Source organism: Staurois parvus, unplaced genomic scaffold, assembly GCF_062004578.1.
Source record: "Staurois parvus isolate SC_StPar_1 unplaced genomic scaffold, SC_StPar_1.0 ptg000346l, whole genome shotgun sequence".
In the NCBI taxonomy this organism is placed as follows: Eukaryota; Metazoa; Chordata; class Amphibia; order Anura; family Ranidae; genus Staurois; species Staurois parvus.
The window spans coordinates 496,248-614,603 of NW_028318142.1; the positions used below are offsets into that span (position 1 = coordinate 496,248).

Below are 118,356 nucleotides of genomic sequence, written 5' to 3' on the forward strand. Positions count from 1 at the left end.
TGGACTCTCCAGCTTTAGTAAATAAACCCCTGAGAGTCGGGTGTTCCCTAGCCCCTGCCCTATGAAATCAGTCTACCAACACCCCATCCATATATATGTTGGCAGTGGATCAAAACTCATATTTAGCAGAACTACTAGACAGCACTTCTAGTCTAGGGATCGATCTATTTTATCTGTTGCTTTAAGTAGCAAAAAGTTCTCTTTACAAGCAGCAAAGACAGCCAAGTGTAGCTAACCACCATTTAGGCTAGGTTCTCACCTATGCAGGTTGCGTTTGAGTCATTTCTGCATTGCATTTTGTGGTTTTGCACCTGCGTTTTTTACATGTTTTTGATGCGTTCTTTGTTCTTTTCTTGTTGCTAGGCAGATTTAAAACGCAAAACAAATTAAAAAATGCAGCAAAAAAGCAATACAGGATTTTGTGCAGCATTTCCATTGAAGTCTATAGTAACAAAAGCACATCTTTTTGCGTTCAAAAAAGTCCCTGACCCTTTCCAAAAAACGTACCGGGTGAAAACACAGAGATGTGAACCTGTCCCATAGGAAATCATGTTAAATGGACTGTACTGCATTTCTGCAAAAAGCTGCAGAAAACGCTTAGATGTGAACCTGGGGTAATATAGCAACCAACTTGGTATCACACTGAACTATGAACTAAACAGACGTTGTATGACCACACTCTAGATCAGCGTTTTTCAACCACTGTGCCGCGGCACACTAGTGTGCCATGAGATATTGTCTGGTGTGCCGTGGGAAAAATTGCCTCGGCTCACAAATAGACGGGCAAACTACGGCCCGCGGGCCGTATACGGCCCGGCGGACCTTTTAATCCGGCCCACGGAGCGTGATACTGTCAGGATGATCTGTCCCCCTCGACGTATCTGCGCATGTGCCGGAGATTGCCGATCGGCTGCTAATGCCTGAAACTGGCACATGCGCAGATACGTCGAGGGGGACAGATCCTCATAGGAGACCTACACCGGAACGGCGAGAGGAACGCGCGGCGCAAAGGTAAGTGAATTGACACAGGGGGGGCTTGGGGACTTAATATGGGGGATGAATTAATATGGGGAATGAATTACTATAGGGGGGATGAATTACTATATGGGGGATGCATTACTATGGGGGATGAATTACTATGGGGGATGTATTACTATGGGGGATGAATTACTATATGGGGGGTGAATTACTATATGGGGGGTGAATTACTATGGGGGATGAATTACTATATGGGGGATGAATTACTATGGGGGATGAATTGCTATAGGGGGGATGAATTACTATGGGGGATGAATTACTATATGGGGGATGAATTACTATATGGGGGGTGAATTACTATGGGGGATGAATTACTATATGGGGGATGAATTACTATGGGGGATGAATTACTATATGGGGGATGTATTACTATGGGGGATGAATTACTATATGGGGGATGAATTACTATATGGGGGGATTAATTACTATGGGGGATGAATTACTATATGGGGGAGATGAATTACTATGGGGGATGAATTACTATGGGGGATGAATTACTATATGGGGGATGAATTACTATGGGGGATGAATTACTATGGGGGATGAATTACTATATGGGGGATGAATTACTATATGGGGGATGAATTACTATATGGGGGCTGAATTACTATATGGGGGATGAATTACTATGGGGGATGAATTACTATGGGGGATGAATTACTATGGTGGATGAATTACTATATGGGGGATTAATTACTATGCTTACTATGGGGGAATATTACTATACTTACTATGGATGACACATACACATCATTCATCTACTCTTGGTCCGGCCCCCGGGTCCAATTATAAAATACTTTATTATTTCATAATAAAGTAATTATAAAATAATTTCTTTGTGTTTGATTCCTATTCAAGAGAATTACTTTATATATAGTCAATATAGGCACAGAGGTAAATTTTTTTAACATTTTCTAATGGTGGTGTGCCTCGTGATTTTTTTCATGAAAAAAGTGTGCCTTTGCACAAAAAAGGTTGAAAAACACTGCTCTAGATGATCTGACTGTATGATCTCCTTTAGAGCTGCCATTAAATATGTATTACACAGCCCTGTTTGATTTGATACCAGAGTATGGATTGTCCTCATGTTACATAGTATTGGTAAATCCAAAAGAGTACAATGTATAGAAATTGTACAATTAGACTGTTGTACAATTGTACAATGTCAAGCTTTAGTAAAGTGAATGTTAATAAAAGATGAACTCCAGAAAATGCACAAAAACACCTGTGCAGTGCCCCTCCCCCTTCCTTGTACTGCAAAAGTTAAATGTCCATTAAGTCTAGAGACAGAGGAGTTAGATGTAATACTTATGTTATTCCTCCACGCTGTGCAACCCATTCCTCAAAGCTTCTTCTCTGAGGCATTTTGGCTGGTGGTTACACACTGATGTCAAAGTACAATGCAGGGTCAATAATGAATTTCCCCTGTATTTTCTGTAATAGATTAATTCCTATGATCATCGGCTCCATCTAGTGGCCTAAATGCCATATGTTTTCTCATTGAGATAGTTCAGAAAATACTGCATTTTGGCCACTAGATGGTGCTGATGATCATAGGAAATAATCTATTACAGAAAATATGGCAAACATTTGTTCAGCTTGCATGAATGTGTGACATTTATCCAACTAATGTTTTATAAATAGACCCCATGAGGTTTGGCCATCCATAGATTAAAGGGGTTGTCAGTTTATACAAATGTTGCCTTTCTTATTCAGAAGCGTATTATAACTTAAAGTGTATGTGAACCATTTGCTCCCTTTTGGTCAGTTAAAAATACCCTCAAAAATGTTTTATTATATCTGTTTGACAAGTGCAAAAATACTGGCTTGTGAGTTGATACCAGTCCAAAAGCAGAAAAAAACGAAGTTATCAGTTAGCATTGTTCCCTGCTATCTTTGTGGACTTCAAAACACCCCCCCATTACACAGAAGAGAGGGAGGTGTTATGTAGCCCTAACATACTCCATTTTCCAGGGTGACAACACTGTGCAGTATGGTTGTCACCATAGGAAAGAAAGTGTGTTGATGGGAGGATTACCCGGTTAAAGTAGAACTATACACAAAACTTTTTTTCAAGGGAGGATTAGAACCTCTGTCTAGTTTTTTTTCCACCATCTGTGTCCCATTGAAGATATTTCCCTTCACTTCTTGTCCCATAGCCAAAGAGGAGGTGAGAGGAAATCCCTGCAAATAAAGGGAATTCCTTGGGGACCCCCAGGTCACCAGAACTAGTGTCTCCATTGGAAGATTTCCCCTCGATTACTTTTTTGGAGACAACCTAGAATTTGGGATTTTATTTTATTTTCACTTTCAATGATAATGGTAAACAGGACAAATAAGGGGGTGAATCTCCCTAATGGGTGCATAGACAGCAATAAAAATGGACAGGTTTGCCTTTAGTTATACTTTAAAATAAAGAGAATAAAAATATGAAAAATAAAAACGAATGCGGCCACCATATGTAAGGACCGGTAAGCTGCATTGCTACCCATTTTTGTTCTTGGGTTTACATTTTAACAATGTATTTATTTCACAAAGAGATCTTTGCTCTCTCATAACAACTTTTACTTCTATAAATCACCATTGTTTCCTTAGATGCCAATCAGGTATAGATTTACCTCTGCCATCTTTGACACCGGGTTCAGACTTCGGTGTGGGACACCTAGGGTTGCCACCTCATCCCTTTATAACCAAACACATATTAATTACACAGGTTCTGAGACTAATTAAGGCTAGGTTCACAGCTATGGAGTTTGCGTTTGACCCGTTTCTGCAGTGCATTTTGTGTTGCGTTTTGCACCTGTTTTTTACGTGTTTTTGCATTTTTATTTTTTTTTTTAATAGGAGGGAGGAAATAAGGGAGGGGAAAAAAAGAAGGGGGATGGGAGAGCAAGGGCGAGAAAAAAAAAAAAATAGGGGGGACGGGACAGCAGGTATATTTTACTTAATGTATGGCCATGTCCAAGACAAAAGATTGAAACCTAGGGTTGCCAACTCATCACTTTAAACATGAACACATATTAATTACACAGGTTCTGTGGCTGAAGGTGGTAATTAAACTCAATTAATGCCTTATCTGCATTGACCCTAGGTTCACACCTAAGAGTTTTCCGCAGAAACGCACTACAGTCCATTTAACATGATTTCCTATGGGACACGTTTATATCTCTGCATTTTTTGGAAGGGGTCAGGGACTTTTCTGAAAAGCAAAAAGTTGCGTTTTTGGTTCTATAGACTTCAATGGAAATGCTGCAGAAAAGCATGTAGTGCGTTTTTGCCACATTTTGCATTTTAAATCTGCCTAGCAAAAAAAAAAAGAAAAAAAGCAAAACGCATCAAAAACGCAATGCAAAACGCAATGCTGAAACGAGTCAAACGCAAACTGCATAGGTGTGAACCTAGCCATAGTTAGCCTCAGAACCTGTGTAACTAATATGTGTTTGGTTAAAGGGATAAGGTGGCAATCCTAGGGACACCACATGTAATTCACACAGGAATAGCGCCGCATTCCTGTGTGAATTACATGTGATGTCTGTGCGGTGCGATTTGAGCCACACATTTTGTATGGCTCAAATCACATCGCATCCAAACCAAAAAGGTGCAGGACCCTTTTTTTTTTTTTATCGGCACCCGAATCGCAGGCAATCTGCGCTTTCTGGCAATCGCATCTTGTTTTGCAATCTGTTTTGGGGGGTGTCATTAATTGAACATTGACTACTGCACCAGATCACATGAACGCCATGTGACTACAATGCAGTGCGGGAAATGCACAGAATTCACAGCGTTTCCTGCACTGAATCAGTGTGAAGCCAGTCCGAAGGAAGTTTTGCATAAATCCATTTAATGAACCTCTGTAGGCACTGGCTACAGGTAGCACATGGAGAGCAATTGAAAATATCTGGATTGGGAAGTCATCGAACGTCTGTGTGCACCTTTGAGCCCTGGTTGAGCGGTGCAGAATTCGCAGCGTTTTCTGTGCAAATTCTGCACCGCATCAGAATTGCACCCCGTTCGTGCGAACCGCTGCGGGTGTGTATTTTAAGTTAACAACACCCCGAAATTGTTCCGCAAAACGCGGTGCGATGTGCAGAATCGGATCGCATAGGTGTGTATACTCATGTGTTCCGATTCTAGTGCGGACCAAAAAAAGGGTCCTGCATCTTTTTGGTGCGGTGCGATTAGAGCCATAGAAAATGTATGGCTCCAATCGCACCGCACACAAATCGCATGTGATTTGCACAGGAATGCGGTGCGGTTCCTGTGCGAATCACATGCGATATACTGCACAGCATATGTGTGAACCCAGCCTAATAGGTGATAACCTTCGCCAGATAATACTGACACATAAGTATTTAATGACCTCTTTAAAAAAGCTTCCAATAGGCTGTTTAACAATACTGTATGTAGTTAGTAAACAAGCAGGAGTTCCTTCAGCAGACATTGGATACAAGATGGTCATTTCTTGATAACATTGTATTAATATTAGAAACCAGGCATAACACAGAACTGATATATGAAATAATAACTTACATGGAGTGATTACATCATAGAGAAGAAGCAGCAAATTTCCTTCCAGCTGTATTTCCCTTTTATAATGATTCCTTCCTTCCTTTAGATGAGAGTCATCCTATCACTTGGCTTACTAATGGCTGTAGCAGTTGAGTGACACCAGGCATTTTGGTGGGGCTAATGTGCTGCTAGTTACCAAAAATAGCCAGAGGCCATCTATTGATTTAAGACTAGGCTCAAGTCTCTGCTTTTGCTGGTGCGTTTGCTGATCTACAAAAACCCACTATATCCCATTACAACTTTATTTCCAATGGGTTCCATTCACATCTACGCAGTTTCCTGCAATGCATTTTTGCGTTTTTGGTTCCATAAAATGTAATCACAACAAAACACACATATACGTGGTTTCTTTTTGCTTCCTCCTAGCAACATCATCACATAGCTTGCCATTGGCTAAAATAAAAATGGCAAAATGCAAATCAAAAACACATAAAAAGGCAAAAAGCATCAGAAATGTGCTGCAACAACGCATCAACCGTACATGCGTAGATGTGAACCAAGCCAAAAGCAGAACTAAAAGGCAAAATGTTTTTTTCTCCATTTTGGATACAGTAAGGGAGGGTTATAACCCCTGTCAGGGTTTTTTTTTTTTACATCTGTGTCCCATTGGGAGATTTCCCTTCAGTTGTCCCAATGCAAAAAAATAGAAGTGAGAGGAAATCCTTTCAAAGTGAGGGAATCCTGAGTTGTCACCAGTTGTCACAAAGCTAGTATCCCAATTGAAGGAATTTCCCCCTATTAAAGTGGAAATTCACTCTTACATAGCTACATAGTTAGTCTGGCTGAAAAAAGACAAAAGTCCATCAAACCATTAAAAAAAAAAAAAGTTATAATCCTATACCCACAGTTGATCCAGAGGAAGGCAAAAAAACCCAGCAAAGCATGATCCAATTTGCTCCTGCAGGGGAAAAAATTCCTTCCTGATCCCCTGAAAGGCAGTCAACATTGACTATTTTGAATCCTTACGCTACTATCATTAGTAATTAGATAGGAAAGTATATCATATTACTTGTTTTAAACAGTTTAACATTTAGTTACTTTCTGCTTCCATTGCCAAGGCAAATGATGTCATACATCCCAGGAGTCTTCAGGATAAGAGGAGGGGTTTTCTCAGCTAAGCACACCCTCCTGCTTGCATGCCTGAGTTAAGGGCAGATGGATTCCAGGAAGTAAATGCTACATGAATAATCTGCCCTAACTCAAGATGGCCATGATCAGAAATGCTAGGGGGTGTTTTTCTAAGTGATTTCTCATTAAAATAAAGCATGAAGACATGGATGGATGGAGGAGTTTACTTAATGTTAAAATGGATTAACCCCTTCCAGTCAACGTCACACAAATATGCGGCCTCACAGAACTGGGCTTTGTTCTGTGGGGCTGCATATTTGCATACCTGTCTTTGTGCTGGGAGCGCGCTTTCATGTAAACCAATTAATTTACACATATTGGGATTATTTTAGCAAAGACATGTAGCAGAATACATTTTGGCCTAAATTTGTGACGAAATTTCATTTTTTACTGGACATGTTTAATAGCAAAAAGTCAAAAATATTGTTTTTCTCAAAAAATTTTCTCAAACTTGGTCTTTTTTGTTTATAGCACAAAAAATGAAAAACCGCACAGATGATCAAATACCACTGAAAGATAGCTCTATTTGTGGGAAAAAAAGGATATAAATTTCCTTTGGGTGCAGCGTTGCATGACCGCGTAATTGTCAAAAAATGGCCTGGTCAGGAAGGGGGATAAATCCTCTGGAGGGCAAGTGGTTAAAGGGTAAACATCATGAAAGTTACTAATTTCTGAATAATGTATGTGGTTGATATATGAAAACATAGGACTCAGTAGGTTAAATCATTCTTTATTTCACATGGTTTTATTATTATTATACAGGATTTATATAGTGCCAACAGTTTGCTCAGCGCTTTACAATATAACGGGAGACAATACAGCAACAATACAGTTCAATACAAGAGGGATAAGAGGGCCTGATCCTGGGAGCTTACAATCTAAGTTTTATTAATATTCTTTATTGTTTACCAGTAGACCAAGTGTTTTAGAAAACGAAACAGTGACAGGAGGTGGTAACTGACAGATATACAATGATTTATTATTTTGCTGCCATTGCTCAAACACTGTAATCATTTGTACAGTCCCCTCACTGCCACAACTGTTGGTCAACTTTGTCAGAATATAAATGTATATACAAACAATTTAAGGAAATGAGAATTAAAAAGGAAGAAATATACCAAATACTTTCATTAAGTGTACTAACTCCATACACAGTATTTTTCTGACTTTCCTTGTCCTTTAAGCAACACAACCTTGCCCAGCCTGTGCTTAGACAATAAATGAGCACACAGACAAAGGTCACCCCATGCTCTTCCATCATGTAGCCATGTTCCTGACAGTACTGTACAAAGCATACAGTCCTAATTGGTGCAGATAGCTGACCCTCCCATGCTGATTCCCTCTCTCCATCGTCAGTGTAGCTGTGCAGAAGGCTTCAGGAGTCCATTATCAAGAAAGATTCCAGTATCTATTCAGCAGTATGTAAGAGTGAGGCTTCATTCACACTTGAGCATTTTGTAGCTTGAAGCTCCAAAAGTGCTCATACTTTAAAAATCAATTGTTCCCTATGGTGCCTGTTCGCACGATCAGGATAAGGGTCTGGTATGGATTTTGGGGGGGACCCTACGCCATTTAAAAGAAAAAAAATTTTGGCGTGGGGGTTCTCCTCTAAATCCAAACCAGACCCGAAGGGCTTGGTATGGATGGGAGGGGGGATCCCACTGCATTTTTTTTATTGCCGGAAATTCTCTCTTTAACATTCAGCTGTCAGTGGGGAACACCGCTGACAGCTGAAACATTAATGCATGGTTTACACTACTAAAATACCATATGACTTGATAAAATAACTCATGCGGTATTTTAAAAGTGTTTTTTAGTGAATTCAAACTTTTTTTTTAAATGCTATGCGGTATCCTACGGCATACTGGGATGCGGTAAGATAACGCTTTGTGAATTGTGCCCCTATACAGATATCTATGCAAATCACAGCAAAAGTAGTGCGTGTACTACTTTACAAATCGGTGCGGCTCTGACCAAGTCGGAACTGCACCGATGTGACCACTCCAATTGCGGACAATAGGGTGCGACTTGGCATATGATTTTCAAGTCGCATGGCATGCAAATCGCATGCCACATCCAGGGGCGGACTGACCATTAGAGCACTCGGGCACTGCCCGAGGGCCAGGGTCAGTAGAGGGCCCCATGAAATGCCCCTGGTACCTTTTTATAGGCTTTTTTGGCTGTGCTCTGAGTGTGGTCAAGGATACAGGTGCCCCATGATCCCCTATTGCCCGGGGGCCCCATGAGCTGTCAGTCCTCCCCTGGCCACATCACACCTGATGTGACCGGGGTGTAAGGCAGAAAAATGTGTTTAACTGCACCAGGGGTGGACTGACAACTCATGGGGCCCCCGGGCAATAGAGGATCATGGGGCCCCTGTGTCCTCGCCCACACTCAAACCACACCCAAAAAAGCCTATGAAAGGTACCAGGGACATCTCATGGGGCCCCCTACTGAGTTCCCCAATGGTCAGTCCGCCCCTGAACTGCACATAAAACAAACTAGATATACCTGTGCTGAAATCCTAATAGCTTGTACATGTATTTATCTATCCGGTGCTAAAGGGGTGTAAGCACATATTAGAAATTCTGAAGGAACCCTCTGCACACTGCTATATACCCTTTCCAGCAAACTTTGCAATAAAAATAGGGATAGTTAGTTCACACATATTGCAATACATGTTTAAGCTGATAATGGAAGGCTCTCACAGGTGGGGGGCAGGGGTGTTGTTGGTCAATGACAGGCTCTCTCTGCGGAGGGGGAAGAGGGGGTGGTGTTGGTCGGTGTCCATGGGGGCAGATGATTTTTGTGTTGCCTAGGGCAGCACAAAACCTAAATACACTACTGTACCCAATCATGTACCTGTATGGGTCACTAAGATCTGGGGTCATGGAGTTTGCATGTCAATATTGACTACTGGGGGCATATCATTGATCCAGCCAGTTTGTAGGGTCTGGCATGTCCCAGCATGTATCCCTCATCTCCTCTGCCCTCCAGAAGCTCCACAAGGTTCAGCTCTGCATCATTATGGGCCCTCTTGCCCTTTAGATACCCAGCAGGTATGTCCACCCCTGGGTGGGAAACTTTTCATTCTGTCATTTTTATAACAGGATAAGAGGTAACTTAAAGTGTATGCCTGACTTCGCCCTTTAGATTTATTTCCATTTAACAAGCATAATCACAAATAATTACCTGTAGGCGGACTGTCCTCCTAATATCCACAATGATGTCCTGGTCTTGGCACAAGCAGGATTTTCTCAGCTTATAAATGTGTCGAACTTCTAGGGCGGTATATTTGCTGATTGCTACTTCAATGTCACAACAACCAGCTAAGACACTGCCAAAGAAACACTCACAGACAGCAAACAAGTGTTGGATCTCTTCCCGCCGTGTTGTTCTTTTTTTCCCGGAGAGTCACCCCTACAAAAAAGGAAAACACGCAATGCTTTTGACCTCTATCAAGGAGCCAGAAAATGAATCACTTCCAATTGTGGTTTACAAGTGGCGCCTTATGGGCTGATCACTGTTAAAAAATTGTAGTTTCGGAGAATAAAAAAGACAAGCTATCGAGAAAACATTCTATTAAATCATTGTGGTTTTTGTGCCAAGCATATAAAAATATTTAAATCAACTCTGAAATATGTGTAGGATTATATAAAAAAAAAATGAAGATAATTAATTTAGTCAATTGAAACTTAGAATGGAGGTTAACAGGAAATGGTTTATAAGGCGTTTGTCTGAAAAGGAAAAAAAAAAATAGTTTTGGCCCTGGGAACATTTATCAGTTCCAATGACCTAAATTGCTTGAAGAAGTGTCTGAAGAACAAAGTGCCAATCATTACTGACACAGTCAGCATACCAAACTATTTTTTACTGCGATTGCCTCCACACATAACCCTATGGAGCGCTAGACAGGGAAGGGCACAGTGATAGAGACATGGCCTTCATGGATGATTTCTAACATTTCTAGGGTTAGGTCAAGGAATGGTTGTATACTTGTAAGCCCTTCCTAGCTTTCCCTAGCGGAGCCTGTTTGGGTTAAGAATCCAGTGGGAAAGGCTGGTCAAAGACAGAGCAAGTTTCTTTCTTGCAACCATGGGTTGTGGAAAAGAAATTGTCTTGATTCCCCCACCAACACGGACAGTGGTGGAATCCCATTGTGTTCTCCCGGCAGGGGGGTAGGGGAAGCTGTCCCCACTTGGAGAACACAGTGATTATAATTGCTAGTGGCTATAACAGCCGCTAGCAATACCTACATGTACAATCTGGCAGGCTGATTGTACCCAAGTTGATTGATCGATAAACTTTGGTACATTCAGCCTGGCCATACACGATTCGAATCTCGTCCGGTTCAGCAGGAACCGGCTGAGATTCGAACTGTCTATGGCCGGTTTAAAACAGATTTTCAGATTTTCCTGCTGGCACCTTAAAGTATATCTAAGCCTGGGTTCACGCTTGTGTGGTGCAGTATATCGCACGTCATTCGTGCAGGAACCGCACCGCATCCCTGTGCAAATCACATGCGAATTGTGTGCGGTGCGACTGAAGCCATAAATATTGTATGGCTCAAATTGCACCACATCCTCACCAAAAAGGTGCAGGACCTTTTTTTTTTTGAGTCCACACTAGAATCGGATTGCATGGGTATTCACACCTATGCGATCCGATTCTGCACATCGCACTGCGTTTTGCGGACCGATTTCGAGGTGAACATACAGACCCGCAGCGTTTCACATAAACGGGGTGTGACTGTGATGCAGTGTGGAATTCGCACAGAAAACGCTGCGAATTCCGCAATGCATCAGTGTGAACCAGGGCATAAACTAAAGCTTTTTCACATTGGATAGAGTATAGTTAAAAATAAAACATTTTTGGCCATATGTGTCCCATCAAAATATTTCCCTTGACTTCTTTTCCTATAGGCACAACAGGAAGTGAACGGAAATCTCCCTAAAGTGAGAGAAATCCCCTCTTTGTCACTAGAGGAAATGTCCCCATCTATTCCCCTCTATTTCTAGTCTGGCTACAACTCAAAATTTTGGATTTCCCATGACTTTCTCATCCAATCAAAATGGTCACTAGGAAAAATAGAGATGGGGAATCTCTTCAACATGGAGATCCCTTGCTGTGGTAACATACTATTTTCTATTAAATTATCCCAACATTTGTTAACAAACAATGCATTGCTATTCATTTAGTATATGCCTGTTGTAGTAAGGGTAACAAAAAAGGGTCATGTTTTATTTTTTTGTCTGTTGACAAGTGTTGGCACCCCATTCATTTAGATTGGGATAGCTTAATGCAATGCACATTAACACATGACCTAACTGCTGGAGAAATGTGAAGGGGCCAGACACAACAGGAGTGCATCACTTAATATAAAACTTAAACAATTTTGCCTTTAGATGCATTTTAATAACCTAAAATAATGATTAACATACACGATTCAATGTTTGTTCGATTACTAATATTAACAGTTTAGTCATTTTGGACCTCTACTTACCTTACATGCTACAGTTTTACACTTTGCAAAACTATTAACAAGCACAGTCAGCTTCATCATCACTCCTATCCATTTCAGGTTGTACCGTGACAATTCATATCTGTGGAAACATGAAGACAAAATGTTATCACCTTAAGGAATAGGAAGTTTGACAAATAACTACCCACAAAACAAAATTCCCTTGGAACTACCCACACGTTCCCCTGGATCAACATGAAGACAGACAGCATAATATGATTTTCAACATTGCTAAGCATATTCCTCCAGGAAAGGGGTGGTAGTGAGATCAGTAACATAATTGGGACAATGACACACTTAATAGAAGTTTTCACACCCAGGGCGTGCATGTCACCCTGACAAAAGCGGTGCTGAATACCTCCCTTCCTTTATTTATACTCACTCTGATGAATCATGAATGGTATTATATTAAAAATTTTAGGCAACTTGTCAAAAGAAACCTGCTATGCTAAAAATGCAATACACCTCTATAAAGGTATGCTAAAAGGTTAACGCCACTTGAAACAGGTATTTTAATTCTGGCTACGTTTTAGCGGAATTAATCACCCACTTAATTCCTTTATGCAAAAAGATGCCAAAAGTTGTCACCGCAGCTGTATTCCACATTGTTTTTATTAAATATCTTTAAAGCCCAACTCCAGGCAAATAAAAAAAGTTTTCCCATGCAGTGGGGCTGTGACAGTGCTGCATGGGTTAACTGCTCGTTTTCTCCAGGGCTGACCAGAAAGCTTATACTGACTTCATCCTCCATTCCAGCGGCAAAGGGAGCCCCCCCCCATGATCCAGTGGTGGATTGCTCCTGATATCCTCTTGTCCAGAGCAGGTCTATGGGCTCGATAACATCAGGAACAGTTAACTGCACAAGACCGCAAGAGGCAGGAGCTACAGGGACCGGCCTTGTGTGGGGAAGGATTAGGTAAGTACTGTATATCTCCCTTCTTCATTCACCTAGACAAGAATGAGAAGTAACCCTTTGCAGTGCAGGCATAGCCCCACTGCAAGGGAACATTTTTTGGGGGGCTTTAATTTACCATTTGGAAAATATCAAAGCAACAAAACATTAAGGGTTCATTCACATCATTTGCACTGGACAGCGTTGCCCAGCACAGTCCCAATGTAAAGGCAACGTAATCTGTTTCCTATGGTGTCAATTTACACCACTGGGTTGCGGTGGTGTGTGCTGAAAAAAAAAAAAACTGCATGCCATGCTTTCTTTCAGCACAGTGGCCTGCTGGAGAAACTGCTGCATCCCAGCACCACTGTGTGAACAGAACTTAAAGTGTTGCTAAACACACAACAATAAAATCAGTCTGTATATGCAGTAAAGCATGCTTGTTATACTCACTGTGGAACTTAAGGGTTTAATCCTCCGCATTGTGTAAAAAGGCTGTTTGACCTGGTCTTCTCTGAACCTCCCCTTCTACTGTCCCCAATCCATAGAGCCCTAAGAGTCACTCTGCACATGCTCAGTGTAGTGTGTATCGCTAGTTTTTTTTTTCTTTGAGAGGGTGCATGTGGTCAGCACAGGGCCAATCAGCACTGTCCAGACAGAGGGTCGGGAGTTATGCAGCTTTATCGGACAGTCAGAGCAGAATGAAAACTTCTCCTGCAAGCTTTAACCAGTGCTCAACTGGACACTGATAGAAGTCACAAAACTGCTATATACTGATGATGAGAAAAGTTATTTAGTAGTTTATATTTAGTAAAATAATTGCATTTCCACTTTGTGTGTGCTGTGGGAGACCAGATATAGTGAATGCAGGGTCCTGGGTTTAGTATCACTTTAATGAATTGTCACTTTTGACTAATAAAGTTCTACCGAAAAAAAAGATAAGATACCAGAAAAAGAACGTCTCAGCAGCTGTGCGTTCAGTATGCCCTCAGGCTAAACCCCAGGAAAAAAATCTAAATAACAAAATATCTTACATATACAGCACCTTCGCCATCTTATCTGTCAACAATTGGCTAATCAGTTCAGCCAGCTTTGTGATCAAGAGAACCCTGTCTGCCAGACAGCATAGCCAGGTCAGTGACCAAGATAATCACTACCACTGTAAAGCAGAACAGCTGGGTCACTGATTCTCTACTGACTGGACAATGAAAGAGCCTCATGATACCGATGAGGTCATCACCAATGCTGGATCTGCCCCCAAGTAACAAGTTGTGGCCTAGGGTACTATTGCCACTGAGGGCAGCAAAAGCGCATACTATATGAAGTGTCCTGAATCATGCTGGGTTATGTGAGAAAACATAGTTTTCTTGATTGGTAAAGACCACTTCTACTTCACAGACAAAATTGTAAGTGCTGCTAATCATTCACATACAGTTTCCTCATTATGTTAAGTGGGGTTTGGCACAGCTACGTAAACTCCTCAATGGCAGAATTTTTATTTGGTAGAACATAAGCTCAGACAGCAGTAATTAAACAGAAACAATAGGCTCAATTCACGAAGCTAACACATCAGGATTAGAATACTTATTTTCAGAAAAGTCAGAGGTTTTTTTTTATTATAGTCACATGGCTAAAATAAAGATACTTAACCTAGTGTTAAAGCTTTGTGAATTATCTCCAATGCATCTAACGGCCCCCCCACATATCGGCCATGGATGGCCCTGCATGGGTGGACCACCCAACTCTACAAAAGACAATTTAAAAATTGAATGAGCCAAGTCAAAAACCATCAGCCAAACAGTGATTGTATCCTTTCATATGAAGTCACTGTTTGGCAGCGCCACTGTGTTCAGGTAGTCATGGGCGCTCCAGCTCCTCAATACATTAACCAGCAGTGGAGATTTCTCCATCCAACTTAATAGCCATGGGCTGAATGAAAGACTATTATTTAGCATATGGCAGCCCTTTCTCTACAACTGTCAAAGAAAAAAACATTTTTAACTAGTTCCGTGCCGCCCTATAGCAGAAATACTACTACAGGGCAGCACGGGTGCGCAAAATCACATATATATATATATATATATATATGTGAATTTTCAGCTCCGGGTATGGCGCGCATGCTCTACCATCGCCGTCATTCACAGCCTCAGCTGTCAATCATCGGGTCCCGGTCAGTGATTACTCGCTGGCACCCGGTGAACGCTGAGTATCTCTGACTGGGGAGAAACCTGTATGTAAACAATACAGATCTCTTCCCTGTCTGCTTCTGCACACTGCTTTGTATGGCTCTGTATAGCAGGCACTCTGGACCATACCGTCCTCATTATAATACTACCTTCCTCCCATCAGCTATGTAGTACAAGGACCTGATTTGATACCAATTGAATGGAATGTTCAGGCATGTCCTTCTAATCCATAGTTCTGGTACATCTAAAGGAAATCGTACAGAGATTGTACAATCAGATTGCATAGTGTATGGTCACCTTTATACATAGGAGGGAGTGGCTAAAGACACCCAGTTGTCAGGCCCCATTCACATCTCCATGTAGTAAAGACTCACATTCCTACATGTGTTTGTTTTGGGTGTTTTGAAGCGTTTTCACTTGTTATGCATAGGGCAAGCCATTCACTTGAACAGGCTGCCATAACCACAACAATCGCCCCAGAAAAGTTCCGGAACATTTTTTTCAGTGGCGCATGGTGCGTTACCACCGTTTTTGCTGCACTTGGGGTGCCTCGACAACACAAACATGATGAACATTTGCAGAGTGTTTCTGAAACGCATGGCAAGCACACATTTTCTGTGTAGATTGCCAAGCATTCAGAAACACACAGATGTGAATGGAGCCTCACTGTTCTGTGTAGACACACCAATTTCACTTTCAGGCCCCATTCACACCAAGAGTAGAGGGAGCACATGTTTTTTGGCTCATTTTTCCAGTGACACACAGGGCAGCCCATTGATTTCAATGAGCTGCTCTACACGTGGCAAAGTAGCTCATGGGACATTTTGGCGTGGTGTGTGTTGCACATTTTTTTTACTACGCGTTTTGCTGCATTTGTCACTCGTTTTTTTCATGTGGCCAAATGTGTGCTTGTTTCTGTGTTTGGTGTGCTGTTAACAATTTATAACACTGAAAGCACAACTAGTTAATTTTAGGTGTAAAAAAGGTGGCCATACACTATACAATTTAAGTGTACAATCTCCTTTAGATTTACCAAAACTATCCAATCAATCTATATCCAATCAAGCAGGCCCTTGCATTACATCAGGGGTATCCTGTGGGCTGCATGCAGTCTGAGCCCATCTGAAGGGGTGCTGGGGTAACCAGGCAAATGCACGTGGGGAGACATCCCGGGGATGCTGTGAAAAAGTGGTTGATGGGTGAAGGGTGTGTACCAATGAGGTGCAGGATGTGTGTGCCAATGAGATCAGTTGGTAAACTGCTTCTGGGGTTATACTGGCTCCTCTGTCCTCTGTCTACATTCCAGGAATTGAAAAAGCTTTCTAAAAAATTTACCAAAGGCTAAGGTAAGGCCCAGGGGCGGACTGACCATTTGGAAACTTGGGCACTGCCCGGGGTCAGTAGGGGCCCCATGAGATGCCCCTGGTACCTTTTTCATAGGCTTTTTTGAGTTTGGGCAAGGACACAGGGGCCCCATGATCCCCATATTGCCTGGGGGGCCCCATGAGTTGTCAGTCAGCCCTTGGTAAGGCCTTGTTCTCCAGATCAAAGAGAGCTTTAATATTTTTGCAACGAGGTACAGTAATGGTATATTGGTGCATAGGGGAGCTGGATTTTAGAAAAAAAATTGTGAACTTAGCCTTTAAGCTCCACTTGAAAAGCTGAAACAGAGATAAAATACATGTATGGGAGCTTAAGGATTTGTATTTCTGCAGTCTCTGCTGCATTTCACTACACTGTAAAGTTTCCTAAGTTTTAAGGTCTGTTAGCTGGGAATTACCACCAATATTTAGGAGTGGGGACAGAGAAGTTTTTAACAAAATTTCTGAAGCAATTGAAAGTAGCATATGAACTTGAGACATGATAAAATACTTGACTATTTCTCTTCCAATGAAAAATGAAAGATTAAACATAAAATGTGGCTCTGTCATTGTTTGCTGCTCTAAAATATCTGCTTTTGAATAGCAAAGAAAGAAAAATAGCTAATCTCCTTCAAGAAAAATACAACAAAAGTACAGATCCAGAATCAATCGGTAATTCAGCAGGATCAACCACACGTCTGCACAATCCTTCCGACAGTCAATATCTTCATAAATAGAACATGAGCGGTTCTGACAGCTAAATAAAATATGAGCTGATTGTGAAGGGCTTGTCAGTCACTATAAGAGCGCACAAGTCTTTTCATTGATTGCAGTCAATCTTTACTACAGCTTGCTTACAGTACTTACTTTATGACTTGTTGTAGTCAAACCATATCTTAGAGTTGACATATAACCCACAAAAGGAACATATTAAACAGATGACAGGTATTTGAGTATTTTTCATGCCATGTTTTTTTATTGAAAACCACAACAACAGCTCCTCTCTGAGCTGATTGTCTCTGAACATTTTAGCATGGATTGTAATGGGAAACACGTCGAACTAAGCATGCCTGTAGCAGGGGCGGACTGACAACTCATGGGGCCCCCGGGCAATAGGGGATCATGAGGCCCCTGTGTCCTTGCCCAAACTCAAAAAAGCCTATGAAAAAGGTACCAGGGGCATCTCATGGGGCCCCCTACTGACCCCGGGCCCTTGGGCAGTGCCGAGTTTCCAAATGGTCAGTCCGCCCTTGGCCTGTAGTATTTTGGGAGACGGTTCTCTTGGTTAACAGCAACGCAAACATTTCAATCATGACCAGAGGCGGACTGACCATTTGGAAACTCAGGCACTGCCTGAGGGCCCTGGGTCAGTAGGGGGCCCCATGAGATGCCCCTGGTACCTTTTTCATAGGCTTTTTTGAGTTTGGGCAAGGACACAGGGGCCCCATGATCCCCTATTGCCCGGGAGCCCCATGAGTTGTCAGTCCGCCCCTGATCATGACAAAGTCTTTTGTGACTCCTTGCAACATTGCCATTGATTTACTAAAGGAATTTGGATATGGATAGAATAAGGAATAGAATGTATAAAAAAAGGAAGGGTTCAAACTAAGGGTGTCTCTAGATCTTGGCAACCAGAGCACATGCCCCAAGTCTTCTGCAGAGTGCCCTGGATCTTCTTTAACTGGTAAGTGCCATGGATCTCCTAAGAGATATGGAGATGATATATTCTATGCATTAAGTTTAGAATGTTGTATAACTTACCTACATTAATCCATCTAATAAGGTGGTAGTAGTCTTTTTTTATACCTACAGGATTATCTGTAGGTACAGTAAATATCTCCTAAACATGCACCGTTTAGGAGATTTTTACTTTAGTAGTGCTGGTGATGTCATGGACACTGCACTCTCATTCCCGTCCATTGAGAGCACCGTACCGCAGCAGATACTCCCGTGTGCATGCGCAAGAGTGACATCATAGTGGCTCAGCCAGTCAAACAACCGCAGCCCACAAACCCGGAAGGAAGACCAGGTAAAGATGGAAGCTCCAGGCAGCCATGACACTGCTCCATTGGAGGGCTTCATTTTCAGGTAATATTTCATAATGTAGCACATTATGCTCTTAACTTGCAGAGAAGATTTTTTTGTTTTCATTTATTTTGCGGCTTACTCCCGCTTTAATTATTTGATCATCATAATATGACATTCCAGTTTTCAGAGCGATTCATTTTTTGTTTAGGTGAAAAGATATATTAGTCTTAGATTTGAACCAAAGTGGTCACCATGATACCAGCCCGTCAACATTTAAATCTGTGTGCTCGTGGTCTATTTCAATCCTAGAAATTCCCTGGGTAAAACCTCAGTTTTTTTTTTTGGTCTGTGTTCCAAGATTTACTTTCGCTTGTACATGTACCAGAGACACAACATAATTTGAAAGAAAATCTCTCCAGAATAACGGAAATCTCACTCCTAGACAGGTGTCACAGAACAGGGGTTCCAATGGAAAATTTCTCACAATGGTCACCAGAACAAATTGATAAGGTGAATCCTCCCAGCGGGCACTCAGGCGTTCTAACCCTTGCACAATCTGACACAAAAAAGTCTAGGCTTTAGATATATCTAAATCTACATTGATTGTGCTGCCACCAAGCAGGGGCATAGAGTTCATCTTTAGTAACCATTGTACATCTCATAACAATGAAGTATAAGGTGCCTTCAAGCACTAGAAAGGAGGTGGCCATGTGTTTCTAACCTTGCTGCTGGACAACCATTCTTACAAATGATCATCAGTCCAAAGTTTGCATTTACTGAACGTAGATGTTGTGCCAGTGGATAGCAAAAAAGAAGCACTACAAATGTTGGCCTTCGTGGAGGAAAAAAAAAAAAAAGTAAGCCACTAGGAAAATCCACTCGTCATCTATTGTCTCCCTTGCAAGGTTGGCAGGAAAGGCCTAAAGATATCCAAGTGCTCCATGATTCAATTGTAAATGGCTGGATTGGAGCTTCAGAAGTTCTCAAATGTATGTTAGGCAAATGTTCCCCTACTGAATTTTTAAAGAACTGTCTGTATGTAAACTGGTACCAAGCACAATGCAATCTATGAAAATCAGCAACTCTCTCTGTTCAATTCCATTTTAACTGCTCCATCATCTTCAAAAAAATTTGAAAACTTGTTCAAAAGGTAGAGATCAAAATAGCTCTGTTATAAGAAACTACAGAGACATTTTCGGATAAACATAAACCTTTAGAAATATGACCCAGACTAAGAACAATGATCAGTAGCACTGACTTCACTCTGACTTTGTAGGCACATTCTTGTTGTAGGTCTGGTGATTCGAAGTATTGAAGCCAAGGATAGCCAAGCAACTGGCATTATTAACTAGCTTCAATGTTGCGATCACTGATGATTACAACATCAGCAACTTATTTTGTTGCTTTTTATATATGACAGATATTCTCAATTTGTAACCCTTGCCTAGAAAAACCCACATTTTCTTCTTGTTTTGCTTTTATAAACTGCAGGCAGGTTTTTCTCTAACTTTTTTTGTAGTCTAAAAACCATACTGACTATGGTTCCTCTTTTATTAGCAAAGCACAGTCCGCCGGTCACTGAGCGGGTATATATTTCATAATTACGGAAGTAAAACAATGTGCAGGCAGGATTTACAGGGTTAAAGTGGAATTTTCTGACGCCCTTGCTTGCTCCTGGCTTACAACATCCCAACTCCCTTATAACTCTGTGGTGGTCAGTGAGGGCTTTCTTTACATGGCGTAACACCCCAATATGGACGGGCAATTTCAATATTTTTTTTTTTTTTTTAAAACCCTGCCCTAGATTGTCTCAACGCAGACACAGACCCCCTCATGACTCAGTCGCTTGTTTGCTGATTTTGCTCTGACAGACACATGGCAGCATATATACCCTCAGATGCAAGAGGTCTCTTGTTTTTCGGTGACACATTCCACCGTGGGCCGTATAGACTTTATAGTCATGTCCACAACCTTACTATCTCTACTAGAGAATGCAGGTTTTCAACTGAGGATATTATCAGACCACACCCCCTACTGGGTAACTTTGCGTTTAGCCCACAAGCAATGTCCCCCCCCCCCCCCCCCCGTGGTGGTTACACCCATTTTGGCTATCTGGAAGACATCCAACGGGAATGGCGATATTACTTTAATGTTAATTGTAATACGGCTTCGGTGGGTTCCGTCTGTGACCCATTCAATTTACATGCTACTCTCGACTCGTATAAATGGGCTGAAAGCTTCCTCTAAATTTATCATACATCAAACCACCAACTAGCTAACTTCCCTTATGGATGCTTTTAATGCAGACTCGCTCACCCATTAACTCTGCCAAATTATGTTCCCACACCTGCTTTGTTGAACAATTGTTTTTTAAAAAGGCCAAGCAAAAAACTCTTTTTTAGCAGACAGCAAATTTTTGAACAGGGGGAGCGGGCTGGCAAATTGCTGGCACATTTAACCCACCAAGAATCATGACCAAAAGTGGTTATTACCCTGCTGGACTCTCAGGGCACCTGAATTATAGACTCGTCACTGATTGCCGCAGAGTTTTGTGCATACTATGCATCTTTATACTCCTCCCAGGTAACAGTTACAACCCAGGAATCCCCCATTTTCCTCCAAGGTTTGTCTCTTCCCCAGCTGATGGACACTCAAAAATCCTTGAGGATCCCCACTCTGTGGATGAAATCACCACTGCTATTTCAACCCTGGCCCCTGCTAAGGCTCCTGGCTGTGATAGTCTCCCCCTGCAATTCTACTCCACATATTTGGAAGCACTAATTCCTGAACTGCTCTGCCTTTATGAACACATTTAAAAAGAGAGAGTCCTACCAGAATCCATGAAAGAAACTCCTAATATCATGATTCCAAAACCTGGCAAGGACCCTTCTCTTCCTACCACCCGATACAGGTGGACATTAAAATACTAGCCAAAATTTTGGCATTGCACCTCAATCAGGTTATCCTTTCACTCATACACCCTGACCAAATGGGATTCATGCCGGGAAAAAAACACGCCCATGAACATCCTCCGTCTATTCATGAATATTCAAGCTTCTCATGATGCAGTGGGTACCAGAGCAGTGGTGGTGCTTCATGCCGCAAAGGCATTTTATTCCATGGAGTGGGGCTACTTCTGGGAATGTTTGAAGGGATTTGGTTTTGGTCATCTTCATTAAAAATTCTCTATTACCTCCCAATTGGTAGAGTGTCTGTTAATGGGTGGGTATCAGACTCATTTCCCTTAGGACGAGGGACTCAACAAGGATGCCCCCCTGCCACCATTACTGTATGTCCTTGCTGCAGAACCTGTAGCCATTTCACTTTGACTGCATCCCAATATCCAGAGCCTCCAGGTGGGTTTCCTGGTGGAAACCATGGGTATGTACACGGATGATATGATACCTAGAGGACACTGGCCCCTCCTTACAAACTGCTCTCCAGGTAATTGAGGAGTTTGGAGTGCATTCTGGGCTATGCATTAATTGGAGTAAATCAAAGATACTTCCTCTAGACATCTATCCTCCCTCCTGCATTTCTGGTTCCCTGTCGTTGTGCAGAGTTTCTGCAAAAGCAGAATTTTCCATTCAAGGGATCAGTCATATATCAAGATACCTATAGAGGAAGCCTCAGTAGAGGTTGACATTCTCTTAAGATCTGTTTTGCAAACTGCAATACTCCTGAATATGTTCAGCATCACTGACCCGAAAGTAATATATGGCATGGATGTCACAGAATAGTGTTCCTTTATGGAGTACACAGGGTCTGTGTAGGAAAGAACAGCGCACGAACACTCTCCAAAGTTGGCTGTTCTAGAAAAGGGGACTAAAGTTCCCTTAGTAGATGTAAGCTATTCTCTTGAATGTCATATTTATTTATTTATTACAGGTACTTACTTATTTATTATTTGCTGCAAGGCAGCACTTCCGCCTTTCTTGCCTAGGCAGCTAACAGGGTTTATAAATAGGGCCTTTGGACATTGCAGTGGACCTTCACCTCTAAAAACTGTTTCTTTCTAGCTCCAGCCCCCTACCCACAACTGGATATTTTTATTTATTTTTTGCTGCAAGGCAGCACTTCCGCCTTTCTTGCCTAGGCAAGAATTATGTGGTGCCTGATTCACATGTACGTAGATGTGCTGAACGGCTCTGCTTGGCCTTCAGTACCCGGCGCAGACCTTCTGCATATCTGCGTAATTGCCTGTGCAGGAACCTGGTATGAGTATGGAAGTACAGAACTTTGGCTTGTGCACAGACCAAACATAATTTCCTCTACCTTTCTAATCTGCCATAGGGCTCAGCCATATCCCAAAATATGGCAGAGCACTTTGGCACATCTGTTCTAGAAAGGGGACTAAAGTTCCCTTAGTAGATGTAAGTTATTCTCTTGAATGTCATATTTATTTATTTATTACAGGTACTTACATAGCACCATCAATTTACGCAGCACTTTACATACTGTATATACATTCACATTAGTCCCTGCCCTGAAAGAGCTTGCAATCTAAGGTCCATAACTCACTTTAAAATGATATTAAACTTTTTTTTTTTTTTAATTAAAATAATAAGCATGTTATACTTATATGCTCGCAGCCCCGATCGACCTCTTGTGGGATCCCCCTCTTCTTCTGGCTCCTCCTCTACGGCCAATGCTCCCATAGCAAGCTTGGGGGACACTCATGCATGCTCACTCCCGAGCCACCCTGTCTGCATATATTGACACAGACCGGGTGGCTTGGCCCTGCTTCCTCATCACAGCATTTGATTGACATCAGCAGCAGAAATTGGCTATCAATCTGCCCAGTGAGGAGAGAGACAGTGGCGAGAGCTGCTGCTCTCATGCACATCGCTGGATTGGGATCGAGCTTGGGTAAGTATAAGGGAGGGGAGGCTGGGGGGATCCTGCAGTACAAAAGGTTTTTACCTTAATGCATAGAATACATTAAGGTAAAAAAAACCTTAAGGCTTTAGAACAACTTTATTGCATGCATATCCTAGGGACAATTTAGACAGGAGCCAACTAACATACCATTGTGTCTTTGGAGTGTGGGAGGAAACCAGAGTACCCGGAGGAAACCCACGCAAGCACAGGGAGAACATGCAAACTCTGTGCAGGTAGTGCCTTAGTTTTGAACATGTTATTGTACTTGTCAATCTTTTTTTTAACTGCAGCTTTCATTGGTGATCCTGCCATAAAGGTCCATGTTTAAACACTTCTTGTTATAACATGACAACACTTTATCCCTGTCTCCCAATTTATCCCCTGCATTGTTGCCCTATGAGACAAGTCCTTGCTGATGTTGTTCAAACATGGTCCACAGCTGTTGCCACTGTCAAGCACACCCTGAGCTGTCATTTGAATGCATGTTTGTAGACAGAAAGTGGCTGCCAAAAGGTTACAGGAGATCAGCAGCTTTGGGATACAAAAATGAATGAAAAACAAACTGAAAAGCATTTTCTAAAGAAAAATAAAGCAGTTCATTATGAGACTCGGTGCTTTCAAAAAATAAAAGCTATCCACTTTAAATGAACACCAAGCAACTAAATGTGATACTCAATGCAAAAATTCTACAAAATACATTTAAAATTCATGTTTTAGAGAATGATTATAAACTTTTTTTTTATATCAACAGCAAACTCATGAAATTAAATCTCAGTGTTTATAAACTGATTTGATGATGGGTTGGTAAGTGTATTCACTTTACAGTTGTAGCTGGAATAAAGGTGACAGGGAGAAGCAAACTGCTCTGGATGGGATGTCAGCAGAAATGTGCAGTGAATAGTATTCAGTCTTTTTATATGTGGAGGGGATGTGCAAAGCCGCAAGATACTGTCAGCAGAATGTTGCAGGCCTATCCTCTAATGTTAACATTTAAACAGAGATTCCACCACCATGGCGAGATAAAACCATGGGCTGTACTAAGCTGTGCCGCCATTCATATACTTGCAGGAGGGAAGCCATGATCTGAACCGGACTTGTGATAACTGGGTAATGTAGGGACGGACTTTGAGTAAAAATGAGAAGTGCTCTCAGATGTCATCCACCATTTTCTCTGCTGTTGTTGAGGAATCTATTCCTTTCACAAAGAGAAAAGGCACAATCTTTCCATTGTACGTATGCTGAAATACACACTGCCCAACTATGATTAAAATATACTATGAGCCTATCTGCATGTAAAGTGGTACCATAACCCAATGCTATTTCAGAATTTCCAACCACGCTTTCTTTGGAAAAAAGCATATTTAAGTGACTAAGGCTACGTTCACACTAGCGTTGTGTGCAGGCGGCAGAGAGGCGTTTGGGAAGCGTTTTTACCGCTTCCCAAACACCTCGGACAATTCTGCACATTGCAGCACATGGTGCTGTTCTAATGGGAGCGTTAGCGTCGCGGCAAAACGGACTCCTCTGATCGAGTCAGGAGGCGTTGAGGCCTAGTCTATGGTGTCGCTCCACAAATGCCCGGCCGGCGTTTGCAGCGCGGTTGCGGAGTGGTAACACCATTTAAACTTCATTATAGGCGTTTGTGGGGCGTTTTTAACGCTCGGCAAATGCCTAGCAACTGCCGATAAACCACGCATGCGGCGTTTGCGGAGTGTTTGCCGAGTGTTAAAAAACACTCTGCAAACGCCGGACCAACGCTTGCCAAACGCTATAGGGGCATTTGGCAAGCGTTGGTAAAACAGTCAAGTGTGAACAAGCCCTAACACAAGGTGGCTGCTGTCCAGGGGACATGAGAGTACAGATGCAAGTGCCAGCGCTAGCTATTTTCCGAGACAGTTCTCATAGGGTCTCAGAGTTCTGGCCATTCCCATGTCCTCAGCAGAACCTTAGTGTGTGAGTCTGGAGAAAAGTGCCAATTACTCTGCAGTGTTATGGAAATTACACTGGGTACCAATAACTGTGCAGTGGTGCGAGGTAACCAGATGCCACAGAAACTTGCTTAATGGTCTACAGCTGTGAGGCTTTGGACTGTTCTCTATTCAGAATTATCTAAGATTGTCCTCTCAGAGATATTGGCTACTCATTCTTTGGAGTATCCCATGCCCCAACCCCTCTCCTGTTTAAAGTTCCTCAAGCAATAAATATCAATAAGACAACCCCTAGACAAGGGGTCTGCAAAATGTAGGGCTGGATGCAGGCCTTTGCTAGACTTTATCTGGCCCTTTGGTCACTATTCCTTCCAATGATATGAGGCACTATTCCTCCCACTGACACCAACAAAGGGGCACTATTTTTTCCACTGATACCAATGATGGGGTACTATTCCTCCCATTAATACCAATGATAAGGCACTACTCTTCCTCCTACTGACCAACAACCCTGAGACCATGTTTATTTTCACTGATGTTCAGCCCGGGACATTTTCTACACACACTGTCCGCAATCTGTCCCTCCTAAAGCCTGATGGACAGTCAACTGGCCCTTTGTTTGAAAGGTTTGAAGGTCCCTTCCCTAGAGTTATTGGAGCTGATTTATATGGACTATTGCTTGTGGTGGTGAGCAGCTTCTGGACTATTAGGGAAGAACCCGTTTTTACAAGTGGCCCCTGCGGGGGTAGTGCTAAAGGTATATTAAGGATTTTCAATGTACTGAAGTTACTCTTGTTAAGTCACAAGGATTCTGAGTCATATTTCAAACAGCACAATCCTTACAGTTTCTTCTTATAGTTTTGCCTTCCTAAACCTGCTAATTACTGGAAGGATAGCCGTGATCTGTTATAAAAGACAAATAAAACTATTCAGCAAAGCAAATGTATATCTGTATATGTAAACATGCCTAATAAAGTGTAGTAATCAGCAATAATTACGCCTCAGTCTGAATGCTCTAAAGCCAAAACCGTCTTTGCACATTATCACTGTTATCTAGTTTACTTTATTAATAGATTATTATTAACTTTTTATTGTATTAATAAGAGTGGAGCATTGTCCAGCAGACAGTTCAGCAAAAAAAAAAAAATCTATATTGATATAAAGTATATCCATAATCACAGAGTTGTTTTTTACTGTCTGACGCTACTGAACATTACCAACAATCATCAGTTTTACAGTTTACATCAAACTGGTATTTTTAAATCATTCACTTCCTCCAATATATGGGACTTTCCTATGTATAAACAAAGTGCATATAGCTGAAATGGTATGAAAGTGAAAGATTACCCATAAGGGTTGATTCGCAAAGCTTTAACACAAGGATGAATATGTCTGTTTCCGTCATGTGACTTTATTTTCCAAATTTCCTAGGACTGAGCTAAAAGTAATTGTCATCTTCTTGGAAATCAGAATTCTTATCCAGGTGTTCTAGATTTGTGAATTAAGCCTAGCATCTGGAAAGTAGAGGCACCTGGATGTACTAGATGTAATGCCTGAGCATCTTGAGAGCACCCAAACCGTGGATGCTCACAATAAAAAGTCTGGCGCTTTTGTTTGATGTTGGATCGCTCCATGGGTCCTGTATAATACATTCCATTCTATGGTGTACTACGAAGGGAAGGAGAATGTGACAAAATTCCTACACTGATGCTAGAGGCCACCATTTGTATACTGATATAATTTTGGACCGTTAAAGTTGGATGGACATCCCTTTACTGTACTACGCATTACTGCTCTGCTGATGTAGGGGACTTAAATGTAGACAAAATGCATGATGATGTACCAGTGAGCCCTACACATGCCCCAAAGACTTTGCTGAGAGAGATCCAGCACCTCTCTGCTTGCTATGCTTTTCCTTCCCTAAATACACTGCAGGGCAATAAAATCGCATAGGAACCAGCATGCCCCCCCCCCTTAAACAAGGGTCTTGTTAAAGCCCCCATTTCTGTGCCCCAGGCTCCTCCACTGGGGTATCCCACTGTGGCATAGGCACTAGCTTGCCCCCCCTTAAACAAGGGTCTTGTTAAAGCCCCCATTTCTGTGCCCCAGGCTCCTCTACTGGGGTATCCCACTGTGGCATAGGCACCAGCTTGCCCCCCCTTAAACAAGGGTCTTGCTAAAGCCCCCATTTCTGTGCCACAGGTCCCTGCACTGGGGTCTCCCACTGTTGCATAGGCACCAGCATGCCCCCCCTTAAACAAGGGTCTTGTTAAAGCCCCCATTCCTGTGCCCCAGGCTCCTGCACTGGGATCTCCCAGACAGCTCAAGTGGATTTAGTACCTGCTCCTCACCCATTTGGCCATCTTTTGCTGTCTGCTATCATCAGAAAACAACTTTCAGAATATCTTAGCAAGATAAAATCTCCAATGAAACACTGTTGGGTTCTTCTAACAAAACAGGAATAAGGTTAGGTGCTCGTGTGCCCACCAAAAGACTTGATGGTTAAAGGAACTAGGAGAAGACATTCTAAAACAGTTTATATCTAATACTCCTAGTGAGAAACTAGGACACGGTTACTTTTAAAAGAACACTATTCCCTTTCATGCGGATAATTACATTATATTATTATTTATTCATCACTAATCATAAAATATCTAGATAAAAAAATATCAGTTTCAACACTCGTACCAACCTCTAGAAGTCAACTGAATGATGATTTTTCCTATCCAAACTCTATAAATTTAGGAAACTGCCATAAACATTAACTTTACCAACTAAAACCTATCCAGTGGAAATCTAAAGAAGTGTATTAGACACTATTTCTCATCTGTACGAAAAATAGCGCAAACGGTGACATATTCATGTAACTATAGGTAACGTGTACAGAAATCTGTTGACTTGTCTCTGACCGAACTTTCTCTCAAGCTAGGTTCACACCGATGCAGTTTGCGTTTGATCCATTTCTGCATTGCATATCTTTAGATTGTGATCTATGAAGCGCTATCCTGGGTGTAGTATCATTTATTTGTATATGCGATGTGATCATATGAGGACTTAGCAGCAGCATATCTATATATTTGTTTTTTCAGAGTACACTATTGGTCGCAGTGTTCATTCAGTGATTGCTCACAGGTTTTACTTATTCATTTATTTTGCGTTGCGTTTTTACATTTTTTTATTTTTCTTGTTGCTAGGCAGATTTAAAATGCAAAAAACGCAGCAAAACCACAGCACATGTTTTTCTGCAGCATTTCCATTGAAGTCTATAGAACCAAAAATGCAACTTTTTGCGTTAAAAAAAAGTCCCTGACCCTTTCTAAAAAACACACCGGGTGAAAATACGGAGATGTGAACCTGTCCCATATGAAATCATGTTAAATGGACTGTAGTGCGTTTCTGCAAAATGTAAAATGCTGCAGAACATGCTTAGGTGTGAACCTAGGATTAGATAGATGCAGCACAATTTACTCTACTATGGCCATAATGCCAGAAAAAAGTGTCAGAAATGCTTTTTTGAACTACCCCCAATTGTACCACTCTCTTGATAAAAGTGTAACATGTTTTTTTGAATCAGACCTCTAATATTGTATTTGCCTTTAGTTCACTGGTTACTTCATAAAGGAAAAACTATATATATATATATATATCTATCATCTACACACAGTATATATAAGCAACATTCACACAATATTTTAGAGAGTACCTTACCCGAATCAACAAGATCTTTCTCCGACGTACAGTATTTCCGCCTGATCTGATCTCCTCTGCTGTTCTTGTACTGGCAGACACTGGCGGCTGACTCGGGCTCAGTGATCTTACATATGACCTCATTGTATATATCCATACAGGCATGTCACCGAGCCTTAGGCCACACCTGTGTGCAAGCTTTACACCCACAGGTAAATGGGAAAATCATCTCCATTGACTCACTAGTAAACTGAAAGGGAGGAGCTGTGTCTTATCAGCAGGTGCAGAGGGATAGATGCTCCATAAAACAAAGTGACAAACAGATTACAGTCAGCTGGGAATTTTCTACCAGCATTCCAAAGCTGCCATGTTAGCATTGCCTCATTCATCTGTGTGACCTATACCAACGCCCTATCAGCTGGCTACAAACTTTTGTTGTTATTCTCTTCTGGGTATACGGTATCGCACAACAGGTTTTACCAAAAGGAGGTGGCAGTCCTGTCAAATCTATGTTTGTTTAGACTATAATGATCATTTTGTTTTCAAGCGACAAAATATCTCTTTAATCAAAGACTGATATACATAAAGTGTTTTCAGCAAGTCTGCTCCAGCTACAAATTGTTAAAAGAGTGGTAACTCCCATAATGCTCTATAGCTCACCACACACATTACAACCTGTTTTTACATAGTTACATAGTTAGTGTGGCTGAAAAAATACAAAAGTCCATCCAGTTCAACCAAAAAAAAACAAACAAAAAAAAGTTATAATCCTACACCCACAGTTGATCTAGAGGAAGGCAATAAAACCCCAGCAAAGCATGATCCAATTTGCTCCTGCAGGAGAAAAAATTCCTTCCTGATCCCCCGAGAGCCAATCGGATATTCCCAGGATCATTCTATGAACTCCCTCTTTGAATCTCTGCCCCTTGTCTCCACCCCTTACCCTCCTCTGAGCACCGTCCCTTGTCTCCACCCCATACCCTCCTCTGAGCACCGTCCCTTGTCTCCACCCCCTACCTTCCTCTGAGCACCGTCCCTTGTCTCCACCCCCTACCTTCCTCTGAGCACAGTCCCTTGTCTCCACCCCCTACCCTCCTCTGAGCACCGTCCCTTGTCTCCACCCCCTACCTTCCTCTGAGCACCGTCCCTTGTCTCCACCCCCTACCTTCCTCTGAGCACAGTCCCTTGTCTCCACCCCCTACCCTCCTCTGAGCACCGTCCCTTGTCTCCAACGCCTACCCTCCTCTGAGCACCGTCCCTTGTCTCCACCCCCTACCTTCCCTTGAGCACCGTCCCTTGTCTCCACCCCCTACCTTCCTCTGAGCACCGTCCCTTGTCTCCACCTCCTACCCTCCTCTGAGCACCGTCCCTTGTCTCCATCGCCTACCTTCCTCTGAGCACCGTCCCTTGTCTCCACCCCCTACCCTCCTCTGAGCACCGTCCCTTGTCTCCACCCCTTACCCACCTCCCAGTACCGTCCCTTTTACAGAATAGAGAAGCAAGTATAATTTTGTGGTACTAAATAATTTAATGATAAACAACAGAAGCAGTAAAATAGATCCCCTGCAGCCAGCAACAATAGAATTCTCCTCAGCAACAATAGATTCCCCACACAACAATAGACTCCCCCAGCAATGGACCCTACTCTAGCAACAATAGATCCCCTGCAGCAACAATAGACCCCACTCCAGTAACAATAGACTCCCCCAGCAACAATAGACCCTACCCTAACAATAGGTCCCCTGCAGCAACAACAGACTCCCCCAGCAACAATGGACCCTACCCTAGCAACAATAGATCCCCTGTAGGAACAATAGACCCCACTCCAGCAACAACAGATTCCCCCAGCAACAATGGAACCTACCCTAGCAACAATAGATCCTCTGCAGCAACAATAAACCCCGCTCCAAAAACAATATATCCCCCGCAGCAACAATAGACACCACACCAGCAACAATAGATCCCCCACACAACAACAATGGACCACGCACAACAAAAAAATTTACCACCAGCAACAACAGATCTCCCAGCAGCAAGCAACCCCTCTCTTGACAGTAGATCCCTACCAGCAACATAAGACCCCCAGCAATAACATATCCCCCACCAGCAACAATAGACCATCACACAAAAACAGATACCCACAAGTGACAATAGATCCCCCAGCAGCCAGCACCAATAGATCCTCCAGTATACCCCACATCCCTTGCCATTACATACATTCAGCGCTGGAAGTGCCGGAACTGCATTCCCCCGTGTTCCCGCTGAAAAAAAGCCCTGCCTATAAATGTTAGTATCCAGTTATATTAAGTGCATCTATGAAAGAATCCAGGCCTTTTTTAAAGCAATCTACTGAGCTGGAAAGAACCAACTCTTGAGGGAGTCTATTCCACATTTCCACAGCTCCCACTGAAGAAACCTTTCCGTATTTAGAGATTAAATCTCTTCTCCAGACGTAAAGAGTGCCCCCTTGTCCTCTGTGATGACCTCAGGGTGAATAACTCCTTTAGATCTTCTACCAGCTATTAAGTGCAAGAGCCTGCCTGATTGGATATAGATTGATTACATTATTTAGGTAGTTCCTCATATTACATAGTTTTGGTGAATCTAAAATTGATTGTGCAAAGGTTGCACATTGCATACGTAATCCACTGATCATGGATGCAATGCTCTGCAGGCTCCTGTGAAAAAAATATCACAGTCACAGACAGTGAGGAGGGAAAGGGGGCAGGGCTCAGCCTCTCTGTGTGTCAATGGACACACAGAGCAGGGTTTGGGAGCGAACACACACAAGCGCCTAATAACAAGCAGCTTGCTATGGGGGCACTCAGCCGGGAGTGCCAGCAGGGGGATCTGACAAGAGAAAGACTGGGGCTGCTCTGTGCAAAACCTTTGCACTGAGCAGGTAAGCAGGGCCGTGGATAAGGGGGTACCACCAGTCCAACTGTACGGGGCCCAGGCCAGCAGGGGGGCCCAAGCAGCTGGATCAATCGGATGTGGGCACGGAGGGGGGGGGGGGGGTGGTGGTGGAAAACTGGCTGGAACTGAATGGCTCTCCCTGCAGCAGTTTAAGGAGGATGGTCTTTTCTCCTCTCCCTCCCGCTGGCTTTCAGCTGCTGCAGAAAGAGCCATACAGGGGATCAGTTAAAGTAATTGCCCCCCTCCACTGCACTCGCCACCCTCTCTATGCTCATCGTGCATTACCGTGGTACACCACGTATTTAATTTATAGACAAATAGATGTATACTCACAAACCAACGGAAATTAAAAGCAGAATATGTGGTCCGCAATGACAGTCAATACAATGCTGTGCCCTTAATAGGGATAAGCTGACGCGTTTCGGGAGATGAACCCCTTCCTCAGAGCTCTGTCTGCTTTTGTTCACTAGTGTCCAGATTTCCCGATCTTTGAAGGGCAGCACCTCTCCATTTGGCATTCTGAATTTCTTTTAGTCTGCATGAAGATTTGAGTGCTAGTTTTGTTTGTTTGACAATAATTGATCAGTACCGATCATTCGCTGTGTTCATTCAAAAAATGTTAAGCATGTTAAACAGTGGTTTTTTTTTTGGGGGGGGGGGGGGGGTCCTGTTAGGTTGGCTGTATGGGGCCCCACGATTTCTAACAGCAGTCCTGCAGGTATGACATATTTGTTATTAAATAAAAATAAAATGTACCTTTAATATTGCTGTTAGGAAAAGTCACCCCTATATTATTCCTGGTGACCACTGTGAAGAAAAAAAAACTAATTTTATCTAAAATGAGAATGGAGGGGAAAGCTTTTGATAGGGAAACTTGTTCTAGTGACAGCTGTCACTGCAATGACAGTTTCCTGGCTTTGGAAAGAATTTCATAACAATGCAATTCTGCTACAAAATCATCAAGGATGGTAGCTGTGGACTAAAAGATGGCCGGTTGATACGATTAAATTCCTGACATGTCACAAAAGAGCAACAGCATAATTATAACACATGTCCTAACCTCCAGTCAAGCAACTGTTCTAGGGACACTTTTTCAAGGTCTGCCTGAGATAAGCATGCTGGTAGAAAGACATCATTCAAGCCTGCTGCAGGAAGGGAGAATCATCTGCCCTCCACCAGTTATGTACAGTGTAACAGTGTCATTATTTCTCAGTGATAGGCATCAGCAGAAAGGCAACAATTATAATTATACACAGCCAAGAACATTCAAACTGACTATATATTGTTAGTTTTTTTCATTCAGCAAGTGGGCCAAACGAAAAAAAAAAACAAAAAAACGGGTTCCTTTATCTACACAAACCAGGTGGACGGAGAAATCCCCCTGCGGAAATATTGTATTCTATCAGAGCACTCGCTGCTGTAGGAATACACTGATCAGTGGCTGCAGCTGATTGGCTGTGTCTGCTGATCGAGGAAAAACTTTCCAACATGTCCCTTTAAAAGAAGTAATTCAAACAATGGACTTCTGATGAGCGCAGACTGCCACACACTGATCAAACTTTGGCCAGTTCAGCAGTTTATGGCCAGCTTTAGGCTACAGTTTAGACACCAGGATTTATGTGATTATGTCATCCATGGATCAGCACCTAAGGACCCCCATAGACAGCGCAAAGTTTTTTCCTGCTGAATCAACTAACATTCGAGCCATAGTTGGTCCTGCAAGCACCACCCTGCTCAACAAAAGTTGATCTGAAAATCAACTGAGCTGGCTGGAATATTATTGGCTGGACAATGACAGCATCCTATCAGGTGCAGTCACTGTTTGGCAGCGCCAATGTTTTTAGGCCGCCATGGCGGGCAGTGTAGCCAGCAGTATACACTCACCGGCCACTTTACTAGGTACACCTGTTCAATTGTTTGGTAACACAAATTGCTAATCAGCCAGTAACATGGCAGCAACTCTATCCATTTAGAAAAGAGCATCAGAATGGGGGAGAAAGGGGATTTAAGTGACTTTGAATGTGGCATGGTTGTTGGTGCCAGATGGGCTGGTCGGAGAAAAAACTGATCTACTGGGATTTTCACACACAATCTCTAAGGTTTACAGAGAATGGTCCAAAAAAAAGAAAATATCCAGTGAGTGGCAGTTGTGTGGACTAAAATGCCTTGTTGATGTCAGAGGTCAGAGGAGGATGGGCAGACCGGTTCGACATTATAGTAAGGCAACAGTGACTCAATATGGACCAAAATCTCTGAGGAATGTTTCCAACACCTTGTTAAATCTATACCTCGAAGAATGAACAGTTCTGAAGGTAAAAGGGGGTCCAATCTGGTACTAGCAAGGTGCACATAATAAAATGGCCGGTGAGTGTAGATTCTTCCATCATTGCTGTTAGCTTGGAGTAGGGAATCATCTGATTTCCGTAAGAGAAAACAGAGCTGTATATGGCAGGCTTTAGCCATCGGGTGATACCTGAATAAAGATAGCGCCGGACTTGAAGTACTATATGTGGCACCAGGACTCCTTTGAGAGATGTAAAACATCATAAAAGAAGCACAAATTTTTAGCAAGAATGCGGAAAATCTAAAGAACAAACATCAAAATGAACATGACAAGCTTGGGAGGCATTGAGAAAGGGAAGGTAGATAAAGGGAAGATAAAGTACAAGGCGACCAGTCAGCTAAGGTAAAGTTAGGCTGCCTATGTCACACAGACTGGTCCAATGTACACAGATAAAAAAGATTTCAGAGGGCTGGGAAAGTAAAAGAACAGGGAGAGGTAGAGAAAATACATACAGTATAATGTTTTGAAGGAAGTGTAATTGGGGTCAGATTCCATCGATGTCACATGACATCTCCGCCCTGTGTCTATTTTAAGCAATTAACCTCACAGAGAAGGTACATGCACTAAGGTATGAGGAAGCCTGTCCGTGTCTCATCTCTGAGTGGGTGTGTGTGCAGTGTCACCAGGTAGTGATTTATGTGCAGTGGGAAGACAGTGTCCCCAACCCTGAAACAGCAGCTGGGTGAAACATTGACTGGCCTACCATCATAGTTGTCAATAGCCTAGAACAGCCTATAGTAGCCTAGTCTAGAATAACCTATAGTAGTTTAGCTAGAACAATTTATATGAATCTAGTATAGAAAAGCCTATAGTAGTCTAGAACAACCTATAGTAGTATAGCTAGAACAACTTATATGAATGTAGTATAGAAAAGCCTATAGTAGTTTAGAACAGCCTACAGAAGTCTAGACTAGAACAATGTATAGCATTATAGTCTAGAACAGCCTATAGTAGTGTAGAATAAAACTACCTATAGTAGTCTAGAACAGAACAACCTATAGTAGTTTAGCTAGAACAACTTATATGAATCTAGTATAGAAAACCTATAGTAGTCTAGAACAGCCTACAGTAGTCTAGACTAGAACAACCTATAGTAGTCTAGACTAGAACAGCCTATAGTAGTCTAGAATAGAACTACCTATAGTAGTCTAGAACAAAACTACCTATAGTAGTCTAGAACAGAACTACCTATAGTAGTCTAGACTAGAACAACCTGTAGTAGTCTAGAACAACCTGTAATAGTTTAAAACAGTCTATAGTAGTTACGTCTAGAACAGCCTATAGTAATCTTGTCTAGAACAGCCTAAGGTATTCTTGAACAACCTATAGTAGTCTACTCTAGCACAATCTATAGTAATCTAATCTACAATAGCCTATAGTAGTCTAGTCTAGAACAACCTATAGTGCTCAAGTCTAGAACATCCTATAGCAGTTTAGAACAACCTATAGTAGTCTAGAATAACATAAAGTAGTCTAGAAGAGCCTATAGGAGTCTAGTCTAGAAAAACCTGCAGTAGTCTAGTCTAGAACAGCCTATAGCAATCTAGAACAACTTATAGCAGTCTAGTCTTGAACAGCACAGAGCAGTTTAGAACAACTTGCAGTAGTCTAGAACAGCCCGGATTAGTCTAGAACAACATACAGTGGTCTAGAACAACCTATAGTTGTCTAGTAGAGAACAGCCTATAGTAGTCTGGAACAACCTATAAAGAATAAAGTGATCAAATGATCGGGCTCTCGCTCTGTTTTACTTTTATTTCCTATTTTTATTGCACTCTGCTTGCTATAGAGTCCTACACTAAGTAATGCACATTTGTAAAGAGCACCAACTGTGCTGTACATTTCTCATGCCCCCTTAGTAATCCTATCTCTTGTTAGGGCTCATGCCCATTTGCCTAAAGACTAACGTCCAGCCAAAATTGTTTTCTTTTCAAAGTGGAAGGGTTAGAACCTTTGTCGGGTGTTTATTGCTGTCTAAACCTGTCTTGGGGAGATCCGCCTTCAATTTCTGTCCTTATGACAACGTATGACAAGGGGGCATCCAAATGCTAGATTTGGGATTTAAAGTATAGCTAAGAGTAAAACTTTTTCTACTTTTGGATAGAGTGGAGAAGGATTAGAACACCTGTCAGATTTGTATTGCTGTCTGTGTTCCTGTTATGGAGATAACTGAGGGTGAAGGTGAAAGAAATTTCCAAATTTTATGCTGTCACCAGAACAGGAATAGAAGGAAAATCTTCCAATAGGGACACTAGTTCTGTTGACAAATCCTTCAGTTTGGAGGGATTCCCCTCTCCTTAATATTTTGGCTATGGGACAGGATATGAAGAAAAACCTCCCCAATGGGACACAGATGGGAAAAAATGGCAACCTCCCCTTACTCTATCCAAAATGGAAAAAAAAAGTTTTGCCTTTAGTTCTACTTTAAAAGAACTTCTGAATGTGCAGGATATATATATTATATGTATATAACTACAGCTGTGACTTTAACTATATTGTATTCATATATTGAAGCTAAGAAACGCACACAGTTCAGGTCTGCCATAAAATGGGGAAGGGATACATGTCCTGCCAGGTTCCTATTATTATATACGTATGTCTGCATCAAGGATTTAAATTGCACAACAAAATGTTGTAAAACCTGCATTAAAGCATTTCTAAACCCAAAATAAAAAGATAATATATTGCACAGTCCTTAGATGTAATTGCGGTATTAGTTTCCTCAGGCTAAGAACATCTTTAGCAAGTACAGAGAATACCCATTGATCTTGCCAGAAATGCACAGTCCTTGTCACTACCTTTGAGCTGAACTAGCCCCATCAATCCATCATGTAATATAGATTAACAAAGGCAGGCAATGTTTGATAACCATCCTGGGTGACAATTATGGCTTCCTTCATAGATACAATGGAGAAATAAGTGTAGACATGAAGAACTCTTTCGCATGGGTGGCAAAAACACTACAACTGAGCCACAGTTTTACCTTCACCCACCTTACCTCACCCCTTCCCCGGAAAACACTAACGTTACAGCCTGACAGGGCTCTACACATACCAAGTTTCGGAATTTGGCCTGGCTCTCATTCCATGGCAGACTCTATGTGAAGGGCAACCTGAAGCATCGCTCTGCGGAGAACCGTGGTTGTCCAAGAGTGGAGTGCAGTGGGGTGGAGGAGACGATGGACCATTTCTTGCTTCAGTGCCCCTTCAATACAGAAGTCTACAAGCGGGTGGGTGGGGCTCTGGGGATCCCTTTCCTTTCCCGCTTGAGTTACACGGAGTGGTCTTACGGTGCCTTTCAAACTCACCGGGACTTTGATTTTGAGACACTTTTTCTAGTTAGCTTAGTAGTCCGTTACTACACGTGGAATGCACAGTGTCAGGTTTCCATTCGCAAAAAAGTCCTTCCTGTCGAGGTGGCGGTGAACAACATTCTGGGTGAGGTTGGGAAGATTTGGGGTCTTGAGAAGGACAGGTGGTGGCCGGGAGCCTGGACAAAGGCATGTAGGAATGTCAGGTCCCCGTAGCTACTGTCTGTCAGTCTCTGGGGGCGTGGCTTCTCTTTCTGTCCTTTCACATCCCCTAGATTTTTGTAAGATCAGATTTTTTAAAAAAGGCTGCATACATAAGATAAATGTTTAATTGTTTCTTAGCCTGAGGGGGGTTTAGGTGAAGGATGGGTTTAAGATGCAATATAAAGATAATAATAATATTAAAATTTGATTGGTTCTGTTTTTTTTTTCCAGGCAAAAAAGCAGTTTGTTTTCTTTGCTGAAGTAAGCTGTTTTTGTTTAATTATATATATTTATATTTTATCTATTCTGTATATATGTAATTATGTTTTTTATTATGTTGTTTGTAAGATTTTTAATTAAAAAAAATTTACACATACCATGGCCATGATGCTTTGCGGTCGCTGCATTTTTAACTACAGAGTCTGACAGGAGACACCATCAGTCGAATTCGCTCATTGAGTTCAATGGGAGTGTACTGCCATCCAAACACTCTGGTCAAGGTGGAATTTTGTTTACTAAAAAAATCAACATTGGGACTTAAAAAAAAAATTAGCCACCACATCTAAGGACTGGAAGTTGCAATATATTACATTTGAGCTTAGGGTTTATGCAGCATCTGCTTTAAAGACACACACTGTAATGCATATTTATTTTTAACACTACAGTACTGTCTTTTTTGACATCTTCAACATGGTGGAACCCTTTAAATAACTTTCAGGTCTCAGGGAACCCTTGATAATAATTACTATATCTAGAGCTCAATGTAGATTAGGCTGGCCATACCCTCTTAGATTTTTGAGTTAACGTTCCTATGAGCATTCGTACAAAAATCCTCAGTACATTCGATGACTTGATAAATGATGTTCAAAAGCACTTCAAAACGTAATTTGCTTTTAACATTCAATTTTTGTGTGAATGAACTTTCCTGAATGAAAACCATATTCAGTTACAAATTTGTTCATCCGGGAAAAGTTTTTGAATATGTTCCTCCAAATGTTTTTACCACTGTGGTTGAAAATGAATGTCAATTTAAAATGAAAACTTTCTAACAAAATTCTGTTGGTATATGGCCAGCTTTAGTGTGATGGTCAGTGGTAGTAATACTCCTTTCATTTGTGGTCAGTGGCAGGGATCCCCCTTTACAGCTACAGTAAAAAGATCACTGGTGTCAGTGGTGGCTTATCAGAGAAGCAAAAATTGCACATTGCTCAAAGAACCCTTAAGCAGCCCATAGAGTAGTCTTTTTTTTGTTCAAACTGCAGTCTGAACAAATAAAATAAATGACTCGATTCCCCATCCCATCACCTGATGTGAATGGGGGAATCCTCCCTGCTGAGCTATTGTATTCTGACAATGGGGAACAGGGAAAATCTGACAGGCTGGTTATACAGGTCGGTAGACCAACTTCTGTACAACCTCCCTGCCCAAACGTGATTCAAAAATTAGTCTGGTCCCTGCTGAACTGGCCAAATTTCATTCCATGTATGGCCAGCTTTAGCAACCCTCAGAGGAACCTCTCCGACCCCCGGCCCCCCTCTTTTTTTAATGGAAGTCCATATTGGAGATCTAATTGTCATCATAAACAAGATTACATTCATTATCTTTCATCTGAAAAAAAACCCAAAACATATCCTGCTAAAATATATCCAGTACATCAATTCTATACGTGTACATTTCTCCATGCTTTGTCTCTTACAAAATGCTGCAAGTACAGAAAAATAGCTGTTGATCCTGCCAGATCAGGTATCCTGTTAAAGTGGACCTTCATCGCCAAATATTTGGTTACACTATAGTAATCTACACCAATGTTTTTCAACCTTTTTTCAGCTGTAGCACCCTTTACAATTAAGTACAGTCTTGAAGCACCCTTTTTAAAATGTAAAATAATTAAACGAATAGTTTTACATATCGCAGCCACGTGCACACATTTAGGACACCCAACATTAGAGATGATTCCTTCTTCTTACAATACAATATACCAGGGGTCTCCAAATGGTCAGTGTACTGTCCTTCAGACTTTAGGGGGGGTCGGACTGTGGCCAGTGGGAGAAGAAAATGCCCTGGTGTGAGTGAGCATAAACAATGCTCCATCATTGGTTTGAATGGAAGAAATATAGTGCCAGTGTCAGTTGGTGGAGCAATGCCCCATCATTGGTGTCAGTTGGTGGAACGGTACCCATCATTGGTGTCAGTTGGTGGAACGGTACCCATCATTGGTGTCAGTTGGTGGAACGGTGCCCCATCACTGATGTCAGTTGGTGGAACGGTGCCCCATCACTGATGTCAGTTGGTGGAACGGTGCCCCATCACTGATGTCAGTTGGTGGAGTGTTGCCCCATCATTGATGTCAGTTGGTGGAGTGGTGCCCCATCATTGATGTCAGTTGGAGGAATGGTGTTGCATCATTGATGTCAGTTGGAGGAATGGTGCTTTATCATTGATGTCAATGGGAGGACTGGTGCCCCATCAATTAAGTCTGTGGGAGGAATGGTGCCCCATCATTGATGTCAGTGGGAGGAATGGTGCCCCATCATTGATGTCAGTGGGAGGAATGGTGCCCCATCATTGATGTCAGTGGGAGGAATGGTGCCCCATCATTGATGTCAGAGGGAATAGTACCCCATTATTGATGTCAGTGTTAGGAATGGTGCCCCATCATTGATGTCAGTTGGTGGAATGGTGCCCCATCATTGATGTCAGAGGGAAGAATAGTACCCCATCAATGATGTCAGTGGGAGGAATAGTGCCCCATCATTGGTGACAGTTGGTGGAATAGTGCCCCATCATTGGTGTCAGTTGGTGGAACAGTGCACCATCATTGGTGTCAGTTGGTGGAACAGTGCACCATCATTGGTGTCTGTTGGTGGAACAGTGCACCATCATTAATGTCAGTGGGAGGAATGGTGTCCCATCATTGGTTTCAATTGATGGAATAGTGCCCCATCATTGGTGTCAGTGGGAAGATCGGTGCCCCATCATTGGTGTCAGTGAGAGGAATATTGCTCCACCATTGATGTCAGTTGGTGGAATGGTGCCCCATCATTAATGTCAGTGGGAAGAATGGTGCCCCATCATTAATGTCAGTGGGAAGAATGGTGACCCATCATTGATGTCAGTGGGAGGAATGGTACCCCATCATTGAAATCTGTAGGAAGAATAGTGCCTTATCATTGGCAACAGATAGAGGAATAGTGATAAAGGCAAGACAAGGGTCACATCCAGTCCCCAGGCCACAGTTTGAAAACCACTGCAAAATATCTTTGCACACTGGTACGGACTAGTATTCCAGCATTTCTCTTCTCTCTCTTTTACTCCCTCACTAAGCTAACATGCACCCAGTGCTGATGAAGAGGGGCAGAGGAGGAGCAAACAAGGAGGTGTTTGGGTGCCCAGTGTTCTCCTTATCAACATATGATGTCATCAGTTGTTAGGATATTAGCAGCTGGCCTGCATGGTGCCAAGTTCTAAATGCTGCATAATAAAAATCTTTAGCTTTATGTAACAAAAAAGACAGGTTTGATCCACTCACTGGCTGACAATTGTTGGGCAACTTGGGGCTATATTTAGGCATTTTGCCAAGGCACCCGAGGAATCCAAAAAGCACCCCAGGGCTGAAAAAGGCTGATCTACACTATCTTCACTATCTTGAAAAGGCCAACCTGTTTTTTTTTTTTATAGTCTAGGTCCAGCCTGCCCCCTCCCTCCATTCGCACCCATGCCATTCACACTCCAGCAGCCTCCTGGGATATCTATGTCAGATATCTCAGAAGGCGTCAACTTACACTCTGTGGCTAGAGGGTGTACCCTGAAATGCGTCATCAGGGAACCTGCTGTCTGAACTGTCAAACTATGACAGCGTCAGTTGGTATCAGTGGGAAGAATAGTGCCGATCGAAGGAATAGTGTCCCATCATTGGTGTCAGTGGGAGGAATAGTGCCCCATCATTGGTGTCAGTGGGAAGAATAGTGCCTCATCATTTGTGTCAGTGGGAGGAATAGTGCTTCATGCTTGGTGTCAGTGGGAGGAATAGTGCCTCATCATTGGTGTCAGTGGAGAAAATAGTGCCCCATCATTGGTGTCAGTGGGAGGAATAGTGCCTTATCATCGGTGTCAGTGGGAAAAATAGTGCCTCGTCATTGGTGTTAGTGGGAGGAATAGTGCCTCATCATTGATGTCAGTGGGAGGAATAGTACCTCATCATTGATATCAGTGGGAGGAATAGTGCCCTAAGGGCCAGATAAAGGCAAGCAAAAGACCGCATCTGACCCATAGGCCACAGTTTGGAGATCACTGCCCTACGACACGAAGTATATTATTGGCAGGATCAACAGAAGATAGTTAACACAGTTAATACATTTTGTTCTTGAGTTTAGATCTAGTTTATCTACTAATAAGAGCCCAAAGCACAAAGTCTGTGTAGAGGTCAAAGTCTGTACAGTATTTGGTTCTACTTTACACATCAACAAAACTGGTAAAAATACTGTCCACAAACGAATGACTTTGTAGTACAAACATGTAACTGTCTAATAAAACCTGAATAGGTGACCGGCCTGAGTTAATGAATCATATTCTGGCTGCGGATATCTCTTGAAATTTCCAGGGGCAAAATACTGAATTGAATTGAATAGGGAGTTTAGCAGCAACAAAGTAATACAGGGCAGGAAAAAAAAAAGGACTGTACATCCCGGCTTTTGAATCCAAATAGGCTTGTTTGCACCGTATGTCTTAGGGCAGAGGTCTCCAAACTGTGTCCCGGGGGCCGAATGCGGCACTTTGCCAGCCTTGCCAGCCTTTGGGACACTATTCTCTGAATGATACAAGGCACCATTCCTCCCACTAACACCAACAATGGTGCACTATTTCTTCCACTGATACCAATGATGGGGCACTACTCCTCCCACTAACACCAACTACGGTGCACTATTTCTTCCACTGATACCAATGATGGGGTATAATTCCTTTCAATGATATGAGGCACTATTCCTTACACTGACACCAACAATGGTGCATTATTTCTTTCACTGATACCAATGATGGGGCACTATTCCTTCCACTGACAAAAAAAATTTGGTACGCTACTTCTTCCACTGATACCAATGATGGGGCACTATTCCTTTCAATGATATGAGGCACTATTCCTTCCACTGACACCAACAATGGTGCACTATTTCTTCCACTGATACCAATGATGGGGCACTATTCCTTTCAATTATATGAGGCACTATTCCTTCCACTGACACCAACAATGGTGCACTATTTCTTCCACTGATACCAATGATGGGGCACTATTCCTTTCAATGATATGAGGCACTATTCCTTCCACTGACACCAACAATGGTGCACTATTTCTTCCACTGATACCAATGATGGGGCACTATTCCTTTCAATGATATGAGGCACTATTCCTTCCACTGACACCAACAATGGTGCACTATTTCTTCCACTGATACCAATGATGGAGCATTATTCCTTTCAATGATATGAGGCACTATTCCTTCCACTGACACCAACAATGGTGCACTATTTCTTCCACTGATACCAATGATGGGGCATTATTCCTTCCACTGACACCAACAATGGTGCACATTTTCTTCCACTGATACCAATAATGGGCACTATTCCTTTCAATGATATGACCAACCCTGAGGCCATGTTTATTCTCACTAATGCTGGGCCTGGGACATTTTCTACCCCTACTGACCACAATCCAGCCCCCCTAAAGTCTGAGGTACAGTAAACTGGCCCTTTGAATGAAAAGTTTGGAGACCCGTGTTGGGGAGTAATGCAGCTGCCGACATGCGCTACGATGTATTGCAGTGCTAGCTTATTTTTCCAATTTCTATAAAATGCTATGCTGTGACATACTGCTGTGTATTTTTGTTAGTTTATGTGCAGCATGTTGATAATTTAGCTCAGCACATACCAGTGCAATGCTTTGTTGTGGATTGGGCTCACAGGGAGCATTAGTATTAGCTGTGCCCTTACATTAAGTCTGTGTCAATCAAATCATACAAGACGCAGCTCAATGCATTAGGTGTGAATGAGCCCTAAAAGAAGCTGGTGCATGCGCTAGTCTTTTCGTGTATCCCAGGTAAGTGGGTAAGTCACGCTTTAAAACCTTAGTTACAGTAAAATTAATGTTTTTAAAAAAATCAGCACAAGGGACAGTACTTATGTTCAATGCAAAGTGTCTCTTGTGTTGGTACTGCTTGTCATAGTTGAAATCTGAAGTCGTCTGCCCCCTCCCATACACCACAGCTGTAATTTTCCAGGGCTGTATAGTAGGTAGATAGATAAATAAAAGGTTAGCCTCCTTCATTCATAGATTGCTTTTCAATCCTGGAAACTATAGTACAACTTCTATGAATGGAGAAGAAAGAAAGGATGGAAAGGGTGGGCATAGTTGGCAGTCATGTCCAGTGCCTGTGACAAGTCCAGCACTTGCATTAACCCCTGCATCACCAGAATACTATGGCTGTGGGGATATGGGGCAGAAAGGGGGTAGAGAGCATTGGACTTGAACTATGGCAGCCAGGCACCAGCACAAGGGACACTTCATAATAAATGTAAGTAATGTCCCTTGTGCTGATTTTTTAAATTTAAACTTAAGATTTAATAACAGACTACGAAGAAAAACTGATTAAAACCTACTTTCAGGAGTACGTCGATACAAAAAAAAAAAGTGGAAACTTATTAATCTTACATGTGAAATGTAATCAGTTTCACTTTTAACGCTTTTAAAGTTTTTGCCACTTCAAAGCGATCAGATGGGGAAATAAAGCTGTTTTGGTGCTTTGTATTTAAAATTCAAATGTTGCATGGGCTTAGCAAACCACGAGTCAGGGTCACTGACGGACAGAATTTAGCACTCCATTGTGTGACGGATCTGGACACTGACAGACTCATCCACTGAACATTTAACTGCTGCATGTCAAAGGGGAAGATTTACTAAAACTGGAGCACTCAGAATCTAGTGCAGCTGTCCTGCTGTCACTTTATTTTATCTACTGCACTTTATCATTATTTTACTGCACTACTATAGACCAACATATTTCTCTTTGGCATGGCCACACATGCTACAATCTGATTGTACAATCTCTGTAAATCCTCATTCAGCATTAGCAACAACCATGATATGCATCCAATTGGGTAAAGCCTGGTACACACAGGTAGTTTCTTTTCATTCAACCCAGGGGGCTGAACGAAAAAAACGAGGAGCTCTAGAGGAGCTCGCTGTACTAACTATGCGATGTTAGTACAGCGATCTCCCCACTGAGCTAACGTGTTCTGACAGGGGGACAGGCAGAGCACATCAGTCAGACATTGGCTGCGAGTGCCCATAAGATGCCAGTTTTCCAGCATGCCAGTGTGACAGAAGCTGGACGTTATGCTGGCTTGTGTCGGACAGGCTGCTGTACACACTGGCCAATTTCTGTTAAACCAGCCGATATTCGACCTGTGTGCACCAGCGTTAAGCCTTCACTCTTGCACCATGCAGTTAAATGTGAGACCATCTTAAAGTAGCATTCCAGACAAATACTAACTATTCATAAACCTGCTCCCACCCCCATTCGAAGCCTATTCCAACTATTCTGTAGAAGAAAGATGTCAATACTTACCTATTCTGGGGGCACTCTGGTCCGGTCACATGATCTCTCCAGCGGATGGGTTCAGTGGAGAGATTGCTGACAACGGCTGCAGACCGTATGCACACATAGGCTGACTATGGGGCATCTGTTGTCGGCTGCCCCCCCCCCTATACAGGGAGCCGATCATGTGACCAGACCAGAGTGACTTCAGAATAGTTATGTATCCAGATCTTTCCTTTACAGGGTAGTTAGAATAGGTTTAAAGTGGGGGCAAGAATAGATTTAGGGATTTAGGTATAGTTAGTACCAGGGGCGGACAGACAACTCATGGGGCCCCTGGGTAATAGGGGATCATGGGGCCCCTGTGTCCTTGCCCAAACTCAAAAAAGCCTATGAAAAAGGTACCAGGGGCATCTCATGGGGCCCCCTACTGACCCAGTTTCCAAATGGTCAGTCCGCCCCTGGTTAGTACTGTATTTGAGTGGAATGATACTTTAAAGCACGGGTGTCAAACTGGTGGCCCTCCAGCTGTTGCCAAACTACAAACAAGTTCCATGAGGCATTGCAAGATTGACAGTTACAAGTATGACTCCCACGGGCAGAAGCATGATGGGACTTGTAGTTTGCAACAGTTGGAGGGCCGCCAGTTTAACATCCCTGCAAGGGACACAAAACAATATTCTTATTCTCCAAAAATAATCCATAGAAATCCACTATACTTATGGACACGTAATCTATTTTTCATTAAACTGTTTCTTGCTGTGTTTTTCTGCCTCCTTGTAACATCTTATGTGAGCTCTCGAACCTCTCCATTTCCCCCTCACTTTTGTTTGGAATGAGCAGCACATATTAGCTGCAGTCATGTACACAGCTCTATGTACACTTCAAATCCCATAGATCATAGGTCCATCTCAGAAGTGAATAAATGAGGGTGGCTACATTCTATATACCGTGGGACCATGGAGAACAAACATAGCCACCCTCTGACAAGGAATCAAATCCCAGCAGCAGAACAAATAAAGGAATTTGGAGATTTGGTGGAGGTTGAGAGCATTTTTTTGCCAAAGCTCCTAAACTCCACTCCATAAAAGCCTATATGTCCATGTACACACAGGGTTTTAGCAGAGTTTAGGAGCTGCCGCGTTTGGGTGAGCTTAAACCTCCCTCTCCTGTACGCGGTAGAATCGCATTCAGGATAGGGACGTTTTGACCACCGACCGCGGGAAAACACAAAACAGTGACAAAATCGCGGTACCGTGGTTGCTGCGGTTTTGCATTTGCCCGCGGCCGGAGGTCAGGGTAGGCTAATGTATGAGCCTTACAGTACGTGTGAAATCCTACCTTGTAAAACAACCCATTCAGTTTAAAATAGGAATGAAAGGGAAAAAAGGTATACTGTACACACATACATTTTAAATACCCTTTTTCATTTTTTATAAGTGTTCACATTATCTCTGTTCTCAGCTGCCTAAGTGGCTTTGAGAGCTAGGGGTGGAGAAACAACAGTACAATGATCTTCCCATTGAATGGTTGTACAGCTATCAGCACAAATCTGATCATTGGAGGACGGGCAGACCCAGAAGACAAGACTTTCTAACGTAGAAGGGTGAGCCCATATCTCTCAAATTCTCTAAGCAGTCCTCACCACACACTCAGAGACTGATGATCTGATGCTTGAATATTGGCAGCAGCTGAGCAGCCTAGGATGGTAGCATGGTCCCCTAGCATTACTATCCATGCAATAGTGCACCCAGGGTTTCTGTTAGAAACAATGGGGCCCCATACAGCCAACATGACAGGGCCTCCCTCCCCCCCCCAAAAAAACTGTTTACTATGCTTATGGTAGGAATGAATACAGTGAGTGAGTGGTACTGAAAACTCATGGTGTTCATTCAGGAAAAGAAGGGGCTGATAAATGTGACACTGCCACATATGGCACTCTCCATCCTGAAGGATCCTATTGTGTGCTTGCAGCTGTTGGTGGGAAGGAGAGGAAGGAAGCAGCAGCACTGCAGTGGTTGGGGGACCTGGGCAGCAGGGGGAAATGTACGGTGCACAGGGAGGGTGATGGGTGTGGCAGGGGGATAATTACTTGAACCAATCCCCTGTATGGCTCTCTCTGCAGCAGCTGAATGCCAGTCAGGGAGAGGAGAAGAAGCCGGCTTTCAGCTGTTGCAAAGAGAGCCATACAGGGGATTGGTTCCAGTAATTGTGCCCTCACTGTTCCTTCCCTGCCCACATGTGATTCACACAGCTGCCTGGGCCTCCCTGCTGGCCTGGGTCCCTTACAGGAGGACTGGTGGTACCTCTGATCCACAGCCCTGAGCAGGGACGGACTGACAACTCATGGGGCCCCCGGGCAATAGGAGATCATGGGGCCCCTGTGTCCCTGCCCACACTCAAAGCACACCCAAAAAAGCCTATAAAAAAAGGTATCAGGGGCATTTCATGGGGCCCCCTACTGACCCTGGGCCCTCGGGCAGTGCTCGAATTGTCAGTCCGCCCCTGGCCCTGAGTGCACACCCAATGAGGGAAAAGAGAAACCCAGCCATCCAGCACTACCAAACACAAAAATTTACAGTTGTCACCAAAACAGATGCTGCCTGTCAACTTAACATGCCGTGTTAAGTTTGCAGTGGCTATGACTCCATGCACCACAGCCGTGGCATGTGAACACCTCCCTTCGTTAGTACTGTGAGCAATTGGTGGGTGGTAAAATCATGGCTTAACCAACTGTCTCCCCTCCCTCAGCCACACATGTAAAAGAGGCATAACAATATCCATTTTTTTAAAGTTATAAAAAAAAGTAATAATAATTTTAAAAAGTTTAGGCTTTAGATAAGATTTTATAGCATCCTGCTTTCCCTACAGTAAGATCCCAGGTGTAGTTGCCATGACTGGTAATAGAAGAAAAACAAAACAACCAAAACCTTATGGCTAATGCCCAAGTAATACCACTATGTCCCATATGATTTAGTTTACAGAATAAAACATAAAAAAAACCATCACAAAATGTCAGAGAATTCACCTTGGTTATATTTATTTACAGAAAACTATAATTGGAAGTGTGAGACTTGAAAATGCGAGTTTTACATAGATCAATCTCATTTTTATATCTTTTGGTCCATTAAAGTCACATACAATCTAAGAGATCACATCACTGCCAAAATAAATGATTTGTGAACTCGCAGAAAGGATAATTAATTGACAGAATTACTTTTCAGTACAAGTCTGTACACTGGGGACGAATCTGACAGCAAAGGGAAAAAGAGGGTGAGAGAAAGCAAGAGACAGAGGGTCTCATTCACTATGGGAAGTGAACAAGAGCTGGGATAAACTGGCATGGTGTCCTTGTATGAGTGCGCGGATGTCCATGTACATAGTGAACACAATCTCTAAATACATCTAGCTGATCATACACTGATGTATAATGCGATTATAATATTTCTTTTGTTTTAATGAGGTGCCCTGGAGAATGTTGGTTTCCACAATTTATATGAAAAAAACAACATCCTCAAAACCAAAAAAAAAAAAAAAAATGTGATAAGTTCATTAAAGTGTCCAGTATATATACGTGTGGGCGTCATGTATGATTGACATAGAACATGCCCCTTTAACCTTCAGACTAGCACTGGGGGCTGATATGTTATTGGTGATGAACCAGCCAAAGTGGACACCAAGGTGCATTCTCATTTTTCTAAGCAGGTGGCATTATCAGGGAAAGCAGGTTAATCAGGTGGTATTCAGGCAGCAGGTTCCTTGATAGACGTAGACTGGCCATACATTATACAATTTTCTTGTACTATTTTCTTTTAGATTTACCAATGAGCCTGATCTCGATCCAGCGATGTGCAAGAGAGCAGAGGCTCTCTCTACTCTCTCCTTCCTCTATGGCTCAGACACAGCAGAGGGAACCGCTGTCAATCACAGCCAGTGAGGAGGGAGCAAGGCACACATTCTGTGTGACTCACATTCTGTGTGTCTTATGGACACACAGAGCTGGCTTGGGAGTGAGCACACACGAGTGCCCCCATAGCTAGCGCTTTGCTATGGGGGCACTCGGCGGGGGGAGTCAGAAGAGCTGGCATGGTACCCCACAAGAGGAGGGTCAGGGCTGCACTGTGCAACACTGTTACACCACGGAGCAGGTATGATATGTTTGTTATTTTTAAAAAATAACATTTAAACCTTTACAATCACTTTAATGTAAGGTGGTATTGCATCAATTTTACCCTGCTCAGAGAATAGGATATCAGCAGGCACTGTCACTGAAGGAGTTGAGAATCTTTACTCAAAAAATTAGGTGAATATTTTTATCAATTATTCAGTCATGTGAAAAGCAAATTTCTGTCCGGTTCAGTCTGCATACCCAATCATGGGCAGATAAAATAAGTAAACAGGAATTTGCTTTTCACATGATTGGATAATTAAGGTGAATATTCACACAATCTGTCCAGCTTTCTCAACCAGGGTTCCTCCAGAGGTTGCTAAACAGTTCTTGAACAACAAGCAATTTCCTCCACCAATGATTTTTCCAGGTAACTGTAAGTGGACATTCCCCCACTGACCACCAATGTAAGGAGAACATTCACCCACTGACCACAAATGTAAGGAGGACATTCCCCATTGACCACCTACTGTATGTAAGGAAGACATTCCCCATTGACCACCTACTGTATGTAAGGAGGACATTCCCCATTGACCACCTACTGTATGTAAGGAGGACATTCCCCCACTGACCACCAATGTAAGGAGAAAATTCACCCACTGACCACCTACTGTATGTAAGGAGGACATTCCCCCACTGACCACCTACTCTATGTAAGGAGAACATTCCCCCACTGACCACCAACTGTATGTAATGAGGACATTCCCCCACTGACCACCAATGTAAGGAGGACATTCCCCCACTGACCAGCAATGTAAGGAGGACATTCCCCCACTAACCAGCAATGTAAGGAGAACATTCCCCCACTGACCACCAATGTAAGGAGAACATTCCCCCACTGACCACCAATGTAAGGAGAACATTCCCCCACTGACCACCAATGTAAGGAGAACATTCCCCCACTGACCACCAATGTAAGGAGGACATTCCCCCACTAACCACCAATGTAAGGAGGACATTCCCCCACTGACCACGAATGTAAGGAGGACATTCCGCCACTGACCACCAATGTAAGGAGGACATTCCCCCACTGACCACCAGTTTAAGGAGCATTCTACCCACTGACCACTAATGTAAGGTACATTCTACCCACTGACCACCATTATAAGGATCATTCTACCCACTGTCCACCAATGTAAGGAGAACATTCTCCCACTGACCACTAATGTAAAGAACATTCTACCCACTGACTACCAAAGTAAGGAGCATTCTACCCACTGATCACCAAAGTAAGGAGCATTCTACCCACTGATCACCAATGTAAGGCAAATCCTTCCCCATGAAGGAGGACGTCTCTGCAGATGATCATTGTAAGAGGTTACTTGCATGACTTTTCAGGCCATTATTATTTGTTTAACTTAATTCATATCAGGGTGGACTGACCATTTGGAGGGCCCAGGGTCAGTAGGGGGCCCCATGAGATGCCCCTGGTACCTTTTTCATAGGCTTTTTTGAGTTTGGGCAAGGACACAGGGGCCCCATGATCCCCTATTGCCCGGGGGCCCCATGAGTTGTCAGTCCGCCCCTGAATCATATTACAGAAAATATTGTCATATAGAGCAGCCCTGGGTGTCAGATATTCCAAGTACACCACATGTATGTTTCTGTTATTTATTATTATATCCACAATGTACTAATCATGCTAATGTCTCATACGCTGTAAATATAAAATTATTAGTAATTATTTGCAGGACTGTCCTAAGACCTAAAAGTTATTTCAAGGGTTCCCCTGTGATAAAATGGTTGAGAAAGGCTGATCTGCACTATTAGTAAATCAGTCCAAAAGTCACCTTAAAGCAGAAATTCACCTTAAAAGGGAAATTCCACTTTATCAGCTCCTCCCCCCTCCTCTTTCACTTTTTTTTTGGGGGGGGGGGAGGGTACCTAGTTTTGACAGGTATCTGCTCCAACTTACACTTCGATCGCCTAGGTGATCCGAGCAGAAGTTCGCTGCCCCGCCTGCAACCTCCTGAGACACGTCTCATGTCCCAGGAGGCTGCGGGTCTATTGACAGTGTTACTCACAAATGTGCAGTGGGGAGACGACTGTGAAGCCACAAGGAGTCAAACATGCCACCACTGGGAACCCACAGACCTGCAAAGAACTGGCCCCAGTGAGGACAGCGCTGGATCCCTTTTTATTAAAAGTTACGAGCTGCAGTATTTATAGCTGCTGACTTTTCATTTTTTTAATGTCTGAAGAAGTAAATACTAATAAATGATATCCTTATTTTTCAAAAATAGACCATACTCATCCACTACTTAATGGTCCTGTTATCTATTTTTCATGAAATCTTTTTACTGTGCTTTTCTCCCTCTTTTTAACATCCTCTGTGAGCTTGTGAACCTCTCCTTTTCCCCCTCCCTTCCATTTGTTTGGAATGATTAGTGCACGTTGGTTGCAGTCACATGCACTGCTCCATTCACAGTACAAATCCCATAGTCCAAGGTCCCTAGTCTGTCTTTGGAGCAAGCAAGAGAAGGGTGGCTACATTCCTACATACAGTGGGACCATGGAGAATCAATGTAGCCTCCTTTTAACAGGAAGTCAGATCAAATCAGCAAAAAAAAAAAAAAAAAAAAAAAAGGAATTCGGAGATTTGAATGTGGCTGAAAACAATAGAAAGGACTATTTGGAGTTGGGAATACAAACCTGAATATTTTTTTTTAAACCAGAGTTTAGTGTCACATTAAAGTGTTACTAAATCCAGGACCCTGCATTCGCTATATCTGGTCTCCCACAGTACACAGAACATGGAAATGCAATAATTTTAGTAAATATAAACTGCTAAATACCTTTTCTCACCAGCAATTTATAGCAGTCTTGTGACTTCTATCAGTGTCCAGCAGAGCACGGGTTACAGCTGGTAGGAGGAGTTTTCATTCTGGTCTAGGAGGATGCAGGACCCCTGACCTCTGTCTGGACAGTGCTGATCACATTCACTTTTCTGAGGAAATAAAACCCTCTACAGCAATACATGCAAAACTGAGCATGTTCAGAGTCACTCTACATGATATGTCTTTTCAGGAGATAAGGGGGGGGGCGGGGCACTGGAAGAAGGGGAGGATCAGAGAAGTCAGGATCAAACAGCATTTTTACACAATGGAGAGGATTAACCTCTTAGGTTCCACAGTGAGTATAACAAGCATGCTTTACTGCATATACAGACTGATTTTACTGTTTTGGGTTTAGTAACACTTTAAGTCTTCGTAAAAGAGATTGAACAGTCTATGTAGCATGAGGGCCTGCCTATGCAACACATTCAATTTATAAATTTATATCTGACCAGTTCCACCCACACACTAGAATAGCTTTTATTACGTTTAAAAATGTATTGCACAGTCAGATTAAAACATCTACCTGCAGACCTAAGATAAGAGTCTTAGGAAGAAATTGTGATTTTTTTTTTTTTTGCATAAACCAATGTCACCAGAAAAAAAACTGATTTGCGGAACCTGGAATTTTTGGTTTGTTTTGTGTAGTAGGAATGATCTTTTTGCAGGCTCATGTTTCCATTAGAACATAAGTGAACGCCTTTTTGTACATCAGAGAGGCATTTTGTTATTATCTGGTACAACATTGCGTGTCATTTGGGAAAGTAAGATAACGTCATCAGTCTTTATAGAGTAATCATATGTGTAAAACTGTGCAATCGAGAAATCGGACACAAGTTGGACCAGAATTGTCTTGTGTCTGTTTACAGTGATTTTATGAGCAATCTATTAGGGGAACTGGACAGTCCGGGTTCAGTCGGGGTCACTACTGCTTAGCTGCCCCCAGTTCTATGTGAACCATACGATGCGAATGATTCATGACCAGCCTCTCACACACTGGCAGCCTGCGTTGGCGTGAGTCATAATACAAGCATTCCAGCCCTGGAAGGGTTAAAACCGGTTTGACTCGGGGTTCTATAAGATCAGATCGATGCGACTTGGCCATGCCGGTGTGAGGATGAATCCAAAGACAGATTGGAAGACCTTCATTTTTGGTCTTGTCCCTTTACAGGCAAACCTAACACGCCAATCCTTTTCTGAAACGCGAGCCAAACTTGAAGAATCAGCGACGGAATAGACTTTGAAAAAGTGCGATTTGCCCTTTCTTTTAGCAATAGCTAACATGCCAGTACAAAAGGTATAATAAAAAGGTAGGTACCGCAGGATAGGAAGGTCACAACTTCGAGTGCAGAGGTCATTCAAGGGCTGCGTTCACACTTTTCTATTCTGCAGTGGGGGTTTTTTTATTGCTGGGGGCTCTTTGCCAATTCTCCCTTCGAGTGCAACTTAACCAGCGCTTCTCCTCTACATCAGGGGAAAGCTGCTCACCTTGCAAGATTGCTAGAAAGCTGCAGAGTGCTGCATTGACTGACCTGATGCTGTGCAGTAAAAGGAGGGGTCAGTAGTAGAATGGCAGGGCCCTTGATGAAGCAGATCAGTGCTGCATTTCAGGAGATCTGTTCCTGATGACGGTGAGGAGGAGTCATTGCAGGAGTAGCACGAATGCCTGTGCTGCAGTCCACGCTGCTTATGCTGCAATGGCATACGGGACAGCCAGGGAAATATAGAAAGGAGCTACTTCATCAAGGCATGGCCAGCAATACCGATCCTGGTAGATCTGATCATGGGGAAATCCTACAGAGCAAGTCTCCAGATGTCTCCCTTCCCCCTCAAGTGACAGGCAGGGCAGACAAGCCTGGACAAGCCCAGGCATATCGTGGAAATCCCCTTTGCTCATTTTTCCCGGGCATGGGACAGGACTGCTGCATTGACCAAACGCACAAAGTCACCTTGTTCTCTTGTTTGCTGTGCAACCTGTGATGAAGTGGGGCAATGCAGATGCCTCTGTCCTATCCATCCTGCAAAGTGCGTTGACTTTCCCTGCCTGCAGCTGTTTTAGTAGACGGCAGGAGAAAACGCGAGGTCACACTCACAATCAAAGTTGGGGTGCCGGTATTAAAGCATGTCTGACATTTTCCTCTAGTGACGTGAAAGGGGAAAGTTTGAGGCTGTCAAGTCACATCACATTCTATAATTAATATTGCAGCAGAGAGCGTGGCTGGAAGTGTCAGAGCTATATTCTGGAGAATCACAGCTATTTTTATATTAAAAGGCCAATTTAGTGTCTGAGGACCACATTGCATCTCTGGGATGCTGCACCTGCTTGGAGTAGATAAAATATCAGGTGAGCATCACCTCCTAATACCTATGGGGGATTCCTGTAATACAAAAGTACTGCAAGCCTTGTTATATCAACACAGAAATTACTCCAAAAATGTATTTCTGATCATTTTTATTCCTTTTCGTCTTAAGTTAAAAACAAAAAAGTTATCCCTATGGAGCTAAATAGTGGTTGACCTTTGTCACTCCAGCTCTGAAATCAACAGCAGACAGGGATCTCAGATATTCCCTGGTCAAATAAAATAATAAAAATGAAATAATCCAATTAATTATAACAATACATATTTGACTACATAATAGATCTGTACCATAAATTGCAGTTTACGGGCCACTTACACCAGTAGTGTAAAAACATTAACGTGGAATTTCTGGTACATCAGCACTAAAAGGATTCAAACTTACATACATCTTTTTTTTTGGGGGGGGGTAAACTATTATACCCATGAATGTGTTTTATAAACTATATGTTTGAAAACTTTTATTTACTTGATATTAATTTACTTTATATGAATCACACATTATCCTGCAAAATTAGTTACTGGAAACAGTGTAAATTTACACTTGTCTAGACCGCCTGCTCCCAAAATTTGATCAGATTTCATTTTATTGGGATCCACATTTGAGCCATTGCTTTTTTTTTGGGGGGGGGGGGGGGTTCCTAGAACAATCTCAGATATGGCATTTAGGGCCCCAGAGCAGTGGTGTATCAATAGTGTGGATCCATAATCACAAGATCTATACAATGATGGCATAAAACACACTTTCCCAGCTAGAGGTACAGGTTATCTAAGGGGTGCTTCTGGTTGTCACATAAAACATAACATATATGTATTTTTTTTGTAATGCACTTAACTAAGATATACTGCATTAACAGTTTATTGTGTAATAACAATAATAATACAAATAATAATAGAAGTAGGAATAATAATAGAAGAAATAATAATAGTAATACAAATAATATTATAATAATAATTGAATAATAATATTAATAATAATAATTAACCATGCATGTCATAAAATTTACTATACACTGAGGTCTGCCAGTAAATGTAACAACTTTTGAAGCTACTTTAGACAGAATGACGTTTACCAGGAGTAACTGCAACATCCGATGTTAGAAAAGAGTACAAGGTATCTGCATTCATTAAAAAATAACAATATTTTGACAATATAAAGAAATGCCTGTTTTGTCCCATCTTGTAATATACAGTAAATGTACCTATTGGATCTATAGATATGGCCTCTGCATGACACACAGAATCTATGGCTGCCCTATAACATTATCTGCATTCTGTCCCCATACTGACTTCTTACACTTGCTGCATTATGTACCATGCACGTTGTACGGACAACTTTGTGCGCAATACGCTCTCATCAATTTCCAATATACAGCCCACGTTAAACCTAACCAATAATACTTTCCATCAGCTCCATGTGATTTAGCAACTGTCTAATATTAGTAAATAGAAAAAAAATCCACCATCCCTTAAAAAAGTAACATCAATATTCTAACAGTAAAAAACAAACAAACACATAAGATAAAAATAAAAAAGACATTTTCAAATGATGCTACCAAGTCCCATTTTTCTCAGATTTCTTTTTCTGCAGCATTGGATTTATGACTGCAAATGAAATAATAGATGGCATGTCCCATAGGTGGAATGAAGCAGAAAGTGGAAGTATGGTAGAGACAGGCGTGCAGGTCTAAGGTTTTACAGGGGAAGATTGAGGATGCAGTTTAGTAATTAGACTGGGATGCAGAAAGCTGACTGCAGTATGACACAGGAAGGTCCAGCAGCACAGCTCCTGCAGCCCAAGGGGGTGAAGACAAGCAGGAAAAAAAAGCTAAGCAGAGGCATGCATGAGGTCAGGCTGCACTGGTAAGAGCAGAGCTGCCTATGACTTACGTGCAGTCTGTGGGCACAGGCCGGAGATGTGGGCATGAGTGAGGCTGGCACAATGTGACTCCCTTATCCCAGCAGTGAAAGTTGAGTGCTGCAGTGCCTTGTCACAGCAGAATGACATTGTTAAAAGGGATCTCTGGCAGCCTAAACTGCACAGCTCAGCACCCTCTCCCCTTGTCGCAAGCAGAGTCTGCATCAGATCCGCATGCTAGCATGTGATGGGACTTTTAAAGGGGAAGCCAACCTCCAGTGGGAGGGTTGGAGAGGGGGGGAAAGATACAAGGATGCAAAGCTTTGTACTGAGTCTCTATTCACAAGGTCAAAGGATGATGATGTGGGGGGGGGGGGGGGAGGGAGAAAATCACCTGGATCTGTACAGCTCTGATAGGACACCGGTAATGGAAGGGGGACAGATCTGGCCAGTGAATAGCTGCAGTTGTAACTGAGCACTGCCTGGGACTGAGTTCACTTTAATAGCCTGCACTGGGCTGTGGGTACATTATTGCTCCAGCGGGCAAGGGGTTAAAGACAAAGTGTATTCTCAGCTAATCAGAAAAGTGCAGCAGCAATGCAGGCTGGCAGAGGATGGACATGATGTAAGGCAGTGTGCATTAACTCCTTCACTGCTGATCACTCCTGCACCAGCAGATATTACAGGGATTTACAGGAATTGTATCAGCTACACAATTAACTACACAAGGCTGGGCAAACAAGATGCACACAGTGCATTAACCCACAGCAACCTATACAAATCAGGCCAATCCTTTCTTAAATTATTAATAGCCACACCGACTTAAAGGAAAAATGTGCTGTCAGGAGCAAGGGAGCTGTCATTGCTGATCACCTAAAAATGCTAGTTGCCTGGCTGTCTCTGACTTCAGTACACCAGAACAAGCATGCAGATCAAGAAAATCAGACTTGGGGAAAAAAGTGAGAGCTCCGAAATTGCTTGATTGTTCTAGGTCAGCGGTTCAAAAAGCAATGAAGCCCCTGGATCAGCATGACGAGAATGTAGAGAAGAGCAATGGCATGCTTCATACTTGCTCAGTACAGGTTTTCTTTGATTTATGTTGTAAAGCGCTGCGTAAACTGTTGGTGCTATATAAATCCTGTATAATAATAATAATAGCCAGGTGGACAAATTACATCCAGCCACATTTTCAAAGCCTATGCTGGCCATACATTAGCCGAATAATTGTTTGGTCAAGCATAGTGTGAATGAAAAATCGTACATTTAGCACAAATGACTCTACCATCATGCAGGTACCAAATTTCGACTGATAAATCATTCAAATGCCATATTATGTGACTATTAAATGTTGGAATAACATTTGTGTAGACAGGGCCGTGGATAAGGGGGTACCACCAGTCATCCTGTATGGGGCCCAGGTCAGCAGGGGGGCCCAGGCAGCTGAGTAAATCGGATGTGCATAGGGAAGGTGGGAGTAAAATTACTGGAACCGATCCCCTGTATGGTTCTCCCTGCAACAGCTGAAGACCGACTTCTTCTCCTCTCCCTCCCGCTGGTGTTCAGAGAACCATACAGGGCATCGATACCAGTAATTGGCCCTCTGCCGCACCCATCATCCTGCCTGTGCACCATACATTTCCCCAGGTTGTCCAGGCCCCTCTGTGTGTCATCCCCCCCCCAGTGCTCCTGGGTTCCCTCCTCTCCCTCCCACTGGCAACTGCAAGCACACAACAGGATCCTTCAGGATGATGAACACAATAAGTGATCAGTACCGATTACTCACTGTGTTCATTCATAACTGCAGCATAGTACAGTGGGGGTTTTTTTTTTGGGGGGGGGCTGTCAGGTTTGCTGTATGGGCCCCATGGTTTCTAACAGCAGCCCTGCGTGCAGAGAAACTTTGAACTTCAGGTAGGTTCACTCTGACATGCGCATTACACACACACAGCGATTTTCGCCAGCCGAGAATCACTTTAAGTTTTAGATTTCTTTTCTGTTTAGCAAAACATTCCCAAGCTTTACGTTTGATTTGTTAGGTCTTTAATGCCTGAAATGATTTTCAATTTACACCCATTAACTGAACAAAAAACGAACAAATGTTCAAAATTTGCAAATTTCAAAGTTTTTTCAGCTAGTGTACGGCCACCATTAGGATAGGTTTACATCTATTCATGTGCGTTTGATGTGTTTTTGTGGCATATTTTCTGTCAAGTTTTGCATTTTTTCATGCGTGTTTTTCATGCATTGGCAAGCTATATGTGTTGATATTGCTAGAAGGAAGAGTCTGTTGTCAAGCAGGAAAATGCAGCAAAAACACATGTACAGTATACGTGTTTTATGTGATTCCATTGAAGTCTAGATGTAAGTAAGTCCCTGCATCTTGCCAAAAAAAACATTGCAGGAAATTGCACAAATGTGAACGGACCCATAGGAAATAAGGTTAAATGGATTGTAGTGCGTTTCTGCAAACGCACTAAAAAATGCATAGATCTAAACCTAGCCTAAGTACCCAGTGAGTCACTGACCTGCAACAATCATGCAGCCAGTGAAAGATAACTAAAATAAAGCAAGGTGCAGCGCTAAAATGTTATGTTAGGACACATAGACATATAACATTCAAAACATCTTTATGTAAAAAATACAATAGAATAAAACAATATAATAAAACAGTATCAAGGTGCAAATAAAAACGTCACCTAATGATGACTATAGGTGATTGGGCACTAGACCAAATACAGTCTATAGCGTGAGTAGAAAAGATCCCAAATGATCTTCAAAAATCCAAAGGCTGGATCCGTGGATGAGGTGATGGATGTATAAAGATTGCGCACTCACCAGATACGCAATCTCAATGCGCATTTAAAGTAGATAATCTCAAGACATCAAGGATCCTTATGTGGGTCTGGTCAGATCTGGTCAAATGCCCCTCACTGCTTGATAGTGCTGCCACGTTTGGAAATAGCCACTCTGCAGATGTAAATGGCTCCCACTGGAGCTCAAAGAACAAAAGGAGGCCAGGTAGTGTGATATCCTTATGGCAAGGAGTGTTTATTCCAAAAAAGGTACAGGTAGGAGCAAGAAAAATACTGACCGATACATATGCAAATGGCCGCCGGGGCCCTTGTGGCGCCAGTCGGCGTGACGTCACACCGCTGTAGCCGCTCCCCTTATTTTGATTATTCTGGAGGTTTCTATGGTGCCTTTTTCGTGTTCAGCTGCTGTTTTTCCTTTCAACTTATTTATTATTTTACCTTAGCGCTCACTTACCCTGCGATTTACAGTGAAAGATAACTGCCCATTCTATACTGTATGTTTCTGCCAGGTTGGTGACTCACTTGGCAGTGAAGCCAGAATCAGGGTGACTGCCCCAGAGTTTGCAGCTGTAGACCCCCTTCACACGCAACCTTCGGTTAAGCTGCACTATGTTAGGATAACATATTCATTTTAAATGGGTTGGCAGTGCACCTCAGCACATTGTATTGGACACCAACCTCCTTAGGCAGTCATATTTTGAAATATATACTGTATATATTTCTTTGCCATCAGTAAGGCTCCATGCACACCAGTTGTTTTTTTCTAAGCTCTAAAAATGCTTGAAAAAACTCTGGATGAAAAAATGCTGATAGTGTTTAGAAGCATTTAGGAGCGTTAGCGTTTTATTAGCATTTTTACAATACATGAAGGTAAAAAACGCTTGAAAAAAAGCTGTTTGGAGCATGTAAGCAGTGTTTTCTGCCGGAAAAACGCTCTTAAAAACTCCACATGCACATTTTGTTTCTGCTCCTAAACCCTGAAGCTTGAAAAATGCTTCTAGCATAAAATAGTGTGCATGGACACAGGATAACACTATTACAGTAGCTTCTAGAAGCAGGAAAAAATGTTCATAATAGCTTCTAGGAGCTTAAAAAATGCTTGTGAGCATGGAGCCTAAAAATAATTGCTTTCCCAATGTCACCTAATATGACAGCATAGATCACATGGCTACCAATGAGTATTGTGTGTACTATGTCAATAGACATTGCACACCATACACTCTACAATCTGATCTGCACAATCTCCTTTAGATCTACCAACAACTGTGTAGTGTAAGTGCCTGCCAGATTTGAAACAAATGGAATGAATATTTTAGGTCTGTCCACATATTATATAGGTTTTTTTTAGTCTAAAAGAGATTGTACAGAGATTGTATCATGTATGGCCAAATTAAGAGGGGGCTAAATGAGAGAAATCTATTGATTCCCATCCATACTGCTCAGTGTGGATAGAAGAATCTCCTCTGCCAGTTACTGTATTCTGACAGCTGACACCTGGACTGTCAGAATACCTGAACGATAATTGACTGGCTGCAGTCGCTGTTCAGCTGACCATTTTCCATCCTATTCCTTCAAATTTTACATTGAGGGATGTTGGACAGAGTGGTGCTGATAGTACCACCCAAGGCTGGAATTTTGGTTGGTTCACAAGGAAATTGCTGATATTTGCTCAGAGTATGGAAAGCTTTAGATCTGCAGTAAGATAATGGCATCAGGAAGCAGAATCCGCATACGTAATCAGCAAATATGACTGCCCCATTCAGGGCTGGATCTAGCCTGTCTGATGTGGGGGCAGGGGTGGACTGACCATTTGGAAACTCGGGCACTGCCCGAGGGCCCGAGGTCAGTAGGGGGCCGCATGAGATGCCCCTGGTACCTTTTGCATAGGCTTTTTTGAGTTTGGGCAAGGACACAGGGGCCCCATGATCTCCTATTGCCCAGGGGCCTCATGAGTTGTCAGTCCGCCCCTGTGTGGGGGTACAACAAAAAATGTCAGGGGGAAGCGGAGGATGTGAGCAGGGCAGTGTACAGGGGGTCAGCAGGGCAGAGGATAGGGTCAACAGTTTGAAGGGCAGTGTACAGAAGCCATTAGTTTGTAGGGCAGTGTACCGGGGTCAGCAGGGCAGAGGATAGGGTCAACAGTTTGAAGAGCAGTGTACAGAAGCCATTAGTTTGTAGGGCAGTGTACCGGGGTCAGCAGGGCAGAGGATAGGGTCAACAGTTTGAAGAGCAGTGTACAGAAGCCATTAGTTTTTAGGGCAGTGTACCGGGGTCAGCAGGGTGGAACACAGAAGTCAGCAGAGCTGAGGATAGGGGACAGCAGAGCTGAGTCAGGAGGTCAGCAAGGCAGAGGACAGGGGTCACAACTGGCAGGGAAGAGGACAGGGGTCACAACTGGCAGGGCAGAGGACAGGGGTCACTTTTGCCAGGGTGGAGGACAGGGGTCACTGAGCAGAGCTCCTTCTCCCATCTCTGCACTGCACACAGCCTGGACACAGACAGCAGAGCTCCTGCTCCTCTATCCTCACACAGATAGCTGACATCAGTATAGTGTCAGAGTAAGGCAGTTAGTATCAAATTACAGTGGTATACTGTCAGATTAGGGAAATATAGTGTCAGATTACGGCACTATAGAGACAGGTTAGGGCAGTATAATGACAGATTAGTGTTTCATAATGTCTGATTAGGGCAGTACAGTATCATATTAGGGCAGTATATGGACAGATCAGGGCAACATAATGTCAGATTAGGGCAGCATATTATCATTTTAGGGCAGTATAGTGACAGATCAGGGCAACATAGTGTCAGATTAGGGCAACATAGTGTCAGATTAGGGCAGTTTATTAATATATTAGGGCAGTATAATATTATATTAGGGCAGTAGAGTGACAGACTAGAGCAGCATATTATCATATTAAGGCAGTATAGTGACAGATAAGGGCAACATAGTGTCCGATTAGGGCAACATAGTGTCCGATTAGGGCAGTATAGTATATTAGGGCAGTATAGTGACAGATTAGAGCAGTATATTATCATTTTAGGGCAGTATAGTGACGGATTAGGGCAGCATAGTGTCAGATTAGGCAGCATATTATCATTTCAGGGCAGTATAGTGACAGATTAGGGCAGTATAGTGTCAGATTAGGGCAACATAGTGTCCGATTAGGGCAACATAGTGTCCGATTAGGGCAGTATAGTATCATATTAGGGCAGTATAGTGACAGATTAGGGCAGTATAGTGACAGATTAGGGCAGCATAGTGTCAGATTAGGCAGCATATTATCATTTCAGGGCAGTATAGTGACAGATTAGGGCACCATAGTGTCAGATTAGGCAGAATATTATCATATTAGGGCAGCATAGCAACAAATCAGGGCAGCATAGTGTCAGATTAGGGTAGACAGACAGTACAGTGACAGTACATTGACAAGTTAGGGTTGACAGTGACAGTGTGATAGTGACAGTGTGCTCAGTCACTTACCACATGCCTGGCGATGAAGACTCCCGGGCTCCTGTGTCCACTCCTCCCCTTTCCCCTTATTCAACTTTGGAGCAGCCACAGTGAAGGAGTCTGTGGGAGGAGGCACCCCTAGCCCTGCCCACCAACTCCGCATTCTTTGGGAGAGATTGAAGATCTCAATGCTAATTAGAGGACAGGGGAGTGGTACAGGCAGCCTCCCTCGCCCCTCTGGGCCCCCTGCTGACCCGATCATCAATGTACAATGCCTTGAAAAAGTATTCATACCCTTACAAATTTTCCACATTTTGTGATGTTACAAACAAAAACGTAAATGTATTTTATTGGGATGTGTTAGACCAACACAAAGTGGCACATAATTGTGAAGTGGAGAGAAAATGATAAATGGTTTTCAAAATCTTTTACAAATAAATATGTGAAAAGTGTGACGTGCATTTGTATTCAGCCCCTCTGAGTCAATACTTTGAAGAACCACTTTTTGCGGCAATTACAGCTGCACGTCTTTTTGGGGATGTCTCTACCAGCTTTGCAAATATAGAGAGTTACATTTTTGGCCATTCTATGTTGCAGATAGCTCAAACTCTATCAGATTGGATGGAGAGAGTCTGTGAACAGCAATTTTCAAGTCTTGCCACAGATTCTCAAATTAGGTCTGGACATTGACTGGGCCAATCTAACACATGAATATGCTTTGATCTAAACTATTCCATTGCAGCTCTGGCTGTATGTTTAGGGTCTTGTCCTGCTGGAAGGGGAACCTCCGTCCCAGTCTCAAGTCTTTTGCAGACTTTAACAGGTTTTCTTAAATTGCCCTGTATTTGGCTCCATCCATTTTACCATCAACTCTGACCAGCTTCCCTGTCCCTGTGAAGAAAAGCATCCTCACAACATGATGCTGCCACCATGTTTCACGGTGGGGATGGTGTGTTCAATGTGATGTGCAGTGTTAGTTTTCCACCACACATAGCGTTTTGCTTTTAGGCCAGAAAGTTCAATTTTGGTCTCATCTGACCAGAGCACCTTCTTCCACATGTTTGCTGTGTCCCCCACATGGTTTCCCCCAAAACTGCAAATGGAACTTCTTATAGCTTTCTTTCAACAATGGCTTTCTTCTTCCCACTCTTCCATAAAGGCCACAGTTGTGGAGTGCACGACTAATAGTTGCTTTGTGGACAAATTCTCCCACCTGAGCTGTGGATCTCTGCAGCTCCTCCAGAGTTACAATGGGCCTCTTGGCTGCTTCTCTGATTAATGCTCTCCTTGCCCAGCCTGTCAGTTTAGGTGGACGGCCATGTCTTGGTAGGTTTGCAGTTGTGCCATATTCTTTCCATTTTCGGATGATGGATTGAGCAGTGCTCCACAAGATGTTCAAACCTTGGGATATTTATTTATAACCCTAACCCTGCTTTAAACTTCTCCACAACTTTATTCCTTACCTGTCTGGTGTGTTCCTTGGCCTTCATGAGGCTGTTTGTTCACTAATGTTCTCTAACAAACCTCTGAGGGCTTCACAGAACAGCTGTATTTATACTGAGATTAAATGACACATAGGTGGACTCTATTTACTAATTAGGTGACATCTGAAGGCAATTGGTTCCACTAGATTTTAGTTAGGCGTATCAGAGTAAAGGGGGCTAAACAGAAATGCACACCACACTTTTCACATATTTATTTGTAAAAAAAATTTTAAAACTTTATAATTTTCCTTCCACTTCACAATCATGTGCCACTTTGTGTTGGTCTATCACATAAAATCCCAATAAAATAAATGTATGTTTTTGGTTGTAACATGAAAAAATGTGGAGGGGTATGAATACTTTTTCAAGGCACTGTAGCTTGGCAGCACATTTACAAAGCCTCAAGGAAAAGGAAAGTGCAGCTGTATGCACAGTATGGTTCAGTGGGCAGGCAGAGCATTTGCGCGGTGGGGGGGGATGGCTTTGGGGGGGCACAACTAAAATCTGAGGGGGCATAGCCCACACCAGCACCCCCCTAGATCCGGCCCACGGCCTGATATAAAACAACAAACTATCTACAGACACAAGGAGTTTGGAACATTAGCACCTAATAATCAGATTATTTACACTAAGTATCCAGACTATGTGTTGTGTTAAAACTGTACTCCAGGTATAAAAACTTTTATTGAAATATTTTTTTATAGTCACAAAAATATGAATCAGCTTTGTGTGCATCAAATGTTTTTGTATTTTCAGATGTTACCTTGTAAAAGTAGCAGTGACATCATCACTGTGTTGTATAGCCTGTGCAGAAAGCTGAGCTGTGGGAGGGTCCCAGCAGCTCCACCCACTATAAGCTGCCTGCAGAAAACTACATGAAGGGGTGGAGACAAGACCAGTCACCCTGCACAAAGAGTGAGAGCAGCAGTGACTGGTCTTTATTACAGGAAAAGTGCAGTTTTTTTATTCTGAATTGCAGTACTCTTCTGGAGGATATACAGAAAGGACACCAAGAATCAAGTAAAATTTCAAAAATGATCCCCGCACAAAAACACCTGCAAAATCAAACTTGTGTCAGCTAGCTTGTACATGCTGTCGTTCACCCACAGATAAAATACAGTCAGGTCCATAAATATTGGGACATCAACACAATTCTAACATTTTTGGCTCTATACACCACCACAATGGATTTGTAATTAAACGAGCAAGATGTGCTTTAACTGCAGACTGTCAGCTTTAATTTGAGGGTATTTACATCCAAATCAGGTGAACGGTGTAGGAATTACAACAGTTTGCATATGTGCCTCCCACTTGTTAAGGGACCAAAAGTAATGGGACAGAATAATAATCATAAATCACACTTTCACTTTTTAATACTTGGTTGCAAATCCTTTGCAGTCAATTACAGGCTGAAGTCTGGAACGCATAGACATCACCAGACGCTGGGTTTCATCCCTGGTGATGCTCTGCCAGGCCTCTACTGCAACTGTCTTCAGTTCCTGCTTGTTCTTGGGGCATTTTCCCTTCAGTTTTGTCTTCAGCAAGTGAAATGCATGCTCAATCGGATTCAGGTCAGTGACTTGGTCATTGCATAACATTCGACTTCTTTCCCTTAAAAAAAACTCTTATGAGCATATGAATATGAGCAGATAATATTGCCCGAAACACTTCAGAATTCATCCTGCTGCTTTTGTCAGCAGTCACATCATCAATAAATACAAGAGAACCAGTTCCATTGGCAGCCATACATGCCCACGCCATGACACTACCACCACCATGCTTCACTGATGAGGTGGTATGCTTAGGATCATGAGCAGTTCCTTTCCTTCTCCATACTCTTCTCTTCCCATCACTCTGGTACAAGTTGATCTTGGTCTCATCTGTCCATAGGATGTTGTTCCAGATCTGTGAAGGCTTTTTTAGATGTCGTTTGGCAAACTCTAATCTGGCCTTCCTGTTTTTGAGGCTCACCAATGGTTTACATCTTGTGGTGAACCCTCTGTATTCACTCTGGTAAAGTCTTCCCTTGATTGTTGACTTTGACACACATACACCTACCTCCCAGAGAGTGTTCTTGATCTGGCCAACTGTTGTGAACGGTGTTTTCTTCACCAGGGAAAGAATTCTTCGGTCATCCACCACAGTCATCCACCACAGTTGTTTTCCGTGGTCTTCCGGGTCTTTTGGTGTTGCTGAGCTCACCGGTGCGTTCCTTCTTTTTAAGAATGTTCCAAACAGTTGTTTTGGCCACGCCTAATGTTTTTGCTATCTCTCTGATGGGTTTGTTTTGTTTTTTTAGCCTAATGTTGGCTTGCTTCACTGATGGTGACAGCTCTTTGGATCTCATCTTGAGAGTTGACAGCAACAGATTCCAAATGCAAATAGCACAGTTGAAATGAACTCTGGACCTTTTATCTGCTCATTGTAATTGGGATAATGAGAGAATAACACACACCTGGCCATGGAACAGCTGAGAAGCCAATTGTCCCATTACTTTTGGTCCCTTAACAAGTGGGAGGCACAAATGCAAACTGTTGTAATTCCTACACCGTTCACCTGATTTGGATGTAAATACCCTCAAATTAAAGCCGACAGTCTGCAGTTAAAGCACATCTTGTTTGTTTCATTTCAACTCCATTGTGGTGGTGTATAGAGCCAAAAATGTTAGAATTGTGTCGATGTCCCAATATTTATGGACCTGACTGTATAAACCAAAATATAAAATGTGCAGTGGTCAACAGTTTCATACCAATATAACAATGAATACCATAAAATTAGTGAAGACCTGTGACTTAATTGATAGGGGCAACAAATGTGAAAGCGGTCAATTTAAATGAATGCCTTCAAAAGAAAACTCTGTGAACACTTAGTGACCCAACAAATGTTCAATATATATTAGAAAAAATCAGTTAATATATAAAAAAAATCCACCACATGAAATCCTCATCATTCATAATTGCTTGCGACCAATGCAATTTTTTATCCACCTTTAAGTATTTTTTTAGACCTTTAAGTATTAGGAGGTATAAAAGTGTTCAAATGTAACTACAACAGTAGTACAATACATGGTCAGATATTCCCAAAAACACAATCTGAGAACCAACGTTTTATTGTCTGATTTAACTTCACAAATCACCTCGATAAAATAAAATAGAATCTAGTGCTCTCTGTATATAAGGCTGGCCATACATTATACAATTATCTGGAGATTTTTGGTTTATATTTACCAAAAACCATATAATAGGAGGACAAACCTAAACAACACTTTCAGTTGTATCCAATTAGGCCGGCCCTTGCACTACACAGTTGAAGGTAAATCTAAAGGAAATTGGGTAGAAAATTGGAAGATAATTGTATAATGTATGGCCAGCCTAACTCTTTAAATAATCACAGCAAATATACTCACATAAAACACATGGAGTAAAAGCATCCAAATAGGTACAGCTGCAATCATCTGCTCACCTTCCCAGCCAAGACACACATGCTGATATTACAAAGGTAAGCTGAGCACTCTGTCAGCTGGGAAGGAAGGACTGTGATGATGTTATGGTGGTGGTGGTGGTGGCTGCGCCCTAACTCACTACATCCCAGAGGTGGGACTTTATCAGAGGGTAAGAATCAGGGCTGTTAGAAATCACGGGGCCCCCTACAGCCTACCTGACAGGGTTGGCCTCCTCCAAAACCCCAAATATCAATCCCCCAGAATACACTAAAATCATTATTAGCAGACGCAAAGACAACATAACTTACAAAATTCCTGCTAAAACAAAAATATAAAACTGTATTGAGGTAATAAACAAAGCCCCATCACAGTGCCCCTTTACATCAGGATCCCCATCAGAGTGCCCCCTTATATCAGGTGTCCCCATCAATGTGCCCCCTTACATCAGGGTCTCCATCAGAGTGTTCCCTTACATTAGGGTCCACATCAGAGTGTTCCCTTATATCAGGGTCCCCATCAAAGTGCCTCCTTACATCAGGGTCCCCATCAGAGTGTTCCCTTACATCAGGGTCCCCATCACAGTGCCCCCTTACATCAAGATCCCCAATCAGAGTTCCCCCTTACATCAGGGTGCCCATTAGAGTGTTCCTTTACATCAAGATCCCCATCAGAGTGTTCCCTTACATCAGGGTCCCCATCAAAGTGCCCCCTTACATCAGGGTCCCCATCAACGTGCCCCTTACATCAGGGTCCCCATCAGAGTGATCCTTTACATCAAGATCCCCATCAGAGTGCCCCCTTACATCAGGTTCCTCATCAGAGTGCCACCTTACATTAAAATCCCCGTCAGAGTTTTCCCTTACATCAGGGTTCCCATCAGCGTATTCCCTTACATCAGGGTCCCCATCAGAGTGCCCCCTTACATCAAAATCCTCATCAGAGTGCCCCCTTATATTAAGACCCCATCAGAGTGTTCCCTTACATCAGATTCCCCATCAGAGTGATCCCTCACATCAAGATCCCCATCAGAGTGCCCCCTTACATCAGGGTCCCCATCAGAGTGCCCCCTTACATTAAAATCCCCATCAGAGTGCCCCCTTACATCATGATCTCCATCAGAGTGTCCCCTTACATCAGGGTCCCCATCAGAGTGTTCCCTTACATAAATTGTCCCCAACAGAGTGCCCCCTTACATATGATCAGTTATCACCATCAGAGTGCCCCCTTACATGTATTGTCCCCATCAGAGTGCCTCCCTATACCATCCGCTTGCATCAGACTGGCTCATGGATCAGTGTATGCACTCTCAGAAACCTGGGAAAAGGGGGGAGGCAGTTAAAATCTGGGGGGCACAGCCCACCTCAGCACCCCCCTAGATCTGGCCCTTCTGGCTACACTGGGCCCATGCTGACCACGAGTTAGATGTATCTATGTATAAATTGCATCATTTATAAAGCATATTTTATTAACAAGGACCAAGTGCACAAACTGCAGAAAATCACAGCAACCACCGAAATTCTTTTTTCAGTAGTCTTCCTTAGGTTAATTGAAATCAGATGAGCTGATATAGGCTGCAGCATTCTGCCTATCATCCAGCACTTTGCACCAATTCAATAAAGTAAACCTGTCAAAAAAAGTTCACACTTCAAAGGAAAGAGCAGGGAGCAGGATATATCTCGGCATTACTAAGTCACATTGGTTTTTTAAGTAAAAAAGAGTTTGATATATACAGTATTTCTTGGTATGAATAAAATATTGTTTTTTTCCCAGCTTCCGCACAAAGCCTCACAAAGTTCTCATAATCTACGGCTATTATTGTGATTGTTTCATACCATTAGAGACTGAAGAGGGTCTGTGAAAGTAAAAGTATTACTAAACCCACAACAGTAAAATCGGTCTGTATATGCAGTAAAGCATGCTTGTTATACTCACTGTGGAACCTACGGGGTTAGTCCTCTGCATTGTGTAAAAAAGGATGTTTGATCCTTTATTCTCTGTTCCTCCCCTTTTTCAAGCAACCACCTCTTATCTCCAGACTGAACCGTAGGCATGCACATGCTTAGTTTGGTGTATATTGCTAGAGAGGTTTTTTTTTCTTGGGAGAATGCATGTAGTCAGCACAGGACTAATCAGCCCAGACAGAGGTCAGGGATCCTGCATCCTCCTAGAGTAGAATGAAAACTCCTCCTACAAGCTTTAACATGTGCTCTGTTGAACACTGATAGAAGTCACAAGACTGCTCTAACTGCTGATGAGAAAAGGTATTTAGCAGTTCTTATTTACTAAAATAATTGCCTTTCCATGTTCTGTGTACTGTGGGAGAGCAGATATAGTGAATGCAGGGTCCTGGGTTTAGTATCACTTTAACCATTTGCCCTCCTGAGGATTTACCCCCCTTCCTGACCAGGCCATTTTTTGCATTACGGCACTGTGTTACTTTAACTGACAATTGCGTGGTCATGCAACGCTGCACCCAAATGAAATTTACATCATTTTTTTCCCACGAACTAAGATTTCTTTCAGTATTTGATTGCCTGTGCGTTTTTATTTTTTGTGCTATAAAAAAAAACTACAATTTTGAGAAAAAAAAACAATATTTTTGACTTTTTGCTATTAAACATGTCCAGTAAAAACATTTTAAAAATCAAGTTTCATCATAAATTTAGGCCAAAATATATTCTGCTACATGTCTTTGCTAAAAAAAATCCCAATATATATAAATTAATTGGTTTTACATGAAGGTTATAGCGTTTACAAATGGTGATATAGATACTGGAATTTTTTTTTCCTACTAGTAATGGCGGTGATCAGCGACTTATAGCGGGACTGCGGGACTGTGACGGACACTGGGGGGAACTGACTTGGTGTCACTGACATCCCCAGTGACACCAATACAGTGATCAGTGCTAAAAACAAACACTGACACTGTACTAATGGCACTGGGCAGGAAGTGGTTAACATGAGGGGCGATCAAAGGGTTAACTGTGTGCAGGGAGTGTTTTACTAGGGGGCAGTGTGTTGGTGCTTCACTGTAAGCACACTGCTCTGAATGGCTGTGCTGTCTAGAGCAGTGTGACCAAGCTGACAGGGAGGAGGACTGTTAGTAAACAAACAGTCCTCCTTCCTGTCGGTGATCGTCAGAAATCACGGGGCACCGACGAGTAATTACCAACCGGGACCAGATGATTGACAGCCGCGACTGCGAATGGCGGTGCGGGTAGGGCGTGCGACAGTTTGTGCGTTCCCCCTACCCAAAAATGCTAAATCACGTATATATGTGTGATTTTGCACACCCGTGCCGCCCTGTAGCAGTATTTCTGCTATAGGGCGGTCAGTAAGCAGTTAAATAAAAGGATCAGTAAGAGAAATGTAACCACATGCAGCAGATTTTACCATGTCTAAAGCTGAACTCTAGGCAGATATAGAAGACAAAAACGTAATACAGTTCTATACTCATTGTTACAGTATATCCTAATTGTTATGCAAGCATTGTAAGTACCTGGATTTGACTTGGTATCAGCCTTTTGCTGTTCCTGTACAGCTGAGCTCAGACTGGGAGAAGAAGCAGAAGAAAGCAGTTCAGTTTATGTGCTGACAAGAAGCATGCTGACTGGAGAAGAAATCAGACTCCCCAGACTGAATTTGCCACACTCCCCAGTGCCTGTGCCATCCTCCAGAACCAGTTTTTTCCTGCTTCCCAGGGTGAGCGGCTTGTAGCTAGTCAGTGGCTACCAGTGTCAGGCACAGTCCTAAAGGGCTGGCATGCATGTTGCTCGACCTTCGAACAACGCCTCTACACATGAGTAGCCAGACTTTCCCCGAGTGCCCCAATCATTCCAGTGATCCCTTGGCACTCTTTGCCCTCTGAGACCTCCAGTGTTCTTCTCTCAGCAATCATCACTGCTTCCCTATTGGCTGATTTACAAAAAGTGGAGCGTGCAAAATCTGCTGCAGCTCTGCATAGAAACCAATCAGCTTCTAGTTTTTTTGTCAGAGCTTCACTGAACAAGCTGAAGTTGGAAGCTGATTGGCTACCATGGTTTTAGTAAATCAAACCCTGTGTGTTCTTGCCTGTAATCCAAATCCCAGCATTTGTGTTATCCTCTGCACTCCAAGTCTACAGCTTGTCTCCAGTGTGTGATCCCACTGTACTCCCTACTGACCCGTGATCTCACCACCTCTGTGCTGCAAGAGACTCTTCCTTCAAACCTATCCTGTCCTAGGTAGCTGCCTGTGTGGGTGAGTGAGAGAGCTGCCCCCTGGCAGCTGTCAGCAGTGATAACCATCACCCCTTGCAGGGTGCTATGGAGAAGGCCACACATTCTGTTAGACTTTGCACCTTGGACCTTTTTGAAGACTCTCAACTCTGTTGAACAAGCGGGCACGCTGAGCTCTCTCCCTTTAGCTGCCTTCCCAAGACTCCTCATTCTCTCCATAGCTCCTCCGCGGCTTAATCCACTGCCAGTCCCAGCAGCTACAACCAAATCCTGGTTAGCCAGTCACCTATATGTGACAGAACTCATCACATCACTCATCACATAACATCACTGTGCTGCTTCTCCTTCACGGCTTACTGACAGGATATGGGTAGGCACATGACAGCCTGGGCTCAGAGGGAGTGGGCTAAATGATGCTGGCTGTCATTTAGCCTGAAAGACTAAGGACATCTTGTGGCAGAAAAGAAGTACTGCAAGAAATAGCTCCAGAAAGAATGTGAGTATTGCAGCAAGAGCTGCTTTTTTAATTTTATATACGTTTACAAAGCAAAACATAATGGCACTGAACGACTCACAGCTCTGTGTTGAGAAACATGCCCAAATATCCAACAGGAATCAGGCTCACTATCTTTGCTGCCTTTAACAGCTGTTGTAATCCCAGTGTTCTTTGGACAGAATAGAGGCCATAATTCTTTCACTGTAGAAAACTTACAGAAGTACTCAGGTTTTCAAACTTTGCTCCTCGGTATATCTTGTAAGATAAAAAGAAAAGGCCCTCAGAAGAGCTGTTTTCACATGAAACACCACGCTTTGTCTGGGTTCTTTGGTCCCCAACTACCTGGACAAAGCAGGATGTTGTACATAAAACCGCTGTTGGGGGGGCCTCATATGCTTTCCTGTGGGATGTGCAGAGAAAAATAATTTCAAGGGCTATAATTCCGTTTGAAGTATGTAAAATAGACCTATAGAGTTTGCTAAAGCGAAATGATAAAAAGTAACCTCATTTATTAAAGTGACTTCAATTGTATGGCCAGTCACATTGTTCTTTTTTTTTTATAGATGTCATCCAGGGCTCCACTTTCCATCACTTGCTGTCAATATGACAACAGATTCACCAAACAGGGAGAAAAAATCTCCAACAGCAACACAGAAAGATTTTTATATTTTAGGTAGAGTAAGGAAAGGCTAAAACCCCAGATTTTAGCCTTTCCTCAGATTTTTGTTGCAATAGGCAAAAAATATCCAGCACACCAAAAAGGAAATCTCACATATTTACTGAGATCTCAATAGCAAAACATTCAGTAAAAATCACCAACATTTTGGAGACTCACAGGTCCCCTTATTCAATGTGACAGATGTCTGTCCCCTTGAGAAATGGAATGTGTAAGTCTCTATATGATTTTTACTGTACGTTTTGCTATTGAGATCTCAGTAAACATTTGAGATTCCCTTTCCGGAGTGCTGGACATTTTTTTGCCTGGTATCTCCATTGGTTGGGCATGCAGGATCAGAAAGGTGAAGGTGAGGGATGAATGATATGACCGATTTTTGTTGCTGTCTATTTCACTGTTGCAAATTTCTGTAGCTCTGGATAGCAGTAAAAACCTGACAGGGGTTCTAAGCTTTTTTGACATTTTTGGCTTAGTTCTCAATAAATGTGTCATGTTTGACATAACACAAATGTCTTCATTTTGGGTAAGCTGTAGAGTAGAATAAAAGTAAATCATAAAAATACTGCCATAAAGGTTGAGATGCATTTCAAAATTGTATGTAATTGAATCATTTAATTTAAAAAGTCTTGTGTGCTACTTATCAGCACACCAATGCTGATACTCACAAATACTTTGTCCAAGTCTGTGGCAGTTCCTGTTCACTTGCCTGATGGGAATATGTGACCTTTTAAGGCCAGGCACTGACGTCGGATGAGAAGGCCTGGCTTGCCGTGTCCACTCTAATTCATCCCAAAGGTGTTCTATCGGGTTGAGGTCAGGACTCTGTGCAGGCCAGTCAAGTTCCTCCACCCCAAACTCGCTCATCCATGTCTTTATGGATCTTGCTTTGTGCACTGGTGGGCAGTCGTGTTGGAACAGGAAGGGGCCATCCCCAAACTGTTCCCACAAAATTGGAAGCATGAAATTGTCCAAAATGTCTTGTATGCTGACGCCTTAAGAGTTCCCCTTACTGGAACTAAGGGGCCAAAGCCCAACCCAAGAAAAACTTCCCCACACCATAATCCCCCCTCCTCCAAACTTTACACTTGGCACAATGCAGTCAGAAAAGTATCATTCTCTTGGCAACCTCCCAAACATGTCCATTGGATTGCCAGACAGAGAAGTGTGATTCATCACTCCAGAGAACACGTCTCCACTGCTCTAGAGTCCAGTGGCAGCATGCTTTACACCACTGCATCCGATGGTTTGCATTGCACTTGGTGATGTAAGGCTTGGATGCAGCTGCTCGGCCATGGAAACCCATTCCATGCAGCTCTCTACACACTGTTGTGCTAATCTGAAGGCCACATGAAGTTTGGAGGTCTTTAGCTATTGACTCTGCAGACAGTTGTCGGCTTCTGCGCATTGTGTTCTTCAGCATGTGCTGACCCTGCTCTGTCATTTTACGTGGCCTACCACTTCGTGGCTGAGTTGCTGTTGTTCCCAGTTGCTTCCACTTTGTTATAATCCCACTAACAGTTGACCGTGGAATATTTAGTAGCAAGGAAATTTCACGGATGGACTTATTGCACAGGTGGCAACCTATCATAGTACCACGCTTGAATTCACTGAGCTCCGAGAGCGACCCATTCTTTCACAAATGTTTGTAGAAGCAGTCTGCATGCCTAGGGGCTTGATTTTATACACCTGTGGTCATGGAGGTGATTGGAACACCTGAATCCAATGATTTGGAGGGCTGGCCCAAAAATTTTTACAATAGTGTATATATAAAGTATATCAGTATATTTTTTGCAAGTACATAAAAATCCTGCTAGAATTTCAGTGTTCTTGTCACTTATTGTTCACTGAACTGATATCTCAGGCAATGATATATACCTCCCCAGTCTCTTTTGTGAAATACAAAATGCTTTCCCTCTATTTGATGGAAATATAGAGCGGGATGGCCGCGTTTTTTAGTCCTGATATAATTTCTTTCTTAGGATGACAACAACGCACTTCTATACATAACAGTAGAGGGAGTGAGCGTTGTCACTCAAGGATAAGAGGTGTGTTACTGGCAAGTTTTCAAGTTAAAAATTAAGTAAAAAAAAAGTCTGAAAAAAGAAAAATGTATTTAACCGCCACATCTAAGGACTAGTAAGATGCAATATATTAGATTTTAGTTTTTTAGGTTTAGTTATTCTTTAATTTAACCTATACCTGACTACATTTTCTATTCTTAAACACTAGTAAAAAAAAAGGAGAAACAGTGGAATAAAAAAAAGGATCTCTGGGTTTAGCTGGTTCTTTTTTTTTCGCCATCACATTTTTCATATAACCAAGGAAGTGTTAAGGATGTGGCCATGTCTAAATATTTTGTACTATAAGGTGTCCCTCTTTTCCATCTGAGAACGATGGGAGGTATGGCATTTATACGTTCAGTCAAACAACTATGCATGCCTGGATAGTAGAGATAAAAGAGCGATACGTCTTTTATAGCAGATATCACAGATTATCCGAGAAATTCAAACATTGTACTCTATAGCATAGCTTTAATACAGAGATTTCTTTGCGATTCCATAAAACAACCTTTGTGCGTCAGATCACTGTGAGCGTACAGAGGCCGTGTTCTGCTGACTGGAGCTTTTTGTGAAACGATCCTAGCCTGAAGCTTGAGCAAGTCAATGGATCAGAGTACTCACCCAAATGACATTTATAATGTGTGCTGGATTTTTCTTGCAGAAACTGCAACGGGCTATTCAGTAAACCATATCCTGCATCTGCATGACGTCTATACATACAATTGGACATATTGTAGTATGGCAGGATTTGGCTCTGCATTGAGGTGATTGTAAACCTCAGACATGAAATATGAACATATCCTTCTATAGGGAAATATCCCTCTATAGTGTGTACTTGTCTCAATCCAGCGCACTAAAGCAGGCCATAGACAGACTGAAATTCTTCCAGTTCTCAGAAATTCTCCTGATTGAAATTCTTCCAGTTCCCGGAAATTCTCCCGGACCGAATTTCAATCCATCTATGTGAAGGCTGGCTGTATCGAAGTCAGTCTATCGATCAACTTCAGTTTAACCAGCCTGTTTTTTTTATTCTATTATTACAAGGATCATTGTACTTTATTTCCTTCAACCCATGTTTTTGAGGGGCTCCCATTTTAAAATCTGTGATGCTGATCCTGTGTTACAAGTCATGCATGCAAAATAACCCTCTAAAGCACTGTCTGTTTATGCTGGGAACTCAGTGTGCTCTCATCCAATGATCAGACTTGCCTTGACCCCCCCACACACACACACAGCTATTCACTGGGAAGACCAGTGTACTGCTGTTTCTATTCCCCCAGATCTCTATGCAACTAAGAACAGAGGGTATGTGATCACTTCTAAAAAAGGGGGAAAAAAACAGTGCTTATAATTTTTTTATATCTATACACAAATGTTTTTCCTTTCACTTTTATTTTAAACTGTATGTTGTTTTGCAAGCTGATGGTTAACATATACTTTAAATACTTTATTATATTTACCATATACTTTAAATGCGGTTGATCTGTGCAATAAAGAACAATGATCAGTATCATATGGTATAAGCTGGGTGAAGTACCCATGGTAAAGATACCAGAGACAATAGAGCTCTCCCTTTGTGGAGATCACGTAAAAATAGATGTCAGTAATAAATACTAGGAATATTTAAAATTGCAAATATTGTTTTGTGATGGAATTTATAACTAAATTAATGTTTTGTTTTATATATATATATATATATATATATATATATATATACACACACACACACACACACTGTATCTACTGTATATGTGCTGGCCAAGAATTTCACTTTAAAATGACTGCACAACTGACAGCGTGTCAAACTGTCCATGCTCCACGCTGTACATTGAGCGTTGTATAGCACAGTTTCCAGTTTTTGAATGCTTTGCAAAACATGATACTGCTGCGCTGCAATTAATCTGTGCAGTGAGCACTTTCCAGGAGTGGTGCTATCCAACATGAGAGCCATGGCGTACAACACACCTCAGCAAAAAGATGCTGCATATGAATAGGGATGCATTAAAGGTATATGGAAGTCATAAGGCAAATGTATGAAGCAATAAATGATGGATTTGCCATTCATTTGCCAATTTTTCATAAACAATCGACTTTTGTCGAGCAGGGGAGCCCACACAGTGACCAACTTTTGTCGAGCAGGGGAACCCATACAGTGACCAAAATTGGTGGACCAACTGCATATTGATAAATATATGGCCAGCTATAGTCACAAAATATTACACTGTAGGAAAAATGGAAAATATAAAAAAAAATATGTGTTTGGCTCATTGTTCATTTATCATTTTAACACATGGTTGAATGGTATCTAAAGCTTAGAGGCAATAGTGATACTGTCTATGTGATTTATTTGAAAAATAAAAGCAGGTAGTTGATTGGCTAATATGGTAACACCTCCATTGTCTTTGACCTACAAATATCTCATTATAAAAACATATTATATGAAATATCCAAAATAAAAAAATGTTTTTTAAAATGTTCCAGCTAGAGTTGAATGTTAGTTCCCCAAACGTAGGAGTGCTAAAGACATGTTAAGGAATATACTGTATAGCCATTTTAATGTAATTAGTTCCTAGCTACATTTTTAATACATCTGGCTACCTGCTGGAAAATATACTTACAGTGAGAATGTGCTCTTTAATATGTGACTGTGAAAGTGAATTTTTATTTACCTTAATGAGTGGGGTGAGACACAGTGAAAATTCACTTTGCAAAGAATACCCAATTATGTGCAAGGAAAATTTACAAAAAACAGGATTTTTGTTTGCACGTGATTGGATGCTTGAATCATGTGCAAACCACTTGTCTATCATGGCAATTTTGTATTTTGTTGCGCGTGTTAAAAAATTACTGAAATTACTGAAACCCCCCTAAAAGTATATATTTTCTGAAAGCAGAGACTCTGGAGGATAAAATAGTGGAAGTCACAATACTTGTATGTTGCACAATATTGTTTCTGAAATGCATATTTTTCAGGAAAAATACACTAAAATTAATGCTGTTGCAAACAAACAAACACAATTATACCTATTTTGTTTGTAAAATATAAAGGATTGGGTTGTGTTGAGTAAAAAGATACTAAACATGTCAAGCCTTAAAAATGTACATGCCGGAGAAATCTCAAAAAATAATGGTACCTAAAATTCTCCATAAATGACGCTTTACAACTTATCAGTTTAAAGATAACCATAAATTATGGCCCTAAAATTATTGATCTCATGTCAACGTTTGTGATGATATCTCAGATAAATGTGCTCACCCTATGCTATGACAGGGGTGCTTTAAACATTTTTTTAAATTATTTTTTGTATATATGATTTTTTTTACACTTTTTTATTTATTTAAAATAAAACAAAAAAAATTTAAAAAAACTTTAGCACCAACCTGATCACTTTTATCAGAAAGCATTTCGCTGGATATTAAAGCCGTTACCAAACTTACACCTACAGCAGCAGCTGTGAGCTTGGTGTAACCACGTGTCTGCCATTCTGTTTATCAACCTACCTTGGTAGACAAGTGGGTAAACTAAGTGAGTTCTCCCTTTGCAAAGTGATTTTTTTTCTTGCACACCTGTGTGTAATCTTTGCAAAGATAATGTCGACTTTGTTTCACCTCATTTACGAAGATAAGTGAAAATTCACATTACAGAGTGAAAATTTATTCTAACAGTGATTACACTCTACTCCTTAAAAAACAATGTGTGGTACCAGACTCCAACCCCCTCCATTTCCTGCAATTGAACCTTTTTTTTTTACTGCTTTTCATCAGCAGTTACTTCTGGTTCATGCATATATATACTTGAAGTGTCTGGTGCAGCCGTCACATCTGGTATGCAGTGTGGAGTAGCAGGAAGGGGAGCGGGGTCCGGACTGGAGCGGGGTCCTGACTGGAGCGGAGCAACCAGCAGATGGCACACGTGGTGTGCAACATGGGAACACTATAGCAGAAGGTGAGCGGGGACCAGAGAAAGAACTGAGCAGTGGAGGATCAGCATAGCTGACAGACCCAATCAGGACAAGCTAGTAATGTCACACTAGATATGTGGTGCACAGATTGGGAGCTATATAGCAGGAGGTGCACGGGGACCAGAGAGTGAGGAGAATCAGCAAACCAGAGGATCAGCGGAGCTGGGGGTTACTACTGAGCGGGGTATCAGAATATCTGGGGGTCCTACTAACCAGGGGATCAGCAGATCTGGGGGATACGCCTGAGCAGGGGATCAGCAAAGCTGGGGGTACAACTGAATGGGGCATTCGCAGTGCTTTGGTTACTACTGAGCAGGGCATCTGCTGAAGGAGGGTTGTAATAAACTGGGAATCTGCTGAACAAGGGTACTAATGAGCTTGGGATCTGCTGAGTGGGGGTACTACTGAGCTGGGGGTCTACTAGGTCCCATTAAAGCAAACAGAAAATCAACACACATACACACACACACACACACAGCATTTGCCAAGCTTCATTAAAACTTCAAAAAAGCATCAATGAAGCATCACAGAAGCACCAAAGACACATTAACCACTAGCCTACAGGGCACTTATACCCTCTTCCTGCCCAGGCCAATTTCCAGCTTTCAGCGCTGTCACACTTTGAAGGACAGTTGCACGGTCATGCAACGCTGTACCCATATGAAATTTTTATCATTTTTTGTGACAGATAGAGCTTTATTTTGGTGGTGTTTAATCACCTCTGGGCTTTTTATTTTTTCTTAAATAAACCAAAAATCACTGAAAATTTTGAAAAAAAAAAAGTTTTTTCTTAGTTTTTGTTATAAAATGTTGTAAATAAGTGATTTTTCTCCTTCACTGATGAGCGCTAATGAGGCTGCAGTGATGGGCACTGATAGGCTGCACTGATGGACACTGATAGGTGGCACTGATGGGCACTGATGAGGAGGCACTGGTAGGTGGCACTTATGGGCATTGATAGGCATCACTGATGGGCTCTGAAAGGCAACACTCATATGTGGCACCGATAGGTGGCACTGACTGACACTGATAGGCGGCACTGACTGGCACTGTTAGGTGGCACTGACTGGCACTGTTAGGTGGCACTGACGGGCACTGATAGACAGCACTGACTGGCACTGATAGGCAGCACTGACTGGCACTGATAGGCGACACTGACTGGCACTGATAGGCGACACTGACTGGCACTGATAGGTAGCACTGATTGGCAGCACTGATAGGTGGCACTGACTGGAGCTTGTGAAGAGAGAAATGCCGATAACTGGCATTTCCCTATTTACATGCGATCAGCTGTGATTGGACACAGCTGATCACATGACTGAGCTGACATCTTCGGCTCTTTCCGTTGATCAGTGATCCGCTGTGTCTGAGGGACACAGCACACCACTGATCGCTGTGCTGCGCACTGCTGGAGCTGCGCATGTGCGGTTAGAATGGGACGACGAGAAAACCGCTTTGCACCTGTCATTTCACTATATGGCGGGCGGGAGGCGGTTAAAAAAGCATGGGTACTTTAACCGCACGTGTGCGGCCATTGGAGGGGCTCTACCCGCGCTGCCACGACTGTCAATCACCGGGTCCCAGCTAGTGATTACTCGCTGACACCCGGTGATCGCCAAGTATTACCGATGGGGGAGAGAACTGTATGTAAACAATACAGTTCTCTCCCCTGTCAGCTCCTGCACACTGCTTTGTATGGCTCTGCATAGCAGAGTGGACAGTGGAAAGCACACACACAGCCTCATAGTAAAATAACACACAATTAACCATTTGATCGCCCCAGGTGTTAACCTCTTCCTGCCCAGTGCCATTAGTACAGTGTAAGTGCTTTTTATTTGCTCTAATTACTGTATTGGTGTCTCTGGTGATGTCAGTGACACCAAATCAGTTCCCCCCCCAGTGTCATTATGCCTGCTGCAGTCTCGCTATAAGTCGTTGATTGCTGCCATTACTAGTAAAAAAAAAAAAAATCCCAGTATATATACCGCCATTTGTAAACGCTATAACTTTCATGCAAACCAATTAATTTACATGTATTGGGATTTTCTTTAGCAAAGACATGTAGCAGAAAACATTTTGGCCTAACTTTATGACGAAATTTGATTTTTAAAATGTTTTTACTGGACATGTTTAATAGCAAAAAGTAAAAAATAATGTGTTTTTCTCAAAATTGTCGGTCTTTTTTTGTTTATAGCGCACAAAATAAAAAATGCACAGGCGATCAAATACCACCAAAAAAAAGCTCAATTAGTGGAAAAAAAGAACATAAATTTCATTTCGGTGCAGCGTTGCATGACCGCGCAATTGTCAGTTAAAATAACGCAGCGCCGTAAAGTAAAAAAATGGCCTGGTCAGGATGGGGGGTAATTCGTCTGCAGGGCAAGTGGTTAATTTCGGATGCATTTGCTACATTATGATTCAGAGATTCTGATGGATCCACCTCCAACCAACCCAAACACAATACGTAGGGCAAGTAGTTAATGAGTATTAAAGTCGAAGCAAGTGTAAATGAGCCCTACACAGTGACACAGTGAAGCCATACAAACAGGTGTATTAACACAGACAAGCTGCTGTTTTCCAATATTATTGAACGAAGTTATGGAGTTAATTTAGATACAAGCAGGGCTTTGGCAAAAATCTTCCTTCAGTTTTCTGTAAACCAGCAAAATCCAGGCAGGCAGCCTGAGTCTAGTTTTAGAAGAAGGATTACACAGACCAACACACATTTTGGTGCCTCAAATGTTAGACCTGCTCCTGTGTATATATTATTATTATTATACAGGATTTATATAGTGCCAACAGTTTGCGCAGCGCTTTACAAAATGAAGGTAGACATTACAGTTACAATACAATTTGGTACAAGAGGAAACAGAGGGCCCGGCTCGTTAAAGCTTACAATCTAGGAGGAAGAGTTGAGTGATACAAAAGGTAATAGCTTTGGGGAGATGCGCTGATGGAGGAAATAAATAGCGGTTTACTAGGTAGAAGCAGGATAGACTTCTTTAAAAGAGAAAGGTTCTCAGGGATCGTGTAAAGGTGGATAGATTAGGAGTCAGCCGGACGGACTGGGGTAGGGAGTTCCATAGGATGGGTGAAGCTCGATGGAAGTCTTGGAGGCAAGCATGGGAGGAGGTGACACAGGAACTAGAGAGCAGAAGGTCTTGAGAGGATCAAAGAGAGCGGTTTGGTTGATATTTTGAGACCAGGTTGGTGATGTATATGACCTGCTGATTCCAAAGCTGACACCAATTTTTCCCTATCATTTCAGTTCTAGTGAGATACAGCACGCCATACACCATTCTTCACTCTGGTCATCCATCAAAAATCAGGATATTTTAATGTAATGTTTTATTTAACCTCCCTAGCGGGATGATTATTTCAGATTTTTGGTGCTGAAAGCGGTACCATTTTTTTGCATGGAAATATGTATTTTTTTTTATTGTAGGCCTGTAATTTAGGAATAACTCACTGAAATCTGTCCAAACAAGAGTCTAGTAAACATTCTGGATATGATAAAATTTGAAACACGAAATCATAAATTATAATTTAATAAATAATCATAAAAAATAATAATATAATAATAATACATTTAATTAAATAATATAATCCAACCAAAAACACTGAAATTTGAAATATAGCGCCAAGTTCACACATCGCTGAGCAAAGTCGCAGAATCGTTTTCAGTGTCTGATGACGAATTTCCCCACGAATCATTATCACTCAATTCTGCAAGTGGTTCTGATTTACTATCGCTGTTCTCTAGCTGGTCTAAAACCGCTTTTGAAATAAAGGGACGCTTTTTGGACGCCGTGGACTTTTCTAAGTTTCCAGGCAGAAAGAACAGTCAAAATGCAGGCAGGGGACAGGACAAAGCAATAGGGACAAAATGTATGTGAAATGTTTTGAAACAGCAGTTTTACTATGTAATAATCATTTTTAAAAAAAATGCCTTTTTTTAAAATTTCAAATTTGCCGCCGGTTCTGGCGCCCGTATGTCCCAACATCACAGGGACCGGAACACGGAAGCCGGATGCCGACATCGGCCAGAGGAGATGGCCGGGGACACTGCAGGGGATGCATCGCAGGAGCGAAGGACAAGGTAAGTGCTGCAGGGACTCCCTGTGCAACGCTGCATGGTAAGCCCGAGTGTAGATCGGGGTTACCACTTTTGGTACTGAAACTCTACCCCGAGCTACACTCGGGAATACCACTAGGGAGGTTAATCTCCTTGTAGCAAGAAAGAAACACATAAAAGAGTTGCCATCAGCTTTGCGGTGCTCAATCTGCAAATATGAAACGATATGAGTGGCAATATACACACACCTCTTATATGACCCTCTCTATAATACAGGTAATCTTACACTTTAGAATCCAGTGTTTCCGATGTAAAATCACAGTTGGAAGAAGGTAAACACTCTCACTCTCACTATATCCGCTAACCTGTACGCAAAAACACAAACTTCGTAACAGAAGAACAAGTTGGTCAGCAAGATCTTTTAAAAAAACTGACAAAAAATTAGGATAGGAATACTTGAAAAAATCGATTGTCTTGTCCTCTGCTTGCAGCAAGCAATTCCACCTCCTACACACACTCTACCTATGAAGAAGTAATTCGACTTAGATTGTAGAAGGGAACTCTTCCAACATGCTCTATCAAGAGAGCCATTAGCAGCCTGGATATGTACAAAGACAACACAAGTGGACAAGGTTGTAGCTGGATGGCAGAATGCCTGGCTTTGTCATGTCTTTCTTAAGAAAGTCCTCAAGGAGAACAAAATGCAAATGAACATTTCATTTCACTTTGCAGAATGTTTTTGTTTTTTATTTTTTTTATAACATTTGATTTCTACAGGGCTGTGGGGCTACAAAGTTATGTGATCATAGGGGGCAGCACAATAAAAATGGCCAGGAGCACATAACTATAATTTGGTCTTTGAAATTAGCAAAATGGGGGACCTTTAAAATGACCATATATTTTTTTATAAAAAACAAAAAAAGTCTAAACATTTTCATCTTTTATTAATCAGGGATATTGCATAATAATATATTCATGTAGCAGGTGGAGCTGTATGCTCCTTTTCACCTTTATCCTGCTAATCTAAAAGCGTATCTAAACCCAAGAACAAAATTTGAGAATATTACAGTTTACTGGACCTTAAAAGTGGTGGCTGCATTGTTTTTTTTCCCGCTTTTTTTTTTCCTTTATTTTAACCTGGTGATCCTGCCATTAACTCACTTTCTGACCCAGGGAACCAGCTGTACTGATAAACATCGTCACCCTAGGATAGGGAGTGTATTAAGACTACATAACAGATGTAACAAATTTCAACTGTATATTTAATACGTACATAGACCAAAGAGCAAATAACAAATATAATTTTACTTCAGTTACTTTCTGGTTTCCAGGCCTAGGCAAATGATGTAATACATCCCAGGAGTCTTCAGGAGGAGAGGAGGGAGTTTCTCAGTTAAGCACATCCTCAAGTAAAGCCTGAGCTAAGGGCAGATGGATTCCAGGAAGTAAATGCTACAAGAATCATCTACTCTTACTCAAGATGGCAACTGCCAGAGGTGCTAGGGGAGTGTTTTTCAAACTGAATTCTCAGCAAGATAAAGTATGGAGACATGGATGGATGGGTGAGTTTGCTTTGAATATATAAAATTATTAAATAGTATTTTAGGTGCTTTGTGGTGCTCAGATACAGTTTACTTCCAGATAAAGACCCTGTTAGTACACAAAAATATTTGGTTGTCTACTAGGAATGCACCCAGTTATTAAGTCTTCTTGTGGCCTGACAAAAGATTTTGTGTGCTACATGGTGTCTACTTATCCCGTTTAACACAATATAGAGACCTACTTTGCACTAGAAAATTTCTGTTTACAGAGCTGAATAGCTCAAGCTCACATTAAACACAAAGCTGAATAATTTAAAACAAATAAACACAAAACTTCATTAAATCTGTGATGTGAAAAGGAGGTTTGTGAAAGTCATACAAGTGGGACTTCTTTGCTCACAACTTAAAAAATTAGAATCCAAAATGGAGCCATAGATGTGTTTTTTTTAATGTCTCTCTATTAACCACCTCCTGTCCGGCCGTTGTATATAAACGGCCAGACGGTCGCACTGCAGGGTCAGGTGGCTGTTTATAAACACACTGATTGTGCGCGCTCCCTGGGAGCGCGCAGCACCGCGATCTGGTGCCCGCTGTGTCCTTCGGACACAGTGAAACACCGATCGTCAGACGGGACCTCTGTACAAGGTCCCGATCATGTGATCACTGATTGGCCAATCAGTGATCACATGCAAAGTAGTAAGCAAGATGTCACTTGTGACATCATTGCTTACTACGTGTGAAATCTGTGAATGATCACAGAGGTCACATGGTACAAGGCTATTCACAACTGCCTTGTACCATGTGTCCAATCACAGCTCACTCAGTAGTTCTCAATGGCTGCAAGAATGCAGACAGAGAGAAAGAGAAATTATTGCTTTTACATCCTATATGGGTGTAAAAGCAATCAGTGTAAAAAAAAAAAATCTTCATCACCCTTCACAAGTAGTACAGTGTCACCATGGTGACACTGTACTGCTAGGGTGACAGTATGTAAAAAAAAAAAAAAAAACCCATAAATAATATAAAAAAATAAAATAAAATGGCCAAGATTTATGATGAAATATTATTTATTTGCAAAATTTTATAAGAAAAACACTTTTTTTCAATATTTTTGGACATTTTCATTTACATAGCAAAAAAAATAAAAATCCCAGCGGTGAATAAATACCACCAAAATAAAGCTTTATCTGTCTCAAAAAAATGGTAAAAAATTCATATGGGTACAGTGTTGCATGAACGCGCAATTGTCATTTAAAGTGTGATAGTGCTGAAAATTGCCCTGGACAGGAAGGGGGTAAAAGTGTCCGGACAGGAAGTGGTTAAAGATCTATTTTTAGTTTTACAAGACCTGTGATTTGTGTGGCCTTTTTTGGATTGTGTCTAGTCCTTGATGCCATGAGTGGTGACAGTCCTGCCAATGGGCATGTCGAAAGATGTGCATAACTTTCCTTGGAATTAAGATATGTCCTGGAACCAAAAACAACAACCGCTTCAAATAACGTTGGCACACCTCTATTACATGAAATGTATTTTGGCTGAGCTGGAATTGTTTGGCCAACAGCTCATTGTTCTACTTCCCACCACATAGATAGTCCCTAGGTTAGGAGTCATTATCTTGGTAATAAACCAATGTTTCATATCTATGAGTCCTTTAGGGAAACAGAGAGAAGACAATTTGCAAATAAGGAACAACAAAAATACGATAAACACAATAAATATGTTTTTAGTCACTGAACCCAAGAGTAAACTGCTACACCTACATGAATCAAGTGAAGATTTAACAGGGATCAAAGGATATAATCTGACTTCTGTTCATGCAGAATGCTCACATGGCTTTTTTACTGATTTAATTTTATAACCTAAATGTAATGTGCTCTTTATACAGCACATGCCACTGTCTTACTGAGCTAGTTCTGAATTAGGAAGACAGTAGGGGGGGATGGGTCTGGTGTGGATTTTTGCCCTGGGACAGTTAGAAATATTATGAGATTGATTTACTAAAACTGGAGAGTGCAAAATCTAGTGCAGCTGTCCATGGTAGCCAATCAGCTTCTAACTTCAGCTTGTTCAATAAAGGTGTTGGGCTTCCCCTACAATACATACCAGGTCTGGTATGGATTTTAGGGTGACCCCATGCCAAAAAGCAAAAAAAAAAAAAATGGAATGAGGTACCCACCCAAAAATCCATACCAGACCCTTATCTGGACATGCAGCCTGGTAGGCCAGGAAAAAGGGGGGAAGAGTGTGCGCCCCCCCCTTACACAAACTGGGCCAGGGTTGTAAGGAAGAAGCTAACTAAACCCCTGTTTTTAAACGCATGTTTCCAGACAGGTTAATTTGGTTTTTGATAGTTGGCTAACTGGCTGACAGTTTGAACTGGCTTTTCTTATCCCCCTTGTTGATAAGATGTACATATCCTTGTTCCTTGCCAATAAAAGCCGATATTAGATTGGGGTAGGCTGGCAAGTTGAACTGGATATTTTTACTTATTTGGAAATTTTCTCACGTAGTGACAGCCCCCCATGTTCACTGTTTAAAAAGCCAGTTATAGACCTGGGCAGGTGATCAGTTTTTTCTCTGTATGCTTTGTAGGTTCAGTGGGTGCACTGGACTCCCTAGCTGCCGTTGTGCAATAGGCTGGGTGTCAGGTGCGCTCCCATAACCTTTTTAATGAAGGGTGGGGCTCCCCTCATGTTTATCTGCCCTTGTTTCTATCCATTTAAATGCATGTGCCTCCACTGTGAGGACTCTTTAGACTTGTAGAGTTAGGACCACAGATACTCAGGGTGCCGTGACGCGGCTCTGTGGCTTACGTATGTATTTGCAAATGTGTGCTAACTAAACCCCTGTTTTTAAACGCATGTTTCCAGACAGGTTAATTTGGTTTTTGATAGTTGGCTAACTGGCTGACAGTTTGAACTGGCTTTTCTTATCCCCCTTGTTGATAAGATGTACATATCCTTGTTCCTTGCCAATAAAAGCCGATATTAGATTGGGGTAGGCTGGCAAGTTGAACTGGATATTTTTACTTATTTGGAAATTTTCTCACGTAGTGACAGCCCCCCATGTTCACTGTTTAAAAAGCCAGTTATAGACCTGGGCAGGTGATCAGTTTTTTCTTTGTAAGGAAGAAGCCCTTGTACTCATCAACTTGAAGGGCTGCCGGGACCCCTTCAGGTGGGGGGTGCCCACTCGTCTCCCACCTTTGTTGGCCTGCTAGGCTGCATGCTCTGATAAGGATCGGATCTGAAGGGCCTTATAAGGATTGTGGGGCCAATAACAGTCTCCTATGGGGCCAAAATTGTGCATCAACTGCACCAACGTGCCATGCTGTTTGATGTGAGCGGACATCATAGAGGAACATGTGAAAATGTGATTTCCATTGTCATGCGATTCCATGCAACACATGTTGCATCGGAAATCAGACTAATGTCAACTAGGCCATGAATAGCAAAAATAATCTTGTTCAGCTTATACAGTATTCTTTTTTTTACATTGATCCTTTAAATCCAACATTTATGTGAAATGTATGCTACAAAAGGCCCTGCTCTTTACGACAACACCAACCTTTCACCATGACCACCAATCACTGCACTTTGTGCGGTGTGCTTTCTTCACCCAGCAGAAAACCATCCCTACCATGAAAGGGCCAGCTGGTAGTGTTTGCCTCTTAGGGCAATGGTATCCATTCTCCTCTTTGGATGACAGCTACAATACCTGCACAAAACTGAACAAGGGCAACTCCCACTAGATGGTCATAGGAGGTCCCACCGTTACAAAACTACCTTTGTCCTCCTCAATCTTGTGGACCGAAGTCCAGGAAGCCACCCTTGCTCCACACTGAACTTCAATTCAAGAAAATGGGCCACACACAAAAGACAATCTTAGAAATCCAATTTGTTTTTTTGAGCAAGCAAGTAGTAGTTCCAATACTTTAACCCTTAGAGGTTCACATTGTTAGGTCCCTGGTCAGGTAACTATATTTGAAGGATCATGCTTTCCTTTGTTATGAAATTCACACATGGATTCTGCTCAATTCCTAATTTCTGCAGACGCACCTTAGTGTTAAGTGGTAGGGTCTTCCTATCATAGGCACTTGATCTGTGTTTAAAAGACATGAAAAGGCATACACAAGTCCTTAATGCAATGAGGATTGTTCTACCTAATGACCCCAATTTAAGTTTAGCAGAATATACTTCAACCACCCTTCCATGGGTTGACATTGAAGAGTACATGTCATGTACGATACTTCTGGTTCATTTATAAGATGATCATTTTGGCACCTGCCCTATTTAATAACCATTATCTGCAACATTCTCTTACAGTGTCACCAAAACAAACAAATGCAATACAATACATAAAGTATAGTCTTTAAGAGATTTATAAGCTGAAACCAAAGTCTAATTTGTTTAAAAGCATTCATAATACAGCTCAGATAGGCAACATCTATAGCTACTTGTCACCTCATTCTACTGTTCCACGCAGCAGCTAAATGCCATGTCCAGATCTGTCAAGCCAATCCAGTCATATTTGGCCAAGCTCCATTCTGTGGGGACAATACAAAATTTAGATTTCCCAATGAAAGCTTGGGCAGTAGGATGGTGTGATGTTTGTTCACACCAATAGTTGCTGTTACTTACTTTGTGTTTTAATGCGCAACCTGCATTTTATCTGTTGCTTTCTAGTACTATTCACTAATTAGGTTTATTGCAAACTATAGAAAAAAGCCCTTGGGGTCCTTTCACATGGGTGTCACCAGTTCAATCAGGTTACATCAGTTTGAACATCCATTTCTGTATCTATTTTTTTTTTTTTTTTAGAAACTAGTGATAGGTGACAAAGGTATTAAAAAAAATAAGTTTCTTGCCTAAAAATGGACATACATAGAAAGGAGTTAAGACCACTTGCACACGGGGCTAAACACATAGGGCTCCAAGCGTGGGTACCACTCAGTACAGCATTCAGCCCCGTCCAGTTGCATTCTGTCATAGACTTTGACAGGCTTCCTGCAGCAGGGCTGGATATTGCATATTTCCCCCCTCCCAGGTGCACTAAAATGCCAGGAGGGTCGCACTGCACCTAGATGGACCCATTTGCAAGAGGCTGAGGCTAGTTTCACACTGTAGCAGTGTGTAAATGCATGTAAATCACACACATTCCCGCACCCACAGCCAAAACATGCTGGTCTTTAGCAGACACACGTGATGAGTAAGTACAGCGCGCTGTGGTGGGCAGTAATCACACAGAGTCCCGATTTGCCAAAATGGTGTATTGCAGAAAAGGTAAAACAGTACAAACAGAGCAGGCAGAGAGGCTTACCCGACAGGGTCACTTACAACGGTTCAGAGCAGAGACAGTGGTGTGAAGATTCCGAGCTACCGACAATGGAGTGAGGCCTGGCCAGTCCATCCCAATGGGGAATTTCCTGAGAAGGTAGACATAGTTCCTACTCTTTCCCTATCACACTGGAACCTTTCCCTACCACTAGTGCCATCCCTGACAGAAGGGTGACCTGTCCCTACACTAGCCACTTGCATAACGTGTGCCAAAACCTGGGGAGGGAATTAAAGTGGAAATTTACCCATAACAACTTGATAAAAAAATAATGTTCTTTAGCAGGAATATACATTTCATATTATTAATTATGCTCTCAAAATTAGTATGTGCTGTAAATTGCGTCCAGTATTGCTCCTGTTTCTTCTTGCTGGAGGTTGCCATTTTGCTGAAGCCCAGAGTCCTGAGCAGAAATAAATCTTTAGACTGTCAGCAGGTCGGCCTCTACAAGTGCCTAAAAATAGAGAGCAAATGCGCACGTGCAGAGCAGAGTGAGACAGTGTATTGCTGTTTTATGTCTATACAGTGTTGGTACTTATTTTTAAAGTTTATACCTGCAAAAGGGGCCAGCCTGAAGAGGTTTAGCGGAACTTGATTTTCTGACTAAAGTTCCACTTTAAAAAGACTCTGTTTGACCCAAGATAGCTGCCGGGGTCACCTTGCTCCAGCACATCCAACTGGATCACTGCTCCAAGTGACCAAGGAAACCATAGAAAAAAACAATTTCTCCCTACTTTCTCCCCAGTTGCATTACCGCTACGGGTGAGCACCACCTGCAGTGGAGAATATAGATTGCATGCGTGTGCACGAAACGCATCGGGAGGGGCTATACGTGCTGACGTCACGCCACCAAGTCTGTAATCGGGCCGACGGCTATCTTTGGCTTACTGCCAGCTAACACTCCTATCTATTGGTGAAAGAGGCTTGCGGAGGTCCTGTTTTGGCTGGAAGTTTCTGGTTTTGAGCTGCATATTCTTTTGGTTCTAGTGAGTGCACAAGGGTGGAGTTGCACTGAAGATCACCTCTGTTTGTTTGGATGCAGGATTATCATGAAATATTCATAAAGAATATCTAATTTAATATTGGACTTTATGAACGAATGTAATTTTGCACTGGCACTTTCTTGCACTAATAGTGGTGTATTTATTAATTCATTTACTTATTTATTTATCCTATTGATTGTAGTTAAGGTGAATTATTGATTGTCTGGTGGGATGCAGTGATAGTGCTATTTTAATTTTTCATAGCACTTTTTATTTATTTTTATATATTTTGGTTGGTACACCTTGTAGTGCTAGTTGCTCATCATCCCTGAAGCGCTCGCTGTTCTTTTTGGCTTTGTTAGGATAGATTGCACATGTCTACAAGCGGGGGGGGGGGGGGGTGTCATAAATTCTTATGGCACCCCCACCCATCAGAAAACATGGTGATTTTTGGGTGCTTAAAATTGTAGGTAAAGCAGCCCATTCAAATGATGAGGCTACTATGCTCATGGAAATGTGAGCCGCGCAACCCACACAGATGTGAACCTAGACTAACACCCTGTTTAAAAGAAGAAAAAATATTCCTGCGCCAAAACACAAATTAAATAAATCACCCTTCTAAATTGCTGCTGTGCAAAATTGTGAATACACAAACATTAAAATATATAAATAGTGTAATATTGCCAGATCAATCTCAATCGTCTTACGTCTGACGTCACTTCCGGTGAGTGGAACGCACGCCGAGCGGTGCGTTCCAGCGGCCATTTTGTGGGATTCAGGTTGGCTCTTTGCTGTTCCTCTGCTCTATCTGGCTACATTGGTGTGGGAACCCTGGAGTATGCTGGCTGGTTGTGAACATCAGGATGTCATGGGCTTAATAAACATGCCTTTTTTAAGCTATTGAAATGTGAGTGGCCTGGATTCTGTTTGTTATTATACAAGATTGATCTGGCAATATTACACTATGTGAGTTTTCTCTTTGATGATACGGTGGAGCAAACTTGGGAGCTACGGTGAGGACCTGTAAGAGGACTTTATCTGGGAGAGGCTATCACTGAGCTGATGGAAAGAGGGTATAGGATTCCCATAAGATCCTAAAGGCTTTTCATTCGCCAAAATCTGGTGAGTGCATTTGATTTTGGTGTGCACGGGTGAAAGGTGGAAGGCTAGAAAACGTATTTGGAGTTCGTATTTTTCACCACAAGGGACTATTTAAAGTGTCTTTTTCTTGAAAGAAATTTTCTCTGACACAGATATGCACTTAATGATATGGGACATTTATATTTTGTGATTTATTAACAATTGATTTTAGGTCTATTTTTGCGCTGTTTATTTATATATTTTAACACCCTGTTTACATTGGTGTAACTTGGCATGCGATTTGCAAGCCCTGCAAGTTGCAAATCACATGCCAAGTTGCACCCTATTGTCTGAAACTGGAGTGGCCATATTGCTGCATTTCCGACTTGGTTGGAACCGCACCGACTTCAAAAGTAGTACATGCACTACTTTTGGTGCGATTTCCATAGACATCTGTATCAGATGTCTTGCAAATTGCACCTGAAATCGGAGGACTTCACTGTAAGTTGTGCGATTTCAAAGTCGGGGTTGATGTGAACGGGGGCTAAATGGACGAAATCCATTTACATTATTTATGTCCATAAAAGAGGATAGGGGTGCAGACCTTTTCAGTATTTTCTGTGAAGCTGAAATTGTAAATAAAATTGGATTTCTGATTTTAGCACAGTGGCAGTGTTTCCTGGACAGCATTAGCAGTTCGTTGATTGATTTCATTTGCTACCTGGATTTTGAAGATAAATATAAGGAAACTGGACTACTGGCCTAAAATCTATATTTTCATACGCTAATGTTTGTCCTGTCCAGAAAAAGGGCAATGCAGCACAAATGTGTCTAGCGTCCCTGTCAATGATAAATACGCCAATTATTTTCAAAGTAGAAAACAGAAATTTAAAAAAGAATTGTTTTACATTCTGTATACATATTTTTATGTAAGTGCAAAGGTCTGGCAGAGCTAAGAACTACTAAGATTTACAACCCTTCATATCGGAATCCAAATAACTAAGATGGAGAAATGGGGTCTGTTCAAGATTTGAAGAAGTCCCTGTATATAATATTGTCAGCTGGCAGTGTTGTCCTTAGTTCACCCCGGGGTCCGCCTGTCAATTCACACTGGAGGAACAGCAACATTGGGTTGACAGAACCCCCTAGTGGGAAAAGTCTGAATTACCACTGGGTCGTAAATGTAATGCACTTACCCAAATCACAAGGATAAATGTCTGGATTAGAGCATCAGCCAACTTTTCTAAGAATGAATGAGTGAATGTTCTCTGATAGGATTCCACATTCACGCTATGAATAAGTATCCTAACAGATGTCCACATTGAAAGTAAATTCATTTTTTAAAGAACGCTTTTAGCAGATTTCAAAATTTCTTTTTATACACACAATTCTCTCCATAGTAAGCATGCAGCATGCAGATACCCCCCTGGAATCATGTGTAAGTATTTTATTTTTGTTTTGGTTTTTTTTGTACTCCCAGGGCATCTGCACACCATGCTCTCTCCAAGATATACTCCCGGGCCTGGACCACAGGGAAAGGGGTTGAATGGAACACATAATGAAACTTGAATCCCAGAATTATCCTATAAAATTCCAGCAGTGACCTTAGAAGGCAAGTGACCTTTTTTTATTGGAATGTATTGGAAGGTTGGCTTTGATGTGTCTTCCCAACAAGAACCAAGCTCTCATGAACACAATGATTATAAAAGGGGAATTGAACCTTCCAGCTCAGCACTTAAGTGTCTGGAGATACATTTACATGGACTGCAGTGTGGGTCTGCATTGAGACTGCAGTCCTTGTTCAGCATAACTGGTCCCCTGGGAAGGCTCCCTTGCTTGGGAGAACATCTTGTGGTAGAGTGCTGAGTATTTCAGATTCATGTCGGCTGCACAAGGCAGTCATTGCTTTGTCTGTAAAACTCCCCTCTTGTGGTATTCCTTTCAGAATATCTTCCAGGTAGCTATACTATGGCTATCAATAACAATAAATATAGTTGGAAAGATCACAGTGTCTGAAACACGAGGCATTTTGAGAAAAACTCTAACAAGCTAGAAATTGCAGATGTGAACGACGAAAAATGTTGTTTCCTTTCAGATTCATTCCTTAAGTTAATCACTTCCTTTCATCATATTTGTTATGTTAGAATGATTCATTTTCGGAATTTGTTCGTATATTCAGATTTGTTTTTTATATTTCCGAGCCTTGGCTATATTTGTTTTAATGTGTTAATTCATTATTTTTGGAGATTACTTATGCACACTGAGCCATCCCTGCTAGTCTAACCCACAAAGAGAAATAGAACGATATCGACTGGAGTCACGTGCATCCGAAAGAACAAATAGAACAAAATTAATCGCTTCCAACCACCCTATAGCAGAAAAACTGCTACAGGGCGGCAAGGGTGTGCAAAATCATGTATATATATATACGTGATTTTGCATTACCAGGTAGGGGGTGCGCGCCCTACCCACGCCGCCATTGGCAGCCTCACCTGTCGATCACCGGGATTCCCCGCTGGCACCCAGCAATCACCGTGTATCACCAACAGGGGAGAGACCCGTATGTATACAATACAGATCTCTCCCCTGTCAGCTCCTGCACACTGCTTTGTATGGCTCTGCATAGCAGAGCCATACAAAGCAGTGGCTAAAAGTGTAAAGCACATGCAGGCCACATAGTAAAATAGCACACAGCACACAGTTAACCCTTTGATCACCCCAGATGTTAACCCCTTTCTGCCCAGTGTCATTAGTATAGTGTCAGTGCTTTTTATTAGCACTGATCACTGTACTGGTGTCACTGGGGATGTCAGTGACAGTTAGTCAGTTCCCCCCCAGTGTCAGAATGCCCGCCGCAGTCCCGTTATAAGTCGCTAATCGCAGCAGAATACATTTTGGCCTAAATTTATGACAAAATTTGATTTTTTAAATTTTTTTACTGGACATGTTTAATAGCAAAAAAGTCAAAAATATTGTTTTTTTTCTCAAAATTGGCAGGCTTTTTTTTTATAGTGCAAAAAATAAGAAACACAGAGGCGATAAAATACCACTGAATTAAAGCGCTATGTGTGGGGAAAAAAGGACACAAATTTCATTTGGGTGCAGTGTTGCATGACTGCGCAATTGTCAGTTAAATTAATGCAGCGCCGTATCACAAAAAAAGGCCTGATCAGGAAGGGGGTTAAATCCTCTGGAGGGCAAGTGGTTAATTTCGGATTCATTCGTTATGTTATGATTCAGAGATTCTGATGGATCCACCTCCATCCAACCCAAACACAATAAGAAGGAATCATCTTATTTCACATTTATACCTTACTGTATTTGTTGCAGTATGTTTCCATTTCATATGTAGTGCATTTTTTATAATAATATTGAAAAATGTTAATGCAAATTAAAAATGAAATAGATCCATCAATTTGGATTATTCGTTATGTCGTTATATTATCTTGGATGCTTCAAACATTAACAAAAGGTCCAAACTATTGCTTCGTGTCATCCGAATGAAACAAATAAATTCATTGTTTTGTTATAATTTATTTCAGATTCGTCAAAACTCGTTACTATTTTAAGTTGGAGATTCGTATATATCCGAATATCCAAATAATGAAAATTTTCTCTGAATTTTGACTCGTAATGAAACAAAATCGCATAAGTCTACGGGAAATTATTATTATTATTATACAGGATTTATATAGCGCCAACAGTTTGTGCAGAGCTTTACATTATAAAGGGGGACAGTACAAATACATTACAGTTCAGTACAGAAGGGATAGGAGGGCCCTGCTCATGGAGCTTACAATCTAAAGGAAACCTTTTTCCAGTGATTTTACAGTTTCCAAGTTGCAAGGTACTGAATTTTTTACTGCACACAGGCTACAGGGAAAAATGGATGTCCCAGGACCAACAAAAGCTAGATAAATGGAAATTTATGAGATGGGCAAACACAATCACCTATGAAGTCTGCAGGTCTGCAACTCAACACGTGAAAAATTGCACCTGCAGCATTTTTGGCAATACAGAGCAACACATTGTTCAGCGTTGCGTTGTTGTACAGGTATGTTGGCTTCTACTGTTTGTACTCTGGGAGGCAATTCTAAATAAATGTAGCTGCAATTTACTGAGTACTATGCATTAACCTGCATTACCACAATGTGCAAGCACAAACCTAAACTGAATCATATCCTTTTCTACCTTCATTTAACAATTACAAAGCACAGTCAGTAAGAATGACTTTTGTTCTAAACGTTTGCTTTAAAAAAGTCTAAAATCAACACAGACATGTTCTATGGTATAGCTGCATAAGAGGAACAGAATACAAAGAAATCTATGGAACAGATTGCAGCAAACAGCATGTCAGCCTTTGTCCCAACTCCATCCCTGGCTGCAAGATGCTGCTCTGTGAAATCTAACCAAGGGCACTGCAGAAAGTCAAATGCTATAGGGACCATATGATATGGATAGGCTTACACTCACAGAAAGACAATATAAACTCAGCTATACAAATAGATCTCAGGAAGCCAGATACATGATAGATAGATAGATAGATAGATAGATAGATAGATAGATAGAGAGAGACAGACAGACAGACAGACAGAGAGACAGACAGACAGATAGATCAGAAAGACTGGCTGCTTTAAACCTAGATTTAAAAACAGCAAACAAAAGTGTGTACTGACACATAGCTACCATCCACATCCCTATTACACGAATCTTAATTCCTTAAACTGAACTCTTTTTGGCTTTTTTAGATTATTACACTTTGTATATGTTCCGGACAAATGCTAATTAAAGGGAAATGATAAGCAAACCAATAGTTCAATTTTTTGGTGAATCAGGTAGAATGTTAATCATTGTCTTATAGCCAGCAAGGGGCGTATTTACCACAAGGCATTTGCCTAGGGTGGCATATTTCAGGGAGGCAGCACCGTCCCCCTGGAAGAAGGGACGGAAGAAGGGACACATGTGGCTTGGGGACCAGATGGGATCTGGGAGATTCTACGGGCTGCTTGACTCTCGTTCCTGGGGATGTCCAGTGCTGTGAAGGTGAGTGTCTTTCTCTCTCTAGCTGGGAGGGGAGTGGTTGGTGTATGGGGGCAATGGTAGTGGAAGGTTCTCTCGGGGTGGGGGGCAAGGGTGTTGTTGGTCAATGTCAGGCTCTCTCCAGGGTGGGGGGTGGATTTTGTGTGAGAAAAAGGAGAGAAGCGCCTCGTGGTTAACAATAGTTAACGGTGGGGTGGTAACCCGGGTGAAGAGCCGTCATCTCTCTGCGATGTGGGGAGGTCAGCTCTCGGCTGGAACAGCGTGGTGGCTGGAGGGGGAACAGTGGTGAGGCCAGCCTTCATGCACGTCCTCCCTCAAAGCCGGATGGAACGCACGCTGGAACGTAGCGGCGGCGTGGCCGTGATGACGTCAGATCCCAGGGTGCACTGCGACGCGTTTCGGAGCATGCACTGGCCGTGGAAGGCGGAAGTGCACTCCTTTTTCAAGCAGTGAAAAAGGAGTGCACTTCCGCCTTCCACGGCCAGTGCATGCTCCGAAACGCGTCGCAGTGCACCCTGGGATCTGACGTCATCACGGCCACGCCGCCGCTACGTTCCAGCGTGCGTTCCATCCGGCTTTGAGGGAGGACGTGCATGAAGGCTGGCCTCACCACTGTTCCCCCTCCAGCCACCACGCTGTTCCAGCCGAGAGCTGACCTCCCCACATCGCAGAGAGATGACGGCTCTTCACCCGGGTTACCACCCCACCGTTAACTATTGTTAACCACGAGGCGCTTCTCTCCTTTTTCTCATCTACAGAAGTTGCTACAGCTTATTTGGAAGCCTTGCCCTCAGTGCCACACGGAATCCTACGCTCTTCATACAGTAGCCACTAATACCACCATCACCCATACTACCATTTCCCAGGACTTTGCAGTGTTTGCGCTGTAACAACCCTTCCTCATTTTTGGTGGATTTTGTGTGGCCTGGGCAGCACAAAACCTAAATACACCACTGTGGCCAGCAGGAAGTGGAATGACATCAAGGCACTAACGGGCATGACATGGGAGCACCAATATGTCTTTCATATGTCTAAACTGTAGACATATACTTTGTAAATCATTAAGAATGCAATAGAGAGAAAATGGCTGTAAAGTAAGTGGGTGCTGCAATGACCACTAGCTGGAGACCAGAAACAGCACAGAAAGAGATATGTCACCAGCACACCAAGGATCTCTGAAAAAGCGTCCAAAAGTTTTATTGAACAATCACATCACAGAAAAAAATAGCGAAATTTTGGGGTCACCCAGGATCCCTTCTTCGGACAGATTATGAAGGAGTCCTGCATGACCCCAAAACATTGTCACTGTGTTTGTGACAGATTCATGTACCTGTTGAAAAAAGGTACATTCATTTGTTACATAGAGATGACACTGAGGCCAAAGTGTCCATACCATCCTCACTGCAGCTCACGTAGCACTGAACTCCCTCCCCAGCCGCTGCACCTGTCACACAGACAGGCACTGTGACCCAATGTGTTCTACTGTTGGGTTGGGGAACGGGAAGGGGATTCTGAGTGATTAGTTCCATCAGGATTACCTCCCTTGTGACTGACAGTAGATGGCAGTGGGCGGATTCCATAGCTGCTAGATTGCCCACCAGTGGCTAAGGAAGCTGCTCACTGCCATTGACTGTCAAATCACAAGGAAGGAGGACATGATGAGGTACTTGTCTTCCAGCATCCCCATCAGGTTCTGCCCACTGTCAAGGTTAGGCCCCTCATAACCGGTTGCTAGGATATTGGCAGACTGCATTCTGGCAACCAATGAAGCATTGCAGCTGAGAATACCCGAACATCCATTGACAGTGGGGTGGAGTGCAGCATACTAACATGTCGAATGTCGAACTCTCCAATACACCTGTTAGCAATTCTGTATATTGCCCTACAGAACAGACAGTGCATAGTCCACATGTGTTTATTCGCTATACATACCAAGGATGCAGCTACAAACTTATAAACACTGCCCTCTACTCATTGAGTATTATATCTCTATTGAATACTGATGTAGTTGTTGTATAAAATACATGAATACTGTACTCCAACACCCCCACGCAACAACTACTCCTTATATTTGTCCCATTTCAGATCTCAGTTCTAAAAACCTGTTTCTTGTAAGTGGTTTTGTCAAAGGATCTAATTCACTTTTGTTTCAAATACTTCACTTTTGTAAGTATTTGCATCTCATCCCATTAATCTGGCTCTGGTTTAAATGCTATGTGAACAACATAGAACAGACATTTGGCTGGGATGTCTTTATTGCTCCTAGCGAATTTCCTCGTTTAAAGTGTTGCTAAACCCTGAATTTACTATATCTGGTCTCTCACAGTGCACAGTACACAGAAATGCAATTATTTTAGTAAATACAAAGTGCTAAATATCTTTTCTCATCAGCAGTCTTGTAACTTCTATCAGTGTCTGGCCAAGCACTGATTAAAGCTTTTCATTCCCCTCTGACTGTCCTATGAAGCTGCATGACCCCTGACCCTCTGTCAGGACAGTTCCGATTGGCCCTGTGCCAAACACATGCACCCCCCCCCAAAAAAAAACCCTCTATCAATACACACCAAACTGAGCATGTGCAGAGTGCCCCCTAGGGCTCTGTAATAGCAATCGATGGATTGGGGACTATGGAAGAAGAGGAGGATCAGAGAAGACAGGATCTTTTTCACTGAAAAAAAGATTAGTTTAAGATCAGGGACATACAGAACATTTTTTACAGGTATCTTGCTGGTTACACTCTGGGAAATAGGACATTAAAGAAAACTGTCTCCTATTCCTTCTGGGTCCATTATTTACCCATTAGCTGTGCTTATTTTTTCTGTTTTACTCTGGTCAAGGTGAATAAAAACATTTCTGTCATTTGTCATGTGACTCATAGCTCCTGAATCAATATACCATACCTGAAAAGATGACGTGCAACTTTTGAATTGTAAAACATATTCATTATCTGAAAAAATCTGTTTCTTCCTTTGCACTTTTGGCCTTCTGTAGTTTAGTTTGTTTTTGCTTTATACCTTTCCATATTCCGCAATCTGCTTTTAAATGGCCTTGTTTCTTGCACATAAAGCATTCACGCGTTTCTTGTTGCATGTTACTGTTTTTATCACTATTTTTCATCTTTAAAGCAGACTGCGATAGAGGTATTGTCGCTGTTAATGCTTTCTGTTTTATTCTTATATTCATTCATAAGCTTGCCCTTAACATATATCCAATGTCAGTTCATCATCTGAACGTACATCAAGTGCTGTGACAAGCGTTTCATAACGTTCTGGTAAACCACTAAGTACTGTAATAGTACTTCGACATGAAAATCTTTTATTTCTTCTCCTATACCTTTTAGGCATTCAACCATTTCCAGGGTGTGCCTGCATATCCTGGCCTTTCATCAGCTTGGTTTGATATAGGTTTATAATCAAATACCATTTATTGCTGAGATTAGCACTTTCATATACCTTTTTGTAATCCTTCCCTCATTTCTTTAGCAGTTTCACACTTACATATACTGTGTATGATTTGATCATCTTTTATGCTAAGAGAGATTGTGCTCTGAGCTTTCTGATCCTTCTCTATCCACTTACCTGAAGGGTATTCTGGCTCGAGTTCATTTATACATTTCCACATACTCTATCAGCATTTTCATCTTGAATTTCCAAGACGGGTGATTCTGGTTTGTCAGATTTGCAAATGGAAGATTGTGGTTGCAGCTGTTTTACTGGCCATTTTATTTTATTCTATTGTAGTCTTCTTTCTGTTGCTGTATCTTGCACTTATTTTCTGTAACTGGCTATGACTGGGCTTCTGGGCCCATAACCTGTTAGAAATTCTGTATATAGCTCTACAGAACAAACAGTGCACAGTCCTCATGTGTTTATCTGCTTCACTGCAAACAGGAAACATTTTATTCAGAGAAAAGACATAGAGTATACAAACATAGATACAGCTACAAGCATATAAAAACTGCCATCTACTGGTTGAAGATTATATCTCCACTGAATACTGTTGTAGTTGTACAAAACACATGAACAATGTATTTCAACAACACCATACACAGTACACACCCCTATTCTGGTCTCTGTATGCCAGATGGAGTTGGTCTTAAATTGGAACTAAACTCTGTGAGATTCACCTCTCTTCATTTGTCCAATGTCCCTCACCGATGCTGATATCTTCTGCTTGGTTTCTTCCAGGTACTAGGCTGCTGCTGTCTTCATTGGCTGGCATTGGATAATGTCATTTCTGCAAATGTGCAGAAGTTCAGTCATCCTGGTACACAGGATCTATGCTGGAATGTAAACTGAGCTGTGCTTTCATAGCCCAAAATAAATTCTAAGGAAGATTGCTAACAGGCAGGTAGGTTTATTTTATTGTAGAAGAGACATGCTTATAGAGAGCCTGCCTGCTCACAGTTTTTGAAACTGATATGTTAGTCCCACTTTAATTACCTCCAGCTTTCCTTTCCACCAACTTGCAGTCATTCTCTTTGAATTTGTTGCAGCCATAGCGACACATTGTGAAAATGGTGTAAACAAGAACTACCTGAATCTGTTGCACATGTTGGAACTGTTATCGGAATTGTCACATGCCTTTCATTAATTAGGTGCACTGTTTTCCAGTGTGATGATGCCACCAGGAAAATGTTGCTTTATTGAACTGTCCCTATAGATTTCCTAACAAAGTGGTGGGTTTGATCACTAGCCAGCTTCTTATATCTCTCAATGGCACCAGCAAGTTTTTTTTTCTACCATCATGACCTTGTAATTATGAGGTGGGCACACTCCTGCTGCAGTTTCTTAATTCAATTTACATCCTGGAGAATTCAAAAGGTGGTGGTGTTGCCTCGGTCAGTTAGTAGAAAGTCAGAAGCATCTACTATGAATTGGGTTACCAACATATATGAGCAGTTTGGGCTTAGGTCTGTTGGCCCTCTTTGCTGATGTTAGCAAACTAAGCACCTGTGTTGACAGGCTTCTGTGAGGGTCAAAAGGGTTTTATATCTCTATACCAGTCTATGGGAATTCACAACCTACTTGAAATAGGTCAACTGCAGGCCAAATTCACCTGTAATTGAATTCTGGATGATCTCAGATGATGTCAAACTGATGCTATCAGCACAAACCCAAAAGCCCACTGATGCAGGTTCCAATGGCAATCCAACCACCAAAATACTTTCCAATTTCCTAGTACAAGGTCTACTGAGGTCTGACCAACTGCTGCCTCATTCCCACTACTACTTCTTAGCAGTGGTGGCAGAGTTCATTGGTTGCCCCTTCAGTACCTCCCACAGAGCCCAATAATGGCTTGCAGTGGAAGCGGCAGAGGGGCAGCATCCAGCTGGATGTCAAAAGACTCTGCTTGAGGAGAACATAATTGGAAAGCTGAACAACCATTTTTTAATGGTAGCAGCATGGAATATGGTGGACCTAAAATCAGTTCTTGAATTTAATTCACAAACATATAAATACTTGCCCTTTAATCATGACTGACTTCAAAATGAGCAACGTTTTGCTCACAAGCCAAAATGTATCAACTGTTACAGCAGCACATACTAAAGGCAATGATTGCCTTACTGGCCATGCTTGAAAGCAAGGTCAGTAGGCCTGAGCTGTTCTGAATATATAAATGTAGAGACCCAAAGTTCCGCAGCGACCCTGAAACTGCTCATATTGAAACAGGTTGTAAAAATTGGTAAGTGGTTATATTTAATTAAAAAATAACTTCTTTGCTGCAGATGGAGCTCTGTTACTTCAAGTAGTGTCTCAGCCTGCAATTACACCCAATCCGTAATTATTTCATTTGAGTCATTACTGTGATGGGCAGACCCACTGGGCAATAGGAATGTACAGGAGGCGGGAAACGTTTAGCACTATCAAGTGGTAAAATGGATGAGGATTTGGTGGTGACTGGAGAGTTTACTTCTAGGTGTCTGCACTTTACACCTGCAGCATTTTTATTGAAGACACATTTTCTTCAAAGTGGACCCCCCCCGTACAATCACCATACCTACCTAATTCCTCTCTTCTGTATTGCTGGACATCACCATCCTTCTGGGAAAATTCCTGGGGAATATAGAGAAGGCCAAATCTCATGAGAAGACAATTTAGTTGTCCTTTTATCATGCAGTGGTAAATGACCACTGCTCAGTTCTATGGCATTCTCAAAGACGACAGTTCTCCTCTGAATGCCTGTTCATGAAGTGGTGTAGATTGCTTCTCCTAATGAGGAGAGAAGCAATCTACAAAGGCTTTCGATTGTAGAAAACAGCTGCTGTTACTGTAATCTCGCGAAATTACAGTAAGAGATCAGTCAAACACACAGTTTACTAAGCAGGGGTAAATTACAGCTGCTTCGTTTGCGGCTCTCTCAGAGGAGAGCGCTCAGTACCTCTCTGCACACACACACCCACCCCACCCACCTACCTACCTTCCACTGTCTTGGGGCTCTGATTGAGGTCAAAGGAAGCCAATAAATTTCCTCCTTCCTCCTTAGTTCTCCCGGGATTCACTCTTCTCTCCCCAATTCTCCACCTCTGGGCCGTTTCTCTTTCTGTCTGTGACAGATTCTCTGTGTGCAGAGATGATCAGCGGAGAACATGTTCTCCGCTGATCATCTCTGTTTCCTAAACCACTAATGTTCTGACATCAGCAACGATCCTTAGGATGTCCGCTGATCTCAGTTTCATAAAAGGACACCTTAATATATTGCAAGAACATCTTCTCAAGAGATTTCATCTGCTCTGTATTCCCCAGGATCTAGCCAGGAGTATGACATCATCCTTGACTAGGTGCCATGGGCGGAAGATGGGGGCAAGGTAAGAATAATCTAACTTTTGCGGGTGATTCTTACACTTACTGCCCTGGTGAAATTCTGCTACAGGTAAAAGAAGTTTGAAATCCTTGCAGCAGCAAAATATTTTTGTTTAGTATAAAAAGCAAGGGTAGATTGTTTTGTTTATAGCTGGTTATACCTATTCAATGTCTAGGTTACTCCTGAAAAAAGTGTAAAAAAATGTCCCCAACAGGGATGCCACACTAAAAAAAAATCCAACACAGCTTTCAAACCCTCCTCCGCTCTAGCCCCTGAAATATCAGGGACAGACTGATAGTCTGCAAAAGGTACAGGGATTGTACTGCTGAGGACTGGGGTAAAGACATTTTCTCTGATGAATCCCCATTCAGATTGTTTGGGGCATCTGGAAAAAAAAACCTTGTCCTGAGAAGAAAAGGTGAGCGCTACCATTAGTCCTGTGTCATGCCAACAGTGAAGCATTCTGAGACCATTCATTTGTGGGGTTGCTTCTCAGCCAAGGGATTAGGCTCATTTACAATTTTGCCTAAGAACACAGCGATGAATGAAGAATGGTACAAAAACATCCTCCAACAGCAACTTCTCCCACAAATCCAAGAACAGTTTGGTGACGAACAATGCCTTTTCCAGCATGATGGAGCACCTTGCCATAGGGCAAAAGGAATAACTAAGTGGCTTGGGGAACAAAACATTGAAATTTTGGGTCCATGGCCAGGAAACTCCCCATACCTTAATCCCGTTGAGAACTTGTAGAAAGTCCTTAAGAGGTAGGCGAACAAAAAAAACCCCACAAACTCCAAGCATTGATTATGCAAGAATGGGCTTCCATCAGTCAGGATGTGGCCCAGAAGTTGATTGACAGCATGCCGCAAATTGCAAAGGTCTTCAAAAAGAAGGGTCAACACTGCAAATATTGACTTAATGTATATGTCAATAAAAGCCTTTGACACTTGTGAAATACTTGTAATTATACTTCAGTATACCATAGTAATATCTGACAAAAAGATCTAAAAACACTGAAGCAGTAGACTTTTTGAAAATTAATATTTGTGCCATTCTCAAAACTTTTGGCCATGGCTGTAGAGCTACGACTAGTAAAGTAAAAAAACAGCATAAGGAATCAATCAGTGCACCGCATTACATTCAGGGGAGCATAGGGGAGACATCAGGGTCTTTTAGACCTTGGATGTCTCAATAAAGAGAACCTGTCACCAAAAAAAAATCACATAGGGGACATTTTTTTTTTTTAATTGTAAAAAAATGAAAAGTTACACCCAAGCTCATAACATCCCCCCCCCAAAAAAAAACTGAGCCCTCCCCCCACATATAGACACGTACAAACGTAAAAGCACACACTGGGGCACCTATGCATGAAAATGTCGATTGTGATACACATGTTACATATTGCCGTGCACGCCAGGATGAGAGCAATAATTGTAGCTAAAGACCTCCTCTGTAACACTATACTGATGACCTAGAGGGGGCTTTAAAAGCATCACCTATAGAAAATATAGGGTACTGAAGTTCGTGAGCATTCATGAGCGCACCATTTCATGAGCGCACACAAATTTAAGGTTTGACAAGTTGGATATCTATTTACTCGCTGCAACCTCATCTTTTATATTTTACCAAAAGTAGGGTAATTTATTGCTTTTTTGTGCCCTAAAATTAACTAACTTGTATTGTTTACTGAAATTTTGCGGTAATATCAAGCGACATAAAAAATTGGAACTACCACTATTTTATTCTCTAGGGTCTCTGACTTCAGAAAATATATCATGTTTGAGGATTTTGTGTAATCTTTGGGCCTAAAATTACTTTTTATAATCTTGTGCAAAAAACGCAAAAATGGCTCTTGCAGCGCAAGAGATAAAGGATAAGCCCGACACTCCCCTTTCCTGAGAAGCACCCAATCAGTGCTCATTACACTGCAAGGTCTCTCTGCTCCCTGCTATTCCCCGGGTGCAGTGCTGGAGACAGGCAGGGAAGGGAGGAGGAGAGCGCAATATTAAAAATATTAAACATTTAAGTCACCATAAAGCCCCTTTTGTTTTTAAATCATTCTTAATATCACCTTCGATTTAAATATGTTTTGGTTAAAAAAACATTTTTTTATCTGAACAAGTAGATTGTCATGAGGGTCAAGTAGATTGAGACACCGATTTAGTCCCTTGGACAAGTACTTTTTTAAAAAATTTCCACACCCCTGAATTTTGGAGACCCCTGCTCTAAATATACTGTAAAACGCTAATAAAACGCTAACACTCCTAAACACTTCTGAACACTATTAAAATGCTACTAAAAAAATGCTATTACCAGCATTTTTTATCCAGCATTTTCCCAGCGATTTTTGAGCTAAAAAAAAAACCGCTAGTGTGCATGGAGCCTTAGCAGCACTGGCTAAATAATCTATTGTTATCACACTACAGCTCTGATAGTAAATCTAAAGGATATCGTATGTTAAGATTGCTGCATATGTGGCCACTGGCCACATTTAAAGTGGAACTCTGAGCAAACAGCAAAATACAGAAACCAATCAGGTAACATACTTTATGTATATTCTTTTTGTTTTCTATTGCTTCAGGACTCTGAAGGTAAAACTTACTCATTCTAAGGAAAAGAAAAAAGTACACCTGGAGGAGGAGGAAACCTATCAGGTGACCTGTTTGAGATCATGTGCCAGCGCACATCTCCTATCTATGAGAAAGCTCTGCTGCATTATGCAGAGAACTTACCCCAGGACATCGGAGGCTCCATGACACACTCTTAAATGTCTGTTCAGTGTGGAGTATTTCCAGCAGTCTCCTGTGGTGTGTGGAGAAGGGGAATCACAAATTTAAATAAGTCCTTTAAGGCCCATTTATACATCTGTGTTCCTAAAACATGCATTTTATGTGCATGGTAGTGTATTAGAAAAAAAGGTCACCTCTGATTTTCAGTATGTTAGGGTGCATTGGCAGCCCATACATTTCAATGCTCCGACTTAACACAACACACATTATTGCATAACATAAAACGCATTAACACACAAAATTTGTAAATGAGCCCTAAGTGGCAACGGTTAGCATCAGTGACTTATTTTGTTGGGGTTCATGGTACCCCTAAAGGCACTTTAGTATGATTTCCCCTTTGCATGGTTTTCTTCCAGGTGAACTTGGTTCCTAGACCAAATCAAAACGGTTATTATGACAGCACTGTCAATTTACATGTATATTGTACATTTATATCAGTCCCTAACCCTCAAGGGGCGTACAATCTAAGGGCCCTAACTTACATTCATATACTAGGGCCAATTTACCTACAGTGGGGATCGAAAGTTTGGGCACCCCAGCTAAAAATTTGTATTAATGTGCATAAAGAAGCCAAGGAAAGATGGAAAAATCTCCAAAAGGCATCAAATTACAGATTAGACATTCTTATAATATGTCAACAAAAGTTAGATTTTATTTCCATCATTTACACTTTCAAAATAACAGAAAACAAAAAAATGGCATCTGCAAAAGTTTGGGCACCCTGCAGAATTTATAGCATGCACTGCCCCCTTTGCAAAGCTGAGACCTGCCAGTGTCATGGATTGTTCTCAATCATCGTCTGGGAAGACCAGGTGATGTCAATCTCAAAGGTTTTAAATGCCCAGACTCATCTGACCTTGCCCCAACAATCAGCACCATGGGTTCTTCTAAGCAGTTGTCTAGAAAACTGAAACTGAAAATAGTTGATGCTCACAAAGCTGGAGAAAGCTATAAGAAGATAGCAAAGCATTTTCAGATGTCAATATCCTCTGTTCGGAATGTAATTAAGAAATGGCAGTCATCAGGAACAGTGGAAGTTAAAGCAAGATCTGGAAGACCAAGAAAAATATCAGACAGAAAAGCTCGCAGGATTGTGAGAAAAACAATTCAAAACCCACGTTTGACTGCACGATCCCTCCAGAAAGATCTGGCAGACACTGGAGTTGTGGTACACTATTCCACTATAAAGAGATACTTGTACAAATATGGTCTTCATGGAAGAGTCATCAGAAGAAAACCTCTTCTACGTCCTCACCACAAAAATCATCGTTTGAACTTTGCAAATGAACATATAGACAAGCCTGATGCATTTTGGAAACAAGTTCTGTGGACCGATGAGGCTAAAATTGAACTTTTTGGCATGAATGAGCAAAGGTACGTTTGGAGAAGGAGGGGCACAGAATTTAATGAAAACAACCTCTGTCCAACTGTTAAGCATGGGGTTGGATCAATCATGCTTTGGGGTTGTGTTGCAGCCAGTGGCACAGGGAACATCTCACGAGTAGAAGGAAAAATGGATTCAATAAAATTTCAGCAAAATTTTGGATGGTAACTTAATGCCATCTGTGAAAAAGCTGAAGTTAAAGAGAGGATGGCTTCTACAAATGGATAATGATCCTAAACACACCTCGAAATCCACGGGGGATTACATCAAGAGGCGTAAACTGAAGGTTTTGCCATGGCCTTCACAATCTCCTGACCTCAACATAATTGAAAATCTATGGATAGACCTTAAAAGAGCAGTGCGTGACAGACAGCCCAGAAATCTCAAAGAACTGGAAGACTTTTGTAAGGAAGAATGGGCAAAGATACCTCAAACAAGAATTGAAAGACTCTTGGCTGGCTACAAAAAGCGTTTACAAGCTGTGATACTTGCCAAAGAGGGCAGTACAAGATATTAACTCTGCAGGGTGCCCAAACTTTTGCAGATGCCATTTTATTGTTTTCTGTTATTTTGAAAGTGTAAATGATGGAAATAAAATCTAACTTTTGTTGACATATTATAAGAATGTCTAATCTGTAATTTGATGCCTTTTGGAAATTTTTCCATCTTTCCTTGGCTTCTTTATGCACATTAATACAAATTTTTAGCTGGGGTGCCCAAACTTTCGATCCCCACTGTACCAGCATGTCTTTTGAGTATGGGAGGAAAGCAGAGTACCTGGAGGAAACCCACACAGGGAGAACATGCAAACTCCAGGCAGGTGGTGGTATTTGAACCGACAACCCTAGTACTGCCAGGCAGAAGTGTTAACCATTTAGCCACTGTGCTGCCCTAGGTTCTGGAAGATTTACCAACTCCTTTCTACAAAACTATGCTAGGAAGGTTAGAGTATGGGCTCCTATGGGGCTAGCATCAATGGTGCTATCTGTATAGAAGAGTGATACAAAATGATACATAAAAGAAATTAAACACACTTCTGCTCCTGCTACCATTATGCACTCTGAAATAAATGGAGATTTTATAAAGAATGGTGCAGGATAATATAATACACATAAAAACATATAAATATGATCATGCCCCAGGACAGCCTGTAATCTGCGTCCCATATAGATGCAGTGCTAGTGTAGAGCACAGCCAACAAACGCTCTGGTCTCCTCTCCCCATCCTTCATTCTCAGGCAGGTTTTGCTGCTTTGCAGATCTCCTGAAGGGGAAAGATTTCGCAATACGACACTTAAAGCTGTATTACGATCCCCTTCACCCGTAAGACCAGCAGGGGAGCTGACCGTAACTCCTAACTGTAATTATGTTCTGAAATAAACCAGCGCAGAATACCGCTGCTTTACAAGCTGCAAAGCAGCAATGTAATCACGGTGGTATTAATCTATCTGGAAAATCGGTTGCTGGTTTGCAGCTGTGTGTTGACCCACGGCACGCAGGGATCGCCGCAATGCTTGCCAGTGCAAGATTTCTCTCTTATCAAACTTCCACACAATTCACAAAGCTTTCACACAAGGATAAGGATCTTTATTTTAGCCACGTGACTTCTTTTTTCAAATATCATTGGACTCAACTGAAATTAACTGTCACTTAGAATCCTTATGCTGGAGCGTTAGATTTGTAAAGTCAGCCTTATACAGAAGTGATATCATAGGGACATGTTGTATTGGGACAATAACCTTTGGCCAGTCACATGTCCAGGTCACACTGCGGGATCTCAGGGCTCTCCTCTGTGTGAAGAAAATGATCACTGTATAACAATATCCTGCCATACCATAGAACCATCCTCCTCCTTCTCCTAGGCAATCTCTGACAACAGCTGAGTATTGATCACCCGAAAACTGCAAGATGAACATTATGACGCAGGGGACAACCCCAGTGGGCACGCAGCAAATAAGCATAGGCTACTAACAAGAAGACTGAACAATGTAACCAAAAAAACTAAATTAATTAAATAAATAATTAAAAAAAAAAAAAAAAGATATATATTAAACTTACTTCCTAAAACAGTTACATATAAACATTGCATATCAATAAGAGATATATAAATGTACAATATATACATAATTACATATCAAAAGAATTACATATAACAGCAAGGCTAAAAATAATGTAACAAGAAAAATTTCAAAAAGTGAACGTATGTAGAAAGTATTTTCTTTTAGGCTATAACCACAAAGGATAAAACTACAGTTTATAGAGCAGAGGCAGATAGTAAAAGTTATTGAAAAAAAAAGTAGTAAACAAAGTGTGGGCTAGGTAAGCCTGCAACATGTTGCTGATATAGATCATAGGATTGCTAAGCCCCAACTACATGCCAGTCCGCGCCCAATTAATTCTGGACAATACAAGCAGCAGCTGTATATATTAACTAAATAAAATCTCGAAATATTGAAATACATTTTAAAAATAAACAGAATAAAAATATTTGAAATAAAACATGACATAAATACAAACTAAATAAAAATATTGTAAAATAAACTGCAGAAATAATAATAATAAAAAAAAGAAACAAATAAATAGGAGTATAAAAAATAAGGTATAGGAATAGTGACAAATGATAATACAATTTATTTACACTCACACTGTGTTGCCAGGGGATCCCCAAAATAAACAAAAAAAAGGGGGTTACAGGGAAAAGGAGCACGATTTGATAACAAACCAACACCTCTATAAATGTGTATATAATTTGTATTATAATTAAGTTTTGCACATATAATCTATATTAGATATATCATCCACAGTCTATAGCAGTGCCCCCGCCAATCAGAAAATAGCTTCCAGCAGCAGGCTGATAGCAGTAATTGTAGATGGTTGCTCAGCATTGGTCACACTGCACTCTGCTCTAACATCCAATCCATAGCCCGCACTCACCTGCCTATAGTCGGTTCACCTGCAGAGAAGGCAGTGCGGGGCAGCGCAGGGTTGTACCGTGGGAAGGATGTATGGACGGGCTGTGCAGCTCCACTTAGCTCAGCTCCGATGTCCGGCTCCGCTGTGCCGTCCGCAGTCTCTGCTCCTCCAGACTGCATTATAGACAGGAGATGCGGCTGTCTTCTCCTCCTGTCACCGCAACACTGCACATGTCTGCCACTACACTCAGCTCTGCACCGCCGGCGGCTCAGGGCAGTGTAGTGTGTGCGGGTCGGTGTAGTGTAGTGTGTACGGGTCGGGGTTGTGTAGTGTAGTGTGTGCGGGTCGGTGTAGTGTAGTGTGTGCGGGTCGGTGTAGTGTAGTGTGTGCGGGTCGGGGTAGTGTAGTGTGTGCGGGTCGGTGTAGTGTGTGCGGGTCGGTGTAGTGTAGTGTGTGCGGGTCAGTGTAGTGTAGTGTGTGCGGGTCGGGGTAGTGTAGTGTGTGCGGGTCGGTGTAGTGTAGTGTGTGCGGGTCGGTGTAGTGTAGTGTGTGCGGGTCGGTGTAGTGTAGTGTGTGCGGGTCGGGGTAGTGTAGTGTGTGCGGGTCGGTGTAGTGTGTACGGGTCGGTGTAGTGTGTGCGGGTCAGTGTAGTGTAGTGTGTGCGGGTCAGTGTAGTGTATGCAGTGTAGTGTAGTGTGTGCGGCTCAGGGTAGTGTAGTGTGTGCGGCTCAGGGTAGTGTGTGCGGGTCTCAGGGTAGTGTGTGCAGGTCAGTGTAGTGTAGTGTGTGCGGCTCAGGGTAGTGTGTGCAGGTCAGGGTAGTGTAGTGTGTGCATGCTAAGGGTAGTGTAGCGGGTCGGGGTAGTGTAGTGTGTGCAGGCTCAGGGTAGTGTAGTGTAGCGTGTGCGGGCTCAGGGTAGTGTAGCGGGTCGGGGCAGTGTAGTGTGTGCGGGTCGGGGTAGTGTAGTGTGTGCAGGCTCAGGGTAGTGTAGTGTGTGCAGGCTCAGGGTAGTGTAGTGTGTGCGGGCTCAGGGTAGTGTAGTGTGTGCGGGCTCAGGGTAGTGTAGTGTGTGCGGGCTCAGGGTAGTGTAGTGTGTGCGGGCTCAGGGTAGTGTAGTGTGTGCGGGCTCAGGGTAGTGTAGTGTGTGCGGCTCAGGGTAGTGTAGTGTGTGCAGGCTCAGGGTAGTGTAGTGTGTGCAGGCTCAGGGTAGTGTAGTGTGTGCAGGCTCAGGGTAGTGTAGTGTGTGCGGGCTCAGGGTAGTGTAGTGTGTGCGGGCTCAGGGTAGTGTAGTGTAGTGTGTGCGGGCTCAGGGTAGTGTAGTGTGTGCGGGCTCAGGGTAGTGTAGTGTGTGCGGGCTCAGGGTAGTGTAGTGTGTGCGGCTCAGGGTAGTGTAGTGTGTGCAGGCTCAGGGTAGTGTAGTGTGTGCAGGCTCAGGGTAGTGTAGTGTGTGCAGGCTCAGGGTAGTGTAGTGAGTGCGGCTCAGGGTAGTGTAGTGTGTGCAGGCTCAGGGTAGTGTAGTGTGTGCAGGCTCAGGGTAGTGTAGTGTGTGCAGGCTCAGGGTAGTGTAGTGTGTGCAGGCTCAGGGTAGTGTAGTGTGTGCAGGTCAGGGTAGTGTAGTGTGTGCATGCTCAGGGTAGTGTAGTGTAGTGTGTGCCGGTCAAAGTAATGATAGCACTACTCCTCTGCAGACAGCTCTCTGGGACAAGTTAGAACATGTTGAAAACTTGTAGGATGTCAGTGCTGCACTATGAATAAGTTCTTCCTGTCTGAACATTTGTATATGAATAGTAGATGCTGCTGTCCCTGAAGAGGTGCAGATTCTGTCCATATTTCTCCATATACAGTATCTCACAGAAGCGAGTACACCCCTCACAGTTTTGTAAATATTTTATTATATCTTTTCATGTGACAACACTGAAGAAATGACACTTTGCTACAATGTAAAGTAGTGAGTGTACAGCTTGTATAACAGTGTAAATTTGCTATCCCCTCAAAATAACTCAACACACAGCCATTAATGTCTAAACCGCTGGCAACAAAAGTGAGTACACCCCTAAGTGAAAATGTCCAAATTGGGCCCAAAGTGTCAATATTTTGTGTGGTCGCCATTATTTTCCAGCACTGCCTTAACCCTCTTGGGCATGGAGTTCACCAGAGCTTCACAGGTTGCCACTGGAGTCCTCTTCCACTCCTCCATGATGACACCACAGAGCTGGTGAATGTTAGAGACCTTGCGCTCCTCCACCCTCCGTTTGAGGATGTACCACGGATGCTCAATAGGGTTTAGGTCTGGAGACATACTTGGCCAGTCCATCACCTTTAGCCTCAGCTTCTTTAGCAAGGCAGTGGTCCTCTTGGAGGTGTGTTTGGGTTCGTTATCATGTTGGAATACTGCCCTGTGGCCCAGTCTCCGAAGGGAGGGGATCATGCTCTGCTTCAGTATGTCACAGTACATGTTGGCATTCATGGCTCCCTTAATGATCTGTAGCTCCCCAGTGCCGGCAGCACTCATGCAGCCCCAGACCATGACGCTCCCACCACCATACTTGACTGTAGGCAAGACACACTTGTCTTTGTACTCCTCACCTGTTTGCCGCCAGACACGCTTGACACCATCTGAACCAAATCAGTTTATCTTGGTCTCATCAGACCACAAGACATGGTTCCAGTAATCCATGTCCTTAGTTTGCTTGTCTTCAGCAAACTGTTTGTGGTCTTTCTTGTGCATCATCTTTAGAAGAGGCTTTCTTTTGGGACGACAGCCATGCAGCAATGCTGGCAGCACTCATACATCTATTTCCCAAAGACAACCTCTGGATATGACACTGAGCAAGTGCACTCAACTTCTTTGGTCGACCATGGCGAGGCCTCTTCTGAGTGGAACCTGTCCTGTTAAACTGCTGTATGGTCTTGGACACCGTGCTGCAGCTCAGTTTCAGGAACTTGGCAATCTTCTTATAGCCTAGGCCATCTTTATGTAGAGCAACAAGTCTTTTTTTCAGATGCTCAGAGAGTTCTTAGCCATGAGGTGCCATGTTGAACTTCCAGTGACCAGTATGAGAGAGTGAGAGTGATAACACCAAATTTAACACACCTGCTCCCCATTCACACCTGAGATCTTGTAACACTAACGAATCACATTACTCCGGGGAGGGAAAATGGTTAATTGGGCCCAATTTGGACATTTTCACTTAGGGGTGTACTCACTTTTGTTGCCAGCGGTTTAGACATTAATGGCAGTGTGTTGAGTTATTTTGAGGGGACAGCAAATTTACACTGTTATACAAGCTGTACACTTACTACTTTACATTGTAGCAAAGTGTAATTTCTTCAGTGTTGTCACATGAAAAGATAGAATAAAATATTTACAAAAATGTGAGAGGTGTACTCACTTCTGGAAGATACTGTCCATACAGCTCCTGACTATCCCTCATTATATAACAAATCCATATCTCCCTTTTTTTGGAGTGCTGTATAAACCTCTAAAAACATATTATTTACAGCAACTATCGAAAGGTTTTCACTGCATTAAGACTACATTCACACTGCCGATTTAAGCCGGAGCAAATGGTAGGGGCAGGAATCTTAAAAAGGGTGTGGTTAAATAGAGTCTGAGATGACATACAATAGTGCAGAATGTGGCAATGTTAATGGGAAATGTACAGTGCGGAGTGTGCAGCGGTGGGTAGCATGTGCAGGAGAGGAGTGCGGAGTGTACGGTGGTGGGTAGCATGTGCAGGAGAGGAGTGTGGACTGTACAGCGCTGGGTAGCATGTGCAGGAGAGGAGTGCGGAGTGTATGCCGGTGGGTAGCATGTGCAGGAAAGGAGTGCAGAGAGTACGGCGGTGTGTAGCATGTGCAGGAGAGGAGTGTACGGCGGTGGGTAGCATGTGCAGGAGAGGAGTGCGAAATGTATGGCGGTGGGTAGTATGTGCAGGAGAGGAGTGCAGAGATTCCCCAGTCCCTTTCTCTATGTCCTCAGCTGTACTGAAGATGAATGAACAGAAGACAGAAGCTCCTGTCCATTTATAAACTGCAGCATAGTAAACACAGTACCAATCACTGACTCTGCTCATTCACAAATGGAAGGGGCTGGTAAATTACATATTTACCACTCCCTTCCTCTGCTCTCCATCTTGACAGATCCCCCCCGCAGCAGCGAGGAGAGGAGGAAAGCCAGCAGTGCTGCGGGGGGGGATGGGGGGGGGGAGAAGACAAGTGGGTCGGAGAACACAGGGGGGCTGAGGAGCACATGGTAGGAGCCGGAGGAGAACACAAGGGGCTGGAGGAGAACACAGGAGGTGGAGGAACACAGAGGTGGACCGGAGGAGAACCCAGGGGGGCTGGAGGAGAACACGGGGGCTAGAAAGGAAGGGAAATGAGCCAATGGACAGTCAGGGGTGATTGGTGCGGCAGTGGGAACAGATATAAGCACTGATAACCCTGTATGGCTTTCAGTGAAACAGTTAAAATCTGCGGGAGGGAGAGGAGGAGAAGTGGCTTTCAACTGCTTCATAGAAAACCATACAGGGAGATTGTTGTTTGTGACTGCCCCCACTGCCGCACCAATCACCACCGACTGTCAAATTCACCTGCTGCAGGAGGTACTGACCAGGGGCGGATCATCCATGGGTGCAGTGTGGGTCAGAGAACAGTACTTCCCTGAGGCTCGTGTGCAGTTGACACCTTGAACCCATGGATTATATGCCACTGGACAGGTCGCTGGTGGCCACACCCGTCCGCACAGCCAGCAGTTACCTACAGTGATCACTGCTGGACTCACTTTGTGTCACAAGAGTGACATCTGTTCCATTCTGCTCTGATTCACTATGAGATCTGTTCATGGACCAAACAACATGCATGTGAAAAGGGTCTCAGACTGGCGATGTGCATAAAGCTAGCTAGATTTCTCTTGTTCAGCCCATGAGCTGAATGAAAGAAAATCAGTTGATTCTCCAGTCTAAGCTACCGAAAGTAGTGTGGATGGAGGAATCTGCACTGCTGGTTATTGTATTTCAGCAGCTGCAGAACCTACAGCAGCTTAAATACCCAATCAGTGACTGTATCTGATAGGATGCACCTGATTCAGTGGATTATTAAATTTGCTTTTGCCAATTTAGCAGGAATTGGCTGCAATTTGAGCTGTCCATGGCCAGCATAAACTCAACCCCTAAATAATTGCATTTTTTTTCATTTGGAAAAGCCAGTATAAAGGACAGGTAGTTGGGAGGGATAAAACGTACTTGTGGATTTAACCAATCATTTTCGGTGTATTCGTTCTTCCTGGTCTGCGTATTTGAGAGCATGACAGGGGTGTAGTCAGTGGAATCCCACAATACAAAATCACTGTTCGGTCATACCCCCCCATAAAAAAAAGGCATCAGGTGGCAGCAGTATCACCTAATGAATGCCTGCAAACCACCTTGCATCATCCTCTGAAAAACAATCCACCGGGGATCGCATTCAAGGGGGTAGTGAATATTGTTTCTAGTGTGAAAGGAGCCTTAGGATGGTTACGCTCACCCCACTCCTTTCTGTCTATGGAGAAGTGTTGTCACTCAGGCTTGACTTTACAGTGATTCTAAACAATAATTTATTTTAAAATAACAAACATGTCATACTTACCTGCTTTATGCAATGGTTTTGCAGAGAGCAGCAACCAAATCCTTCTCTTTTGGGGTCCCTAGCTGGTGCTCCTGGATCCTCCCCCCTTCTGAGCACCCCTACCAAACCTTTTGATAAGGGGGGGGGGGGGTACTCGTTTGAACGATTTCCCTAGCCTTGCTGCCTTCGTTCATTGACACAGTCAGATGGGTTTTGCCCCGCCCCCACTCCCTCATCATAGGATTTGATTGACAGCAGTGGGAGCCATTACCTTCTTGCTGCTATCAATCTTCCCTGTGAGGAGGGAAGAGAGCAGAGAGAGGCGTTGCTCCTGTGTATAGTGCTGGATCGAGATCAGGCTCAGGTAAGTATAAGGTGGGGCTGGGGGGATCCTGGACACAGAAGGTTTCTTACCTTAATGCAGAGAATGCATTAAGATAAAAAAAAAACTAAAGCCTACCACTTTAAATATAATTTGTCTTCCTTTCCTCATCTCCATTACACAGTTGGGGGAGGTTAGTAGTTAACAGAAGGAACATAACAGTGTGCTTTCATTCAGCTTACAGGAAGTGACAAGGACAACTGCATTTCTAGCAAGATCATCAGGATTTTTCTGTATTTGTTGAAGAAGAAACTAATGCAGCCACCACATCTAAGCACTGTAATCTGCAATGATTGACCTTTTTATTATTCTTAAAGTGGAGCTCTACCCAAAAGTTCCACTTTAAGTACTCCTCCCCTCCTCCTCTGCCTCATATGGAATGCAATTTTTTGGGGGAGAGCTGATACCTAGCTTTGACAGGTATCCACTCCCACTTCCGGCTCAGTTTGCCGCAGGCAACTGAGCCAGAAGTTCAGCCCCCTCCTTCCCCCCGCAGTGTTCTGGGACAATTCACAGGTCCCAGAAGACTGCTGGACTGTTCAGGAGGCACAGTGTGACTTATGCATGCGCAGTGGGCACCCGGCTGTGAAGCTGCAAGCTGTCACAGCCTGATGCCCACAGTTGAGATGCTGGCACCAAGGAGAGAAGGGACAATGCAGATGAGCACATCGCTGGATTCTGGGACAGGTGAGTGTATGCTTTTTTGTAGCTGCTGACATTTAACCACTTTCCCACCACCCTATAGCAAAAGTACTGCTACAGAGTGTCAGAACTGTGCAAAATCACGTATATATACGCGCTGCATGCACGACCTACCTGCGCCGCCATTGTCGGCCTCAGCTGATGATCACTGGGTACTGGCCATCGTTGAGTATCACTGACGTCTGTATGTAAACAATACAGATCTCTCCCTGTCAGCTCCTGCACACTGCTTTGTATTGCTCTGAATAGCAGAGCAATACAAAGCAATGTGCTGACACAGTGAAACACACACACAGTTAACCCTTTGATCACCTCAGATGTTAA

General features: G+C 42.4%; 1 long non-coding RNA gene across 1 annotated transcript; it reads right to left on the bottom strand.

Annotated features, from left to right (window-relative positions):
- Positions 1–8,966: 8,966 nt before the first annotated feature.
- On the bottom strand, positions 8,967–57,017 carry LOC149456868 (uncharacterized). The gene is made up of 3 exons (XR_016313787.1): positions 56,832–57,017; positions 12,239–12,338; positions 8,967–10,155 (listed from the first exon to the last, which is right to left on the bottom strand). It is a non-coding gene; the product is annotated as an uncharacterized LOC149456868 (long non-coding RNA).
- Positions 57,018–118,356: the final 61,339 nt, after the last annotated feature.